The sequence below is a fragment of the Syngnathus scovelli genome, chromosome 9 (genome assembly GCF_024217435.2).
Source record: "Syngnathus scovelli strain Florida chromosome 9, RoL_Ssco_1.2, whole genome shotgun sequence".
NCBI lineage: Eukaryota > Metazoa > Chordata > Actinopteri > Syngnathiformes > Syngnathidae > Syngnathus > Syngnathus scovelli.
The window spans coordinates 9781502-9925680 of record NC_090855.1 but is presented as its reverse complement, the minus strand read 5'-3'; the positions used below and the strand labels follow the sequence as shown (position 1 = coordinate 9925680).

Genomic DNA, 144179 nt, shown 5'->3' with positions numbered 1-144179 from the left:
AAAATACTAGAACAAGACAGAACATGACTAAGTCAGTAAAGCTTTTTAAAGTTTTCTTAAAAATCTAAATTAACATCTCAAATACATCCTAAAGCCTCCAAAACAAATTCACAAAATTAATTACTAAAATAACTATCCGACCTATCTGACTGCTCACATTGCTCTTCTCACATATAGTGTTCCATTTGCACAATTTAGTTGAGTTTTTTAGGGAAGGTAACACCGTTTGAAATGTAATAATTTAATTTAAAAAGTTTGATGTAGGCGACTCGGTGGCGCACTGGTCAGCACGTCCGCCTCACAGTTAGGAGGGTGCGGGTTCGATTCCACCTCTGGCACTGCCTGTGTGGAGTTTGAATGTTCTCGCCGTGTCCGTGTGGGTTTTCTCCAGGCACTCCGGTTTCCTCTCACATCCCAAAAACATCCTTGGTAGGCCGATTGAGCACTCCAAATTGCCCTTAGGTGTGAGTGCGAGTGTGGATGGTTGTTTGTCTCTGTGTGCCCTGCGATTGGCTGGCAACTGGTTCAGGGTGTCCCCCACCTACCGCCCGATGAAAGCTGGGATAGGCTCCAGCACGCCCGTAACCCCCGTGAGGACAAAGTGGTTCAGAAAATGGATGGATGGAAGTTTGATGTATTGACTTTTGGATATTTTAAACTGAAACATCAGCCGATTGGAGACGGGATTCCCCGAGTAGCAATGAAAGAGTTGTGGAGATGTGTTGTGAACGAATAGTGACACTGTTTAACTGTAATTGGAAGTTGTTGTTTTTTTAAACTAAATTTTCTATTGGGATTGTCACACAAAATGTTCTCCAAAAAAAAAAGCATTTTTTTTTCCTAATACACACATGCTCAAACAAAAAATCCTCTCGAACTCCCCATCAGATTGAGTCTCCAGTACAGCCAGACTTAGCATTCTGACAGCCTGTCATTTATGGGAAATCTTGTCTTGTACTGAAATTACACACAAGACGTGGTAGCATAAGCAGGGTGTTGATTTGTTTGAAGAAAAAAGGCAGGACTAATGAGATACAGGCATGAGAAAAATGGAAATAAACAGGATGTATAATTTTACCCTGGTTAAATAAAGACTAACACAGGAAAAAAACAGTAAAAACAATTGGTAAGCCTATCAGCTTTGAAGAAAAAATTTGATATACAGTGAATAAATGTGTTTGTATGATTAAAGGTAATGTGAGCAAATGTGTTATTTCAAAAGTGTGTATCAAACCATTAGCGCCTCACACAAGCAGAAGCCAAGAAGTAGCTCAGTTTCAAAAAGGTCGATGACCCTTGCTATAGAGCATGTTTCTTTGAAGAGCGTTGTATTTTCCTTTTTTAAAATGCAAATTAACGCTGAAAGAAACCGATATGGTTGAGACAAGGTTACAGAAAAAAAGAGAGGATGGCTGGTGTCCTAAGAAATCAATAGAATAAACTTGAAAATGATTTAGATAGAGCAGATATGAACAATGAAATAAACAAATGAGCTTAAAGGAAATCAATCATATAATTTAAAGAGTAAAAGGCCTGAACCAAGGTGATCTCCCTCTTGGTTTGGACAAATGGAGGATTTTTAATTTCATCATTGATATAATGCCAGACTGGGAGATTTTGCAGATGGCTGCAACTCGGAGGAGGGGAGAAAAAATCAATTGAGTCTAGTTCTGTGGTCTTAAGAGATGTTAGATATTTACAGCATGGAGGTATGTGGAGCTTTGTATAAATTTACATTTTAAGGGATAAAGGACCTCTGTATTTTATCTTGTTATTGATAATAGAAACTGTCGACTTTTATCCTGTCCCATCTCTGGAAAGCCTTGCGTCTGGTGAATGTGTTGGTGTACGTGATGGAGACAGGGGATGAGCGGGCGTTCACTTGTGAGGAAGGAGAGAAGACGAGAGACAGAGCAGTGGTCTGAGGCAATTTCAAGCCTTTATTTTCTTGATACACAAAAGCTGCGCTTTGTGTGCTTTTTATCCTGCTTCCACGTCAAGGCAATTGAGGTGGCATAATTGCATCAGAGGTCCAGAAATATAGGCTTGCAATTTAGAAGGAAGGTGAGAACAAGAAGACCAGAATGAGAAAAGAGCATGTGTGTGTGTGTGCGTGTGTGTGAGTGTGTGTGTGTGGGTGTGTGTGTGCGTTCACGTCTGTGTGAGGTTTGCAGGAAAGGCAACTCAGACAGGTTCATTTATGGCCGAAACAGGGACAGAGAGGTTAAGACATTGTGACAAGAGACAAAGTAAGTGTATATGTAAATGCGAGAGGTTGTTATCACTCCTAAAGTACGATGCAGCTTTTCCACTCTTTGGAGACCGAGATTATATTTAGGCCACGTAAAAGACAATTGTCCAACTGTGACCCACTGCTATGCAAATAGTTCAGGTAATTCCTAAAACACTGCACTGGTGGCCAAACGGTCAGAGCAAATAACAACAAAGTGTTTACATCATTTGAATGATTTAGGACTGCTTGCTGCAATCACTTTAATAGACTCTTGTGTGCTGGCACAGACTTTTTGCTCACAGCTTTTCCCATTTCTTTCTGCTGCACTTCCACCTACAATGATGGAAAGAAAACTGAATGTGGATTTGGACTTCGTGACCTCACCTTCTATCATTTTATGATGATGATAAAAACAATTTTATTATGCAACAGGTAGCCGGTTCAATTCATTTGATTATGCTTTACCATATTCCAATATACATCACCTTCAAACAGCGACATTCACTACAATTTCACAGTTCACAATAAATATTTATCAATAGAAAAACTTTGAACGTAATACATCGTACGCACCAGAGATGCTGATGTATCTGCTGCAGACTTCTTTTCTTTGCTTCTGGTTGTCTATGTAAGCTAACTATCCCACTCATTTGTGCTCTTCTGGAAGTGACAAAAAAAATAATTTCCTAAAAGAAAGAAAGAAAGAAAGAAAGAAAGAAAGAAAGAAAGAAAGAAAGAAAGAAAGAAAATACAATTTCAACAAACCACAACCACAGTAATAAACAATTACCACTCTGTGTCAATAAAGAATATTATACCATTAATTATTTTCATTACACTATGCAGAATTCAGATACAGCTCTTGAATCTCATCCAACTTTTGCAGTTCTTTATAATGTTTTTGTGGGGTGTCCTGACGTTACCTTTTGCATGATATCACCACCACATATTCTTAATATGCGAGTCATTCTTATTTTTCTTTTTTTCTTTTTTACTTTAACTGACAACCGCATACATCTGTGTCGGTTTTTGATAAAGTGGCAGACGAGACGATGACAGCATAAACTAAAGACAAACTGAAAGAAACACACATTCAACACAATCATAGGGGAAGTCAGCCATCAGAATTATTGGATTAAATCAGCATGACTATGTAGACTAATCATTAAAAAATGGGACAGAAGGCAGGCTATGTACTGATTGGTTGGTGATGAGAGGAAATGGGTTAGGCTGACACAACCAGACAAAAGCAATTGGGGGCAAATACTAATGGATTAACACACACAAAAAAAAAGGCAAAGCAAGAATTCTAAAACTTGTACCAAAACTAATCAAAGAACGTTATACAAATGTTAATTGTAAATAAACAAAAAATCTGAAATCATGTTAATTGCGGTGGTCATTTGGGTTGCTCCCTGTTGTGGTTTTCCTTTTCCACCCCTGTTGAACTGTTGTTAAGAGAGGTTATTTATCCAGCCACCTCATGTCTGCTTTAATTTTTAATTACCATCTTCTGCTCACCTTTGTTGTAGTCATGGCATGCTTGCGTTAGAATGTGTACAGCATTCAAGCAGACTGCAGGGCAGTGGGGTGCAGTGGGGGGCAGGCTTGTTCCTCTCAACAGAGTGGCTGCATTATGCGGACAGACACGCGTGTGGGTTGAACTCTGGTACCAACACGTGCCCTCTACATGGGATCGCAACCTGTACGACAACAGACTGGCGCAAATTTAGAAGGAAGAACAAAGCAAAGGCGTATTAAACTGTATAAACACTGTCGTGTCTCTGTTTTCTCTGTAGTTTTGTATTTCAGTGCCTGGGCGGATGCCGGCGGGTGGGGACTTCTGCAGCACACTTGTCATAATTGACGATTAGCTGGTTTTAGAGGAATCTGTGGTAGCTGCAGAGTGTCTAACTTTGCACTTGCTCACCCTCATTTGAAACTTGTTGCATCATCTTATTTTGGCAAATAGTTATCATTGTCAACGAACTGTGTTTCATTTTCAGCCGTCACAATTAACAGTGTTCTAGATTTTGTATTGTTTTTTTGTTTGGGTTTCTCTTCCGTGGTGCCTATTTAGCAGGTTTGTAATGGTTGTTAAAATATGCAGTAGTGTCGAACTGAACTGCATTCATATTTGCCGCTTTTGTTCTCACAAAATAACACCTTTCAGGTTGATGCAGTGCAGCGCTACCCCACGTAATTGAACATGCGGATGAGCACATCTTGCTAAGCATGTATAATTGATATGAATTGATCTTTGCGTGCACTGCAGCAGCAGCCGCTGACAATTGTGTGTGTGTTTGCATAACAAATATACACACACGGGAAAGTTTGGAAGCGAGAGACATTGCAGTAAACTGCCGGTAGTGCCTGCTAGTTTGATGGAGATGATAGTTGATGGGTCAGCATGTTTTAGAGCGGCTGCTAAAGCTCCACTAATTGTCATAAGAAGTTCAAATTGATTGGCCTGCTGCATTAGTGCATTCAAGATTGATTAATGTTTCGCCTGAAAATGAATGTGTGTAGTGGGTGGGTTGGTGTGTCACTTCGTTTATTGCATTCATTAATGCAAGCCTCAGGACAAGAGTGATGCCACTGTCCAGGAGTGTGTGTGTTTGTGTGTGTGTGTGTGTGTGTGTGTGTGTGTGTGTGTGTGTGTGTGTGTGTGTGTGTGCGTGTATGAGTGCGTGTATATGTGTGTAGATACGTAACTGGGTTGCTAAAAGAGATTTAAGAGGGGACATGACTTTTTTTCGAGCCACTAAAGTCATAATATAGATATTGTTGTGAGCTACCTACATTTGTCAGAAAAATATGTGTGCAGGCATGCTATTCGCTTTTGGACTGAATGTTAGGTCACACTACGTAATTTAGCACTCGCCACCCCATATTTGTACAGCCATGACTTTGGAGCCTGACTGAATAATGATTCATCCTTTTCTTATCTTGAAAGCGATGGCCACTATAATTTATTTATTGGGCGATGCATCCCCGGCATTTGTGACATGCACACATATGTACACTAATTGATGTAATGCAGTTTAGTGTTGAAGTCATTGGGGGGATGAATTAGTGCCAAAATGAAAAACATTGCGAATGATAAATACTAAGTATAAATATAGACCAGTAGTGGGCTCAAGAGCCACATTTTGTTTTTTTTTAATGGACAGATGGACCAGGTCACTTGTGCAATAGATTAAAAAATAAGTAAAAAGTGTGTGCCATCATGAAGTTTATTTTTATAACATTATTTCACATGTTTATCTGTATTGTTCATAATTTAATAATAGTGAACAAAAATGTTGAATGTACGTACATGCCCACTTTTAACCTCAGTTCGGCTTTTGGACAAACTACTTAAATCCTTCTGCTTATTTTAAATAACCTCTTGCAATAATATAAAGTTTAGGCTATGTTTGAAGTATTGCTCTTCTCCTTTCAGAAGACTGTCAAAATGCTTTTGAGCAAGGTACTGACAACTTTCTTTGCATATATATGTAGGTGTGTGATCTGATTATTTTTACGGAGTGCAACAAAAAGTATGCAGCAGCTTGTGAATTCAATTTCCCCTTGACCGAATAAAAATAATACCAAAAAAACATACAATGCATATGATTAACAGTACTATCTCACTTTTGTCTTGCACTTCAATCATTATTTATTGCCCAATTATTACATCTTCTTATTTTTTTCCGTTTATTTTGAATGTATAAAACGTAAGACAGGGCATACTGTTTAGAAATGTAGAATCACTTGTGAGGACAACAAAAAATACAACACAAATAAACCACAGAAGCTATAAACTTTTTGTGTGTTTTAAAATAGATGAAATGCATCCTCATCTAGAGCCTAAAAACATAAAACTTAGAGGGTTGTACGGTTAGGTGATCAATTAATGTGGTGTGTGTGTGGATTTACTTTTTGTCTCACTTGGACCACCGGCAATGAGCCCAGTGATGGAGATTAAGTGCTTTAATATAGTATAAACACAAGGGTCACTTAACGGGAGATGGACGCAATTGTCAATGAATTTAAGGTTAGTTTTAATTCAAGTCATTATTAAATTTTGCATAATTTATTTCTCAGTTAAGATTAAGAAGAAAACAATTCGGATGTGCTTCTGTGTTTAAATGTAGCATCGAATTCAAGCCCAAAGGAAATAATAACTAAGAGTTAACTTGCTGGTACGGTGATTTTAGTTCATGGAAGTAATTTCAAACACAAGACAAGTTGTTTTTTTCAATTTTATTTTAAATCTGTGATGACAATGTTGTATGCACTTACTGACAAACTGTACAGCTTTTACATTGATAAGAATGTTCAGAGAGGTTTCTCATGCTGTGCTCATGAAGCTGAATTAGGGAGTCAGAAATATTACAAACCAATATTGGTCCAATTTGATGTCGAGCAGTTACAACCTGCTCCAACGGTTGTAATTTTAATTGCAAGTTTTATTGACTAACAGTGTCAATTAATCAACATGCATTATAATCATTGTTAGAGCCAAAACATTTATCACTGATTTTGTCAGCATTTCGTGCAGGTGAAACTTCGTTGCGTGACAGATTTTAACATTATTTAAATACCTTGGCACTGAGCTGACAAATGGGCTCTCACTGGCACTCTGACAGTAGCATGGTGACAAATTGCAACAAAAAGAACCCAATACATAAAAACAGTCTCGCAACTGATATTTGTTTGTGTGGCTCTATCAATTAGACATCAGAATGATGGGCCCCGCTGAGGTGCTCCGCCTATTGCATCTGCATCTAAGACTGTAAGGGAAGCTCAGCTTGACTATCATGAAGCTCAGAGTGGCTTGTTCCAATGGCTGAAATTGGACAGTTGTTGGATAAAATCCGGGCCGTATTTGCCATCTATAGAACAAGTTTAAACACCCCTGCTGTACTGCAAGATGCGTGGTGTGGCAGGCTTCTATAATTTTCTGCTTCAAAGTACTTTTTTCCTCTGTACTGAATACTGTGCGTATTATGCCATTGTCTGGAACATAGCATGTCCTAATAAACTAAATAAAACTAAACTAATCATGTCAGATAATAATTGTCGACTACATCATTTTCGTAATTTTCATATCAATATATAAATAAACATATTTATGATGTAGGCCGGAAAAAGAACATAACTTCCCCTCTGTGAATGACCAGCAGCCACCACTGATCTGCAGTGTAACGCCATAATAACTCCCTCTTGCCTTTGAGCAGGGAACCTATTTGTATGCATCTGTGTTTCCTCTCTACACAGAAGCATGGTCGGACGCTCTATTAATCTTTCTATATGAACAGTTACTGGCGGTGATGAAATTGGGCCCAATGAGGCGAGCCTCTAGTGGCCGGGATAGGTCCCATTCATCTTGATTTGATTCGCATGCTGACACAGGAGCACTCTGATGACAGAGGTTAAGTCAGTGAGTGGCCGTCGCCTTCTTGTTTGCTCTTTCAGCTCGCCACCTTTAACAACCCGCTGCCCTGTAGCACTGAGAGGTGGGACAAGCTGAGGGTGTCTGATGTCAATTTTATGGGGGCACAAACTGGAACATCCGATAACTCCTACATGGCTGATTTCACCCCCTGTCACCAGCCCGCACATCTCCAACATATATATAAATACAGCAGTGACAGATCTCCTTGATGGTGTGTGACTAGGACAGATCGCACAGAAACGGCAATAGAATCAACTGCCTGACAAGGGGCACCTTCTCCCATCCACCAATTTCACATGTCATTTTGGGATTATTTCATTACTCGCCATGATCCATGACTGAAACTCATTTTGGCCCTGACTGCTTTGAGAAAGTGTGTGACATGCAGCTGAGATGAACTGTGGGAAGGTAGCACGAAGCAGAAAAAGAAGTGGGGAAAGAACCTCTTTCAATTGAACAATTTGAATAATTACATCTAAACTTCTGGTCATATTCAAAGGAGAACTTTTGGCAGTCACGATATAGTACTCTTTGCACAAAGATGCTTGCCATGCACCGCCATTTAAAAGTCACATGTTGCAATACTATGACTATTATAACTCAACTGAGAGCCCAGTACAGCAGTACTTCTAAGACATTACTGAAAGGTGAAAAAAATCATATTGCATTTGAACTGGACATCAGTGTAACTTGAAATTTAGGTTAGTAAGATTTGTATTGGAATTTTGGCTATATTTTGGCTGCATATGTTTATGCCTGTTTAGTGGAGGTTTAAGTTAATTTGTATTTATTGCACAGAATGATGAACATTTGAATAACTAGAGAATGATGTCGTGGTTTCTTCAAGGTCGCAAATGTTTGCCAGACATGTTCAAACTTTCCTTGCAGCAAGAAAAGTACAGATGAACGTTTGGTGAATATTAGCGACCAATAATAATGTGACCATTAACAGTCACTACCTTTGCAATCACTCATCCCTCAGTTAAATTGGAGCTTGAGGGAAAGGTTTAGATTTTAACAAAAAAAAAACTTTACTGGTATATTTTTTGTGTTTTGGGGAATTGTTTATGCATTGTTCTCTAAAGACTCACTTTATGGTAAAGACAGATAATAGTCTTTCCATAGAAAGTAAAACATAATTATGAAAAATGTACGGTATATTCCGCTTCCCTGAGGACATAAGGTACATAAAAAGCATTCCCTTGAAATTTGCTGTGTTCACCTCTTGAAATGAAACATTGTGCAGAGGATTGTGCTTTTTTTTTTTATCTGTAATTTATTTCAACGTGATTAAAAGTATAGGTGAAGCCAGGTCGTGTAAGCAAATTGTCTTAGGCCATGCTTGATCGGCCCTAGACCATCCCTTCAGCCACTCCAATGATGTCAGAATGATCAGTTCCAAAATCCTGAGGGTATGTGTAACACTTCACTTTTACAGGTTCATCTCAAGTTACTGAAGAATTCCAGGCAGAGGATCCCAGACAGGAAGTGTTGGTACATTAGCCCCATTAGATTAATTAAGAATGTTTGATTTCTAAAATGGACCATGAAATAGAGACATGACTCACAGCCATCCTGTCAGCCAATCTTTGAATAAAAACATTTAATGGTTCAGCATTTAGAGTGGGAACATGATCCCTTTATTCTCAGTGCATACTACTTAATGACACTGTATATACAATAAAAAAGTAGCTGCTCATGTCCTGGAGCATGAATGATGGGACCGTGAACATGCATACCAAAATTGACTGACAAATCCATGATTTGCATTATAATTTGCAAATCACCCACGCTGCACAGATTATTTACGTTTTCGTTCAAGCACAACCATTCCGTGTGTCATGGTTTAAATGTACCATATTTTCTGGACTATAAGGCGCACCGGACTATAAGGCGCACCGGACTATAAGGCACACCTTCAATGAATGGCCCATTTTAAAACTTTGTTTTGAGGTGCGCCTTATAGTCCGGAAAATACAGTACATGAATGGTGTAATTATGCTGTTAAAATTATCATCATACAAAACCCCAAAATAGGAATTGCTTGTTGTGTATTATACTGCTTTTGTATGTTTTTTTTTAACAGAAGACACTCCTCCCAAGAGATTACCAACATTGGCACTGCAGTTACCTTGTTTTCCGTCACTTTGTGCGCATGAACACGCACACACACAAACACACACTTATGCACACACTGGCATTGTTACCTTCTAGTTAGAATGGGGCCATTGTAAATGATGTGGACATGGAGAGCATTACTGCCCTTTCAGCCTCACTTACGCTAAATTAGAACAGGAAAAAAAATTCTCCTCTTCAAAAACAATAATCGCTTCTCTTTAAAATCAAATTGGACAGTCAATACTGTGCTATGACATTTTCATTTTAGAGTATATTTTTCATTCATTCCTAAATGTTGTGTGATTATGCTGGTGGAGATTTATGCAAGGGCATGTTGTATCTGCAAGGCAATTATTTGTGTGTTGGTGAAATTCATCAGTGTTTCGTGATGTGACATCTGGGCCAGGAAAGGAGTGAATGCTGGCCCTTTGAGGTTTTGCTGTTCTGACTGCACTGGGCCAGATGGGGATAATGGAATGTCATTCTGTCAGCTCCTCGGCTGATTAGGGAGTGTTTGTTATTTATTGATTGTCTTTCATGGCAAATTATCTATGCACAGGTCAGCACTAGCGTTTTATTCTCAGAGCTCTGATTCCCGTCCACACACAAAATCAATGAGCACAAATAAAATGGAATTTAAAAAAAATACAAGGGGAATTAGCAAACATCCCAGCATGGCTGCTGTCATGCATATGTTAGTGGTGATCCCATGCTGCCTGACACCATGTCTTTGGTTTCCATCAAAGTACGCTCTCACCAAGTATGTAATTATAACAGCAGTGATGGCTCATTCTTTTTGTTTTGAACATCCAGTTGTTGTGCAAGATTTCATCTCACAAACTCATCCTGTCAAAGATTAATTACAACAGTTAGACTTGGATCAACTGGTAATCTATAATATTATTTTGTCCAGGTGTCCCTATAAGCTCACAAAGGACCCCATTAGAGTCCAGTTTATTTATTTATTTATTTGAAATGCCTTCGCCTCAGTGAATGGCCTCATGTAATTGCACTTCATCTGTGATCCTCTAGTTCTTATTTGGTTCATTTCTCATTGACATTGTACAGTGACTATTTCTGGTACTCAAGTCAGCAATTGTCACACCCCTGGCCTGCATTCAAACATAATTTTATTTTTTTCTTCTGTCTTGCATTGTTGCTGATGTTTGTGGGCTTGACGTAGATTCGGTCCTTTTTATTAGATAGCATCAGTCTTTTGTCAGGCCACTAGAATTGCACAGTGGAGCCTGTCTGCACCGCCGCAATGGATTTCACTTCAGCTCCTGAGGCCGATTGCTCGGAGGCTTTTTGTTTAACCTGCCGGCCATGTGATAGGCCCACTTGGCGTCGTCATCCCAAACATAAAAGACGTCGGTGGCGGACCCTCTTCTCCGACCAAACGGCTGTCCAAGCTGCATTGACTTTCTGTCAGAGCTTCCTTGCAAATTGTTTGCGAGTTTGATTAAAAAATAAAAAGCAAAGAGAAAATGCAATTACTCAAGTTGGAGGAAACTGAATGCAGACCTCATAGAGATAATCACAGACTAATGTGACATTCCTCCATCACCACAGCAACCAGAGAACAGCCGACAAGCAGCACAAAACTAGTGCTGGGAGGGGGTGGCGGCATTGTGGTGATGCAGACACAGATTCTCTGTGAAGTGGTTTTGCATGTCCTTCGCTGTTGCAGAAGTGTAATGGCTTGTAGTGAACAAATGGATCTTTATGAAGCATCACAGTTACATCTGTTTCATTTTGCATCTATTAAGTTGGAGCTACAATGTTGGGAGCCACATCTGGATACTAAGAAGTATTTCCACTTCATGACTGGAGATGCAATAAAATGAGAATCATAGATTTCTCTTGTCAGCATGCATATGAACTTAACAGTAAAAGTAAGTACGGCAATTAAAGGGGAAAAAGAAAGAAACACGTGTTTCTTACTCATACCCATACTCTCTTAATCCGGTGACTGTGTGTGGTATATCTGTGCATGGTGGATCTCTTAATTTCTGCCGAGTAAACAGCTTCCAGATGTAAGTTTTCTGATGGCTCCACCCCATCCAGATGCCCATGCTGCCAGCTAGACCTGCCTCAAATTGAGCACGTTTAAGCAATCATTTATTTCCTATCTTCCTGAAGGGCAACTTTTATTAATAAACCCTTTTCATCTCTCCATGTTTGATTGAAGTGAATGGTGCTGGGGCTTGGATAGAAATGGATAATGGTTTATCCCTGCAGGAGGGAGGGGTCACTGAGGGGGGTGTTGTTTTATAATGTGTGCCATAGTGGAAGGAAACTGACGATAAGAAAGAAACAGGACATCCTCTGTTGTAAGTGGTTCCAGGTTATCCAGCCCACATACTTGAGCATATTGCCCACAGCCACAAACTCAAGGAACTCCTATGACCACTGCCTCCTATCATAGATAGATGGATCACAGAATCTTCTGTAAAATTCGCCAAAGTAGACGTTTGACACATTTTTTGTATTGCTGCTTAATAGATTAGGAAATTAGCCATATGATAGTCAAAAATGGCACACATGAAGATTTGAGCATTTTAATAGTTTGATGCTGTATAAACAACAGGTTGGCCATACATACAGTTAGTGTTGTGGTCAACAATTCCAAATCCGCCATTATTGTCCTACAACTTGACAACCATACATCAATTTCCATTTTGAATTGCTGAAACGGTACGTTCAAAGAGGGTATGATAATATTTTCAATACAAATATGATAAAATAAAATGTAGCCCTGAAATCGGTGCAAACTGAAGTTAGCTCACTGTAAGAACTTTCTCAAGCCATTGGAATATCTGATGCAACTGCTGTTGACTTAACTTGCAGTGCCTTTTATATAGCTGGTGAAAGCTTTGCTGACCAAAATTCTGCCACTGTGAATCAAACTGATTACATTTCAATTTCCTTTTGAGGGGTTATTAATAAATAATTAAAATGATATGTGTATGACTTACAAAGATCATAATTACTCTGCTCCAGGGAAAGAGGCTTTACACAGATTACATCCATCATGTTTTGTTTTTCCCCTTGCAGGCCACAGCATGGCAGAGGGGGACAATGATTAAGATGTGCTTAGTGGATTATAAGATGCTGTTCCTTAGGCAAGTCATAAAGAATAAAAAACAATCTTTGACCTTTCTGCTAAAGCCTTCTACAGTTTTGAAACCTCTGGATTCATAAGAGGGTCAATGGATCTTGACTCACATTTAGCATTACATTAATTGTGGAGGACTATATATTGCATGTAAAATGATATGTGATTCAATACAGTTGCTATTGTACCCTTTAAATTCATATAGTCAAACCCAAAACAATTTGTTAAGTAAAATGTTTGAAAACAGATGGGATTCTGCAACACAATGCAAATATTGCAGACAAGCCAGATTTAAGAAGTACTGTGAAATGGTAAGTTGACAAGAGGAAAGCACATCCGCAGCTACCAGTCAAACAGAAAATGGGAAGTGTCAAGCAGTACACCAAATCAAGACAGATCCCGCAGTGAAATGTGTTTGGGCATTATACCAATTTCAGTTTACCCGTCTTGCTTCTTTTTCTGCTCCCTGCGCCAAGAGGGGAGGAATTAGCCATTATGATGGCTTCAGTTTGCCATCTCCACTGATGGGCAGGGAGGTCTGGCCCTGTTTTTGTCACCTGTCTCAGCTTCTGGGATTTAACACGGGTTGGTGTCTGGCAGCAAACAAGGCGAGACGGAGGACTTGAGCAAGGGGTAGAAAAAAACAAACAAACAAAAAAGAAATTCAACATGTGCATGAACAAAATAATTAGATGTGTAGGCGTGGTGAGATTGCTTTGCTCTCTGGGACACGTTTTGACAAGCAGCGTTTTGCTTGGTATATATTTATATATGTGAGCACAGGCAGCTGCCTGAATGGGTGTGAAACTTCAGTATGCTTGTTTTAGTGGGCCAGAATTAATGTTCCAAGATTTGGAATTTACCCCCCGCCACCACCTCTACTATTCAGCACGTGAAGGTCACTTGATCAATTCTGCAAAACCGAGACTATATAAGGATCATGTTGGGTCATTTTACAGTTTAATGGTGAAATATTAAATATTGGTAACCTAAGATTGCACTCATTAGTGAGCGCTTTCATATAAAGGCATTTAATTATTTGAACCTGAGCCCTGCTCCGATACTTTTGAGTGTGCTGACTTAAAAGCACTCTGAACAAACCACAAGCTCTTAGCCAATTGGATCCACTTACCAAACACACGCCTCGCTTTGTTAATGGGCATGAGAGAATACTATTTGCACTTTAGTAAATAATATACCTCTAATAATAGGACACTGGAAACAAGGTAAATGTTAATAATGATGACAAACTATCTTTTTTAGCTGTTTTTCTTTAACACAGAATAAAGGAAACATGCTTTGCAAGGTTATACTACATTTATACAAAGTTATACATTTAGCCAGTTCCATTAGTTGGACTCACTTTTTGCACTGTCACTATGAAAGATTTATTTGCAATTTCAGTGAGAAGCCAGACAAGTTAATGATAAAACCATAAAATTACATACTTAAATTGAATTTGACTGCATATTGCCTCCGGACTCTCATTTAGCTATTTCCCTCTCTTCATTATTAGCCATGATTGGACATAAAGACAATATGTGAGGAGTCATGCCGTTGTGTAGATGAGTGCTCTTCCTGTAAATGACCAGCAGCGGGCTGCTAAAATAGTGTGAGTGCTTCGGTGCAAAGGGAGGACAGTAGGACAGTCGGACGACTAAAAGCACTTTAATGACATGTCTGGACTCGTGTTTCCTAATGATGCACACAAGATTAATTAGGCTCTGCGTATGGGTCATAATTATACGAGCACTGATCCTCTCCACCGGCTATGGTCAAGCACTTCCCAATCATGCCTTGAGTTTCAGATAATCTATCCGTGCATTAACATATTCCTTTCATTATATGTGTTATATATATCGTGGTTCATGTTTGTCATATAAAGAGAAAAGGCGATATAAGATCCTGTACAGCATTACATTAACATCACTCACTATGATGACTCAATACATTGCAATTCTTTAGTTCTCTGGTACTCAGATGTCATTAGGTTTGTTTCCGCTCAATGTCAGTAAAGGTATAATTGAGAGCATAAAAGAGTTCCAAAATAACCACAAAATGTGCACATAGTACTCTAGCTTGTAATGAGGAAAATAGTATCTGTCATTACCATGGCATACGTGCTTGATACTTAGAAGTTGTTATTTGAGAGGACCAACCCCTCACAAAATAATAACAAATGCAAACGGGCATACATTACATGTTTGTTTTTTTGTGCATTTTCATTAAATTTGCTTAAAAATTTGGAAACACTTGGATGGAAACCCCTTTACTCACTTAAGTCAAGTCTTTTTGTTGTGACTATCTGTTCTTGACTGCAGAACAAACTTAGTGCACAAATTAAACATATTCATTTTTTAAACTATGTCAGCAAATTAGATTCAATTATTTTTCCCAAACCTGCAGTCATTAAAAGGTAAAGTGATATGCACATGAAAGCAGCAGAAAATCTTGTTAATTTAAGATTTTCTACCATGCTGGTCTAAGTAACCTAGAAATGGCCTTGTGGCTTACAATAACAAATGCAACTTTTACAATTATAGCAGATGGATTTGGATTGTCATATAAAAACAGTGCTCTAAGTGGGCCGGTACGCAGCGGTGCGGAGTACCACTATATTTTAGTTTTAGCCTCAAGTGTACCGGGACTTTTTACTTCAAATTAGCCCCGTGCCATTTAGACATTATAAAGAAGCTCCAAACATACCCATGGTGGCTATTGCATTGCTTTGCTTCCTTTATTTTCTTCTTTTTCAAAGATGTGGATATTGGCTACTTTTTTTTATAATTCACTCTTCATGACTAAAAGAAGAGGATGTGCCTTTAATTGCATTTTGAGGTCTTTTTTTTCCTTCATGATCTATGCATAAAATAAGATGGTATTCTTATATCAACATTTAAGTTGTATGTTCATGAAATCTAAACAGCTATATTTGACATTTTTAGTTCATTTATTTATTTATTTATTTATTTATACATTCATTTGAAATGAAAATGAAATCTTTGCAGCCATATTTGACATTTGTAGTTGAATGTGTATTTATTTATTTATTTATTTATTTATTTATTTATTTATTTGTTTGCTTGCTTTTGCCGATCATCTAATTTGGTAACTGTGGAATAAGGGGAGTACCGACACATTTTGTTTCCCACTTAAAACGCAGCATGAGAGATTATTATTTCCTATGAATTAAGTTCATCAGATCCAGCGTAAATTTTCTTGTATTAGTCATAATGCTGATGCAGGGTGTTTTTGCTGAAGAAGTCATCTTTAAATTTAAGTAGGGACTTAAGAGGATGTACTGAAGACAGGAGGCAATTTTCTCTGCGGTAAGTAGAGACAGTACTTGATTTAATATACCTCTATGAGATGCTCCCAACTAGAATCCTGTGATAACAGAACTGGGGCTGGTGAAGAAGCGAGTGATGAGTGTGTGTGTGGAATGGGATGACGGTTTAACCGGGATGTCTTAATACCTTGACATAAACATACACACAGATTAATGAAGCCTTGGGAGATTGTGCGGAAAGGGATAAGATTGCTTATCGATCCATATCAAAATTTTCATGCTAATCCCTGCCAGGAGACAGCGTGTCTTGTATCAGAGTTAATAATCTGATTTCTAGGCTGTCCAGGACAATTCCAGCCAACGTGAGGCCCTAATCACAGCGCCGTCTTCCCATTTGAAAGCGGCTGCCTTGGTCCTGCAGAACGCCCCCTCTCTTATACGCCCCACCATTCCACTCGCTTGGCCCTCTGGCTCCTGCCACCAATTCGGACAGTGATGGAGCATATGATAGAAACATGTTGACAAATTAAATTTTTTAAATTTCAGAGGAGATTTGCAGCTGTGAGATTGGTTGGGGATGGCGGTTATTTCAGAGGTGCTGATAGAGGCATTGCTGACCTTAGTCCACGAGTATATTCAGAGGATTTTCTGTGCATTTCCACCTTCTGGTCTTTGATTTCCAGAGCAGTTGTTGGTCGCAAACTGCAATTACAAAGTCCTTCCGAGATCTAATTAACTTTGATGAGTTAGTTTTTTATGAGAATACATTTTTGTCCAAGAAAAAAAATCGAGAAAATTTGCCACAATTCAATTATAAAACTATTTCTCATAGCACAGTCTGGGAGGACATGTGCTTTGGAGTAGGAAGAGAGTTTTGAGTCCCACTACATACAAAGTAAAGTTGTTGGGGAGATGCTAGTAAGCTTGCTGGCTCCTGTCAAGGTGGCCTTGAGCAAGGCATCATCCTCACCACCCGAACTCTAGTGGCGCAGGAGAGGAGCATGGTCTGCATAGCAGACGAATAACGGACTCGCTGGATTTAGAAAGCAGAGAAAGAAGACCACAAAATTATTTTTGGATGTGATTCATTGTAATCTACACTTAGTGTCAATAACCCTGGAAACAAGAACAGTTTGGACTCAAAAAGCTAATTATCATAATAATTATGAACACAGTCGCCATTCACATGCAGAGAAGTATCTGAAAAGATCATATACACGCAATCATTCCTGCTTAATTAGTATTTCAGTTAGTTTGCACTGGTCATAATGGTCTCCTGCTGCAACACTGCACATGAGGAGAGATGGGGTGGAGCACCCTGAGGGGCGGTCACTGATAGCTAATATCCTTGTCTCACATTTTTCTCTATTAAATCTTAATCAAGGACTTGTCGAGTGTCACTTGACATTTGCATTTTCCCGAGCCGAGCCGTGATGCACAGTGTTGGTTGGACAACTTGCTTTCATTAGGTGTTTTATTTGCGCACCAGCACTCCTCCTACCAGAGACATGGTGCATGTTGGGAAATCATATAAACATTTCTACTGTTCTTCTAACCTTAACATACACATGGAGAAACCTGTCAGATTGGGAACCTGCAGCATATGAAATCGTGAACACTATTAAGTCCAGCATGACAAAGATGTGAAAAGAACCAGTCAACACTGTTTGAACTTTTCTCAATAATCAATTTCCTTGTCTTGATGTTAACAAAAAAAAAAGTCAATAAGTAACGTGAGCTTTGTGATTGGCTTTGATTTCTACCTACAGGCCAAATCAGACATGATTGTCTATTGAGGGTTATCTTCTTTTCTGTATGACATTGATGGCAGCTAACATTACAAGGACTGTCCACATTGATCTAACAGTCAAAGGTATTGCTGAATTATGTCAATCACTTATGTACTGGAAAGAAAAATGCTTACAACCTCACCCTTCCTCCAGAAAAAGAAGGCAAGAATACAGTAAAAATTACACCATCTGGGGCTTCGCGTACAAAAGGGTTTCATATTAAAATATGACATATGACCTGTGACAGGAATCTGTACGTATGCATGAATCCATGCACATTCCTTTCGTACATCTCAATCATCGCAGAAATGTTGGGGCACCAGACCCCCTCCTTTATGCCCCTACATGAATATGCATATTAGTTTAAAGAGGTTTTCCTGTTCAGAATTATCACACTGCATGACCAGATAATCCGCTAATAAACTCATGAGAACTTCACCAAATGGAGCTGGCTAGGCTGGTAAACGAAGATATGTCACGAAAACCTGTTAAAATTGCATTGGTGATTGTGAAGGCTTAAACATGCTAAATACGCTGCGATGCGGTAGCAGCAGCCCAAAAATTTAGCTCAGTGGTCATTCTCAGTCGTTCTCTCCCATACCACGGACATGGGAGAAGTTAGAGGCTGACATTTTTCAGGAATTCCCCAGGAATCAGTCGACTTTACCTTTAATCATGGGATTGTGTTGGTAAAGGATAATAATGGGAGCAGAAAGAAGTATCCAGTTGTAATATGAAAATATCAGGGGAAGAGGGTGAGACAAAAGTTGTTTTTTGTTTGTATTGGTAAATGTAGCTCACCAACTAACTAACTATGATCCTGGATGGGACAAGATTTATGTGGGAATGGGATCGGACGGCAGTGAAAATCCACTGCCATGTCACATTCTAATGGCGGTGTGGGGTTCGATCCCTACGTTGTATGGGCGCAGCAAGAGTAAACCCCAATCATCGACAAAAAAAAAAAAAGAAAAGAAGTGTTGGTGGCATGCCCCTGGCCAATAATGTTAATCACCGAACCTTAATTCACAAATTTAACATCAAAAACTCATTTTGAACTGTTATTGCAGCAGGGCTGCCCCCTACTGCAAAAAAAAACCCCAAAAAAAACATCGCTCGCTGAGTTTAGTGTGGAAGGACTTTGTAGACCTTTTACTTCGTGGACAGGTTCATACAAGTGAATATCTTTTGCATCCTCAGAATAGTGGCTTGGGTGGGATTAATATGCTACTGCAACAAATCCAATGTGACCTGTGGATCATTAGGAACCACTGACATGACAATGTGTTTCTGCAATTTGGGCCCAAAACATTTGATTAAAAATTCTGAACCCATTAGAGAGTATATATTACTGTGATTTTGTGCCCTTTCTCACTGCCAACAAAGGATAAGCGTTCAAGGCTTTCAGATTCTGTAATAAGATTCATGACCATTTCAGCGTCAGTGTCTGACTTGACAAATGAAATGTTTCACAACAGGTCTGGAGTTGTGAGTGTCAGGTTGAAAACTTGACACTCCCATTCCGGGTTTCTGCTATTCAGTTTCACATGGATGCTGCCTCTGTTACGCCTCTACCGCCAAAGACGGGAAATTGAAAGGTTTATTTTGCCCCCCCCCCCCCCCCCCCCCCATTCCATGTTGCTACCCTTCACGCAGAGCAATGAGTGACATGTAAAAGAGCTTTGACAAATATTGATGCAAAAGGGAAAATGTGTGATAATCATCCACAAAGAGTAAGCTCACATAACATGTGATCAAATCATTTACATGACAGTGATATTGACCTCGTTATTAGGTGTGCAAGAATATTGGTTATACCAAATAGTGCTAAATTAGTTCCAAATGGCTACTCTTGTAGTACGAACAACGCTACATTTCAAATGTGATGGTTCAGAAACATCAAAGTTTAAATCAATAAATCAATGTGTAGCTTTTATTATGTGAAAGTGGTTTTTTTTGCGTGAAAGCATTTCCTCCAGATGTTTGTTTATTATTCTGTAAATGTTGGGCTCCATGAGTGTGTGTCTGCATATCTGTGTGAGTGTGCGATGTATTTGTGTGTAAATAGCTTCCCTGCAGTGTCTGTCAGTATGAATATAATTTGACAGTAATGTTGCCAATAAACAAACAAAACCCAGTCTCACTCATAATCTGTATCTGTTTGGGAAAGCATAATGATGTGTTAGCATGGCCTGGTTTTTCTATTGTGCTACGGCCTTGTCATGGTGGCTCAGGGGAAGACTTATCCATATGAGAGGCTTAGCGAAGCCTGTTCAGATCCGCCAGGATTAGGCCCAGGCTAATACACTGGGTCAACAACATGGTTCTCCTAATGAAACAGGTGTACAGTACTTATAAATGTCTCTCCACATAGAGGAGGCTCAAACAAAAGCTGATATCATCCCTCTCGGCTTAGACCGACTCGTATGATATCCCATAGTAGTAAATTCAGTGGCTGTGCAGACATCCAAGGGGTGTTCTGGGCTGTGCGCTGCAAAAGGGGATGAGGCATAAAACAGGAAGAGAGGCATTTAGCTTTTGTCTATTTCAAAGTGGGCTGTGCATTAGCACCCCATTACAGGCACAACAGGGAAGAAGTGTAGTGTCTGTGAGCTAAGCCAAAATGAATTTCATTCAAAACAAATTGTCTTCCACCCATGTCAGGATTTTGACTTCTTAATGTGATGTCAGTGGTAGTTCTCACATGACAACTAATGAGGTTTTATGTTGTCAGTTTTGCAGCAGAAAAGCTATTTTTTTTCATATGTTGGAAATCGAAAATAAGACACTTCTGCTCTTTAAGATCAAATTGACCAGTTCACATAAGAGTGAACCAAATGTGGCAACACAATGCGATGCTGGCTTGTTTGTTTCATTTGAACTTTGTGACAACACGGAGTTCAAATGCAAATCTCTTGTTCTCCAGTCATAAAGCTTGACAAACACATCTTTCCAAATCTTCTGTGGCATTCATTTAAAAAAAAAAAAAAGATTCAATACCAGTGAGTTGTATCACCCACTTTTCATTGCCTTACCCTTTTTGTTCTTTAACACCTCCCCCGTAACCTCCGCTACCCTCATCTTCACTCTTCTCTCGACGTGTCAAAACATTTGCAAATCCCATTTTCCTTTAATAAAGTATTGTTGTGTCCTGTGGACAAATGTTTGGATAACATGTCATACTCTGTCCTTGTTGAGAATGGCGCTCCACTGATGTTTTTAGGCAGTAAGAAAATTGCCTTATTGAAACACGTTGCATGGAGTGAATATAATGCCATGCTGAGGGCCAGCATTATGCACATGACATATGCAGGACCTTGCAGTGGAAAAACTATGAATATAAAGTAATCACTGAAGGCACCTACATGTTCTCAGCCATGATAGGTTTGCGTTTCTCTCTAACCTTTGTCAAAAATGATGATTTCATGATTTCACACAAAGCAAGCTGTCTACTCTTGAGCACACAAACACATTCACACAAAGGTCTAAAAATCTCCATTATTACATATAAGTTTAACCTGTCTAATTGTGGTTATTTTAAATTTCCTAAAATTATATCGTGCGCATGTGCTGCAGATAATGTTGCTATATCCCACTCAGTCCAAACACTTTGAGTTTAATGGGCCAGGCAGTGTGTGCGTTTTTATACGTGTGTTTCGGCGTGCATGTGTGGAAGAGAGCGAATGTTCTGGGGAGCTGTGTAAACAGAAAGCACTAAGCTACCCCAAGAGTCCACTTTCTCTGTGAAGTTAAGAGTGAGTGCACATGTTTATTACAATTTCAAACAAAATGCAAATGCCATTAAACAAATGGGCTTGTGGTAAATTACCCAGGAATTTAATATTCTCCAAGTCTATGATATAGGACATGTTACGAGACAGTGGGCTGAAGTATCTGTCATGAGCTGAGCTTTTCATCCAGCCTGCTCTCTGGAGGATATTTGTAATTAGCATCATTTGCCTAATACTTCAGGTTAATTAGAATATTTAATTGAATAGCTCTAATCTTCGGAGATGACTATATTATAATCAAATTAGCACCGCCACTAGGCTGGCTATTGAACGTGGCAGACTGCCTGGCTCCTGCTCTCTTATCTGCTCCATCTCCATAGAGCATTCTCACATACTTAATGGTCCATTTGAACCATGCTATCAACATTTGATTATTCCTGAACAACAAAGCCAGCCACAACCAGTAGGCATAAAAGAAAGGATGATAAAGAAAAGCGCTATGGCTCCCATATGGCAGGTTGGGGAGCGCTCGCTCTGTGTGAAGCAGCAGCCGAGCCAGGCGGCAGGGCCTGCGAGGCCATCAGGGAAGGGAGTCGAGTCAACTCTTACTTCCCTCCATCCGCCCCTCATCTACTCTGCCAAGTGTTTTCCAAGACAAGCAGATGAGGAGACATATGCTTGAGAGGCTTCTGGAGAACTATTGAGAGACTTTTAGTAGTTAAACCAGATGAAAGGCGGTCTGGAAGGCTGCGCTATTCACGCTACTGCGTACAGTAACTGTGCATTTCAGGCGGAGATTGTGTTTGAATTCCAGACTACGGAACCAGAAATGACTTTTTTAATGGATTCAAAGCAAGCTGCATTAAGAGCCGTTAAAGGCTTGGTGCATGTGATGATTGTAAATCAGTCATCCACAATTTTCATCAAACTCCAAGTAGCAGGCTGGCACACAGCAATCTCTCTCACTTAGCGAAAAGCAAACTAATGAAAAGCTAAATATTACAGTGTGTTCAATTGCAACAAACAGATGGCGGCTAAATTAAAAGAAATCACGTATACATTGTCTTCCCTTTATTGCTTTGCTTTAATTGAGACAATTATAACTCCTACCTTTCCACTCTATAATGAAGTGAATTAATTCATTTCGGGTAGAACGTGTTGAAATTGTACTTGCCGGTATTTTGTATTGGGTGTCTAAGGTGATCATTTTTGACAGTGCCATATGTTCCATCTGCAATATTTCTTATTGGTTGAGTTTTATTACATAATTTTATTTGTCCCTGTGCTGATTTCTTTATATATCTGCAAATGAACTCTTGTTGCAAATAGGTAGCCATATGCCATGAGGATACAGAGAAGAGGATAAAACATATTCCTTAGGCCTTCTGCTAATTTGTTTTTTGTCTTGCTGTATTACATCTGAATCTGCATATTGGCTATATAAAATTATAATGAATAGATGTATCATTAATTCAACCCCACATTCAGTAGAGGCACTGAACAATCGCCACGAGGAGGAATGAAAATAAAATTGTGTGGCAAGCTTTTTCACACACTGGTGGATTCAAGTGACAAAAAACGAAAGTCACACCTTTTTACAGGGCATACATTTTCATTCATTTCCCAACAATACTTATCACATTTCCAAGTTTATTTTGTTGTTCAAATTTACTCTCCTATTCTACAGCTTGCATGTATTCAACATGCACAGTCTACTGAGTTCCAGCATTTTTATTTTTTATTTGTCACCTATAGAGATACAATTACTTTAGTTCTATTTATGAAAGAACTTATTGGGTAATTTTGGTCATATTAAAAAAAAAAACTGCCTTGATCAGCTCTTAAATTTAACTATCATGAGCTGTATCTGTTTTCATTGTTACAGTGGTCCAAACAAATGTGCCTTTAGCGACACAATACTTTTGAAATGAAAATTAACCTGAAGAAACAAGGGCAGTTTCTTCATTTTTTTTCGTGGCTGTAAATAACAAAAACTACAATCGAAAAACCATTTTTGGTAAAGAAAAAAAAAACACATTCTTTTACATTTACAAAACTAAAACTGACTATACTTTACTTTAGCAAAAACATCTTTTTTTTGTCTTTGACAATTTCACACATGATCCTTTGGGGTTGATTTTAAATGTATCTATTTTGATAGTCGACAGAAGAAGGACGTTAGAACAGTTATCTCGGCGTTATCCTGTTGTTGTGTGTCATCTAGCAGCAGCCAATTAAAAAAGTTGATGTCACTACTGAAATGTAACGAAAACTAATGACAAATAATTAAAACTGACTACATTTAAAAAAAACAAATCTCAAGACTGAATAAAAACTAACAGAAACAAAAAATGACAAACTATAACAACCTGAGTGTACTGTATGTCGATAGACACATGCATACACATACACACATGCTATTTATAAGATTTTGTCTACGATCACACGTAATGCTGTTAAAAAAACACAACATAATACAATACAACACAATACCGAACCTGTAAAACCAGTAACATATGTTAAATGAGCAAATTGCTGTCATGTACAACAGCACGCGAGGCTTCAGCAAGTCTCACTGAGCATCTGAATGATTAATTAACCATATAGTCATTAATTGAACATTATATTTTTTTTGTGACAGAAGCAGTCTAACCCTTTCCATTGTATTCCACAAGGTATTCTAAGTTTGAACAAATTTGTGTTTGATTTTAGTGGTCCTTCAGAATGATGAGGTCGGCTAGTGCTTGTTTCTCCAGCTTTGGCATGCATATCAATCATCACAAATTCTGTTTGATTTTGAAAGTGATTGTCATGAAAATCTGGTTAAGGCAAAGGTTAAAATTGTGTGCAAGGTACTCATTCTGATCCACGAAGTGGTAGGATGAGGGAAATATCACTTTCAAAATGTGCTGAAGAGCATGACTGCTACACTTGTGTAAATATTTTCTTAGTTGCACATTTATTTACTTACTTACTTATGTATTTATTTATTTATTTGTTTATTTCCTCCCGGTCGCATTGGCTTATAGAATGAAGTGGCAAAACTACCCAGCATGGTAAAGGACAGTGTATCTCTCCATTAAAGTTAACTCTGTCATTCATTTATAATGACTATGAGACGTGTATGTAATCTGAAGTTTGATCACCTAAATTGCACTGTATGTCTCACAAGAAGGTTGCGTAAAAAGGTGACTGATGGCCTGACTGTATACTCTTTCTAACCATTTTTCCTGTTGACATTATAAACTCTTTCATTCTCACACCTTTTATATTCTTCCCTCCGGGTGGAAATGACTAAAACATACACATGAGCTTAGTGTGCTTCCTTAATTATTCTGCATAATTACAGTGTTGGTTGCAGAGTGGTGATCTGTCCCACAAAAATGCCATATTCTCGCATACATTTCAATTTTACAATAGCTGTGGGTGATTAAAGTTGATTAAAGTGAGCGCCATTATTTAACTACCAACAGTTTTATGTGGAAATATGGTATTTTAAGTTGAGGGGTTGAGATCAAAAACACTTTAAGCCAAGAAAACCTTGATGCCACATGTTTTTACATTAAAACATTAAATTGTGTGGCAACTTCGAAGCTACAGGAGTGCCGTTATGTGGTTTGACATTCAGGAACTTGTGTTGGTGGAAGTCAGCACTCATGCCTCTTATTGTGTGCATGCTTTTTAAAATAAATAACCCAGTAAAAAGACGTCTTATATATATATATATATATATATATATATATATATATATATATATATATATATATATATATATATATATATATATATATATATATATATATATATACATATATATATATAAATAAATCACTACTCCACTTTGTGATGTCCGAAGGAGTCAGACCCCAGTGTATGGTCAGAGACTCTCTGATGCTGGGTTTGATGGAGTATGTCAGTCCAATCAGCCCGGCTTCCAGAGTCTGATTGTGTCTGCCAGCCACAGAGGCGGCCTCGATATTAGCTTTACAGCCAACTGACAGCCAGCATAGAGCGCAGCGATACGACACACAACAAAAAAGCCGACACACTGAGGGAATGCGCTTTGTCTAGGCCAGTGTAAAAGATAGAGGACTTAAAAATAGGTGAAAGTGGTTTTCAAGAGCTGAATGTAAGATGGAGTGAAATAAAAAAAAACACACAATTTCCCTCTTTGTCCATTCTCTGTACTTCAATATGCTCTGTTACGGTTTCAATTTACTACCACAATAAAAGACATTATACAGTTTCATGCATATCATAAACTGTGTGGGGGTTAATGTGTTGCAACACCATTATCAGTCTATATAACTTAAACATAAGTTTTTTTTTTGTTTTTTGGGTGGAAGCATCTCTCTTGTGGTAGGTGGAGATTCGGAGGCTTGGAAAAGTTCTGGGGGAAATTTTCTCCAAGGTTTATGAGCCATAGCTGATGAGTAGATGACCCAAGTTAATTATTATTGAATTTGTTTTCCCTGCTTCACTGATACTTACCTATACTCCGTGCTCCCATTAAAGCAAAGGATGTGGCTTTTATTGGGAGAAAAGCTTTATTTATGTACATGGAAACATATAAACAGCTACTATATTGTATTATACATTTATATTTAAAAAATAGAACTTTTCTCTGTGATTAAACATGTCATGGCCTTTGAAAACCACACTTCAAGATGCAATTAATTAAACATTTTTTTTTTTATACTTTAAAGTTGAATATGAAATAATACCATAATTTACTCCTTGGAAGCACATGTTTTTTTTATGACTATATATTCTTCAAGTGTTTTCCAATTGAATAAAACCACCGGTCAAAAACAAAAAGAGATCCAGCTACTGTAGCGTCAAAATGTCCTTTTATCGAAAATCTTTCAAAACATTATTTAATCCCTTGTATACCCTTATTTAAATTAAAATGGTTTAAATGCTTCTAATTTATCAACTTTACAGAAATAAAAACAGAGATATATTTTTAATTTTGGGCAACCGTGGTGTCAAATTGTGGTTACACATGTTTCTTATTCACTTTATGTACTCATTAACGCAAGTTGGACTGAACTTTTTTCTTGTTTTCAATGAACATAAATTAAAGAAATCAACACAAGAATTATAAAAATTAAGAGCCAAACTCATGCACAGTTTTAAGTAATGTTGGCCAAGGTCTATCTTTCAAAAAAAAAACCTGTTATGATCTTGGAAATCACTTAATGGTAATGTTTTATCTAAGGACTATTCATTGTTGGAGGTCTCACACATGCGGATGAATGGATTTGAGGGATGAATGTATTTATTGTAAGTCTCAAAATGTGGACTTAGACGTGGTTATCACAAACTGCAATAAAATGTGCCTCAGACTTAAGGGGGCACTTGAATTGCATGGTGGCACACAATTATTATTACCCCGCGCTCCATATTTATAAAGATCCAAATTCTTGGCTACACTTCCAGACAGTAGTCTTTGGGAATAAATGACATTATTACATGCCACCTTTGCAAAACTGAATCTTCAAAATCCTATACAATATTAAAGACCAATAGAGAAAACATGAATTAGTTGACAGATTGGTTAGGACTTCATAGACCCACCCGTGCTATTGCATACGTATTAGCCACAACAATTACAGTGCAGTATTCTGTCTTAAAAAACAAAACAAAAAAAACTCGGTTTAACACTCTTCTCGCCACCTGCTTCCGTGTCTCCTCCAAACATCTTGTCCCATGTTCTTCTCACATCTAAACATCAGTCCTCTACATTCCGCCTTTGCTCTGAGACAATATGTGGGTTCGTTTGTCATGGGTTATCAGGAGGATGATGTATTGTCTAGCCTGCAGAGAAACATGTGTTGTGCTTTAATCTCAAGTGCATAGGCCAGTATTCATGGCCAGCAGCTGGAGAAAATCACAGGAGACGAAGAGTCCATCGTAGAAAGAGGAGACATACAGCCTGCCTGCCTGGCAGATGCTGGTCCTTGTTATCAGCCCTACCGATGCCTTATTTATGTGGCACTTACAACCATACAGCAGCCAACATACACACACACACACCTCTCATTTCCCCACACAGACACATTTTCATATGACTAGATACCTGGTTTCTTTTTCATGGTCAAAGGTTACCTTAGTAATACTTCATAAAATTTTATGTTGTTGCAAAACCTTTGCACTATAACTGAGGTTAAAGTGTACCTCCAGAGCTCCTACATTGAGATTTTTGATGGGTAAAGAGGGCAATATTTCAACATTGGATAAATATCTGATGCACACATTGGACAGTCCCTTGCACCCACCACTTGCTATTTAGTAATATGGCTGGCAGGCTGTGTTTAATTATTTTTTTTCTAATCATAAGGTGACCTTAATAAGCCACTGTAGAGGAGAAAGGGAAAAATAAAAAGCAAGTTGAAAGCAGCGCGTCAGCCTCGCCAGCTTCCTCATTTGACATTGAGAGTCAGATATAATTATTTACTTACCTTCCGTCAGTACTGAGTCTGACACTGGAAAATTGCCAGAGTGAATCTCAATTGTGGGTGTGATTCTTGGCCCTTTGTCTCGTTAATGGGCAACAATTTGTTCAACAGATTAAACCATATCAATTTAAATAGTTTTGACTGATACAAAAAAGGGAAAGTCCACTACTTCTGAGATTTACAATTTTTTTTTAGATTTCCACACAATCTGACAATGGACAATCTACCCACAAATGACATTTGGGGACACTGACTAGTATTTGTTCATGAACTTTTAATGATGAATTTATGTCTAGTGAGATATAATGCCATCTGATTGGATTGCAGCAATCAAGCAATACAATAATAAGCCTGAAGTGTAATTTGTAAAAGTGCATTACAGACCAGGTGTTTACCAAAACTAATATTCATCATCACAGTACATCATAAAAAGAAAGTAGATGCACAACATACTGAACACAATCACCACAATGTACTGTATTGACAGCTAATAGTTCATGTCTATCGAAAAGTCATCATTTACAAAAGGATAACAATCTCCTTTTTGATTTTTAATTTGCAGTGGCATCCAATAGTAATGTATCACACTCAGGGAAGTTCATAATAATTTTCCCTTTTTTTGACATTTTTGATACAATGCCTTCGTTGGATCTCATTATATACAAATTTGTAAATAATAAAGTAAATGAACTGCAATAATACCGGTTAGTTACAGGTAATCTGTATTTTGTTGTTCAGGGAAGCTTTAACAGTATTATCCACACTCTCTTGTGGCTTCTTGTCTCTGAAGGAGAAAAACATCTGCTCTCATTTCAGCTTGACCCATGCATAGTTTGTTTTACACCCTTGTTTTATGCTGGTGCTATCTTATTGACAAGCACCTACTGTGATATTTATGTCACATATTTAATATGGACATGGGAATGATTATCAAATCCATAGATGCCAAGAGAGTCCAATCGTCCTTAAATAATGGATGAGCAAAGATGCGACTCAATTTGCGAGCCGGCACAGAAAGACAGGGCAAGCACCGCCATCGACCCCCTCAACTACCCCATCACTTTCTCTCTCTCTCCGGAACGTCATTATCCTGGTCGATTTTTTTTGGTCCTCGCTTGACATTATTCAATGTAATCATCCTTCAATAAAAAAAGAAAAAAAACCCTGCTTGTAATAAAAGGAACAACCCAGGTCAATACACGGAATATGGAGAAGGATGACCCTGTGCTTGGAGACAGCGTATAAATGGGCCGCTTCATCAAAGCAGATAGCCAACCGGTGCTCTAACAAGAGTTCAACCGTGGCTAGAATTATCATTACTGTTACTTTTTGTATCACCGCTGTTTGTTCTGTGTGAATATGAGAAAGAATAATCGCTGCATTAATGAATCAATAGGCTAATGAACCAGCCGTTGTGTTAGTTTATTGAAATACCCGAACGTAAATTGAAGACTTCTGCAAGCATTTCTGCGATTGCATGGGTGATTGCTCACCTACACCACCAATAGATGACAAAATATCATTAACATTCTTTATATACATACTGAATAAAGTTCCAGTCATATTTTAGTAGGAAGCTCGTTCATGTAGTTTCATGACAAGGGAGAATAAAAACACATTGCCGCCTCTTCAGCGACATACAAACTAATCTAAAGGCGCTATGTGTGGACTAAGGATGGTGCGAGGGTCAAATTAGCTGTCAGGGTAATTTTGTAAGGACGACATGCAGAGCTGCTGATTATCCCTGAGCTGGCATCATTTTTGTTTATCAAAAAATGTTAATTGCCTGTTTTTACGAGTGGGAAGATTAAAAGTTAATAGAAGAGACTAAATAAACACAATGCAATTGCACAAGGCTGTAGAAGATGGTAATTAATTTGTGGCCACCCCTGAGCTAATTAGCTAATATAAAGCAGGAAAAAAGAAGTTAATGAGGCTTAATGTAACTGATACTCTGAAAAGTTTAGACTAATGGATTTATGAATGCATGAGAAATCAACTGCAGGCTCGTGCCAACTTTCACGTTGTGCAGCCCCGCTCTGTGATGGGAATCGTTGTTGGGGTTCTTCAACTTGATCACCTTGAATGTGCAAGTTTAAGAGTACTATAGTCTTGTCTTTTTTTTTGTTTTTTCTTTTTTGTTTTTTTAAGTCATAGCTCTGTTTGATTCAGAAGAACTGCCTCCATGCCGAGTCAGAGATGGTGGACCATAGGAGGGCTCTTACCCTTCCAGCAGTGAGTTGTTGTTGTTTTTAATCTTTAGGGTGTAGCTGGTTTGAGGCAACATAGGGAGTCTATAAATTGAGGGGTCCAATGAGGTCATTCTACCTCAGATATAAGGAGCATGAAACATAACATACTGCTAGTCACATGTGGGCGGTACTTATGGTGAAGATGCTCCAGCGGGACTTTAAGAGACACCTTATTATTGCACTTATTACTGTGACAATGCAGATGAAATTACTTACACTCAATCGGATCACAATGACATTTACTGTTGACACTGTGGCCACAGGTTCATGGGCAATTTGAATAAAATTATAGGGTCGTGATGAATCCAGTGGGAGCCGGCGTGGCCAGGTAATCAGGTAATTGCAGCTTTCATAAATGTAATTTATCAGGAGGGCAAAGACCAGCAACGATAGTTGGCTATAATGCATGCTCTCTGCCTCCTAAGATTGACCTGCAAAGCTTTCACCTGGTGACATATGACTTTATGAGCTCTAGGGACGGATAAGCAGTGCTAAGGCAGCAATACCTCTTCCAAAATTACTGTCACATCTTATAAATCAACACCAGTGTTTTTTTTAAATAATCTCTTTCTTGTTCACGGTATACAGATGATTTATCACTTTTGTAATTAATGACTATAAATTTACTTGTAGGATACAGGGTATTTTGCATGAATACAGCCGATTTGATTCACCAGTTCCTCTCATTCCTTTTAATATTGGAAGCATGTCGGAAGAAGAAACTGATTTGCTGGAGTCCAAGCAGGAGGTCAAAGTGCGCAAGGTACTCGAAACTGAGTTGAAGCTGAATATAGCAGCACATGGCAATGTTGGATGGAGAATCAACTTCCTCATGATATATGATCCATTTTCATAATCATATTGCAGATGTCCCTGAATTTGTTGTCCACCCTGTCTTGTCCTTTAACGTGCCCACTGATGTTGTCAGCGACATTATGACCAGCATTATGTCTTTATTGAAAGAAGGCTGAAATAATGACTAGTCCCCGCCAAGTTGAGCTCACAAGTGACTGCTCTGATTTTAGTGCGTCAAATACGTTATAAAATGTTTCCAGTAAATTCTGCAAAGTGCTCAAGTTATAGTCATTGCTGTTTGGTGCGAAAAATGTCCTATTTTTTGAGCAGTTACTTCCAAGTTAGAATAGTCACCAAAGTAACTCATATGACACAAGAAATTACATCACCATTCTGCCCAGTTATGGTGTAACTGCCTATAATTAAAATAGCATAATAGCCATTGAAGACCTATCAAGAAGTCAATTTCAAGCAAAATAGTAACATGCATCATATGGACAAAATGAAACAAATGGCTCAGTGGGCAAATAAATTGAATAATTTCTATCCTCAGTAACAGTCAGTGGTGGACAGTGAGAGCATCGCAAAGGCTTTTATTATATGTCACTTTCTGATTTCATAGAGGCTCCCTACACAAGACTGAAACATGATAGGTCAAACACAGGTCTAAATGCCTTTTCCAGTTTTCTTATTTTTCCATTTCAACATATCCGCCTGGTGTCCACGCTCTCTCGCTTCTGTAATGGAACACTATTCCAGAAGCATTTCTCTGTCAGACGGTGTCAAGAGGTCATCACTGATGTCACTGTCAAAGTAACCAGTGGCAAATAGGTCCTGACATGCACTCTCCAATGAGAGAATGAGAGTGGACAGCTCTTCTGGCTCGGCCAACTGATAAGCTGTAGAAGCGAATATGTGAGGTTTGAAGTATTGTGGTCACTGCTGGTGCCTTACAAAGTGTTGGATTAAGGTTTTAAGAACTACACTCTGGACTACACTCTGTCTGTTTTGGGGGGGGGGAAATGGTTTTGAATCTTTTACCATTCAAGTCGTTTTGAATCTTTTACAATTCAAGTCGTCCATTGTGCACATGCATTTTCACGCCATATAACCCCTGGTCACTCTTTTAACCCCTCCTCATGTAAGGAGTGCAGTGCTTGAGCGAGACAAATTCCTCTTGTTTAAAGTCAGTTGCATGTCATGTAATGTGGTGCTTGCAATGCATGTCGACTCCTAATTTCTACGCCTATTTGTTTTGTACAACCTCACAGCATGACAGCGTCATGCTTGTCTGTCTCTTGTCAGGGTAGAATTTAAATAAGGATTGGCATGAGATAGAAGAGAAGAAACATTAAAACATAAAACCTTACCACTCATATCAGTTTGACCTTTTACTGAGAGCCCCAATTATTGTTCCTCCACAAGCCCCCCATCCATGTCTCTACTTGACTTCCTCTCCCTCTTTCTTCCGCTACACACCAGTAAGTCTGACAAAGGATGACTGAATGAGCAGGAGACTGGCGTTTTCTGATAGAGTTACACCCCACAAATGTAGTCAATCAAGGACCGGGTGGGGGAAAAAAAATCATTTTCTGCCAGTGGTGTCAGTATGATTGTCAGGCCTCCATGACAACAAATCCATAGCAGCAAAAAGAAAAAAAAATATGTTGCGGAAGGATGGGGTTTCAGTATAAAAAAATAAAACGATGGAGGAGTTAAGAAGAAGTGAGAGGCCAGACACAGAGTGAAACAGAAATCCTTGGAGTGTATTCACAGTCTATCAGAGCACTTACCTTTCAGCTGTACATAACACTATTTCATAGCAATTATTACCCCCAGTGAGCAGGTGACAGCGCCGTGCAAATGTCTCGTAATCCTGAAATGACGGATAGGGAGGGAAATCTTGCAGTGAATTGTGACAAAGTAACCCAACGTGGACTTTTGTACTTAGAAACGTGAGAGTAGTTTGTCTTCATGCTTATGATAGCGCTCTAAGTTGATTTGATGCTGGCGTTTTAGTCCATCAGTGCCAACATTCTGACTTAGGCTGTTCAGTACCATTCAAGTTCTAAATTGAAAAACCGCTCTAGGGTATCAACTGACCATTTGCAATATATGCATATACTATGTATGTGCATATATAAGGAAGAAACAACAATGATGGATTTTTTTTCCTGTTTTATTTTTTTCCTGTTCTGAATGAATGAATAAATATGAGTTTCATATTTAAAACAGAATTCCTGAAATTAATTTTCACTTGTTGATATTGTGACACCCCCTTGTCAAATCTCAATAAAAGTAAATTTATATACTGGAAGGTGGTAGATCCGATTTAATGTTGCTCTACATCAGGATGATTCGTCGCTGGAAAATACATCTCTGAGTCTAGTTGGATCTTGTTTCATTAAAAGTGTTCACATACTGATAAAGCAGGGGCATATACAGATAGATACTTTCCTTGATTGTTTTCCCATAAAACCTCAAACTGATTCTTTTAAAATGTCTCTTTTAATCCTAAAATTTCTTCTTATAACATTTTTCATTGCTAATATGCAAGTTGTTCCAGTTCTCCTGGGGCAGGATGTCAACTTAATTCAACTCCAGGGTTAAGAAAACAGCATCTTTGTGCTGATTGATAGCCTGTCACCGCTCACACAAAAAGTTTAGAAATTTGATCCACCTGTCATCTCGCCAGTGATTATGAGGTCCTTCCTCTAGCAACTAGGCGGCCCATTCAAATGCACTCGAGCCTGGCCTCTCTCAGCGTTTGTTACATGGATGAGAAAGCAAACGCTAAATCTCTCCAAATGAGGGAGCAAAAGAATCCGGCTCATCTTAATGTAAACAACTGGCCCAAGGGGTGAACCCACCAAAATAGACTGCATGGTCTCACTTGTTTTAGAGTAGGAGTAAAATATTTATTTTACTTAGAAAAGCCATACATGTCGCAGGAATTGGATTATGGTGATGACTCCAAAGAATATTTTAGCATTACATTTTACAAAGTATAATAAAAAGAATCAAAGACATGCGCAAAAGAAGAAAAAAGTGTTTGTTTGTTTTACTCCTCCTTTCATCTCCGGAGGATGAGAAGGCAAACAAAAAGAGTGTTTCTTTCTCTTTAACCTCACAGCGAACTATAGATGACCTTCAGAGTCAAATGTATTAGCTTTGGGGTGGTCAGACTAAAGATCTGTGCGTGTGTGTGTGTGTGTGTGTGTGCTGGGGGGTGCAAGAAGAGAGACGAGAGCTAGAGAGGGGGGATTTTTTCATGTTCTCCATCACAGTTGTTTGGGTTAGAGGGGTCAACTCAATGAGGCTAAATAAGTTTAAACTATGAATCACAGCAACAGTCTTGTGCATTTATTTACACAAATCTATGCTGCATGGCCTTTTTTACCTAAAGTTCTTTCTAAATGTTACCCATTGTATTTTCCCTCTACTTCTGTTCCCATGTAAAAACAAATGAAAAAAAATATATATAGTAGATACTTTTTCTTAGTTTTGATAGTGTTGTGAGAGATCGATGGGTCTTCAGCTGATGAACATGTTTGTGCGTTCCGGGAGTTTTGGCCTGCTTGCCCTCCTGGCTGGTTCATCTAAGCGGGCATGTGCTATGAGGGCCGCAGCAGGGGATTGATGGGGCTGAAGGGACTGGGCAAGAGAGGCCAGTTACCTTCCAAGGCTTGGCTAGGGAAAGGGATATGTGAGCTGGCCTGCAAGTAAATTATACATTTGTTTCTTAATGTGATGTAGTTCATTTTGTTCTTTGGATGAGACATAAACACGACTGTTGTTAAAAAAAAGAAGAAAAATAATAATTTTGGCCTTCGTCCACACCAAGCAAATGTTTTATGGTTAAACACTGAGCTTTCTAAAACGTATGGAGAGATTTTCAAGAACTCTATTTTTAGCCCTTTTCTGTACGCCAGGAAAGCAGAGTTATTTGGTTTGCAGTATGTATGTATGTATGATCATATGTACCTAAACTTAAACTAAAATTGATTAGTGGGAAAAATAATGAAATGTATCAAATTCTGACATGTCGTTCTCGTCCGACGCCAGCGATATATTATAGTCTGTATTTTCTTGTATTAAAAGTCTGATCTACTTGAAAAGGTAAAACAATTACCGTGCATTACACCCATAAAATGCATACTAAAGAAGAAAAAGACATATAAGTGGCACTGGAGTATAAGTCGCATTTTTGGTAGAATTTTATTTGATGAAATCCAACACCAAGAACAGACAAGTCATCCTGAAAGGCAATTTAAAATAAAGATAGAATAGAGGCAACAACGGGCTGAATAATTGTACGGTATGCTAACGTTACATGACACATAAACAATGAACTGGTATAATAACATAACATATTAAGAGTTCTTCAGATAACTATAGCATAAATAACATGCTAACCAACCGTAACACTCCAAATCACTAAATCCAACAAAATCATCATCTTCCGTGTCACTTTTAAACAACTCCGCTAACATCAGAGGTAGGAGATGTGGTGCCTTCTTTTCTACATCGATTATGTCGGACTCATGAAGACAATTATCAACACAGACCTAGAGCGCCCTCTTGCGCTTTAGTGTGAGAATAACATGTGAAATTATATAATAATGTGTTAATAATTTCACACATAAGTCGCTCCTGAGTATAAGTCGCAGCCCCAGCCAAACCATGAAAAATACTGCGACTTATAGTCCGGAAAATATGGTACTCAGAGGAGAGACAATTTCAATTGAATTAAAATGTCTATAAATGAATGGATTCATTCACATGATGGCACTGCTTCTCCTAATCATCTTGAACTATCAATACATTTGACAGTTTTGTTTTTTTATTTTAAAAGATGAATGAGAAATGAATTCTTTGGCAAATAGCAAAAGAGTCTGCTCCACCCCTCTTTGTCATTCTGCATGCTCCTGCATAACAGTGCTCAAGCAAAGCAGTTCCCACTGGGAAAAGGTAAAATGTAAGAGATCAGGTAGGACCTGCGGAGAAGGTGGTATAAAATGCCAAACTAGTCCCTTTTAACTTTTTAAAGACTTTTTCAGCATTTGTTCTGCACACTTACCTACGCAAACTCCAAGGGGGCTCAGTGACTGGGGTCCCATTTCAAGCCCAGCGTGGAGCCGGAGAGCTCCTCAGCTGTAAAATGAGAGCGCCGGAGCGCAGTGTGAAAATGGATTAGCCTTGCTGAGATAAGGGGAGCCCTCAGCGAGCACTGCACACTTTCGATGGGGAAAAAGAACTGCTGTACAAATTGTTTTTGGTACATTAAGTACCTGTTACTTTATTTCACAGATGGAAAACAATAACACAGGCTCTGGGGTTGGAACCACCACTCTATTGAGGAATGTGAAAGGTTCACCCACCCCCACCTCACTTGAGTTTGCCCCTTTTTCTATTATGCAAAGTGATTTTTGTGAGCGCTTCTGAGAGAATTCAACAGATTGACAAACATAACGTATGATGATAAATGACAGACAGCCAAGTTGGCTGCCAACAGGCTACTGAGGGAAATCATACCAAATATCCATGTTAATAGAAATAAAGCAAAAAAAAAAAAGCTTCAACGGTCCCACTCAGCAAACTGCAGGGATTTTTCATTAATAGCAGCGCTGTTGCGCCAAGCCCCCTAAATTAAATGAGTGTGTCAGATCCTGGATGATTTATACATTTGGACTGATCTAACAGCTTTGTGGAACAGCTATGACACCCTGACACGTCAACAATGGATATGAAAAATGAGCCAATACCACACCAGTAAATTTCCAACTTTCAAAGCCAAATGCACGCATAGTATCTAAAAGTCAAACACAGCTACAACCATAATGAAAATAAAGTGGGAAAATGTTTGTATGAAAGGAGTGATAGAGACAGATTGGTCCAAGTGCGCAGTACTTTTTTTTTGTCATTGCATGAATAGAATGTCACATTTCTGCTTTATGAGACTTGGGTTCAGGCCTTCAGCTAGTAGGCATTTGAAGTCAGTGGTTTAAACACCTCGTGTATGTGTCGAATAAAATAGATATTAGTATGTGCAACGTAGCTTTTTTGCCCCATTTTTATGTTATGGTTTATAACACACATAGTAGCTTTGTAGTGCTGGAAACTAAAGTCAGCATTTCTTCTGCGAACATGTGACACAAGTTAATAATAATGTTGTGTGGAAGGCAATCTTGCTTGTTTGGTGAAGTGATAAAAACCAACACTTGTGGACTATAGCATTTTTTTGCTTTTCTTCTTATTGTCCTCTTTGCTTCTCATTCTCTGTCTGATGAAAAACTGCACTCAGTGTTCCTCAGAGCTCAGCAGATTTAGAGGAAACAATTACCAGTCCGGTGATCTCTGCTTCTCCAGCCCCACCGATAAATGCCGAGTGCCCTAAGGTATGGTCAGAAAATGATACAGTTTTAAACGGGTCAAATTTCATTGCTTCCCCCCCCCCCACACCCCACCCCACTCATTCTCCCCATTCCCCTCTACGCCCTCTGAGGTTTTATTTCACAAAAGTGTGGATACATTTTTTGTCGATGAAAGCAAAAAAGAGAGCGAGAGACAATAAAGAATATGAAAAGCCCATTTTCACAGAACATTAGACATCACAAAACAACCCAAAGCGATGATTGGATATATCAAAACTGACAAGTAAAAGTTGATCGCTAGGTGGCCCCTGATTGAGCTATATTTCATTGGAAGAGCACAGCATCAGTGTAGACTTCACATTATAGGAGACCTACTGCAGAGCATGTTTTAATACAGGCATCAAGTAAATAGAGAAGGAACAATCCAATCTGCTTTAGAGCAGAACTTTTATTTGTACATAAGATTGCATCCACGTTTTCACAGCTAATATAGACTATAAATACATGTTTTGCTGCATAAAGCCTTTGAGGTCAGGCTTTGAGCTATTAGTCAAACATTAGTTTATACCTTTCATTAGATGAGGGGTTAGTGTACAATATGTGTGTGAGTTAAGCCTGCCCATGTGGGCTACCAAGCCTTTTATTATTGACAATGTAGAAATATGAAGCTTTACTTGCATCCCTCCGATTGGCGGTACTGTTGTGAATAGTTGACACAAAAAAGTGGCTTGAATGGAAAGGCGCCCTCTGAAGATTTTCTAGTTTCTATTTGGATGTGTCACATTTACTTATGATGGACACCCAGTGATATGATCATTTGTTATTTGTGTCTTTATCCCCCACAAGTGAGCGGGAGAGACAGGGAAAAGAAAGGGGATGAAAAATAGGAGAGATGCTGACAAGGAATGAAACGCTTGAGCTGTAGAGAAGGCCAAGTGGAGCGAAAGCAGCGCAGGCCGGGAGTGATTGAATGATCCCATTCTGGGTTCTTTGTTAGACACTAGGCAGCGATGTATGAAGATTGATACACAAGTGCTCCACTCGCTTTGTTGGATCATCAAACGGATTGATATTATACTCCAGCCAAGGATGAAGACAAAGTAAGTGTTATCATACTCAATACTGGAGCTTGTCAGAGGCGGGAAATCATCCCATGTCACTGGTTATGGGAGCATTTTGCAGACTGTCATGTGAATTTATCTACGAGATGAGGAGCTCTGGTAGCAGCGTGCAACTGATGACGGAGGACCCGGCTGGCCTGTAAAGATCTTAGCTAAAGATTGAATTACAACATCATGTTATGAACTACATTTATTTCATCACTATCATGTTTGTCCCTGGTAGACAGTAAACCTTGGATTTTATCAGGTTTCCATTTATTGTTCCTCAAATTCACATTGATATCATTATTTAGATAACAGATGACAGAAGATGAACTGTCTATACTAGTACAACAGCTTTCTATGCAACCCCTGAGGTTGCTTTTGGCTGTGCAGCAACTGCAAAGTGGTTGAATTGATGACCAGTTCTCTCAGGTGTTTGAGATTTCCTTCAGAGCTGTTTAACAAGAGAAAATTACAAAACAGATGCTGACTTATTCAGACAGACAAAAAGAACTCAAAAGCATTTTTGGTCAATGATCCCAAATGTTTCCAAAAGCATTATCCATATGGATGACATCAGTAGTTCACGCAACAAGAACGTATGACATGACACAAGGTTGTACCACGGACAGAGCAAAACCAGGAGAGTAAATAGATCCAGATTAATCACTAAACACAGTGGAGCTTTTTTATTAATAAGTGCATGAAAAAAGAGTGGTTGCTGTGCTGGAAAAATGATGGTTGAAAAATTCTCATGTAAAAAGTATCTGCATCAGATCTTGTGTTTGTTAGAAGTCTGTTATTCGTTGGAGAGGAAAAAACTCTTCTGTATGGCATTGTGGCTTGTCATCATCAGTGGTTTTACTATCTAGTATATGCAGACAAGCTTACACAAACGGATATGCACCAGCATACCTTCAACAACAAGGATACTTGAGCCACAAGGTGTTTGCTGTAATTTGGCCTTGTTAAGCTGTTAACCCAGAACATAGAGGATTGCTTCTTTTGCAATGCTCGTGTGTGTGTGTGTGTGTGTGTGTGTGTGTGTGTGTGTACTTGTTTTTATTAGTATGGGGGGTCCGAAGACAGGGAGCCCACCAACAAAGTGGGGCCCTGTGTCGTTGTGGGGTCCAAAATCATGGACCCCACTCGGGAAACCACTCTAAAACAGCTTGAAATGCTCTAACAACATGCCTCACGAATTTTTTTCACTTACCCCTCATGGTCGCAATGTTGAGAATTGTGTGTGTGAAGTGTGTGTGCTCAGTAGCGGCCCCCCGACCATGGCAAGTGGTATTGCAAGTATACACACTACCGGAAGTGTGTGTGATTCAACCAATCAGGGCACCTCGTGATCCGAGTGTTGATTAAGAAAATAAAATGCTATTTCCTGTAGATTTAAACCAGGTAATTATTATTTTAGTAACCATAGCAGCTAAAATAATACTGTAAACATAAAATTCCTGCATTACAATTGCAATTTATCTACGTTATTTAATATTCATTACACTTGCTTTATAAAAATACGCTCATTCTATTAGGCTTATTTTAAAAACTGTCTCGTGCATTTTTCATGTTCTAAACATAAAAATAAAGGTATAAATAAATAGTAATTTATTCTTTACCATCAGTTTACATATTAGTTAAATCAGCATCTCGTGCATTTTTCAGGTTCTAAACATAAAAATAAAGGTATAAATAAATAGTAATTTATTCTTTACCATCAGTTTACATATTAGTTAAATCAGCAGGTATTGCATGTGTTAGCTTCATGCGGCTAAAACCACCAGCTTAACGTCACTTCGCCACGTGTGACGCCGCCAGACTGAGACTGCTCCGCGACGAAGACACGCTGCTCATAACGAAACACAACATACACGGTGAGTAAATCAACTGCATGTAAATACTAAGTACAAGAAACTGATGTAGAAATGCTTTTTGTCCAGACCCCGAGGGGTTTATATGCAATGATTATGGCTTCGGATTCGGTATATTGTCACTCGGATGGCGTAACGTTTTCCCCTCAGACAGTCCGGCTTTTTAACTTGTTATTCATCTTAGCTTGCAGTGGTTTTAAAAACAATGGTGTAAAAGAGAACGACAGAATGTATAATTGCTCCGTGTTATATTCAGGATGATTTCGATGTGCTAATGTTTCATAATTGCTAAGCCCAGAACCGGACTCTGGCCGTAATTGCCGAAACCACTTCAAAACTCGTCAAACACGTGTGTGCTCAGTGTTATGATATATCTGCATGTCTTCTGTATTTCTCGGTGGTTTTCTATCAGAATGCTTTCTTTAAATAACACAAGCATTCTGACGCAAATAAAACTATCCGGAAACTAGCTTATTGGCTAATTAGCTACCGCTAATCAGGATGCTACGTTCACTTTTCAAACACAAACATAATAAAAACGAGTTGGTAACTCCTGAAAAGTATAACGAGTTATACTGGTAAAACTATTGAAATAACTTTTCTTTGGATGCAGCACCTGGTTGGAACTGTGACTAGTTAAAAGTAACAAAGCTCAGCTTCAAACTGACAAACATTTTCATTAATATATCAGTATTTTCTGAAAAATATTCTTACTTTAATCACTCTTGTTCTGTTAGTTCTCAGGCCAGGCTTATTCCTTCAGTCTTTATACAGTGGATGATTACAAATCTTTTAAAATTAATATAGAGTGCTTGTTCTCTCTGCCATGTTTTGAATTATTTTTTAGAGCCAGAAATGTCCAAAAGGAAAGCAAGAAAAAAGCCTGAAGCAGCCTTTTACATTTAATCCTCAAAGGACAAACCTGGACTAGTGGAAAGATTTATTGATGATCAAAAAGGTAATAAACTCATTTTTAGACCATTTATCCATTAAGTATATATTTATTTATTTTATAAAACAACACAAAAAACAATCAAATTCAGATTGGTTGTTGTATTTCTGTTTCTAAGCGAGAACTTAGTATTAAAATTGTAAGATAACACCACAATTATTTGGTTAAAGGTGTATCTTAAAGAAATATTTTCTCATAACCAATGGTTTTATATAAAATGTCCTTGCAGGAAGAGGCGTGTTTGCTACCCAGCACTTTGAACAAGGAGAGTTCATCTTATAATACAGGGGTCAACTTCTGTCAGCAGAAAAATGCCAAACAAGCAAGTACTCTGAAAAGGAGAGTACATTTCTCTTTGACTTTGAATGGCAGAATCATTACTGGTGGTATGTATATCCAAATATTTTCTATACAATAATTATGAACTCTAGAAAGAGACTGGAATAAAATACCCTAAATTAGTGAGTCACTCAGAAGCAATATTTCAATAACACATCAGGATTGTGGCATTAACAATTTTTTTTATTTAGTGCTATGATGTTCAAAAAGACATTGTTTCCCTCTCAACTTTTCTTTTGAAATGTTGCAAGTTTTTATTTCTGTAAGCCAACTTTTATTTTACTAAAAAACTAGTTATATGATACAAAATGTTTGATTTCTGTTTTTTCTTTCCTAGTATTGATGCATCAACAGAGGATGGCTCTCTTGGAAGATTAGTGAATGACAACCACAAGTCTCCAAACTGCACCATGAAAAAAATAGTAAATGACGAGCCCCATTTGTGCCTTTTTGCCATCAAAAACATAGAAATGGGAACTGAAATCAATTACAACTATGGTGATTCTAAATGGCCATGGCGTGAAAAAGTAAGTCAGTAAGATCAAGTATGCAAGTTGGAATATTAATTTGTTATTAAAAAAAAGGAAGATTTTTGTCTCTTTTATTTGAATTACTCTCAGTATGATGTTGGTAAGTTATTTGTGGTTTTGATTCCAGGTGACAGGCTCTCAGGCTCCTGTTGACGGTGCGCTGCCTGAACCAGCCAGAACTTGGCAGGACTCTGGCCCTGATGATAACATCAAACAAGATGCCAGCCAACAGGTAACATTCAGTTAGACTTTGTTGTAAGAAATAAACTTTGTAGACCTTTTCTTGTTCTCTTAGTTTACAGCTTTTAGTTGGAAAGCTGTTCTTTAGTCAGAAGGTACCTTAAACAGCATTCAGCCAACCATTGGATCACATGGTTTTAGTGGTTCTCCTCATAGAGCCCAAACGAACCAGTGGCACACACACCTATAGAAGGATTGTTGAAACATGCGCCCATGGGTGTCCAACCAAGCCAATCATTCACACACACATAACAGATTTCTGATGGCTACTTGTGGGGCCCTCCGTATGGATCTAAAGTTGTCTTGGTTATTCCAACCAAGCCAATCATTCACACACACACAATAACAGATTTCTGATGGCTACTTGTGGGGCTCTCCGTATGGATCGAAAGTTGTCTCATGTTTTTAGATCATATTTTGGTTATGGACATTATGGAGGCTGATTATATTACAGCTATAGTTCCACACATCCTCAACAGCAAAACGACTAAAGTGTCATGCTGAAGGATGCTCCACTACATCCATAAAGATGCTGTTATAGGACCTGATTAGACATCAGGTCTGACTGGAACACTTTAGTTAGAAAAGCTTGTTTGGTTTTGGGGACTAACTTCACATGATTTAACTATACAGGTCTTGAGTCTGTCATTTGTGGTGTCTGTATGATGTTGGTAAGTTATTTGTGGTTTTAATTCCAGGTGACAGGCTCTCAGGCTCCTGTTGACGGTGCTCTGCCTGAACCAGCCAGAACTTGGCAGGACTCTGTCCCTGATGATAACATCAAACAAGATGCCAGCCAACAGGTAACATTCAGTTAGACTTTGTTGTAAGAAATCAACTTTGTAGACCTTTTCTTGTTCTCTTAGTTTACAGCTTTTAGTTGGAAAGCTGTTCTTTAGTCAGAAGGTACCTTAAACAGCATTCAGCCAACCATTGGATCACACGGTTTTAGTGGTTCTCCTCATAGAGCCCAAACGAACCAGTGGCACACACACCTATAGAAGGATTGTTGAAACATGCGCCCATGGGTGTCCAACCAAGCCAATCATTCACACACACATAACAGATTTCTGATGGCTACTTGTGGGGCCCTCCGTATGGATCTAAAGTTGTCTTGGTTATTCCAACCAAGCCAATCATTCACACACACACAATAACAGATTTCTGATGGCTACTTGTGGGGCCCTCCGTATGGATCAAAGGTTGCCTCATGTTTTTAGATCATATTTTGGTTATGGACATTATGGAGGCTGATTATATTACAGCTATAGTTCCACACATCCTCAACAGCTAAACGGCTAAAGTGTCATGCTGAAGGATGCTCCACTACATCCATAAAGATGCTGTTATAGGACCTGATTAGACATCAGGTCTGACTGGAACACTTTAGTTAGAAAAGCTTGTTTGGTTTTGGGGACTAACTTCACATGATTTAACTATACAGGTCTTGAGTCTGTCATTTGTGGTGTCTGTATGATGTTGGTAAGTTATTTGTGGTTTTAATTCCAGGTGACAGGCTCTCAGGCTCCTGTTGACGGTGCTCTGCCTGAACCAGCCAGAACTTGGCAGGACTCTGACCCTGATGATAACATCAAACAAGATGCCAGCCAACAGGTAACATTCAGTTAGACTTTGTTGTAAGAAATCAACTTTGTAGACCTTTTCTTGTTCTCTTAGTTTACAGCTTTTAGTTGGAAAGCTGTTCTTTAGTCAGAAGGTACCTTAAACAGCATTCAGCCAACCATTGGATCACATGGTTTTAGTGATTCTCCTCATAGAGCCCAAACGAACCAGTGGCACACACACCTATAGAAGGATTGTTGAAACATGCGCCCATGGGTGTCCAACCAAGCCAATCATTCACACACACATAACAGATTTCTGATGGCTACTTGTGGGGCCCTCCGTATGGATCTAAAGTTGTCTTGGTTATTCCAACCAAGCCAATCATTCACACACACACAATAACAGATTTCTGATGGCTACTTGTGGGGCCCTCCGTATGGACCGAAAGTTGTCTTGGTTATTCCAACCAAGCCAATCATTCACACACACATAATAACAGATTTCTCATGGCTACTTGTGGGGCCCTCCGTATGGATCGAAAGTTGTCTTGGTTGTTCCAACCAAGCCAATCATTCACACACACATAATAACAGATTTCTGACAGCTACTTGTGGGGCCCTCCGTATTGACCGAAGGTTGTCTCATGTTTTTAGATCATATTTTGGTTATGGACATTATGGAGGCTGATTATATTACAGCTATAGTTCCACACATCCTCAACAGCAAAACGGCTAAAGTGTCATGCTGAAGGATGCTCCACTACATCCATAAAGATGCTGTTATAGGACCTGATTAGACATCAGGGCTGACTGGAACACTTTAGTTAGAAAAGCTTGTTTGGTTTTGGGGACTAACTTCACATGATTTAACTATACAGGTCTTGAGTCTGTCATTTGTGGTGTCTGTATGATGTTGGTAAGTTATTTGTGGTTTTAATTCCAGGTGACAGGCTCTCAGGCTCCTGTTGACGGTGCGCTGCCTGAACCAGCCAGAACTTGGCAGGACTCTGACCCTGATGATAACATCAAACAAGATGCCAGCCAACAGGTAACATTCAGTTAGACTTTGTTGTAAGAAATAAACTTTGTAGACCTTTTCTTGTTCTCTTAGTTTACAGCTTTTAGTTGGAAAGCTGTTCTTTAGTCAGAAGGTACCTTAAACAGCATTCAGCCAACCATTGGATCACACGGTTTTAGTGGTTCTCCTCATAGAGCCCAAACGAACCAGTGGCACACACACCTATACATGGATATTTGAAACATGCGCCCATGGGTGTCCAACCAAGCCAATCATTCACACACACATAACAGATTTCTGATGGCTACTTGTGGGGCCCTCCGTATGGATTGAAAGTTGTCTTGGTTATTCCAACCAAGCCAGTCATTCACACACACATAACAGATTTCTCATGGCTACTTGTGGGGCCCTCCGTATGGATCTAAAGTTGTCTTGGTTATTCCAACCAAGCCAATCATTCACACACACATAACAGATTTCTGACGGCTACTTGTGGGGCCCTCCGTATTGACCGAAGGTTGTCTCATGTTTTTAGATCATATTTTGGTTATGGACATTATGGAGGCTGATTATATTACAGCTATAGTTCCACACATCCTCAACAGCAAAACGGCTAAAGTGTCATGCTGAAGGATGCTCCACTACATCCATAAAGATGCTGTTATAGGACCTGATTAGACATCAGGGCTGACTGGAACACTTTAGTTAGAAAAGCTTGTTTGGTTTTGGGGACTAACTTCACATGATTTAACTATACAGGTCTTGAGTCTGTCATTTGTGGTGTCTGTATGATGTTGGTAAGTTATTTGTGGTTTTAATTCCAGGTGACAGGCTCTCAGGCTCCTGTTGACGGTGCGCTGCCTGAACCAGCCAGAACTTGGCAGGACTCTGACCCTGATGATAACATCAAACAAGATGCCAGCCAACAGGTAACATTCAGTTAGACTTTGTTGTAAGAAATAAACTTTGTAGACCTTTTCTTGTTCTCTTAGTTTACAGCTTTTAGTTGGAAAGCTGTTCTTTAGTCAGAAGGTACCTTAAACAGCATTCAGCCAACCATTGGATCACACGGTTTTAGTGGTTCTCCTCATAGAGCCCAAACGAACCAGTGGCACACACACCTATAGAAGGATTGTTAAAACATGCGCCCATGGGTGTCCAACCAAGCCAATCATTCACACACACAACAGATTTCTGATGGCTACTTGTGGGGCCCTCCGTATGGATCTAAAGTTGTCTTGGTTATTCCAACCAAGCCAATCATTCACACACACACAATAACAGATTTCTGATGGCTACTTGTGGGGCCCTCCGTATGGATCGAAAGTTGTCTCATGTTTTTAGATCATATTTTGGTTATGGACATTATGGAGGCTGATTATATTACAGCTATAGTTCCACACATCCTCAACAGCTAAACGGCTAAAGTGTCATGCTGAAGGATGCTCCACTACATCCATAAAGATGCTGTTATAGGACCTGATTAGACATCAGGTCTGACTGGAACACTTTAGTTAGAAAAGCTTGTTTGGTTTTGGGGACTAACTTCACATGATTTAACTATACAGGTCTTGAGTCTGTCATTTGTGGTGTCTGTATGATGTTGGTAAGTTATTTGTGGTTTTAATTCCAGGTGACAGGCTCTCAGGCTCCTGTTGACGGTGCTCTGCCTGAACCAGCCAGAACTTGGCAGGACTCTGACCCTGATGATAACATCAAACAAGATGCCAGCCAACAGGTAACATTCAGTTAGACTTTGTTGTAAGAAATAAACTTTGTAGACCTTTTCTTGTTCTCTTAGTTTACAGCTTTTAGTTGGAAAGCTGTTCTTTAGTCAGAAGGTACCTTAAACAGCATTCAGCCAACCATTGGATCACACGGTTTTAGTGGTTCTCCTCATAGAGCCCAAACGAACCAGTGGCACACACACCTATACATGGATATTTGAAACATGCGCCCATGGGTGTCCAACCAAGCCAATCATTCACACACACATAACAGATTTCTGATGGCTACTTGTGGGGCCCTCCGTATGGATCGAAAGTTGTCTTGGTTATTCCAACCAAGCCAATCATTCACACACACATAATAACAGATTTCTCATGGCTACTTGTGGGGCCCTCCGTATGGATCGAAAGTTGTCTTGGTTATTCCAACCAAGCCAATCATTCACACACACATAATAACAGATTTCTGACAGCTACTTGTGGGGCCCTCCGTATTGATCGAAGGTTGTCTCATGTTTTTAGATCATATTTTGGTTATGGACATTATGGAGGCTGATTATATTACAGCTATAGTTCCACACATCCTCAACAGTTAAACGGCTAAAGTGTCATGCTCAAGGATGCTCCACTACATCCATAAAGATGCTGTTATAGGACCTGATTAGACATCCAGAACTGACTGTAACACTTTAGTTAGAAAAGCTTGTTTGGTTTCGGGGACTAACTTCACATGATTTAACTATACAGGTCTTGAGTCTGTCATTTGTGGTGTCTGTATGATGTTGGTAAGTTATTTGTGGTTTTAATTCCAGGTGACAGGCTCTCAGGCTCCCGTTGATGGTGCGCTGCCTGAACCAGCCAGAACTTGGCAGGACTCTGACCCTGATAATAACATCAAACAAGATGCCAGCCAACAGGTAACATTCAGTTAGACTTTGTTGTAAGAAATAAACTTTGTAGACCTTTTCTTGTTCTCTTAGTTTACAGCTTTTAGTTGGAAAGCTGTTCTTTAGTCAGAAGGTACCTTAAACAGCATTCAGCCAACCATTGGATCACACGGTTTTAGTGGTTCTCCTCATAGAGCCCAAACGAACCAGTGGCACACACACCTATAGATGGATATTTGAAACATGCGCCCATGGGTGTCCAACCAAGCCAATCATTCACACACACATAAAAGATTTCTGATGGCTACTTGTGGGGCCCTCCGCATGGATCGAAAGTTGTCTTGGTTATTCCAACCAAGCCAATCATTCACACACACATAATAACAGATTTCTGATGGCTACTTGTGGGGCCCTCCGTATGGATCTAAAGTTGTCTTGGTTATTCCAACCAAGCCAATCATTCACACACACATAATAACAGATTTCTGATAGCTACTTGTGGGGCCCTCCGTATGGATCGAAGGTTGTCTCATGTTTTTAGATCATATTTCGGTTATGGACATTATGGAGGCTGATTATATTACAGCTATAGTTCCACACATCCTCAACAGTTAAACGGCTAAAGTGTCATGCTCAAGGATGCTCCACTACATCCATAAAGATGCTGTTATAGGACCTGATTAGACATCCAGAACTGACTGGAACACTTTAGTTAGAAAAGCTTGTTTGGTTTTGGGGACTAACTTCACATGATTTAACTATACAGGTCTTGAGTCTGTCATTTGTGGTGTCTGTATGATGTTGGTAAGTTATTTGTGGTTTTAATTCCAGGTGACAGGCTCTCAGGCTCCTGTTGATGGTGCGCTGCCTGAATCAGCCAGAACTTGGCAGGACTCTGACCCTGATGATAACATCAAACAAGATGCCAGCCAACAGGTAACATTCAGTTAGACTTTGTTGTAAGAAATAAACTTTGTAGACCTTTTCTTGTTCTCTTAGTTTACAGCTTTTAGTTGGAAAGCTGTTCTTTAGTCAGAAGGTACCTTAAACAGCATTCAGCCAACCATTGGATCACACGGTTTTAGTGGTTCTCCTCATAGAGCCCAAACGAACCAGTGGCACACACACCTATAGATGGATTGTTGAAACATGCGCCCATGGGTGTCCAACCAAGCCAATCATTCACACACACATAACAGATTTGTGATGGCTACTTGTGGGGCCCTCCGTATGGATCTAAAGTTGTCTTGGTTATTCCAACCAAGCCAATCATTCACACTCACATAATAACAGATTTCTGAAATATGGTTTCTTGTGGCTTCTTTGTTGTAAATTTTGGAGCCTTTTCCATGTTTTATATGTAAAATTTCCTGTGATATAAGGTTTTGGCATATTTCAGAGGATGTGTACAGCACCGGTCGTCTACCAGTTAAGATATTGGACAGAAATTTTAATTATTTTGAGCAAAGAAATTCTAGTCTTTATATTAATACAGCATATAAGAGTAGCTTGCAGAAACTAACAACACATTTCTTTTAATTCCCTCCATAGAGCTATCAATTATCAAAGGAGTTTCTCAAAGTGGACTACTCAGACAGTGATGATACTGACAATGATTCCCAAAAGGACTGCTCTGTACCTCTGCAAATCAATCTGCTCAAAACAAGAGTATATTAAATTTGACCAAGCATTCTTATACAGGTGCAGTTAATTTTTGTTTTAGAATATTGCTATACTGTTTTTTTTCTGTACTTAAAAATCATCATTTCAGATGGGCTGATCCCAGAAGTGATAGAAGTGACCTCTTGTACCTCCGCATCTCGTGGCCCAAGTAATGAAAAGTCTGCCAAAAAGGGAGGTGAGTTTAGAGTAAACCTTTTCAATATATAACTTTATCACAGTTGCTTTTAAATTGCCCAATTGTTACTACTGTATCAGTATCTAATTATCCTCACATATGCTGCTTACTAAGATTTAGATGACCCAAGCAAGATATATTAAACACCACTTGACTTTTTTTCTTAGACATGTAAGGTCTAAACTTTTGAATTTTGTCATAAAATGAAAATTGACCCATCCTTTCTCATGTGAGTTACAGGTCATTGCTAACCTTGATTATATGTGAGATGTTTGTTTACATCTATTTTTAAATAGAGGTAATGTATACATGACACATTTACCTCAAAAGAGAGAAAGAAAAATTGCTCTAGATTAACCTATTAGTGAATATGCAAATTCACACATTGTCACACCAAGGCAGATACCATTCTTATACAGCTTGCATTTAATTTTTTACACACTATATATTTCCAAATTTACTTTTATCGTCTTTGTTTGTCCATGTGTAGCACGTTATCAAAGCAAATTCCCCATACATGTAAAACACTGTCTGAAAAAAGTTTTTCTCTGATTTTTATTTTTTATTTTCCCTGATTTTGCAACAACTTGTATCTGTTCTTAATGGTTTTGTCAGAGAAATGGTGCATCCCAATGTGCTGCCATGGTGGAGTTTGACTGCCTGTGCAACCTCTGTAGGGTCCAGGAATTGCTTCATCTACCAGCAGTGACATTCTGGTCAAATGCAAAACTGCTTAAAAGTAGTCAAGAAAATGAGAGACCTCTTTCCCCCACCACCAAAACTGGGGGCATTCTAATGTTACCCTTTTGTGCATCTATTTTAAATTTTGTTAATATCAAAACAGCTGACACTGAAGACCACCTAGCAACTTAAATGACCGGATTAATATCTCAGATATTAACTGATTTACTTATGTCTATTGTAGGCTCATCACTGTTGACAAAGATAGTTGACGTTATAAAATATCTCATTTGAATTATATTGTCGGATAATTGTCCATAAAGTGAATGTATTCTTTATGCAATTTTGTTCTAATTAAGTTGTAAACTAAAAAGTGCTCTTCCTATGCCCTTAGGTAACGGAAAAGTTGTGAAAAGAAGCTGGACCCCAGAGGAATGTGCTGCAGTAAATAAACATTCAAGGAAGTATATATTGACAAATCAGGTTCCTGGTAAGCTTGACTGCGAGAGATGCATTGCTGCAGAACCACAAGCACCGAGCTGTTAAGTACTTTGTCAAAAAGAGAATAACCACCATGAGGAGAAAATATGAGTGAAACAGCTTCCCTTAACAGAGATAGAAACACATGGCTGGTCCTGTTTCACCATTTGTTCACTATTTGTTTGTGATTTTTTTTATGCTCCACTTCTCCTGTTCGTAAATGTTAGATTAAATAAGTTCCTTTATTCATTGGCTACATTTGTAATGTGTCCATTTAAAATTTTGACTCGACAATTATTACTTGTAAATCCTGTGTACTTTATAGTTAGCTAAAATGCAGAATTTAAATATTTTAAAATGTACCAATATGACTGAACAAATTGAAGAATATTAAGACTGTGACCAAGGAAAATGGACCAGAATCTGAATAAAGACTTCAGAATGTATTTTAGAATGCACATTTCAATGTATATCTCGTATATTTAGCCAGATGAAAGTATTAATAACACTAACAAAATTTTTAGGTTTTCTCAAATGATTAAGTCCACACAAATGCATGTTTGGGTTAGATTAGGGTTGGGGTTGAACTTGATAGATCCTCTTTATAAAGGCAGACCTAACAAGTCTTAAATCTTAACAGCAAGCTCCATAACTGGCTAAAAAAATAATGTGTGTATAGGTAGACCTCTTAAGGTTGAAATATTAAAAGCGATCCCCATAACTGACTAAAAATCTCATGTGTGTAAAGGTGGACCCCGCAAAGCCGGAATGTTAGAAACAGGCCCCAGATATGACTGAAAAACTGACATGAAAAAAAAAGTTTCAATTTGTGTTTATTGAAAGTGATTTTTAGTAACAAGATTTTTTTTGGGAGTTGCCTGATTTTTTTCATAGTTCTTGGACCACTAGAAAGGGTGGACCCCAGAACTCGGTAAATTAAGTTGGGTCCTGCAGAGGGAGGTTAACAAGGATGTGTGTGTGTGTGTGTGTGTGTGTGCGCGCGGATGTGTGTGTGTGTGTGGGGGGGTGTTTGTGTGCATGCGTGTGTGTGTGCACGTGTAATTGTGTGTGTGTGTGTGTGAGTGTTTGTGTAGGTGATGGGAAAAAGAGGAGGGGTGTCCTATAGATTTGAGTTAAGGGGTCTATCAAGGGACAAACTTCTCTGGCACCAGAAAGCCACATGATCCATCTCCCTTTTTAGATGGTGTCAAGACCAGTTTATGTGATGATGATTTGATGCTTAGGCACCAGGTCTACTTCTCCTCACCTCAGACTGAGCTATGATAGAAAGCGTTGGGACCACTGTGCTTTACACAGAAGTGCTCACTTCCGAACACTAAACTATAAATGTAATAATACTACTGGAATAATAAACGAATAAAGGCCGACAATTGACTGATTGGTTGATTGGGCATATAAACAATTTACAAGCCCCAATCCCCCACAAATAGTGGGGGTCCACTGTAAAGAAAATATAAATTAACAGCTCAGTGGCCTAGTAGTAGAGTGTCCGCCCTGAGACTGGAAGGTTGTGGGTTCAAACCCCGGCCGGGTCATACCAAAGACTATAAAAATGGGACCCATTGCCTCCCTGCTTGGCACTCAGCATTAAGGGTTGGAATTGGGGGGTTAGATCACCAAATGATTCCCGAGCGCGGCACCGCTGCTGCTCACTGCTCCCCTCTCCCCCAGGGGATGGATCAAAATCACATGGGGATGGGTTAAATGCAGAGGACAAATTTCACCACACCCAGATGTGTGTGTGACGATGATCATTGGGACTTTAACTTTTAACTTTAACTTTAACAAGGAACATTATACGTATATATTAGTCTCCCTCTGCATAACATACTGATGATTATCAGTCATTAGAGTCATATGTAGTCCTGTCCAAGTATGTGTGGCTTATAAACAGCCTGTTTGTCTGGCCATGCAATTGTGTAATAACTCTGTCCCCCCATACAAGAGCGAGGGAGGGCAGGGCGTGTGTTTAAATCAGCGGGTTCTGCTACATTAGCTTCATAACACTATAATCCCTTCTCCATAAAACATTACATGCACTGCAACATTTCTGATTTATGAGGGGTAGAGAATCAATGGGGAAAAAATTAATGCTCGCAAAAAGGTCCCTGGGACAATATTGAGCAGCTTATAATTGTGATTTCTTTCAAGTGGCTGTTAGCCAGATGATGAATAGGAGCCAACCTTCCACTCTGCTGAGCACTGGAGAGAGTCTTTAATATGACAATTAAGTGTCTCTCTCACATAGTTTATTGTATCATTCTCTCAATATCTTATATATTATTTCTTGTCGCTGTCCTATCATACCTATCAAGTTGCTTTTGCCTTTGGCTATCTTTTTTTCATATCTCTCTAGATACATGCAGCTTTTGCACAGATTAAATGGGACTTCAGTTTACTCTAGCTCACAGCTTTTACTTCTGTTTTATGACACGCAATAAATCAGTTTTATGCTGTTATTGATTCCCCTTCCTGTTATTATCCTCTTGTTTAGATCGACACAAACCATTTTGCCTTTTGCTCCTTTTCCTACCACGCTTGTCTTGTCGTGCCCTTGTGTAGATGACCAAGACACCAAAAGTACTAAAAGCGGGGGTATATATAGTGGAGAAGTAAATGTATTTTTGTGTGTAGTATGTATGTGTGCGATGGTACGATAAACGATGACTTCGTGGCCATTTTTGCAAGATTGACCTGGCACTTGTGAAAAGTACAGGAGTGGTGATTTAAACCATTAAGCAGTTTATTTTACTTACTTTATTTTCAAGCTTATTCCAAGTCGAGTGTGGTCTAACTGGAACTTTCCTTCCTTTGGTATTTTTGCAGAGGAGAGCAGTTAGAAACAGACGTTTGCGAGGTTGTGGACGTTAACACAACCCACAGCCATGGAAAGTAGCTCCTCTCATTCCCTGTAAAATCAGTGTGCAAGAGTTGCACAGTCTTTGACAATGAAGAAGCAGAAATACACTTGCTGGGGTCCATGCAGTTAATTGAAACACAAATAATTTTCATCAGGACGTCCATAGAAGGATGATGTAGAGTTGGACAGGATGATTGCAGATCACTGCTGTCAAGTGGGCAGTTGGATACCACCTTACAGTCCAGTTGTTTGTGTCTGTGATGACTCAACCACAATAGCTGCGCCATGGGCAAAGAAGGTGATTTTTAAAAGTAAATAAATAAATAAATAAATAAATAAATAAATAAATAAATAAATAAATAAATAAACAGGCTTATGGCATGGCCCAAAAATATGGGAGCCACAAAAATATTACAATTTGTAACTACAGGCCTGCAAAATGTCATCTCGTGGATCGAAAATTGCCCTTGGGCTGTGAGTTTAAGATCCCTGGTCTTGGCCGGTGATTGGCTGGCAACCAGTCCAAGCTCCCTCCAACCCTAAACAGAACAGGTGGCAGGAAATGGATGGATTTTGTTTCATAATTTGACCCTTCTTTATGCTTTTACATTACTTTTCCTTTTTACAGTAAACAAAAATGTTGCTTTCCTCATGTATTTTTCTGTTGGATCCATGACGTGCTTGAAATAATAATTCTTTTTTTTTAGTTGTTTTCAATAAATTATTCAAGTAAAAGAAAACATACTTTGGAGGGATTTCTGGTCCCCCTTCATCATTATAAACGACACTACTCCTGTTATGTGCATTTATTCACAAGAGTGTCTGTAAACTGTGCCAACATGACTGAAGGCCAAAATGATCCTTTATTGTGTTACAGGATGCATCTGCGATTGATTGAAACAAGTGCAAATAATCAACACATGTGAAATACTGAACAAACAGTTATGCCTATGTTTGCTGTGTGTCTAACAAAACCAGTGATAATTAGTTTAAAAAAGATGAACATCAATGGACAGGAATCCTACCAAGGCCTGCTTCACAGATGACTGATACACCAACACCACAATGCTGGATGGAAAACAACATAAGTGGTAAGCGTAGGGGTTAAATGCAAACTGAGCTGGCTTGATCGCAATCAATTTGTTTCACCGTCTGTTGGCAGGTGCCCAGGCTTTGAGTCCCATTGCCCAGAGTTGGCTCCAACAGGGCTGTCGGCAACAAGCAGCATCAATGTGACCATTTAGAGAGAGATGTGTGCAGATGCAGAAGGAAGGTCAGGCCATTGTGTGGGCCTCTTCCCTCTCGCCTCTCTCCTCAAGCTTCTAAGACGCCATCCACATCAAAGTTGTATTTGAGGCCCCCCAATCGGAAATCCCGGTTTGGCAAAGAGTTAAAGATCTGAAGAAAAGAATGAGGTCCTTGAACCATCCTCGGGACTTGCAAGCACTTAAGAAGATTAATTATTGCAGGTCGTTAACCAACAATAATATATAAATATTACATGAGAACATTACAAAAACAATATTACTAGATTTATTACTTTATAATATTATTTTGTTATATTGTCTTACATTTTATTTTCATGTATTTAAAGTTAAAAAATATTATTGGCCTCGTGTGGGTTGTCAGCAAGTGTGGGTGACCTCTGATCTGTGCACGTTCTCCATCCACTAGTCCAGACAGTGAACTATTTCTACCATGTGCAACTGTCTGGAAAGGCGGTAGTGTGACAAAACACATCAGTGTTGTCACTTTAAGCTTGTTTGTGGCAATGCGTATCACTCTGACAATTTACAGACAGACACACACGCAGACTTGTATACAACTGAATGTAAAGTAAATGGGCCCTATTTTGTTAGACTTACACGCACGCGCTCAGCAAAATAACTAATGTAATTTTATTTTTATATGAGTCTTTGGGTATCGTTGCGGCCATCGGTGCACAATACTGCCTCGCATCTGACAATTTGGTAACGGAAGGTAAAGATTGGCCGGTATCAAAACAATTTGATTACAAAGTTAGGTCGTTTTCTGTTTCCCCATTGCCAGGAACGACATACTCAGGTTTGCGCTACGACTGCCCTGAATTTGATGCAAATGAAGGATGCCATGAGGATTGTCTGGAAAAAGTCCACATCCATCCCACAATGGCACACAAAGGTGCAAAGACCCCGTTATGACCAATTCTACTGCTGAGAAGTCTAGTAAAAATACAAAAAGAAAGAAAACTCCAACATGCAGTGAGTTAGCTTTGCACTAAATTTGAGCACGGCATGAAAATTGGACCCACTGTGTTTGTGTTTATATACTGCAGCTTTTGTATTCAATTACATGTGTATATATTTGTATGCAATATATGCTTTTATTGTTTTTAATTTTCTCTATCTACTTACCAACAAAAATCTGATGTACTTGTATCTCACATAGTTTTGGGCAATAGATTTAAAAGCTATTGTTCAAATAACAGAATGCAGGTTAGACCTGAGCCTGCCTTCTCCTCCCTCTGGGATGTTTGTATAAAACCCAGTCAGTTCTCAGGGGTAGAGGTTGACAGGAGAAGACATCGCCCCGGTCCCCAGGAGATTGGCGAACACAACACATATATTAATGCATTAAATGTGTTGACTGTGTTCAGCCCAGGGACGTGTTGGAGCAGGGGGAGGGGAGGAGAAAAAGAAAGAGAGATACAGACAGAGAGCAAGACAGAGAGTGAGAGAGAGCAAGAGAGAGAGAGAGAGAGAGAGAGAGAGAGAGGTTGGAAGCGAGGGGAAAAACTGTTGTAATGTATGGTGTTGTCTTGTGTAGCGTGTCTGGCAGCAGTGTTGGGGTAGGGGGTGGGGTTGGAGGAGTGTCAGCCAGATTATAAGGCCTGTGGTGAGAGATGAGGGATGGCCAACTTGTAAACAAGTGACAAACGTCCTGGATGACAATTCCTAATCCATCATAGTCCTGTCAACGGTGACCGGTGAGGTGACGGACAGGACCCAGGAGAGGGGACAGCTGCTGCACGTAAATCTACATCATAATTTCAAATGCTTTTCCGCATGAGCAAAAAAAAAAAAAAAAGCCAAACAGAAAAGGAATTGAACCATGTGCAGGCACCCCTTCAATTGGCTTTGTTTTACTATCCTGCCACAAATGTTAGCAATGCATGTTTAAAAATGTGCACGTGGTCTTTAAAGAATAAGCTCCCTTCTTTATTTATTTTTACAAATTGGGAGCAAAAGTCCTGATCGTTCGGAAAAAAAAAAAAAAACTATGACGCTAAGGATGTACAATTATCAATGATTTGTGTATTTGCTGGCTGTGGAAATTAATCATGCTGTCTCACATATTATTACCAAAACCAAATGTAATAAAAATATCAATAACAAAATAACAGCACTGGTATTTCTGTATTTCTGTAAGTGTCAGGTGATCAATATGTTGTGTTCAAGGCCATTGCCAGTCTAACTCATTTTGACAGAAAATGTCAATATGTCAACTGCTTCCTGTCATGATGGAGAGAGGAGTCTTCACAGCAAACTAATAGAAGTGCAATGCTTCGGATTAACTTTTTTTTTTTTTTTTTTGAGGAGTAGCAACAAACATTTGGGCAATTTTGCTATGTAGCTGATGATATACAATAATAAACAGTAGAAAAACAACATATTTTATTCATTTAAGTGATTAATTTGTTGGGAAACTGCAAATGAACAAAAGATATGAGGACATCAAAATGTTGAAACTCTTTCTACGTTTTGTCTCAGTTGTGTCCTGCTGTGGAATTGGGTGAGTTTATTTCCCAATGCAGGCATAGTCCAAGCTGGGAAAAGTACTAACCAACCTGCCTTTGCACGGACTCAACGATGCCAGCTGTGATCATGCAGAGAGGATGAGGGGATGCCATCTACCTTGTACTGCTGGGACGCTCCACACATTCCCACTGTGGCCCTTGAGAGAGGCCATAATATTCTCCTATCTGTGTTAATGGCTCCCTCTGTGAATGCTGAGATAGCAGACGTTGTGGGTAGGAGGTGGGGAGGGGTAAGTATTTGGCATGCTGAATCCAATAAAGAGCATATTGTAATTAAATTGAAAATTTCTGAAGACTCCCTTGCTGGTGGCATAACCGCTGCTGTGAGAGCAATCATAATTGCCTCTCAAAACATGCATAATTGCCTTCAGATGGCATTCTTTTACAGTTGACACTGTTGATGCAGTGGAGGGGCAATTAGCATGAATACAGGGCTCATTTCATAATTTTTTTTTGTTGAATGGAATTTTACATGAAGAGTTAAAAATGTTTATCTAACCTGGGAGTTCTTGAATGGGCGATCTACATCGGAAATTGTTGTTCCTGAGCGGGCTAGAGCGCCATTAATCAAATAAAAAGGCCAAAATATTTGGAGACTTTATCAGGGAACTCCAGTTTTGCTGCACTGATAATTGTTGCATCTTTGGCTCATGCCTCTTGAAATGGATGTGTATTTTGTATATAATCCTTCTTAAAAACACACAAGCAGTTGGGCTTTGTAAAAGTGCTTATAATTTCATTTGGATAGTTTTTCAATTCATAAATTATGTATTCAAAGCATGAAGGCCGTTGCAAGTCGAAAGCAACTGTCCATATGAAGAACAGAAGTACAGTTTTTCAACCTTTTCGCTAAAATCTTCTGAAGTGTTTTCATCTCTTCACTTTCCTTTTTGAAGTGATAAGTTCTGTTTCAAAATATTTCCTGGCCGCAGTGGGCCACTGTTGGCTGCCAAGAAAAGTGCTAAAAAGAATGATGGCCACAATCTTTGCCTTCTTTGCACAAAGTAAACTATCAGTGGTTTCATACTTGCTGAGGTAAAAACCTTGCACTTTTCTCTGTCTTTAATCTACTGCTCCCTTCAACATTATCTTATATTTGGGTATAAACATACACACAGTGTAGCCGATAATATGCAATTAAAAACAAAGATCGTTAAAAAGTTATTGGTGTCTGCCTAATTACTATAACTTTACCTCCTTTATAATGAGCGTATATGGGTATTGATTCGAAGCAAATCTCCCTTTCCTCCTGGAACATGCAGGTAGTTACTTTGTGTTAAATCATTAATATAGTAATGATTTTTCCAGAACACTCTCAATTAAGAGCAGAACAGAAAATGACCCTGGGGATTTGAAGCTCACGCTCTTGTGTGATGTTCTAAATATATGCTGCCTTCTCTCACAAGAGAATATGGATATGCCATTGTGCATTTCTGAATCTTGTGTGGCTTTTGTTCATTTCGGTAGGCATACGTGGTAAGGACACCTTTTTTTTATACACATATATCAATATTTTGTAGTAAATGTTTTTATTTACTGGAATTTTGGGACTCAAAACTGTCACACTTTTTTTCATACTTTGGGTGGTCCTCCTACTTATAATCAGGTTTGACTTGAAATGATGTACCCAAAATCCTTGTTCCCTAATCGTGACGCCAGAAAGTGGCGGTAATGCACCAAAAGTATTTACCAACTGCCAAAAGAAAATAGGAAAAGAAGGAGCAGTATTAGCTGTGTCAGAATGCCCACCCTTATTCCCTAACCCCTCATTCACTATATGTTCCCGCAATATATGGAGCACTATATAGTAGTCACTTTCTTCTGTTTGGCCATTTAGACAGCCCGCTAACTATTTGGACCTTGTCGCATATTATGTGTAAAAGCAATACCTCAAATTGTCAAATGAACTTAAGACCAAAGTGCTGTGAGGTCAATGTAAAGTCACAGTTCGTTTCCTTGTTTTAATGTTGTCATAGTTTTGGTTTGCATGTCTGTGTGCTCGCCCCTCCCCTCCTGTGCCCTAATCAGTGTGATCACCTTTACCTGTCTCTCGTCTTGTATTTAAGTCCTGTCTGCGTGTCAGTCCCTGTCGGATTGTTTGTGTCGCCGGTCGTTTTGTTTCTCTAGTTTCTTGTCTGTTCTCGTCTCGTTTTGTCTTTCTGTTCAGTTATTCTCGTCCCTAGTCGAGCATCTATAGTCTGTCTTTGAGTTCGTTCAATAAACCCTGGTCCAATCACTTCATGACAAAGACAAGTTCCGTGGAATCAGATGAGACCATTACCTTACGGAACAATTCCTGACTTGGTATGTATACAGAACCTATGTATAATATTGCACAGCAACATTTTTATTAGCATTTTAATACGGAACACAAACCAGCAAGTAGAACTATTAGGGGCCATTAAACACTCATGTGAAACCATTTATATTTTTAATGCTTGTTTTTCATTAGGTTTCCATGTCAAGCAGTGTTTGCCCTCTGCATGTGTGGGTTCTCACCATGTTCTCCGGTTGCTCCCACATTCTAACACCATTTATATTTGATTGTGACTCCACAGAAACAATTTTGTAACCTTTTTATTTATTCCCAACATGAAAATGTTGTCAAAATTATCCATGTGCATGCTGAGAAAATGCTTGTCCTTTTAGTGTACTTGACTGAAACAACATTTTTCTTCTATTTGTATGACAATAATGTTTCTATTGGGATGTAGGTGTGAATGTTCGCGTGTTTGTGTCCACCCTGTGATTGACTGGTCATCAGTCTTGGGTCCACCCCGCCTCTCACCCTAAGTCAGATGGAATAGGCTCAAGCACATCTGTGACCCTGGGAAGGAATAGCAGAATGAAAAATGGATGAGAGGATGGATGGATTGGTGAACATTATTAGTCTTTAGTACCGCTTTCCCATTTCAAAAATGTTCAGATAATTTGAGAACTCTAAACCATCTCAACGCCTGCAAGAAAAGCTGTCTCAATTTTCCCCTGAGCTTCAGATCAAATTTTCCTCTGTGGCTACATCAACATACTTATTCTGCCACAAACACCATTTGTTTCTTCCAGGAGGGTTCTGGGCACTGCCATCCCACAATGCATTGTGTCAATGCCAAAAGCCTGTGCCAGTTGCCACTCCTATAGGACCGAATATTTATCCTGACCCCTTTATTCATTTCTTTGAGCCTTTCTGGGGCCCCTGTGCAAAACACGCAGCATACAGGGTTCAAGTGGTGATATACAAAACCCACGTCTCTCATTTTCCTTTCACTCAGGCCTGCAACATTCAGGAAAACCAGGAGGGGCTTGAACAAAGACCTTTGCAGATGGGCGTGGATTCACTATACTCTCTGTTACCACAGTTTACAATGGCTTCCTTTTGAAATGCTTGACATTTTACTCCCTTTTTGTAGATATAGTTGTCTGGTACAGTGCGTCATCTTTGTTTGACTTCATCACATCCAAAGAGCCATTTAATGTCATTGCCGAGGTAACCAGTGAGTTTTTGGCAACAATGCAGTAAATGGCCCATTTGTCAATGGAATGTGCAAAGTGTCAATATAAATCTATCAAAGCCCGCTGGCTCCCATTCAGAAGATTATTTTTCATATGTATATGAGAAGTTTGGTTGTATTACTTTCTCACACGTTTTGGACAGCCAGAGAGAAACTGGAATAGAACTTCTCAGAAGACCATAGGGTAAAGGGGCGCTTTATGGGGTCAGTGTGGGTTAGAATCTGATTAAAAGCCTTTACAGTAACTTGTTCACTTGTGGGTGCTCTTGCATTTGCCTTTCGGATTAGGACTGTTGGCACGTGAAACTTTATCCCATGGGTAATGTACACCTCACAAATATCAAAACCTACAAAAATGGCAAATGTCTGGTCTGTAATGATTTTTAACTTGAGGGTCTGTGACATGAACGTGCGATTCCTCAGTGTAGAGAGCTGATAGCTGAAGACAAGTGTCACAGCAAGGTGTTTATGCTCGTGACATTATCAAATGCTCGTATGACAGCACACCAATTACTATGAATCCAGACCAGAAAACATTTTGCACTTTCTGACTTGACCTTTTACTGTGATCCAACTCTTCTGATAGTATGTCCTATGTTGTGCCATTTTTCTTTGCTCTTTTTGAGATTTATATTTTTTTTCCTCCCTGTTCCCAACCCAAGGTAAATCCCATTCGGTAGATGTCGTGTCACAGAGTCGAGTGGAGGTTTGCGATGCACTTGCGTTATTTATTGTCTCTTGACAGGGTCATGAATTCTGAGTCAAAGTGAAACTCATATTGTTATCAAAAGCATAAAACTCCTATCACTTTAGGTGTCACTGCGGGTACAAGAAAATGAAACGGGTACTCATAAAGACAAGGGGCTTCATAAATCAGCAGAGGGGCTAGTACAAGGAGATGCTTGATTAAAAAAGGAGAATTAGGTATTTTTGTAAAAGTGGCAAATAACATTGATCTATGCCCCTGTCAGTGGTGGGGCTTGACACTGTTGTTTATTCTTTATGTGTATTTATGGTATATCAATCTCTCTGTTTAGCTGACAGAACAAAGAGACATACGCACAGTTTGCCTTCTATCACATTCATTGTAATCGAAACACATATTGTTTTCTAGGGCAAACCAGCAAAATCTGTTTTTCAACACTGCCATGGGCATTATGTAGTAATTTGAGGTCAGTCAAAGGTGAGACACCTCATGATATTTTATGTGTGACTGTAAGCTAGATTTAACCCAATTCTGGATCAAAACCACTTCCACAAAACCATTTCAAGATTTCCAGCAAGTGGAAGGAACGAACCATGCTGTCATGAACTTAATGTCACCTTATAGCATGGTTACCCTTGCACAGTCTTACTTTAGAAGTGCAATTCACATGTATCTACACGGAACAGTATTGTGCTAAGAAACACTTGCTGTGAGATATGCTGGATTGTAAAATGTATACCTTTCATTGTGTACTAGAAAAACTGGCAATTCTTTAGACTTTCATCCATCCATTCTCCTATTCACTTATTCTCACGAGGGTCACGGCCTTTAAACTTAACATTTCTAAAAACGCAAGTGCATCCTTCTCTGAATGTATGATTTTAACCATGTTCCTCACTATTATTTTGAGGTGTCTACATGGCTGATGAGATCAGTGAACTCTGGAGAGTGGGGTGACGACCTTCCACCTCATCCATCACCCTGTGATGGACATGGGAAGCGGGTCCCTGACAGGTTGGTGGGTGGAGGTAGGCGGGTTGGAGGGTAAAATGGGGTTAAGTATAGGGTCGTAGAGAGACCTTGGCCACTGTAGCATGGTTGAAGAAGGGAGGGTAGTACGTCCAGGACTGAATAGAGTGAATTATAATTTTGCTCTTACAGCCATTTTAGTAAAACACATTTTACTGTTTATATCTTTTACCTGTCTTCAATCATTGTAACACCTTCAGACGGCCTTTCTGTCATTGCTCCTCTCTGTAGATTACTTCACGGAAATCGTCCTCTGTATTTTTGTTACATGTGCCGCATGAGTGAGTGTGAGTTGTACCGTAATTTCCGGACTATAAGCCGCACCGGACTATAAGCCGCACCAGCTAAAATTCAAGAATATTTTAGTTTTTTTCTTACATAAGCCGCACCGGACTATAAGCCGCACGTGCACATGAGTTTTTTACAAAGAAAGACAGTACACAGAAAGCCGTAAAAAACCATAAATATGCCGCGCCGCCATTTAAGCCTCAGGGTTCAAAGTAACCTTCTGAATAAAATGCATTAAAAGTTCACATTCATTACAACTTGTTTTTGGTGAACACAATGCCAGAAGAATTGAATTTAAATGCTGATTGATTGGGTTTTAATACAATGCAGATGGTCTAAACAGCGCCACTGCTTTGTGTAATCTCTGAGTCACATGGCAGAGTATGAAAAAGGGTTTAGAGCCCTTTGACGCAGGTCACCTAGCGTGTATTCCTACTAAAGCTCATAATAGTCACAAGCAACACAGCCAGAATAAGCAGCAGCCATAGTAGTGTTTCAAAATAGTATTTTTGTTGTCGTTTTGTTCTTCAAGATACCGCACAACAGTGGTCCACAGCCTTTTTGCGAGTGTATAAAAGTGATCAAGTCATCACAAAAATCACGAAAAAAAAAAAAACGTATATAAGCCGCACCTGACTATAAGCCGCAGGGTTCAAAATTTTGGAAAAAAGTCGCGGCTTATAGTCCGGAAATTACGGTAGTTACTGTACATGCTGTGCAAACAAGGGAAATCAAACCTCCAGCTGACAAAGCGGTTATTGAGTGACACCGCACCATGAAATGATTTTACTCAGGCCCACGTGCACGCACTCATGAGTGACATGGGTTCATTGTTGTTCAACCGAGGCCATCCAAGTGCCTGACTACACTATAAAGCAATATTTTGTGCATGGCTTTGTCAGATGTTCCTCTGTCTAGCCTCAACGCAATCACGTCTAGACACCTCTATCTTCCTGCTCCATACTTATATTGCACACATCATGTAAAAACTTTTTTAGGAAGTACGAACATGACTCCTTCCCCTCTGCTGCCAGACACTAGTGAAACCAGGAACTAAATGTGGGTCAGCTGCTCAGTTCACTCTCACTCATAGATCAGAGGTTTTCGTTCTCTTTTGTCTTCGCAGTGGATTTAAGAACTTCCAAAAATGATGACATAGGTTTGTTTGCATTCAGCGTCCTTTCTGTTGTTGTAATCAGAATAATAATGGCTTCTTAGATGTTTGTGCAGCTGGAATGGAATCAATTCACACCGAATGCCCACTTACAGTTTTCCAACGAGTAGTGCCCCTTTCGAATCATATAAGATATGCTTCAGCCTTTGCTATGACCCTGAATCAAATCGCCTGTGTATAAAATGTTTACATGGATGGCTAATGGTAAAGTGGGTGTTACCAGAGCCCTGGTTTCACTTTTCCAAATATTGAAGGGCTATGTCAGTCTGAGCAGATATAACATCTGAGAAGATAAAACCTGGACTTGTATCACTTCACTGGTTTCTTTTATATCAAACAAATTGTTTTAGGTTATTCACCTGACATGTTTCGGCGGTTTCTTCCGCCTTCATCAGAGTCTGGACTTGTAGCCCAAATTTGTAATCGCCCTTAGTGTCATTTTTAACCACCAGATACTGGCTGAAGTCGAATGGTTCACCAACTCTTTTGGTAGAAACAAATTAAAATACAATTGGATTGTAAATAGAGCATCATATTATTTATTTTCAAATATTGGCGCACTAAAAGGCTGTAACTGAAATGCAGCCACAAATGTTAAACTAACTCTTTAATAACTTCACGTTTAGTTCAGGCAGCTGAGAGAGTAGGAACCGTTTTATTATTGCTGCAAACTGAGAGATAACGGCATACAGACACGCAGACATGCAAAATATAAATTACTTAACATGAAATAGCTTTACTCGTACGAGGGAGGTGTAGAAGAAAGATTTTTTTAAAGATTTTTGACCGATGGCAGCAAAAAAAGGATTAGGGAACGGCTGATGCTTTGGAAGAAAAAAATCAGCTGAAAACTGAGCTCATATTCAAACTTCTAGTTTATTTGTTATTGCTGTATTCAAATCATTGCTGTATTCAAATCATATTCAAACTGCCAGTTTATTTTTTATTGCTGTATTCAAATCATATGTTAACCTGGTCAAATGTCTGTTTTCTTTTGTTGCTCTCTTTTCATGATGATATTAGTATTAGAAGTAGTATGGTAGTGGAACCTCGGTTGTAATTGAGACGGGACTGGATAAGCAGAATCGCTTCAATGTTTTTCAACAAGTCATGTCAAACAAGATGTGAAATGAAGTTGTAATAAGTGTGTTGCACTTGCCGAAATAAACAAAATCAAATCGCCATGATTAATTTAATCTCTGTGATCTTTGCTATACACTGGCCAACAGCAGATCCAACAGCAAGTACCATGTAAAAAAAAAAAACAGCAGTCCCTGTGAGGTCAGAATCGGAATCACCTTTATTGTCGTTGTACACAGCACAGGTCACACCATTTTATCCGAGTACGGAAATTATAATTTAATGAATAATTTGCCATGCCCTCTCATAAGAGTAAACAATTTATCAGCCAATCATGCACAGGTATAACATCATACAAACCGTTATGTTATACCGGGTTTTTCAAAAATAATGGTGATTACAACTTCTAAAGAAGCTACCATCTACTGTAGCCAAATTCACATCAGATGATCATTCTGTAAATAAGGAAATATTGTGGTCAACATTGCAAAGAAAACAACACGGATTGACACAGTCATGATACTCTTCAAGATTTACTTTACTTATTCTGTTGGTATAGACTACTTCCAAAATATTTGCACACATGGCTGCAGATAACTACAGCAAGTGGGTGTGATCAGCTACATAGTTGCGCATATGTATGATGCTTTCAGTGAAATAGCATGCTGCCCTTGCTTGTCATTTGCCAGCCAGGACCTCAGTGGGATGGGGATTATTTTGAAATGACAGGACACACCAACAAATTGCATCACTTCTGCTTTTGTGGCTGAGGACAATGGGCCACCATATGCCAAAGTGTGAAAATAAATGGAGCTCATTTGTACTGGCACCCAGAGTCCCTGCTACACTCGACCCTGTTGGGGCCACTGTGGCACTGAGGGTGACACAGATGGACGAGCCTACCATCGAGGATTTGTCATTTGGTTAACAGAATCAGATGTGAATATTTGATTATGTATATGTGTAGAGTATTACATCAAAAGTGATGCTGTCTTTCTGTAAAATCAATGTTTCATGTAAGTTTGTGTCATTCTGTTAGTGTGGGTGAAGTGTTTGTGTGTGTAGGCCTTAGATGATAGCAGATGATTAAGGAGTGGCTGCTCTGTTGACATGAGATACTAATGAGGATGAAATGAGAAGGTCAGGGCTCGTCTCCAGGAGGGAGACACAGCATACCCCCACCTTTACCCATGCAACTGCTCCACCCACACCGCCACCTTCCTCTTCGTTCTCTTACCCCCTACATTTCTTCTTCCTCAGGATAGACAGGTCATCCTCCTCTTCATCGGGACAGACCAATACACACAAAAACACCTGTATAGACATTCATGCAGAGACAAACACGAATACACTGAGCCTCATAATTGTGGTAATTAGCAGCTCAACAAGGCTTGCTCAGCATTATAATTCGTGTCTTTTTATAATATATTGCTTTTGTTGCGGATCAAGTCAGTTTAGTAGTGCTGCATGTGACATCTTATTGTATTGATTCAATCAATGGACATTGTTTCACATAACTTGCAAAATATTTCACTTTGTACAAGAAATAGAATCTGGCAAGGATAGCCCCCCCCCCCACACACACACACACACACACACGCACGCACGCTCGTAGTATAGAATATTCTATATTGTTGAGCGTAAGCAAGACCAGAAGAGGTGAGATACACCCTTGATGGGGTGTTTTGTTTTTGGACTGCAAGGGTAATGCAAATTACCAAAGAGAATCCAGGCAAACTCAAATCTTTCTGTTCAAACTGAGATATGATATGAAAATACCACCAGCACACAGTTCGAGTCTAAACACTAGTAGAACTACAAGACAAATGTGATGGTTGTCTAGTGATGCAGCAAAGCGACCTGTGTGAGTGCAAGGGAGCGCTCATTAATGGAGGTGTGTGTGGGTCTCTATCAGCATAGTGAACTGCTGACCCTGACAAGAGGAAGGAAGTGCTGGGCCAGCTGCACTCCATTTTTCATCTCTTGGGTAAATCACAAAAGAAAGAGGAATAGGGTAGGTGGGGGTAGAGGGAGAGGTGGGGAGAGTGGGGCAAGGACTGGGCGCACCAATAAAAAAAAAAGTTAGTCCTATCAAGTGTGGTGAAGTGTTGGATGGAGGCCTCCTAAACCAGGGTCCTTGTGTGTCTGCCTCACCTCGTTAATCAAAGTTTGCGCGGAAACGGTCACACACGCTACACATTTTGTCATTTTCACAGAGGTTCAAAGGAAGATAAGAATCATTTGTTTGCATCCAACAATAATAATTTTGAAATAATTATAACTAACTGTATTATAACTTAACATGTAATACTTTAAACACACACACACATGCACACAGATATGCAGACATCCAAAATAGATACATAAACATTCCCTGTAGTAATCTCATTTTAATTTGGTGCGATTGTGCTGGCCTTCTCTGTCTGATCCCCAGCAAGTGAGCCAGAGGAAAAATGAGCCTGCCAGTGGTTAATTGAGCATACAGATTCCTAATGTGTCAGGTGGTGGCCTTGCAGATGAGCAATGACACTTTTTCTCAATGCATCTTCCTTTGTTTCCTCTTTAAGGCTAATGAAGTCGGCCTTCCAGTTACCACCTGGACGAGAGACTCTGCCACGAGAGACATTTCCGCGTCACAAGGTCCACAACAAGTCATCATTTCACCCACAATACACACGGTATGTCTCATAGATTGCACGCAATGCATGCACATGAATTATTCGGCAGACACTCGTAAAACACACTTTGTCTGAGCCAATGTTTACCGCATATTCATTACTAAAGCCGCAGACCTGTTTATTTTTACTCTCTTAAAACAGCAAGTATCCATTAACCAAAGATATTTTCTTGTGTATCACTTGTCTCGGTTTTTTTCTTCATGCCTGTAGGTCACACACTAATGAGCTTAGCACTGAGGAAACATGGAAGCGATTAGATGCGTTTGGTTGTTTAAAAAAAACTGAATGATAACATTGTACCACATTTATTAAAAGAGAAACAAGACTGTCAAAGGAAGTAAGGCCAACTGGATTACACAGGTTTCATTATATTTGTGTAAACCTTGCGGACCATTGTTGTTTGGCAAAGATCCGAACTTCCTCTCATCGACTTCTTTGTGTCTTTTTCCTGACATCACATGAAAAGAAGTTCTGTGTTCAAGGTGCTCTATTACCATATGTTTGCTCATTGGGGAATGAAGCAGCCAAGAGCTGGACTCTTTGACCTTCACCCAGGTAGAGCAGTGAATACTCCAGGCTCTGCTCACTTGGGTTCATGCCAGGTGAACATAGTAGTCAGCCATCTCAGCCAAGCACGAAGAAGACCCCAGTGCACATTTTGGTGGCAACAATAAATAGGGAGCAGGGAATATAAGTTTTAGAAAAGCAATACAATACAATGAAAAAAAGCTTTGGCGTAACCACATCATTGTGTGTTACCAAAAGAACAGCATACCGTACCTACAGTGACACATGGTGGTGACAACCTCATGCCTTGTGCCGTCAGCTGGAACAAGGACCTTAATCAAGGTATGGATTTATACAAAGTTTCAGATAAAATACCAATTATTAGCACAAAAACTTCAGGCCTCTGGAGGAAAAGTTTTTTTTTCTCAAAAATACATTCTATCTCAGCTGTAGGTAGATGTTCTTGTTTTGAAATTTCGCTTACCTTTTTACTGCTTTAATTTTGTGGGAAGATTAAATATCTACTTAAAAACAACCATGAAATAGCTGCTGTTGCTGACACACAGACCCCCCCCCCCCCCCCCCCCCCCCCCCCCCCCCCCCTCCCCACATGCACGCACACACTCCACGGTCCCTGATTTTGGATGGATAGATGGTTGGGAAAAGAAGGGGGCTGAAATACATAATCTCCTGAAAAGAATGAGGCCCTCTGGGATTTTCTCAATAGTGGCTGAGGAGGGAGAGAAGGCGAGTCCTGGTTTATGTGGGAGGGGCTTAAAACAGGGCTACTTCACACTGTAACCTGAGCTTGAAAGGGACCAATCTGTCAAATAATTAGCTGTTGCCCAGCACAAAGGTTTTATTTGCAGGAATTTCATCAGGCCAGGATTGAATAATATGCTTGTGTATTGTGTGGGGTCATGGGAACGTCATCTCTTACTGGTGGGCCGTAAAAGATGGGTAAATGATAATGAGAAAAGGCTCTAGTGACTCTTGTATTGGTTTCCAGCTTCTTCCACCCTCCCCTCATTTACCCTCAGTCACTCTGTCCATTTCTCACTGCTCATTTTATTGCACAGCTTCATATTGATTGTAAGATTGTACGCTGATTGTTACGTTGATTATGATTATGTATTCATTCACATTGCAAAGAGAAAATAAAATCTATATGATAAATGTATCAACTATGTGAATTAAAAAGTTATAGAAAAAAAATACATTATATTGGTACAAAATCTATACCGAATAAATTCATTAAAATAAATAATACACATTTCAATAAACGAACTAGTAATTAAATCCACCATTATCACCAAACTGCTAAGTCTGTCAAAGGGAAAAAAAGGTAACCATATGCTTTCCTAATTTAAACCCACTTGCTCGGTTGTCTTTTTTGTATGTTGACCCCTAACCTCTGAGAGCAGCCAACCAGGAAGTGTATAGTGTTAAAAGGGATTGATTAGTCTGTAGTCTATAGATGATTGTTTATATCATTCCATAGTGCAGGTTTGACCCCCAGTGACCTCTCTGTGGACCAATCCGCTGAAAACCATGACCTGCATCCATTTGCAACAGCACTAATTAGCTTTGACAGGGTCTCCGTTTGCATCTGGGTTGTAAAATGAAGCCCTGCAGTGCCCTGATTGAGGGAAGACTTGGCCCAGCGACTCCACCATTTGCCTAGCATTTCCTCCTGCCGAATGTCAAACACATTAAACTTAATGTACCAGCAAATCTTACTCAATTATTTGTATGTTGTTGAGGTATGTGCAAGTATATGTTTATGTGTGCGTCTGGTGGGGATAAATGCTGGTCATATGTCAGTGTATGTTCAGCTGTCTGAGCACATTGATGCATGTTGTTGTTTACATGTGAGACTTTGCAATTTTACCGGTAGAGCCACGTGGGGTAAATGCATTCATCCGGTAAGACACTGCACAGGGATGAGGAAAGTTGCTTTTAAGTAGAATAATTGGATTATTGCTTCCTGTGATCTCGCTAATTATAATGAAAGCAAGCTTACAATTTCCCAATTATTATTCCATGCCGACTCCTCTCCTCGTCTAATAAAGAGAAGCACTGATGCAAAACAAAATGCCACAACTCCATTTCCTGCCTATGCCTTTGAGCCATTTAGATATCAGGGGACTATACACTCTTCAAATATTCCTGCCCCGCACCTTCATAACAGACAGTTGTGTGCAAAATAATATCCATATTTTTAAAAATGAGTATAGTTCAAAATCCTCACTATAGCTTTTATTTCCAAGAACACATGCCGCATTGGAAAATGGCATAATCTATTGAGTGAAGTAAAGACAAATTGTGAAGATTGATACAAGCATGTAGCGGTGATGCCAAATCACCAATATTTCTTTCATCAGTCCATGAAACCTGTTGCACTATTTCTTTTTAGGCCTGCAGGTGCATATGGCATATTATAAATTCTTAAGCACACTGAGGGTTTTGTTGATATTGGTTTTGTTATTCGTACCCCCAAAAAAGGGCATTGTCCTCCTGTTGATAGCTTGGCTTCACATAATACCGTAGACATGTAGAAGAAAGTGAAGTGTGGTCCAGTCGCACCGGGATGAAATCACACGACAGTTTATTGGCTCCGTGCAACACAGCTGTGAAGCACTTCTCAAAAACAATGGTTAAGTAGCTAAATATTAACTCAGCAATTCACAGAAATCCAAACTTAAACAGGTTAAAACTCACTATAAGCTACAGCAGGTGTTTTTTTTTCATTACTGCATCAAATAAACAATCATTTATTGTGTGAACAAATAATTTTCATACATCCTGCCCACCTAGCTGCTCCTCCATCAGACACTCCCTCATTCACCTCTCATTCCTGGACTGTTAGTCTTTCAACAAATTCCCCGTATCAAAGTACATCTGATAGTATTTCATCTTGGATTTGAGGATAAGTGAGAGGATTTCAGTTCAAGCTCAGAGCTTAGCATGAAAATGCCGCCCAGAGTGAAAAGCTGACGATTTACACAATGTGGGATCCACCCTCCCCTCTCCACCTCAAACAGACCTTTTTTCCCCTCTTCCGAATAATACTCCCTCACTGTTTCTTTCTCTCCTTCCCTCTTTGCGGCGATTTGTTGATTTAGCTGTGAGTGGCTGCCTAACACAACATTGGCCAACTCCTCAAGGAGCTAAATACAGCTAACCCCAGAGTTATTCTATCACTGGACTCCAAGGGGAGCTCAAAAAGGATGTATTTTAATTAAACAAAACCCGGGGGCTTCAGCATCACTATAACCTTACTGATTTCGGCATGTTGAGATCGAGAAAAAAAATGGGGATGTGTTCAGTGTGCATACAGAAATGTTACGTCAGAAATCAGGCTGAATTGTTTATACACTATACTCAATTGTTCTCGAATATAATTTTACAAATTTGACATCATCTGCATGCACCTTTCTACACATCTTAAATTGCATGCAACAATAGAACAAGCTTCCGGAAAATTAGAAGGCATCATCAACGCTAACCCTAAAAATAAGTTTGAGATTGCAGAACAATATGTACTGAACATACAGCACTTATACATATCCACCACATATAAACACTCACACATACATCCCTGGTCTCATAGGATTCTATAAGTGTGTTACCTTTGAATGGTGATGCACTGGTTAGAACTTCCGCCTCACAGTTCAGAGGAGCAGGGTTCAATTCCTGTGTGGAGTTTGTATGTTCTCCTTGTGCCAGCGTGGGTTTCCTCTGGGTATGCCGGTTTTCTCCTTCGTTCCAAAAACATGCGTGTTAGGCCGATTAACTACTCCAAATTGTATGTATGTGTGAGTGAGTGTGAATGGTTGTCAATGTGTGCCCTGTGATTGGCTGGCAACCAGTTCAGAGTGTCCCCTGCCTCCTGCCCGTCAGCTGGGATAAGCTCCAGCACGCCACAACCTTTGTAAGGATAAAGTGGTTCAGAAAAGGGATGGATGGATGGATGGATGGATGGATGGATGGATGGATGGATGGATGGATGGATGGATGGATGGATGGATGGATGGATGGATGGATGGATGGATGGATGGATGGATGGATGGATGGATGGATGGATGGATGGATGGATGGATGGATGGATGGAAACATTTACCTTTTCATTGTATTAATTTTCTGAACATACTAGTACGATTAACTGGCAAAACGACGGAGGTCTGGAAATGCCAATGTAGCGTAAACTTTTTTATCTGGGATATGTCGATTAAACATACTGCAACGTAATTTGAATGCACTGTGATTATACAGTATTCTAAGAAAAAAATCACATGCCTTTGCCATCTTGGGGTGGCTGACTCTTCGGTAGAGGAGGTTGTCGGGTAACCGGAGGATCCACTGTTTGATCCCTGAATCCTGTTTTGTGGTGTCCTTAGGCAAGACACTATAAACACCTTTCCTCCATGTTGCCTGTGGCTACAAACATAGTGTAGCAGTTGTAGTAGTAATATTATCATATCTTATTTCTCATAACATCAAGGTAAATCTTTTTGAGTATGCTTGGTAATTATTTTTGATAATGTATTTTTTTTCTTTTAGAGAAATGGCACGGTAAATGGTTACCCTTAAAATGAAGTGGCCTTTTTACTGATATAGAATGTAGCATACGTACTGCAGCAAACATGTCTAATAGACTCTAATAACAGGTGAAGGGCTTGGGCTACCTGCACCACAATAAGACACTCAACACTCTCTCTCTTTCTTGCTCTCACACTCACACACACTTTCTGGAGCGCAGGTTAACCCTGGAAATAAAAAATAAAAGCAATACATTGAGAACATGAGGGGAATCCAGAATGCCAGTTGCTGGTAGGAAAGATGGATTGCCTGAATTCTCCACCAATCACCAAACAACACATCGGCTGCAGCATTGATTGATGAAGTATTTAAGTCGTCAATCTCCCATCACCTTCTTTTCTTCTCTCTCTTTCTCACAAATGGCTGGAGAAAAGCTATGCTGTGTCTGCAAATTACAAGAACTCTGACCCATCAGACACTTGGGGGATGTCCAGCTTCTCTGTTTTGAGGTGTTAAATAAGAACAGTTGCTATCCAGTTTAGTCATGTAAAAAAGGACGACTTGGTTCAAACAGAATGACTGTAATCTGAATTTTAACTTGTTGGTCAAACACGGGGTTAAGGTTTATGTAATTGGTGGTAGATTTGAGTGTATTATTTCAGTGTATGTACTGAAGTTCAACCCACACAGGCCAACATTCAGTAACAAGTCTCTGTGTATATAACCCAATAATATTGATTAGAAATCATCATTAATAAAAATATATTGATAAAAATGGAATGTTAGCCCTCACCTCTGACCTTATTTGTAGACCTTTTTGTACTCGATGATGTATTCAATATCATAATCATGCTTGAGTACACTTTGCTTGAAAAGATTGATTTGAGTGTGCAAATAAGCAGAGAGGTGGAAAAAAAAAATCACACCTGCATTATATTGTGTTGACAGTGCATCGGAGAGTAAACACATCACCAAGCTCCTCTGGAGTTATGGAGATACCATTGATCCAGCAGTTAACCCATTTTCCCGCATTGGTACAGCACAAAGCCCCTTCCCCCGCCCACCTCATCCATTGTGTCCTTCCACTAATATGATACCCCCCGAAGGTTCTCCAAAGACCTCATTTCTAATCAATGCGTGTGGTTGGTGGGATCATCCTGTCTCTGCAAATTAATGACTTCACTTTTTTTCCCGTGGTTTCATTCCATCGATTTGTTTTATTAGCCCATTGATCTCCATGCACCCACCATTACCCTGCAGCTCTCAAGCCAACACTCTGCTTTCTGTTTGTTGACTGTATAGAACCAAATATCTGAAAAGGTATGCACTTTCTTTTGTAAACTGAGGTTTGAGTTATGAGCTTTGCTGATTTATTGTTCTTTATCATACATATTTTGATCATAGTGCTTTAAACTCATTATTAGGTCAAAGATTCCAAACACATCTTGATGTTTTTCATGTTCATTTTTACTTGAATTGTCATGGTTTTATTCATACCGACATTGAACTCGCCAGATGGTGGTCTTATTAACAGCCATATCTAACTCTCTCCCCTTTAATTCCCTTTGAGATGTGAACAAAGGGATAGGAAGTGCTTTACTCTGACAAGTCAGACTTCACTTCACAAGAGGAATTACTGCTTTTCATTTTCTGTCAGTGGAGCGTTTTAGTGAGGTGCCCCACTACTAGCGTAACGATGAACTTTCTCACTTGTTTATGACTTGAACCATGCACAAAGGCTTCATTCACAGTTGTTGAATATGAAAAAAAAAAGAAAAGTGGCATGTGTATGAGCATTTCATATTATTGATGCAGAAATAGTTACTGCAGAATTGCCTTGGACAAAACAATGTGTACAAGAGCAATTAAAAAAAAAACAGACCTAAAAAAAAAAAACAGCAATTCCAAATTCTGTCTGGTTGTGTTATCCTTGTGGGCATAAAATTCCAATTGCATTTGAATTAGATTTACTTTATATTTGCATCATCAGGTATGCATTTTCCTTCATCAGGCTGCATCTCTCTGCTGACACACACATACGTAGGCAAAATTGTTGGTAGCCTTCTGTTAAACAAACAAACAAAAAAACTCACAATGGTTACTGAAATAACTTGAAATTGACAACACTGCAATTTACTGTAATGCATATTGACAAGCCACAATGCTTCTGGGGCAATGTTTGGCAAGATGAGACAAAACTGGAGCTTTCTGACAAGTCGCAACAGCTACAGATGCAAATTTGCTGCATACGAATGGAAAAACAAACTAATACTGTGAAAAACTAAGTGTTGAGTCAGTGCAGAGTGCAATGATACGTATCTAAGGATTATCAAGGCATGCTGCCCAATGGAAAAAAAATCTTGATCTTGGCCACATCTTGTTGGTCCTTGAAAAAGAATACAATTTTAAAACACAAAGCTAAAAACAACCAAGAACGACCACGAAAATTGTATCAGATGTATTGTGGCTCTCTCCTAACTCGGATCGACAGTAGGATATCCAATTAAACTGTGGAAGGAGCTGAAAATTTGGACTTTCAGCATTTCTGGGTGTTTTGGCTATTCAGGCTGCAGTCGCATTGCAAAAAAATCTGATCTAGGACCACATATGAAAACGAACCAACGTCGGATTTGAAATAATCGGAATTGGGTTGTTCAAGCCATCATTTAAAAAAGAAAGATGAAGGTCGTATATGGGCAAAAAAGTCCAATCTAGGTCACATTTGCCTGTGGTGTGGATGTAATTTTTAGAAAATATTATCTAGTGGCATCTTTCTGTGTGACTAGCTGGAATGAAAAAAGTGGACCTTTAACCTAAAAGTGTTAGGAATGGTGAACCATTCATTTGGTATGGAACACATATCTCACCTGTAATAATGGACATTATTTTCAGTTAGAAAAGAATAGGCTTCAGGTAAGCAGCATAATATTGTCTGTAGAAAATGTTGAGATTTTTTCAAAACTGACAACAATCACAAAAGGTTTGAAAATAATAATTTGAACCAAGTGTTCAAAAAACAGTCAATTATTGTTCAAATTAAATACATTATTCTAAAACAATGATGAGTGATCAAACCAGCTACAATAAAGTCAGTTGGGATAGCATCAAACTCATCTGTGGCTCGCAACAGGATAAATGAATGAACAAATCGACTAGAAATGGATTTGACAGTAGTAAATCCTATGTACTGTCGTCGTGTCGCTTTGTGAAAATGATCATAGGACAACACAGCTTATCAGAGGGGTGAACCACTTTTCACAACACAGAATCCTTTTGGGGCTTCTGGCACCATTTCCCAGCCCTTTCATCTGGCTCCCTGATGGTCCGGCTATTACTGTACTAACCCTGTGTTTGAGAGGATACCCTGTGCCTGTATAGGCCTAGAGCTGCTGAGATCTGGGAACACTGGCACAATCAAACAGCAGTGGGTTATTAGATGTACACTCAAGAACAAATGTGGCAAACATTAGATACAACAAGGTTCTTCCACATATGAATAAGTTAGTGGTTAAAAAGCAACAAACGTAGTTAAGATACAAGTTGCAGTAATTATTCTAAAGGCATCTTCCAAGATCTAAAGCCTAAAAAAAAGAGTTAAATTAACTTAGCCATCTCAGCATATTTTTTTAATTCTATGATTTCTATTATTTGCAGAAACTTAAATGCAAAACAATAAGTTAATGTCGCATTGTTTGTAAAAAGAAAAATAACAATAAAAATAAACAGTATACAAATGTATAAAATAATAAAGAACTAGCATCTCCTACATTTCTGGGATAAAAAAAAAACAAAGGCGATATCAGGAACTTGTGTATCATGTTATGATTAAAACTAAAGTTAATCTTTCTGAATGCTTTTACATGTGCCACATGGAGTTTTCTTAGTTGTGAGAAACATGACCGCATCAGTTTCTCATGTAAAAGAAACACGATGTCAGGCCCCATTCTACTTTTGTGGTGAAAGGTGACATAACCCATAATTCCACACCAACCACAATGTTCTTTGATCAGATATTCCTCTGCGATACTGGGAAGGAAATTCACATGACATAAAAGAAACTAATGATGGAGCGTAGCTTTCTAGAGCTTTAATTGTGTAATAAAAAAAAACTTTGATTTGATTGTCAGACTGAATAAAAACATAAAAATGTAAACGTAACACAAATATTACTGTTAAAAAAATAAATAGTAGTCCCCTTCTAACTGTAGACGAGCAGTGAGCTTGTGATTGGTTGAAGTTTAAAGGTATGGCCCCTAGTGTGCCAGGTAAGCAAATACAGATTTTTTTAGATGGCAACTTTTGCAACCATGTGCTAATATACAATATAATGCCACATTAAAAACTGTTAATTTCCATCGTGTACCACAAATCTAGGGATCATATGGAAAGGGAAGCAGTGAAAAAAAATAAGAGTCTGCTTTTAGTTGTCAGGACAAAAAGAAATAAATAACAGAGTCCACATTAGCATAAATAGGAACACAAAAGAGGGAAAAAGGCGATGAGGAACAAGACACAAAATAACACTGTCAACAGGACCCCTGGTGAGGAATTCCTATTTCATATATTTAATTATCCCTGTCAAATGGAAAAGAAGTGAGACAAAGCTGTCTTTGTTCTCCCTCTTCATTCCCCGCATGTCTGCCAATTAATTTCAGCATGTGAATATGACTAATTGTCTCTTTGCAACCACATAAATAATCATTTTGGTCTATGCTGGAGAGGGGGTGGTATGTTGACGTGCCAATTTATGATATTTTAGCACAATGGAACGGGCGCAATTCAGGTGATCATGTTAGCAGAGTGATGTTTTGTAGCCATTGCCCTCTGCCCCTGTCTTGTAGTGAGCACAATGCTGCTGTACTTTCCCTCTTTTGTAAACAAGAGCATTTGGAAATGTTCTTTGTTAGGAGTGGCGATATTAGCATCATAATTAGACAGAGAGATTTCAGTGATGGCATTAAATGCATATTCATGTTTTTTGTATGGGGATTAATAGAAAAACATCTATGAAACCCAAAGAATCAATCCTTGCAGATTGCTTTAGATCATGTACAACGTTAGATGGTTTTAATGAAAGGTTCTCACACTTGAATGAAAATGGTTGTTGCAAAAAAACACTACTTTTCATCTACACTTGAGCGTTTTTACCCTCACAACAAACATCTTTAGAACAATATTGCACTGAGGCTTCTTGATTGATTGATTATATATTAATTTAATGATTGTATACCTACTTAGTATTGTATTCACTTCAAGAGGCCTTGTCTTCTCCTTTGTCTGGAAGGTCAAACATGCACTCTGACTGAAAAGATGCTACCATTATTTATTCACATGGCAATAACAAGCACTCAAGAAAGGATCGAGCCAATGATGTCTCTTTTATTTGAACAATTTCTGCCAAACATTAGCATAATGTGCTCTGTTTTGGTACACAGCACAAACTATTATCCTGTTTTTCGTGCCGACGCAAGCCCTGATTTCATTGACATGCATCTAGCGCACTTGACAGTTCGGTGGCTGAAAGTTAACCAAACATTATGCCGGCTTGAACCACATCTAGTGTAATACGGAGTGTAATATTATGACTGAGCTGCAGGCAGAGAGATTCTGAACTGCGTGGTCAATGTCATCATATTTCAATCATAAATATGACAACAGCGTGCATACAACCTTTTGTATTACTGTATAATCAATTCACTAAACGCATTATTTTTATCATCTTGATTGAATATGCTTAAATTCATTACACTGCTGTGGCACAGCCATGGAAAGTAAGGGTAGTGAGGTTGGGCATACATGGACACGTACGATCAGGGTGGAAGACTCTCTAAATGCCCACTTCACTAATTTGTGGTCTTCCAAGCCAACCTTATTTTTAAAATCTCCTTGCATTGTATTATAGACTTCATTTACGCGCCTCGACCGGCAATGGAATTTGAGCAAATTAGTTTTTTCTCCTGCCATGTGAAGGACATCAAGCATCTTACCTGATATTAGGTAAATAAAAATGTTAATCAAAATAAAATGTTATCCAATTTAAATTTTTCAAACAGGGCAACTTTTCCCAAATTACAGCTTTGCATATTTTGGTATTTTTTGACTTCATAAGGTTTGCTATATGAGAGCCTGAAACTGAAAAATGTTGGAACATGCCGCTTCAATTCAAGAGTTCTCAAAACTTTCCACCTATGTACATTTTCATTTTGTCTCAACAGTCAAGTGTCCAGAAAACACCATAAGAAAAGGAGTTAAAAAAAATAAATTTGCATTTGGTTTATAAATAGCTCCAGGACAAGGGCTGTTAAGTTTGAAATTAACATGTAAACAGTTGGAAAGTCTGCCCTGCTACCCCCTATCCCTTCCCTTAGCCCCTCCTTTGCTGAATCTCTTTTAGTGCCTTGATAAATATACATACAGCCTCACACAAAGACCGTCTTGTTCCTTTAAATGGGATACTTTTTAATGGAGACATATATTTCCAGGATTATATCAGCATTCACTTGCAAATGTCTAGTTTTAATACTCCAGTTGAGGCAGTCTATGAATAAGCGTATCATCTGAATGCAAGGAACACCTGGTCCTGAGGGCTGGGCTATGAGAGGGCTTCAAGCTGACCTGGTAACAGTGCCAAGACTTCACTTGTTCCCAGCCATTCACATTCTCCCGACATAGTCCCATGCTGCAGACTGTGTACATGTAACTATGCTACCATTTGGCATAGCCAAATGGGACGTTGTGACGGTTGCACAAAAAGGACAAGATACAAATATGAATTAAACAGGACATTTTATACAGTTCACACATATTCAAACCAAGGACAGCTTAGTTAGTGTCATATGGAAAATAATATGTGCATAGAACATTACTTTTTTCAACGTACGTGTCAGGCTTACTGGTGGAAGTGATACGAGCTCAGAGTTCAGAACTGTAACGAGGAAAACAATTAAGTTGCAGAGAGTTTTTTTTACTTACTTGGCAGCATTAGAAGACTGAGGAGGGGAGAAAGAGTTGTACTATTTGGAGGCAGAGGAGGAGAGAGGAAGGGGCACATGGTCTATTCGTATGCACCCCACATCCACTCGACACACAATCAGGCCTGTATTGCGTTTTGCAAATTTATACCCAGGATGTTGGTTTAGAGTGTTTCCCTGGAAAAAAAGAGAAGGACTTTTTTTTCAAGTGTCTGCTTTCATGACCAAGAGTGATTGAGGCACACAAACAAACCTTTGTTCCGAAGCTCACAGATGCAAAGCATGAGCGCGGACTTTTTGTGTTCCACCCCAACTCGCACTTGCACATTTTTTATATATGCTCTGAAGTTAAAAGAAGAGAAATCTGAAAAAAAAAAAAAAAAAGTGATGCATTTACACATGAATTTGCATGAATAAATCTTGGTTCCCGGGTTTCCCACTTAAAAGGAGATCTCAAACGAATATATAAAAATAAGGATAGCAGCCATTTACTGAAGTTAGTAAACCTTCTACAAGAAGCATTTTATGCATGTAGCCCATGAGTTTTTTAGAGGGGCTCAAGTGGGAATGGTGAAGTCAATCCTTCTAGTAAGTTACTTTCCAAATTGGGCACCAAGTATATTCAAGCAAGGGTGGCGGGCATACAATCAGTTACTTCCCTGCCGCAAATTATGGATTCAGTTGTGATCTGAAAAAAGCAGATTTTTTTTTTTTTTTATGCAGTTTAAAATCCTTTTAAACCAGTGATTCGCACCATTTATTGAGCCAAGGCACATATTTCACATAACAAATCACTGCCAGAGCAACACATTTACCAAAAATTTGTGAAGAAAGGATTCATTGGAGTATAATGTCCAACAAAATATTTATATCACTTTATATAATTACTTTAAGGATTAGAGTACTCGACATTCGGAAAGAAAACCACAGAATGCAATGCAATGCTGTTTTCATAAATCTGCCATTTCACCCTACTGGTTGAGGGGACGCAGAGTGAGTGTAAAAAGGAGGTGGGGGAATTATAGGACTCATATGATTGGCAGTTCCCTTGGCTCCCAGGGTTAGAGAGTTCAGAGAAAAGCCGATTATTCCTCTCCCTCAGGTCAAACCTTCATAAATAAACAAGGGGACCGCCTGAGGCACGGTGTTTTAGTATGATTAGCATATCATACAAGCTATCGACAGGACACTTATCATATTACAGCACGGCAAGCCGCAGAGCACACAGAGGTTACATGTACGGGGCAGCTGAGCATACATCTCTGTTCATTAGAAAGGTCCTCGGGGAGAGAATAAATCATATCAGCACGTGGCGATGCCAATGCAAGTGTTTGATTCCAACTCCATAATGGATGTTAACAAGGGCCTTTTCATAAACTGCAGAGGCAGTAAATTGACTTTGTGGCTTGTATACAATAGATTCAATTCAATTTCATTATTATCCTAAGAAATCTCAACTCTTCTATTTCCAGAGGAATCTAATTATTTTCAATATTTCATCACTTTTACGAGCTGTTGAATATGCATATTATTAAACTTATATCTTAACTTCTATTTGGATTTTTGGTTATCTGACAGCTGTAGCATTCCACCTACACTAAAAAAAAAAGGCATGTTGAATTTACAATTTATTTCATCAATTGTTTGCATTAAATAAAAGCATCTGGATCTAAATGCATTTTTATGTAGCGTAACGGTAACCTGATAAACTGACAGAATGGAAATTATTTATTTGTAACATATTTGTAAGTTCAACATGCATTGTTCAGTGTTCAAGCAATTCCACTAAACAGCAAAATGAAATCAAAAAGAAAGCACAGACAGTCAACAGTGGATGATGGAATAAGTCCAAATCTACAATTCCCTTCCATGCTGCATCGTATAACTGCTTGATGAAGCGGCGTTCAACCCAAATCTCTTACACGCTACTCAGATTTCAATTTGGGCGAACTTCTCCCCTTGACTCATCTCACCAAGAACCACAATTAGTAGCTAGCCACTCTGACCAAAAGAGAAGGCGCAAATGACATCCACACCTAAGCCCTCCTAAGCCAGAAGAGCCGGGGCACCGAGCAGCCTCAATGATGCCGCTTGCAGTCAAGCATGACCTCTTTAGGTGGGTCATATGCTGGGAACGGATGGTATGTACTAACGGGTTTCAGCAGTTTATTACCTCCTATGAGCCAGACCTAACCAACTGCGTGAAAATAAAGTATCCGAGATACGCTTCTAGATTGAGGCCTGGATTTTTAGAATCATATCTACCTTAACCTCAAAGCAAGAATCAGACTGGAGGTATTGTCACATGGATGTTTCCAAATGCTGGTTTCCCATTTCCTTTTTTGATGCCACTTCCCAAGTCCCCCACCCCACTTTGGCACCCGCCCCCATATTTCCTCCTCCTGTCGATGCAAATTAGAACTTCACACGTAGTGACAATCTGCTGGGTACGCTGTGATTTTACACGACCAATTAAGGCCCACTTGGCAGTTGTGTGAACAGTTTCATTAGAGGAGATAATATTGCAAAGTGAAATGATAAGCAATCATTATGATTAATGCAGAGACATTACATTGCCCGTTAATGAGGTGTAAATGATCTCATTATTTTTGAAAGAGTACAGATTAGATTAAAGCGGAGTGGACAGCACTCCTCTGTGTTCAGACAAGTTAGTGTTAATTAGGCCCAATCTCCAGGAGCAAATGAGCCGCAACCCTTTGGTAAACAATTAGGCTTCCATTGCCCGGGGCAAGATGGCCAAGGATAGGCAAGCTAATAGATAGATGACTTGAGAGACGGATGTTGAGGGAGTATTAAAATCTAAATCTGTGTCATTGTTACAAATTCTCATCGGGAGTGAGACAAATGATATGCGTGATGATCTTGGGGATTCAATAATTATCGGTTCAAAAACCGGGTAAGTGAAATATGCGTATTTGAGTAATGCCATAACAAACACATACATGATATCATAAGAACAAATTATCTCAATAATCAGCACAGCCAAATAAAAATGTAAAATGAAAATATGTGGAGTCATTTGTGTAAAGATTTTCAGCCTTCTGATGTGCTGTCATAACATGAAAAGGCATACTGGCCATGTGTTAATCGTCTCTATAAAACATAAATAAATATTTATAAATATTTTTATAGTTGTACCAAAATGGCCAATGAAGGCTGAGGGCTAAATTATAATGGACGCTATTCCTTTGCCTTGAAGAAATTGTCCTGAAACCTCACCACATTTAATAAATTGCTGATTGATCTTAAACCGAGCTGGTTATGCATTTGATTTTGCCTGTCTTGCGAGTCTTTTTTTTTTTTTTTTTACCAAGCAAATCGTTTTAATAAACCAAGCAAATTGTGATGTTTTATGGCTTTGAATAGTATTCCTGTATCTAATCTGCAGACACATTGAACTAACATCTGTGGGAAATGTTTGCCTGTGACAACATTGATTTTACCTTGCTCTCGCTTTGTCTAAAAAGATATGTTAAGGTTATTCAAGAAAAAGTGATGCTGTAATCCTTCTGCCATAGGAGTTATGCTTTAGAAGCATAAGGCTCTTATCAGTGATTGATAACGCTTAACTCAAAAACATATAGAAGCATTAGGAATGTCAATATTTTGCTGTCGACTGAAGGTGACCCCTGGCTCCTCTGTTTGCTGTGTGTGCACGGAGGGCTTTGATGGTAAATTTGTAAGGGTGGTTATGTGGGGAGGCTATTATGGATTTGCTATCTAGCCTCAAGTGTTTGCGGCTGATTATGTGATTAAATCAATAATAATTTCTGTTTGGGCTCCTTTGCTCTTCTGCTTCATCTTCCTTTTCCTGTGTAGTTGAGCAGAACGGTGGATGGGAACACATAGACACACATGTACAAAGGCCATTGTATTATTTTATTTATCAAAAAAAAAACTTTATTGAAGGGATTTACTTGAAAATATATACACCAAAATGGCGTTGAAGTATTTTAACAATTTATTTAATTTAAAAAGCAGGATTAAATTGGGCAGAACAACCATCACAGATATCGTAGTAGTTGTGGATAATTGATTCTGTACATTCCCTGCAACTGACTGGCGACCAGTCCAAGTTGTATTCCACCTTTTGCCCAAAGTCAGCCGGGATAGGCTCAGCACACTGGTGAGTGTGATGAGGATAAATAGAAGAAAAAAAAAAGATGGATCAATGGATAACAAGCAATAAATGTGCAAAACTCCAAGATTACCACACCTTATTGTGTTATCTTAATGTCTTTTTTATTTATTTCAGTGTCTTTATGTACCCTTCGTACTTGGTTTGGTGCCAAAGCATGCCAGGCATTGAATTCCACATACTTGCCTCTCCTGCTCTGCCAACTTGGATGTTATGTCTAGACTGCAGGAAATGCAACATTACATTTGTTTACAACCAACAGGAACTAGAACCAGAAGCTGTTACGAGATTAAAGAGTGCTACCCAGAGAGAAAATGTGTGTGGCTCAAACCCATGGCTTTGTTAACAATCCAGCCATTAAAGGAGAGGGAAAATGGAGAAATGGAGCAGAACTGCTGTTGCTATCTGTGAGATGAACAGTTTATGCTCAACAGTGAATTTTCATCTAAGAGTGATGAATGAAAGTCAAAAGTTGTGGGGTTTTTTTGTGTTTTTGCCTTCTCTCTATTCACGGTGGCTGTAATTTCACCATGTGACGATAACATACACTTAGTTTGTCTGCGGGCGTGTGTGTTGAGTGATTGTGTGTGGCTGCGTTAACTCAGAATCCCTCTGCAGCCTCTTAAATCTATACCCAATAAAAATCAGTGCTGGCTTGAAAAACAAAACTCAGGGAAACATCTGTAAAACATTGATTTTGCAGATTGCAAACCAGCTGCATGGCTAATGAGAAAAGAAATCATTTTTGATTAATTAACCCAAAAATTGGAGAATCTAAGATGCCACAGGGGAGATGACAAGTGCTGCGGGCTTGATCACACAGGAGGAGGAGGACACGCTGCTGGAGCAAAGGAGCTGCCGCCTACCAGCTTGCACAAGCAGAAAAGGAGAGGCAAGGGGAATGCTGCTACAAGAAGCATGGCTTCTATTAGAGATCAAAAAGGGGTTAAATATTTTCCACTCAGTGACAGAAGCATGTTGACCCATGGAATGTTAGTGAAACACTGAAGATTACAATCTTTCAATTGTAGTCTGTTTGTGTTTTACAAAATGCAGCCTGGTTGGTGTGACCAGACTGCAACATAAGGTTAAAAGCATTGAAAGTAAAACCCACATACTTTTATGTTAGATAAATATTTTTGCCGATAAGTGTCTAAATTTTTCCTAGTTACACTACAAAACAGTAATTTGTTATCCATGATAATTTCTGGAAATTGAAATCAGGAATTTATATAATAGAACATTTTGGCTTGTCTTCTCAGGGATCACAACAGGTACTCGCACGGTTTTTACACCAGATGCCCTTACTGACGGAATTCACCTTTTTTAACCATTATCATTTTATTTTTTTTGTTCATTTTTTTTTTAATTAAATCCAGACTTGGAAATTCAGGTATTGGCAGAAAAACAGCAGCATTAACCCCTACACCACCAATGCTACCGTATGATATAAATTCTATGAATTGTACTTGAATTATACTTGTTCCTCTTTGTGAGATGTCTACAGTTGTAGTTAGTTAGTTAGTTAGTTAGTTAGTTAGTTAGTTAGTTAGTTAGTTAGTTAGTTAGTTAGTTAGTTAGTTAGTTAGGTAGTTAGGTAGTTAGGTGATTTGGCTTGTTACATTGTCACCATTCATCACACTTTCATTTCATGCACTGTTAACACATGACTTGCCGAAATGGGAAACGGAATGAAGCAATTCTGCTTATCTAGTCCTGCCTCGATTTCAGGAATTTACATCAATGAGCTCAATAATTATACTTCTATGTGTTACTTTTGCTACCACCAAAAACAAGAGTGACATTCTGTTGTATACAACAAGAACATGGCGGTTGGTAGTTATTATTATTTTTTGTCCAAATGATCAGGATTTTTGAGAGTTCATGAGAGTCTTTATCATATTTTCAGTGTTCTTTTCTCCATTTTTGTCCTTTTGATCATTTTTAATCAAAGATTCTGATATTGCTATGAAGCCTTTTTATCCAGGGCATCAGCCCTGCTTGGAACTTTAGATATAAAATAAGCAGATGAAAGCAGTTGAAAATGGTTAAATGCACATTTGGACGAGGATCAAAACTTATCACCAAGTACACTGCAAAAACTCATGGAAAGGCACACACACACGCACACACGCACGCGCACTAACACTGGAAGGAGCTGGAGTGCACTCAACACAACTATCTCACAAGGCTATTAAATTATTCTTTTTCCATGTATTGTTGTTTTAAAATCCAATAGAGGCCATGCTTGGAATGGAATTATAGTATTTATATATCTAAAGTCCATTGGAAATTTGTACCAATTCTCTGAACACTGTTTTTCTCATCTTGCATTGCCATCTTATTTATTCTATGGTGGAAACAACCTCCTGCCAGCTGATGGTTGAACAGCAGATGATTGTCAATAAAGCAAGATTGCCTGATTTAGTACAATCAAACTTTTTCCCAGAATGCAATGTGACTACTGTGTCACACTATTATAAATCTGCTGCGACTGATCAATTAATAAATAGGAAAGCAATTATCAGCAGTTACTTGAATAAGTTCAGGTAGTTATGAGCGTGAATGGTTGTCAATCTATATGTGCCCTGCGATTAGCTAGCGACTGGTTCAGGGTGCACCCCGCCTAGGGCTTATGGACTCCTGGGAAAGGCCCCAGCATGCCCTTGACCCTCATGAGGAAAAGCAGTACGGAAGATGACGGACTGAATAGTTATACTGACAGCCACCATGAAATTTGACGGCACAAGAATATATATATATATATTTTTATATAGTATCTATGTATGTATTTCTTCTTCAGCCAGAAATCAATTTGTTCATTATTACAACGGACTTTTCAAATTAGCAACGTAATGCTGAATCACCAACAATGTGCAGAAGTTTGATACATGTAAGTGAGCCATTTCATTGCTTTTGTGCCACATGTGAAATTCTTTACACTGACAGACTTAGATGTTTTCTTCCTTAAGCATTCACTGGACACAAACACACATAAAGTTTACTGTCAGAGACTAGAGCATCTGCTTTTGCTTCTCTCATAAACTGTTACCTTTCAGAGGATCTGACCATGATCTACGCACAAATATATTAAACGTCATAAATCAGCTTCATAAAGGATGTCTGGGAGATTCAGTGTCTTTTTGAAAAATAAAACAGCAGTGAGAAACTTAAATCCTTGTGATTAATGTGTGCCTGAACCCTCACATAGCCATGGTAACCAGGGCAGTTTGCCATGCCATTTCGAGGATCCAAGCACTGACACAAACGTACCAGTATTTAAGTCTAGCACTGTCTTTGTTTCAGTTTGAAAAGAAAAAAAAATAAGGCCTCAACATGCAAGACATAATTATCAATGTTCAGAAGAACATAATTCAAGAAAACATCTTATGTATGACTTAAACTGAATTCAACCTTAATTATTATGTGTAACTCATCCATAACAGTTTTATACAAACATGCAATTGTTGACACGTACACAATCAGAAGTATAATTTTGACATGCATAAGGATGCTTTTTTAAATTTATTTTATTTACTTCTATTACTAACGTATTTTCCGGACTATAAATCGCTCCGGAGTACAAGTCGCACCAGCCATTAAATGCATAATAAAGAAGGAAAAGACATATATAAGTCGCACTGAAGTGTAAGTCACATTTTTGGAGGAAATGTATTTGATAAAATCCAACACCATGAACAGACGTCATTTTGAAAGGCAATTTAAAATAAAAAGGCAACAACAGGCTGATGAAGCAGTTTTTTTGATTCACAAAATTTTAATGACTACAGTGCAGCACCATATTTTATGTAATTTTTCATCTATAAAGAAAAGTTGGTAGCATTGTGGTTCTTATGATTAATAACAAATGTTTTATTGTGATAGTTGCTGATATATTTGTTAATGATTCAAAGAATATTCTGTGTAATTTGAATTGAGTATTTAGAGTAACAAAAAAAACCTCTACAGTATGTCTAATCATTTTTAAGGCATTTTTAGATAAAATAAAGAACTTGCAAAAGAAAATTACTGAGTAGCAAAAGAAACATAGTAAAGTTACAAGAATAGTGAGCAACTTTGATACTATGGAAAGCTGTAATAAGTGGTCCGTAGTTGATGCATCAAATCAATCAGCAGCCTGATTGCCGCCTTTAATTGACTTTGCCAATAACACTCACAAAAAAGACAGATTGATAAAGGCTGTGTTCAATCTTTCCAGCAAAGAAGGAGAGACACTAGAATGCAACTAATGGGTAAATCTAAAGATTAGTTTTGTGTGTGTCGTGAGAGCAAGTGGTTTCCTTTTATGAGGCTTCAAAAACCCCTTCAAGCATTTTAATACAAAGACACACTTAAAATGGTCTCACGGGATTGTGCCTAAAAAGCACCTCACTTTAAAAGACTTTCATGTGATAAATTTTCTCGTGACAATGAATATGATTTTTTTATTAACTTTTTACTTAGGCTTGTTGTGATAAGTATTAAAGAAAAATCTGAAATAATAATGAAAGTCACTAAATTAGTAGTAAAGCAGAAATATCATAATTATTGTCACAAATGGAAATCTAGAATTCTGTGTTGGCCGTCAGATTTCCGAGGTGCACCTATAATCTTAAAATTTTGAGTCACACGTATTTTCATCCAAACTTTGCAGCTACATAAAGCCAGTCTTTGCTTTTTGGGAATAAATCTAAATCAGAGACAAAGGTACGGGTATTCTTAAAAACAAACCCAAAACGTACATTTTCTTCTTAGCTTTAAAGAGTTAACTATTTCCTGTTTCCATAAAAGACAAAAGGTATTGACTGCATGCCACAAAGCTCAATTAAAGGAACAGTGGAGAGGTGAGCATTGATTTAGAAGACAGTATTTCAAACAGCACCCAAGAGTACAGAGTCGAGCTCTCACACTGATGACACTAATTCTTTAGGGAAATTCATGTTAGTTGGTGTCTAGACGTTTTATTACTGAGCCGAAGCACCAAAGAATGTCTTCTCTTTCAAAGACTGTGCAGAATCTTAAAGGCCTGCCGATGCCCAAATGTCATCTACCAGTCGCAGAATTAGATAGTTGATTACGTTTATTAAATTGATTTATTGATTGATTACTAACTATCATAGTTACTAATTTATATCATGTTCACTAGTGCTCAAAGACTCATCCTCGGGCCTTTTTACTTTTTCCACAACATTTTATTTAGCGAGAGACAGCTGTAAATTATGAATAGATTAAGCAGCATACGTTGAGAATATAATTTAAAAACTAAAAAAACATTGACGACCGGAGCCTAATTTCAGGCCTAATTGAGTTTACAGCGTTTTAAAGACGATATACAAATTTTCCCTAAGTTTTGTCCATCCATTTTCTATACCGCTTGTCCCCACATGGAGCCTATCCTAGCAGTCATCGAACAGTAGGTGGGGGACACCCTGAACCGGTTGGCAGCTAATCACAGAGACGAACAACCATCCGCACTCACACTCACACCTAGGGGCAATTTGGAGTGCTCAATCGGCCTACCAAGCATGTTTTTGGGATGTGGGAGGAAACCGGAGTGCCCGGAGAAAACCCACGCAGGCACGGGGAGAACAAGCAAACTCCACACTTCAATCTGGTATACTCAATATTTACATTAACAAAGGACTGATTTTGAAAGTTGATTAATCACCCACTTGGACAGTATGACTTCAAATAATAGAAAAGGTTTTGTAAACAAAGAGACTGACTGCATTTGTAATCATTTATCTGAGATAACAGAAGAGATGTGTGTCACACTTGAGTTGATTAGCAAGGGCTCTTGTGAGTGTTTCATGTTTTAGCAGAAAATTATAGCTTTTTCAACAATTCCTCAGTCGGAATCCCATTTGGAAGTGGATTTATTTGAAAATCACAATCATTGTGTTCATTCTCTATTTTAATGGGCACCCCTGCTGGTCTGATGAAGGCACTTGTCTATTCATAAATGTATCACTGCTGGGGAATCATCAACTTTTCGTTTGTGGTGCAAAATGGCATATTGGCGTGACGACATTCAACGCTTGTTTTTAAGGCATATACATGCATCCATATCACTGAAACAACATTAAACCTTTTTCACTGCTAGCTTTTTGTGTTGATCTTAGTGGAAAGATTTAGGTTAAGACAAAATAATAGACGCTAAATTCCTAAAAATAATGACCATAAGAAAAACAAAAACGTTTGATACCACGGTCATTGTTTGTTATACTAAGTTGATACAGTTTACTGAAAATATGCACCAGTTCTAATCTGTCAATTTAATAACACATAAACCTAAAAGAATACAATACCTGAGGTTATATGTCGTATGTATGTACATGATACTTGCACTTATGGTTGTAGAAGCAGAAGAGACGGACAGTTTGCACATATGGTGGCCGCCTTAGGTCAACATCAACATAAAAAAAATAAAAATTAAAATAAAAGCGATTCCTTCGCCTGAGAATTCAGACAGAGATAAAGGGGCACATGAAAGTGTTTAAGTAGGCAGAAGCTGTAAAGGAGGAGAAAGCAGAGTCACTATTCACCACTTGGGCAATCCTTTCTGCCTTGTTAAACTTTATTAAATTCTGCCGTTTCTCTCCTTTTTGTTTGTATCCTTTTGTCAGCTTGTTGTCATGCGTAACACATACGTACTTTCTTTCTTTTTCTTTTAAAGAGGTGTGGTTGGAGGCACTCAAGCGGAAAGAATGTGTGGGTAATCATATAACAGTGAACCAATTTGAATCCAACTGAATTTTTTTAAAGAGGACAGGATTATTTACAGAATGGCTTATCTCGATGAGCAATGAATGTTGTCTTCTTATTACAAGTCTAAATCACACGTTGCACATTTGTTGAATGCACTCTTTATATAAATTTCTCAAAAACCCAAGATGTACAATAATGACTTTTTTTTTAAATTCCATATCATGTAAAAATAAGGTTGGTAGACATCAGTAAAATTTGTTGACTGACAAACAAAATATGAAAAGAAAAGAGAAAAGCTTTTACAAATGGGCGTGAATATGAATTATTCCAATTTATTTTGATTGCTGTCTAGAGCCAGAGGTTGTAGCACTGTAATTAGGTTGCGCTCACACTGGGCAATCGGTGCCGTGCTTGACTTGTCATAAAATTACTGTAATATATTTGCTAATCCCGCTGTTTTTATGATACCCACCACTTGTGCAACAATATAAATAAATAGAAAGACAAAATAAATCATGATGAATTTTTCCATGGATAGACGAATGTTCATGCTATTCCAGGTTATGCAGTCAGTATTTGGTCGCCAGAAGGCTCCGAATAGTCAAAATACTCAGACTTCGAGGTGTCGGGTTTTTTGTATTGTGTACCTATTTTATTTGATTTTTGTGCACTTTGGCCTTGAAGAAGTATAACTGCGATCGGTCATTCATCACAGCTGTTCTAAAGGTAGCCTAATGGATATGAAAGTGCAATCAATTGGTCAGGAAAGGGAGATTAGAGAGGGATGAGTCACCTTATTCCTCCTTCTTGACAACCATGGCATGCCTTGCAGCCTCTCTAGAAAGGTCGCTGATTGATGCCTATCTTTCAGCAGTTCAGCTCTAATCTGACATTGCATGTGATTTGTTACATCTGCAAAAAGATGAATTGCTCCTCAGTCATGCAATGCTTCTCTCACCTGTGCAGCAGAGTATGTGAGAACCAAAAAAAGTTGCTATTAGCTATTGATGACACTGAAACATCAAGTGAGAATGAGACTAAAGGTAGGAAAAGGCATCTGCATAGAGCAAACAGGGGCAGCCCTATTTTCATATGCACTTGGCATAAAAACAAATGGCACATCTTCATTTTTATTTGAGGCAAGTCTAGTTAAGTGTGTTTGGGAATTTGGCCTCGCTTAGAGGGAATGAAGGGAGGCGCATAGATCAGCATGGCATCAGGTTGGATGTGTTCAGTCCCACAATGATGCAAATGTTCATTTTTAACTACGCCTGTCTGCAAAAATGTAAATGAAAGAAAACTATCCATGCGCACAGTCAAACCCCGCTTTAAGCTAGTCTTGAGCTGGGCGTGAAAATAGGGCCAACAGTGTAATGGGACAAGAAGTTCTGTCTCTCGCTCTCTCTCTGTGTCTTTGTCACTTTCTCTCTCTCCTGGTGACGTACAAACAAACAAACAAACTGAAGGTCGGCCTTTGTTCTAAGAAGCTGTCTAATCTATTTTCACTTAATTAGCAAAATTTGAGAGATTTTAACAGTGCTAATGGAAAACAACTTACAGGTGATAATTAAAAACAAAAAAATATATAATTGTGTCACTTTTAGTCAATTCATATTGATACAGTGTTCATCTTCAGAACCTTGGCATTTTCAAAGCCATGTTGTAGATATGTATTGTGCTCCACAGTCCATGCTGTGAGTTACTGGTTGTGGCATGTTTTTGAAGTACGAGAGCTCGGTAGCATAAACATTTTCCTCTCTGGCTGATGGCTTTTCCCCACTCAAGGCTACAAAATTTATGCAGACAGTGATTAACCACTGCTTTACAGGATACACAAACCTGCCATGTGTTCCCTTGAGGTGGCAAATACATTCATTTCCTCTTTGATTGTGACTGTTAAAAGCACCAAGCTGCTCTCCAAAACGGTTTCATGTCATATAATCCACTGAGCATTTGATAGATCGCAGGTGGTTGTCTTTGCAACATCAGTGGAAAACTTATCACAATTATCATGATCCCATTTTACTGCCATATTTGTTTACAATTAAGAAATTGTGGCAAGCTGCATTTTCTTCAATCCGCAGCACTCAGTCAAGAGTGCGAAAGTAGAATTATTGTAAAACTGAAAAGACAATCTCTGTCCTGCTGGGAGCATGTTACTACTTGTGCACCATGGAATGTTATAATAAAACACTGTATAATACTATACATACAAAGAGACATACAAAGTCCATACAAAGATACAGGCGTGGTAAGATGATATGAAAATAAAGTCTCTTACATAAACTGGTCTTTTGGTGGTTTTATTCAATTTCCATTGTTAATCAGTGTGAATTTTATTGTTATTATTATTTTAATTTTGATATGTCCACTGGTGTCCCAGAACACATTGTTCACCCTTAGATGTTCTATTTTACTGTATGGGCCCACTGGGACATATTTACTGGGAATGTGGCTTATTGAGACATGCATAAACATTGTGCAATTCTTTTTATTCTCAACTAAAAGAACAAATGCTACAATAATAAACACAGTTTTCTTCTTGTATGATGTATTGAACCCAGTGGCTGATGAACTCAGCTTCAGGTTATGCCCCCTTAACAACATCAAAGCCTCTCTTGTGCAGCCAGTGTGTGGTCCGCCTCAGCAGGAAACAAATTAGCTTTCTTGACCTTGGCCCAAGTCCTCCTTCCACCCTTCAACAACCCCCTACTCCCCCCCACCCCCTTCTTCTCTGGCCTTCATCCGGCCACTTTAAGGGTCAACTGAATGACAAGTCACCTCTGTTCTCGTCCACAGTGGGGATATATTCAAAAAAGAGAACACATATAGGCCTGATGTCCATTATGGGAATACAACTTTATGAGATCTATTCAGATTTGACGTCAACTGGAAGTGGTGAGAATGAATACCAGTCATATAATTGTCTTATAATGGCAAAGGGGGAAAACAGTAATTGTGGGAACTGAAAATACAACAAGTGGGAAGAGATGTTTATCATTTTAGAGGAAAACAAGCTAAGGAGAAATTGCTAAACTCCTGAAAGAAGACAGCTAGATTAGATGGGAAGTATTTTGTAACCTCAGTCCGAAAATAAAGATTGCTGTCACACACACACATACACACACACATTCCCGCAAACACATGCACTCTTTAAACAAACTTCATGTTGAGGAGTTTTGTCTCCGGTTCCATATCACACACATTAGTACTGCTTTAAATGGCGTGTGGGCGTTTTTCCTCACAATAATAGCAGTAGATTTTAGAAAGTGCTATTTTTGTTGTCATAGTCTGAGTGGTCTCATCTATGTCCAAAACCAGTGATCCTCAGCTATTGTGGGGAACAGAATTTTTTTTTTTCAATTACTTATTTTGGTATATTGTATAAACCCAACAGCAAAATGTAATTCTCCCAGAGGATGTGAAAGCACGTTTGTGCGCATAAGTCTTAAACCTGGGAGCTAAACAAAGATTGTTTGTTGTCGAGTGGGAAGTACCTGCACTTTATTAACAGCCATACTGATCTCTGAGGGCTCTTGTGGTGCGCTTCCTCCAACAAATACATCATAATGTGAGCCATACAGCATCAATAACGCTGCTAAGGGCTTTTATGTCTTCATGCTGGATACTGCACTTATTGAGTGCAGCGTGAAGTAAACACGTCTTCAACATGTTTCTTTCGCTCAATAAAACTTTACAACAGAAACTCAAACAAAATGATGATAAAACTAATATTGAACATGACAACTCCTTGATAACTGAGACCACATTAAAGGTTTAGAATGTCTCTGTAATAGCACAAGTAACACAAACCTGTGGCTCTTGTTTTCTTTAAACCTATGCCAGGGATTATTTATTTTACGGAATAATTCAGCCACTCTTCTGGGAATGGTTGACAAAACATACATACAGTAAAATGACTCAGGGGCATGGCTTTGGTAGTGTACCAAATTGACCATAACCTTATGACTAAACGCTAGCTTAAGCCAAGGCAATTTCCTCTCCTTTTCCTGCAGGCAACCATGTAAAAATGATTATAGCATGAGCTTTGAGTAAGGTTAAAAAAAAAATATATGGCTTCCTGACAGCTACTCCATAACATTGTAGTTTTTTTTTTCTATTACACTTGGACTGCCGTTTGAATTTGACCATTTATTTTATTCACACCCATATACAGTATACTGAATGCCCAAGTCAAGTCATGACAGTCCATATTGTTAGACCTAGAGTACATCACATCCATGCCTGTGGATTTGCTTCATTTTGATTTTTCATTGAATGTTTTTTTGCATCCATCAATTGATGCTTTTTCTATTCTATTGTAATGTTTTGTGAATGTATACAGATCCACAGAGGAATTGGAGCCGAAACGTACATTAACTCCCCCATTCACACAAATTAGCCTTTGATTAACCTAATGCTTTTTTTTTTTAATGTATCCAGAAAAAACCTACAAGCAAACACCAAATAGAAAAGTCTTGTCACGACTCGTCCCCGATCGTGTCATAGTTTTGTTCGTGTGTCTGTGTGCTCGCCCCTCCCCTCCTGTGTGCCAATGATCAGTGTGATTATTCCCACCTGCCTCTCGTTACCTGTCATGTATATAAGTCCTGTCTGCCCCTCACGCCCTGGTCGGATCATTGGTTGTGGTTATTCGGTGTTGGATTTATGTTGTGTGTTCATGTCATGATGTCTTTTTGGTTCCTGTTCCTGTCATTGGTAATGTCACCCTGTCTTTTTGTTTCACGTCTTTTTGGTCAGTCTTGTTGTTAGGTTTTGTTAAGTCATGTCAGTTGCCGAGTCTGTTAGTTTGCCTTTTTTGAGTTCATCAATGAACCCTGGTTCAAGCTGCACTTGGTCGTCCTGCTCCATGCTCCACCCTACCGTGACAAGTCTGCTCAGAGATTTGGAACCCACATTTCACTGGGAGGCTAGCTTGCTGGTCACTTTCCACATGCTCTATTCTCTTTTCTTAGATTTGATCTCATTTCCTTGATAATTTGGACAATTTGTAGTGTGTTGACTTCCTTTTCAAAGAGCTGTTAGAACCAGTAAGTTGTATGTCTTTTTTAGATATTGCTTCCCAGTTATCCTTCTCATGAAAATTAACCAAAAATTTAAGAGGTGGGAATTGGAGTTGGAATTAGGTGGGGATGGACATCTATTTTGTGGACAAAAAACAGGCTGAGGAAGTTCAAAGGAGGACGAATGGAAGTGTTTTTTCATCCGTCCGTGTAATCGTCCCAATCCGGGCCAAGTGCCGACCAACCTCTCAGTTCGTTCAACGGACCATTTCGGCCCACTAACACAGAAGTCTGCCACAGATTAGGGGTTTCTGTTTCCATCAAATAAGGCATGGCAAAAAATGGATGCCGTTTGCCCCAGAGAGAATGTCTCCTCAGCTTTAGAATGCTGCTGATGGCCACCGAATGATATTCTGTATGACACCTCAATAACTCACTTGGATTTGATTCTACCCTTAGCTACAATGCAGTGTGAACATGGTTCAAGTAAGTCATTTTAAACATACAACCTTTTGGTGTTTTTGTGGGTATTGTGACAGCTTATGTGACGTGTCTATGCAGAGTGTGCATGAGCGTGAAGAAGCAGTCTGGAGGAGGAAGCAACAAGAGTTACTGATTCGAGTGTAAGAAGCAAGAGGAAAAAGAGTGCCAAATGAACCAGGAATGCAGCATGACCCGTCTCCCAGTGATGTGTGTGTTGTTGGGCCACTGGACTTCCCCTGTTGACGATATGCGACACCCGCAATCCAGTCGACAACCCCGGCCTTAGAGAAACGTCACCCCTGCGTCCCCCAACTATGATTAGGCAGCATGAAGGAATCGATAAATAAGTGAATGTGAGGCTTTGTAAAGGTGTTTGGCAGCCATCGTACCACAATTATTTTACCACAATTATTTATGAAGAAGGATAGACAAACAAGCACGAAAAGGTGCCCAGGTCCAGGAAGAAAAACAGAGGATGAACCAGCAAAATTTTGTTACTAAGTGCTCTACTTTGATATTTACCACGTGTATAATAAATATTTCAATACAAAATTAAACTTTATTTAACTGCTGCAATGTAAGGACCATAAAAAAATATATAATACATATTGACAACAATACTAACCTTGTATGGCAAAAATAAGTTTGTTTTAGCTCAAAGTGTGTGCGTGTGCATGGGTTTGCTTGTAAATGTGCAGAGCTGAAAAGATGAGGTCACATGGTCAAGGAGATTCCAAATCCCAGACAGTAGGAAGTGAAAGTGCGAGCCCAGCCACACGACTACAACTCTTTTCATTTACTTTCTTCATGGAAAATGACAATTATCCGCATTGATACAGTTTAAATTGGGCATGTAATTATTTAATTTTGTTGTCTTTAATTTTATTTTAAAGAGAGTGAGAGTGGGAATTAAAAAGAAATACCTCGGGTGAGGCGATTTTGAGTACCTGTATTTTTGCTTCATATCTGACGAAGAAAAATCCATATAAAACAAAAGCTAGCTATTGAAGAAGAGCATCAAAACAGCCTCACCCTGAAATAGTTGCTCTCACGATCATTGTATCATCTTGGCTATTAAATTTCAATTTGTCGATGGAAGAGATATTTTTTCAAAGTGTCTCTCATCTGTCTTCCCTCTTCTACATACAAAAACACAAGTTACAACGATGACCTGAAATTCTGTTGCACAAAAAAAGAATGACAAAAAACTGTTACGGAATACATACAACAACAATTTGTCTTTACACACATTATCAAAAAGCAATGAGACAAAACCATTGTACCATTTCATTACATTTTTGATTGAGTTTCCTGGGGGTAAAGCTAATAATTAATTTGGCTGAGGGTAACACATACAATAGGGGAACTCGTCCTCAACAAGCACATCCCAAAATGTTGAAATTGTACTTTTACCATCAATCTTGAAAAAGCGATTAAATTTATTCCGTTAGTAACTCTTGTAAAATATATGGTGGCACAGAGAATGTGATTAATTAATCACAAACTCAAAGCAAACCAGATTGCAAGCCTTATTATAAAAAAAATATATATATCTTAGTGTCTGATTTCATTGGTTAGTTACCATGTCTTTCTCCCACAAGCTGAAATAAAAAACTGGCTGGCATTCTTTGAGCAATTTGGAAATTCATAAATCTGTCTATCAAGTAACCATTATAAACTAAAACGACTGAAACAGTGGTTACGCAATTAAATGTATTTCTTTGTACTCCTGCTGCTGCATAACAAAAGTAACTTGTAATACCTCTCTCCTTTAGTTTTGTGTGTGCTATGGTGGTTTTCCTGTCTCCTCCTCTTCAGCCATGCCTCTCTTCCATTGTTAGTCACCTTGTTTATTGGCTGCAGCAGCTGCGGCGTACTGGACATCATCTGAAACTGCAAACGACAGGATGCAATAAGCTGGAGAATAGGAGCGATCTGGGGGAAGTTCTCCATTCACCAAAGCTCCCTAACTCTCTGTCTTCTTATCCTGAGAAGAAAATAATAATAAAAAAATCAATACGGGCTCACAGGGCTTGATAAGTGGAGCGCAGAGAGAGCTACAATTCCCCATATAGTAAATTTAAGAAACCCCCAAAAAATTCCAGGCACTGAAAAAAAGTCAAAAGTCATCCTCTACAAATTAACAGGATTTTTATTTTTTTAAATCATATATATATATATATATATATATATATATATATATATATATATATATACATACATACATACATACATACATACATACATACATACATACATACATATACATGTACTATGTATACACGGATACAAAGAAATATATATGCATAAATGGACTTACATAGGAGGGCTAAAGAAAATCTATAAATACCCAAACCGATATCACAATCTTAACTCTTGCCTTTCTATAGAATTTACATAATTTTACTCCTTTGAGTAATTCTTTGTCACTGGTTTTCACAAATGTTATACACCTTCTTCCCCGAAGTTTCTTGTCGACTATATTCTTGCTGAGGACTTCACCTATTGCGTGCCCAACCTCACACACACTAATTCAATTACAGTAATGCCAGCAACAGCTGACCCACTCAGCCAACACACCCCATGCAAGACCCACATCGGGCCTCTTGGCACCTCGTAACCCAAGGGATTAAATGAGTCTGTAAAAATACCAAAACTTTGTCTAGTCCACCCCTATCCAGATTTACCCTATGACAGACTGGCACTGAGCACAAAAATAGAGCCAAAGCCAGTACACCACTGATTAAATGATGTACCTCTAAAGTAGGTGGTCATGCTAAAGACTTTGCGTGATTCAACCTTCTGCATGGAAAGACACTGTGCTACTTAGAGTAATGCAAATGAGTTTAAGATGAAATTGTGTTGATTCAGTAAATGCTGCCCCATATAATGTATACTGTGTGTCACTCTATTATTTGAAAACTGATGATGCAAAAAACAAAAAAGGAAAATCAACCAGGAACCAGCATGCATTTGTGTGCCTGTGCGTGTATGCGCGCATGTGTGTGTGATTGTGTGCGTGCGTGTGTTTGCGTGTGTGTGTGTGTGTGCATAAGTGTGGACTGTGTATATGTGCAAGTGTGCTTGTGTCAAGGATCAGATTAAAAGAAACTCAGCACCTGGGCTGGCACTTCTTTTGCCCTAATATCCTGTTGACCTGAGGAAGACACCCAGACTGCCTTGAGACATTTAAAATCAGCCATAACACGGGCAGTGTGTTCCATTAGGTTCTCGCCTTTGAGCAAGTAGAACCAGGATAGATGGACAGAATGGATGGATAGATAGATAGATAGAGAGAGAGAGAGAGAGAGAGAGAGAGAGAGAGAGAGAGAGAGAGAGAGAGAGAGAGAGAGAGAGAGAGAGAGAGAGAGAGAGAGAGAGAGAGAGAGATAGATAGATAGATAGATAGATAGATAGATAGATAGATAGATAGATAGATAGATAGATAGATAGATAGATAGATAGATAGATAGATAGATAGATAGATAGATAGATAGATAGATAGATAGATAGATAGATAGATAGATAGATGTTAAAACATAAAAAAATCCTCCATTAACCAAACTACGCCTGTCTGTTTCAATATGTTTATATTTTAATCTGATTCGAAACCAAAAGGATTCCAATTACAAAGGGCAAGAGTCAATCCAATTGGAAAACAGTTGGCAGTCTCGTGTTTAAAACCTTAAGAAAAGATTACAGACGGGCCATCGCGTGCATATTCAGAATGCTTCGACTTAAAAGCATTACTCTGGAACTATTTACCTAAGTGTTTCTGTCGGATGTACACCGTGGCCAATTAATTGTAGGTCTTCACAATATGGTGCAGAGCAGTTTGGGGAATCAGACACAAACCCCCTAAAGAGTGCAGGCGAGCAACCTTTAAACACAAGAGTGAGGATTAGGAATACTCTACTTAAACATCAGATTAACCAGATAAGCGGCCAAACAAACATGAAAACATTGTAGACGTTACTTTATTTAATACAGGTTTATATATAATAGTGCTTATTTTGTTATACCTTCTAATTTATAACTACCTGGCAGATGACTTTTACATTACCAGGTATACGCCGTTTATAGCAGTCGCTTCTGAAGCATTGCAAATCCCTATCACACATGATCGATGAATGTGTTGCCATGTGAACCACACACATGCATGGCACGTCAACTCCGCTACACACACTCAAACACACGTGCACACACACACACACACACACACACACACACTTGAGTGAGCTTCATTTTGAAAGGGTCTTTAATCACACCTAAGATATTGACTGATCAATGACAGATATGAGGAACAGCTGTGGAATTCTAACGGAACCACATTGCCTTTATTTTGGTCCATTTTTATCACGGATTATATTTCACTCATTGTTAAGAGGCTCAATACTCTACTGAGGTGTTAATTAAAATACTAAATATTGATCGATATGTTATCAGGGCATAGCAGTCGGCCCACAAGCTATTGATTCAGCCTGTGATTTATTATCATATTTAAGAAAAATCATTTTGGGTGATTATAAAGAGTAATTGATTTTTAGCAAGGGGTGTAATTCTCTTTTGTTGTTTGTTTTTTGTTGCTTTTTTTTTTAATTGTGCTTGTTATGTTTGGGTGCAGTAGATTGCATTCGGAGATCATTGATATCGCTGGTCTTGCTCCCTCCCGCTTGAGCCCCCTTCCAACCCTGCCTCAGCCAATGAGGAGGACCGGGTCTTGTGTAAACGAACGATACCGCTCTTGTCACTGGGAATAATGGGTTCTGGGATTACCTCTTCAATCACAACAAAGATTAACAAATGGCATGAGAACTGTTATTAGCAAACATCTTGCACTCATCAAATCAATAAGATGATTTGTAATCAGGATGTTGCTGCAAGTGAAAAGGGAGTTGAGACGCTCAAAGTGAACGATACTGGAAATCAGAGGCTTCAGTGTCACAATTACCTCTCCTCAAAATACTTGTAGGTGCTTTTCTGTCACTATTTGGCAGTGCTCCAAAACACACAACAGACTGGAAGCGACATAAGGTATTAACGTAGCAAAACACATGTGTCGCATTGATCAGGCATTAGGTTGATGTAACTTTTTCTCGGGTTACCAAAGTAAGGCACTGCAGGAGCAATGACACAAATGAGCAATGAAACAAGTATTTCAGTTTGGTGGCAAGAGAAGTTATCCCTACAGTATATCTTACTAGTTAACATTACTGTAATTGTTATTAAAATAACAGCAATATTTATAACAAATTTGATTGTTATCATGCATACAGATGATAATATTTGTAATCGACTAGTGAATGGGGGAGTGCAAATACCTGCTCTTATGTAGTATATTCACTTCAAACAACAAAGCCTATGTAGGAATGGCGAAAAACATTTTGTTGGTTTTTCATAATTGTATTATTCTTGATGTTTCATCTTGTGTTCTGTTAAATTAAGTTGTGTTGAGAAGTTGTGTTGGGTTAAGCCAGTATATATATCATGAGCCGCGAGTGAGTGCGCAATATACCGAATGTTTTTTTCGTCAGGGTTTCTAAAAGGTTGCAAATAGTTTTTATTGTCACAAAGACATTTGGAGCATGACGCAAGTAAAAAAATAACACTTGGTTCATTTGCTGCTAGTGAGATACCACCGTGGCAATTTGAAATACAGTTATGTAGTTTACCCAAGTGTTCATCAGAAACAAAGCATAGGTTATATTCCAACAATCCATCCATTATCTGAACCTCTTATGCGCTAACATTATTTATTGTATTTCTGTAAGACGCTGTACTATAATAAACTGTATGAACATTAACCTGGTTTATGTTGATTGATAATCTAATCAGTACACATGTAAAGGCTTATTCCAAAATGTTGGAACAAACCATCTGTCTGTGACATCAGTATGCTCGTATCATTTATTCCCGCAAACTAGGAGAAGAAGAGCAAGCAAAACAAATGGGGGGCAAAATATTGAACTGGTCTGGTCTGAAACATTGCAGCTCCGTTAGGAAGTGTTAACTTAACATAACAGTGCAAACAGGAAAATACATAAAATAACAGATTGAGCGATGTTTTGTTGACACGGAAGTCACTACGGCTTCTTTTACTTACTACTACTACTGTATTTCCGGTATATTTGATTAGTCTGCGCATGTCAAAAGGATTTGTTCCAACGATAATGCGACACAGCTTTTATACTAACTCTAATCAGATTGTACAGGTATCTTATGATCAAGATGGTAAAATGGAATCGGACTCAAAAGCATTACTGAAAAAAATAAGTTTTTCAATATCAATGTGACCCCAAACATCGCACAAAGCCACATCATAAATGCATCTTAAAAAAACGCTACCCTTATTACCCATACTAAACAGTAACAGTACATATAAACAGTCTATTCAACACTAGCAACTGATTAAATTGTTATAAGAATCTTAGCTTTCTGAGATTCAGCATACATATTATATAATGTGTGCTCAGCATCCTCGCATTCACAGAAACAGAAAGAGTTCAACACTGTCACTGAGCTATGCACTTACCGGGATTAAGAAAGGCAACAATGCCAAAAACAATGACAGTATAAAGTAACTGATGCTGTTTAAAAATGCAAAGGCTTCTATTGAACAGGCAGTGTGGTACACATATCAGAAGGCCTGCAGTCCACTGTTGTAATTTCTTTCAGGAGCATGCACAACACACATGGAAGAATTTAGACATGTATATGCATATGTTTAGGTACAGTGGGAATCTAAATTTCTGTCTGTGTTTTTGCAAAGCACACATATTTTCATCCGCTCACATAATTGCAGGTAAAACAGGTAGGCACGCTCCCCTTACACTCTCAACTATGGACACACATGCAATCAGTTGTCTAGTGGCTAATATCTTTCCAAGGTCAAACCTGACAAGGTATTCCAATGAGATTAAGTGTCATCAGTGTGGCTTTAGTCTTTTTCTTCACATTGCTCTTGGAAATGCTGCAGCTGACCGGTGCCTTGGAGTAGTAAAAAAAGTAAATGTAGTTTTCTCATGTGGGTCATGTTGCAGATATATCTCATATAGAATATTTAATTTGAATTTTAAATTGTTATAACTTCTCATTAGTATTACAAAATGTGTTCATTTTGGTAGTGTTACAACGTGAAAAAACATACAGGGACAGCCACTTAGTCATTACTGGATATGTTTCTTCTCAATCTTTTTGTCAAAATCCAGTTTTGCCTTTTTTTTAACCTTAGACTGCTCAAGGAGATTTATTAGTATTATTTATTTATTTATTTATTTGTTTTCAAAATGTGCAAGTACACAAAAATTGAATGTGGCGCTGAGTCTGCACTCCATGAATGATTTGAACTCAGTTCCTAGTGCTGACAGCTTATTTAGAGATCATTACAGAATTTGAGACGGGCCGGATGATCACCTTATTGCTAAGTAGCAGGCTTGTCAGTGTGTCATGCAGCATTTGGTGCATTGCATTTCACACTAAATTTGACACTTGGGCCTTTGGTGGCAACAATGAGGATTTTGTCATCACCTCTCAAGTGCCAACTCGATGTCCAATTACGCTCCAGCTTCTAATTTAATTACAGTAGGAGAAGAAATAGGTTGATTCAATTCATTTCAATTAGTTCAGATTGGACCAGTCAGATCAAATTTTGCTCATCTCAAGGTGGGAGCGATCCGTCACATTTTATTTCCGCTGAAATAATAAATGTGTCCGAAACCCACTGTTCACAGAGGAGACACGAACAGATGATATTACACCTCCTGATCTTTGACACATCTTTTGCATCTTTAAACATCACAACCTTCAGGGCATTCTCACAGGCAATTGATACGTACAACTGTTAATGTAGTACTAATTCATCATGTTCACTATAAGCAATATGTAAGCACTGGCGTCAGTGTTTTCAATTCCTATTTATATATCATAAACCAATCAGCCCACATAAATCTTTATAAAGACAAGCACTATGTGGTATTTTTGTAATACAGTAATTTTGAAGGATTCTATGTTTGGTTTTGTTTTGGTTTTGGTAAGACATCAACCACTAAGGAAGGCTAGAGAGGGCCTAACATTAGAGAAGCAGAAAACGTTCTTACTGCCTAATATGGTTGTTTTACTTCCAATTTCTCTTACCACAGCATGGCCATAAATCTGAAATGTATTAATGTTATCTTCCAACTTCCCATTTTCGGCACTTCTCTTTGTACTTTTGGAGAGGTAGATCTTGGGCTGGTCGCACAGCCATTTACTGTAATTTTAATTTGCATTAAATTTTAAATTAATTTCATTTTAAATGCATTTCATGGATACTTCCTTGAATTACTTGAAATGTAAAAATCACGCGATAACATAATTTAGCCACACAGGAACATTAATAGGGAGATACGGAATTTGAATTTGCGAGGCAGAATTCATGGAGTTGCCCAATGACAAAAGCCCGATCAGCTGTTTGAGTGGCTGACAGTTTTGTGTCTGATGCACACTAAAGATATTATGACAAAACAAGAATTAAACGACTATGTGACAGGGTTATTTAGCAATTTATACTTTAGTTATTTAATAAAAGCTGCTATTAAATCACTACTTTTTATGAAATATGAAACATAGAAAACAGTAAACGAGGTATCTATTATCTGATGGGGCACTGCTCACTCTGCCCGTGTGTGTGTGCGTGTGTGTGCGTGCGTGCCTGCATATAAGTACATGTATAGTACATGTAAGCAGCTGTTCCTCTAAATTATTGTAGAAATCAGTCCAATGAACAAATTATAATCATGAACCGCTTAAAAATATTTAAATAGCACCACCGTCACTACTGAGGGGTGAGGGGGGGCTTACACTTGAACGCACGATCGGGGGTCTAAGCCGGTCTCAACCTCCCCATGTCACATGAATGGGTGACTACATCATCTTCAAGGCGAGATCTTGCAGTTAACCTGTCAATGCTGTGCCATGATCACAGTGAGTCTACTTCTGTTTCCGCAATGTCAAGCATGATGTGGTAGGGCGTACTGCACCTGCAACTGCCCTGATTTTTATGCATGGATTTGCTGAGAAAATACCATGTTCATCCCACACCAGCACTTTAGGCCAAATAAGGTACTTTTCTGGGGTAGCAAGGTCAGTCTGAGGCCACACGGGTGTGACCACGAGTGCACAATAAATGACACTTCATAAGTCAGGCCTCTTGGTTGTTTTTTCCATGATGGGGTGGTTTCTTGTATATCAAATAAGAGGCACAAGCTGGAGCCCATAAGCAATACCTTATTCTTTTCACAATCATTTCTCTTGTTCTGCTGGCAAATCATAATGGTTTAAACAAATATGACAAAACAATTTTAATTGCAAACTCTCCTTTACTGGATTGATGTATATCAATCAGACCTACACACTTGTGATTACAGAATGCACGTTGTCTCATAAGTTCAAGTAAAATATTTCCAAAGTTTTTAATGCTCTACAAATGAGTGGGTAACATGAAGAAGTATTTAGGTATTTTTCCAAACACAGCTTTTAAAGAATATCCAGTGAAACTATCAGCAGCTTTGTTCTATTGATGACAAAGCAGACTCTGCTCTCTGATTGGTCCAAGTTGACTCAGCACTGTCTGGAGCTGCCATATGCTGCAACAGAGGTGTGTGGGTGTGGGTGTTTGAGCGTGTGTACGTGCGTGCGTGTGCGCGTGTGTGCACGTGTCATGGCACTAGTTGCGCAAATACGTCTCAGATGCTTGCTGTTCACTGCCTCACCACTTTCTGACAATGGTATAAACAAATTTAAATAAATAAATAAATAAATAAATAAATAAATAAATAAATAAATAAATAAATAAATAAATAAAACACACTATCATTTACCTTTGGTGTCTTCGTCACTGTCCTGGCCTCGCGCCTCGGTCTAAATCCTCAGCAGAAGCAAGAGAAGTTGCCGCAAACTGCTGCGCCAAAGAGAGAAGAGGCTGCTCACTCGATAGAAATGAGTCGGTGCATCTTGAGGTGAACAGAGAGCACAAGCAAAGCAGATCGTTTTACCTGACTCTATGCTTCCAAAGGGGATGAAAATGGGTAAAATGTTTGTTTGGGTGATTACACGTTTTCCTCTGCTTTCTCTCTCTCTCCCTTTCGATTCCATCCTACTTTCCAACCCCCACCGCACCAGAGTGCATTCTCCGTGATGGGGCTCCGATATGCTGCAGTCTGCTTCAAGGTTTGGAATATATGGACTGCATATATCGAATTAACAGGTTTCCATCTTTTTCTTTCATAGGTGTAATTGTGCAAAGTAAAATAAGAGTAATACACACTGATTACTTGGGAAATTGTACTGAAAATTTCTTTTCAAAATCATGCCCATCCCATTCCCCGACAGCGCATCTTCCCCATGCACCCTCCTCTCCCGCTCCTTCAGTGCTGGTGCGCGTGCGTGTGGCCCACCCTGAGATTAAATGGCACCTCGTCTTGAATGGCAACGTACACGTTTCCCCTCTCCTTTCATCATCAGTAGACTCACGATTAGGCCCACGGAGAAGATTGTAAAAGGCGCAAGGAAGGGAAAAGAGAGAAAAGGATCTTCATTCCTCCCGCCTTTGTGATGATATTGATGATGATGATGGCCAAGTGGACAGTTTGATTTTTGTGTGCCGAGCTAGTTATAAAGAATCAATAATATATCAAGGGGGTAACTTTGGTGATAAAGGACTTCAGCCACTCCGGCTATTCATCATAAGTCTGTAGCAAGCAGATAGGTCAAAAGAAATTATATTGCTCTAAAGAGTGTGTCTCCTTATCTCTCGGTAGCAGGGGAGAGGAGGACAAGCCGATCGATACAGTGGCCGCCGTGGACTCTTTGCAATTATCAATAGCTGATTTTGTCTTCCCGGGGCTGCATCTATTAATACCAGATAATAACGGGCTTTTGGACATAACTTCTACAGGGATGATCGAATGAGTGGTGAAAGAAAAGTTTGCTCCGGACGACCTTGTTGCCAGCAGATTTGTCTCGTATGAGGTGGGGACAGGGGCATGCAGTCAAACAAACAAGGTGTGTGCGTCTGTGCGTGTGTGTGTGTGTGCAGCTCGCCCCTCTCAGTGAAAACGTTCACGTTGTACGAGTTGAATGCAGTATACCACGTCTGATGATTTTGCATATTAAATTACTTTGGGGCCTTTTCCCCCGCGCTAAATAAACTAAAACATTACATTGATTTCTTATTAATGACACGCATTTTGGCTCCAACGCTATATCATATGCGCTGCCATTTGCACTTCATATTTCAAATTCACACTTTTTGTGATTAATCAGTATCATTTTGCAATAAATCGAAAACCATGCATAGTAAATGTAAAATGATATGATTTAATTAATATGGCAATTGCACAAATCTCAGCGTAAAAGCGTATGTTGTTGCGCACTTGTAGTCGTATGAACATGTGATGACACAAATGATCACATCAACTCATCATAGAAAAAAATTAACATACTAAATAAATTAAATCATCTCAAATTCGTATGACAGCTTGAAAGGTGGACTGGTAGAATGTGGGATGGGAGTTCAAATAAAATGTGGGTGTTGACACGGGAGGGTGAGGACGGTCCATTCAACAGCAACGTGGTGGTACATCCTAGCGGCGGCATGAAGCAATGGGCTGAGCCTGCTGCCTTGGTGGGGGTTAAACATTCACACTCGCCGCTAGTCCCCACTCACACGGAGCCCGCCCGCGCGACCCTCCGCAAGACCGGTGGGCCGCTCCAAGAGAACTTGTGAACGGGCCTTGACGCGGAAGTCATCGACGAGAAAAAAAAAGGAGAGGCCGGGCAAATCAAGAGACGACTTTTATTTTTTAAGAAGCGAAAAAGGAGAGCAAAACACTTGGAGAGAAGGAGGAGCGTGCGCGCTGTCTTCGAAACTATTCACATCCAACTTACTCTTTTTTTTTTTTTGCTGGAGTGAAAGCGGTTTGGTCACTGTCAAGGGAGCATCGTGGGACCTTTTTTGAAAATCGTAAACTTTGGACAACTCTGGTAACAACTTGTCGCTCTTGTCAATAACTTTTCACGCCTATAAGCATGCGTCCCTATATTAAATCCTTGAAATGATCGAAGCTGCTTAGGAAAACAACTACTTGTAAGAGGAAAAAGTACCTGAACGTAGCCAAAAAAGTGTGAACCAAAGATGTCAAAGTAATGAAGATGAGGAAAACGGCTTGAAGTAGCACTTGCAAGTCAGTGCGCTTCGAGGGAAGAGGGCGAGGAAGAACAGTCCATGCAGAAGACCCCCCCCCCCCCCCCCCCCTTCCATCCCAAAGTGCTGGGCATAACAAGAGATTTGTGTGTTGTTTTGTTGAGGGGGAGGTAAAGAGAAAAGAGACGGATAAAGTCCGATTGTGAGGCGGCTAATTGCTCAGTCGCTCTCTCATTAGCATATCCAATGCGCGTCCGTTGGACTCCAGCCAATCCTCCCCACCTTCACACGGTGCCACTCATCTCCAAGCATTATTCACTATCATAATTATTATACCGACATGCGCAATCCCACGCACAGCCGCGACAGCGGCTAATTCCATAGTTTGCCCCTGCACTCTGCCTGAACACTCTTTTTGGAGAAGAACTTTGGCGAGTCGGACCGGTGCGCACTGCGCTGATGTGTCTGAGCCGCGCGCACTCGGACAGCCCCGGAGCCCCACAGCAGAAGCAACGGCCGAACCAGCGGACACCAGTGCCAGCACCTCAACCAGAATCAGCACCAGCATGTCCCGGCGCAAGCAAGCCAAGCCGCAGCACCTCAAATCGGAAGAAGATGCGCCAATGAGCGGGATCATGTCTCAGCATGGTAAGTCCAAACTATACCTCCCGAGTCCAAAAGTGTGTGCGTGTGATTTTTTTAATATATACTTATCTTGTTGAAGATATTTTTTGTCCGTAATGTGTTGATTGAAACCATATAGGAAAAGTCCAGCAAATTATTAGGAGGCTCTTTGTAAGTTGAAACCCATTCTCCAAGGTGACGTGACAACCGTCGCGTCGGAATTTCATTTTTTTTTACATTTTAAATAATAATACAAGACATTATTTTGCTGATGTTTTGATGTTTTTATTAAATAATACAGTTTGCACACAGATTGCATTTTGACAGGCCTTTTTAAAGGCCTGTCAAAATGCAATAGCATTTTAACACTTTTCTTTGGTTTCACCGGATGATTGTAGTCATTAATATTATTTGAATGAACAATTTTGAATGGATATTTTTTCAATGTTAAATTGATGATATACAAAATACACATCAAAAGAAACATGCTCACGACTAATAGATGACAGCATATTTGTGACACTCTTTCACACTTCAACCTTTTTCCCCCAAAACTCTAATGAAACCAACGTTTAACAATGACTCTTTAAAAAAATGTTATTGTGCTGCATGAGAGAGAGTTGTCCCTCTGCGCCTCTCTGTCTTCACAAGGGCCATACAAAAAACGCTAATTCCGGTGCAGGTCGAAGCCTTGTTTTGTCATGTAAATGTTTTTTGTTTACCCCCCACCCCCCCTCACACAAATTTAGCACACTTGATTTGTTGTCTTCTCTCTCACTATGTCAGTATTATTGGTTGACACAGCTTGCCATGTGGGGAAAATTGACAATCATGTTTTAAAAGAACTGTATTTTAAAAATCTTAAATGATAGAAATTCCACACTTTAAATTATCAATTGTGAAAAAAGATGATCCATATTTACATTGAAAGGTGTTAAAATATGTAAGGTTCAATGTATATATTGTTACATGACAATAAATACAGACCATTTAATTTATAACTATATATGTTTTCCTTGTTAAATAACTACCAGAATATTGATGCATCTAAGGAAGCTAAAAAATAAGTCAACTTGAAAAAGATTTAAATTGTAATTTCCAATAAATAATCAAGTTTGCACATTATAACTACAGTATGTATTTGTAAATGATCATCATTTTAAAAAGTTTCACCCCTTTACCCTGTGAATCTGCAGGCTGTTTTAGTGTACAAATCTGTTGTATAGTCATTATGAAGCTCTCTTTTGCGCGAGTGTTTGTGTGTGTGAGTGTGTGTGTGTGTTTGCGCGTGTGTGTATGTGTGTGTGCGCACGCGCGTGCGTTTGGTGGCTGTGGTTCCTTGAATGTGATTTTGTACTTATGATTTAAGAATATATTATTTGTAGAAACATTACTCCTCTTTGAATATGCAATGATGGCCCTTGGAAGTCATAGACAAATATGTTAAGTTGCATTGTTTGATATAGTCCTTGACTATTTTCATTCCAGCAATCCCATCTCACTTACAGTGAAGACAACTTTGACTCGAAAAATTATGTCTTAAACTTGATTGTTCCTCACCTTAACATCCTGGTGAGACATCGAAGTGTATCTTTGGTTGTAAAAGGACACACACGCGCACACACACACACGTACACACACACACACACACACACACGTACACACACAACACACACAAAACACTCGCACACTCACAAATACACGCGCGCAGGCACACACACGTACACTCCGATCGTGTCTGCCATTGTTTTTAAGAGTGTTAGTAGCAGTGGAATGTTCTTCACTCTCCTTATTTCAGGCGTAAACTGGCCCTCTTGTTTTCATGGAGAACAGAAATTTCAGAGAAACGATCGGCAAACATTTTTTTCCCCCACTGCAAATCAGTTTCACTCAAAGCTCGGAACAATATCTGAAGCTACCTTACAGGTGACACGCCACTGTGTTGCAGCATGATAAAACTCAGCGGCTTGTTCATGTAGTATCATTGATCCTGACCTCGGGAAATCAAGTATTTTTATCATAAAATCTATTTCTTATAAGTTGAAGAAGTAAGTCATAGATCTGATATGGTGTTTTGTATTTTTGGCTAGAGAGGCAAAAACTGCAAGTAGAGACTACACTAACTTTGTTTGATCTCTGTGATTGATTGTCAAGTTGATGTCACCTTCATGTATGTATGACTTTGGCAAGTGTCTTCTAGCCCATGTGTGTCATATCATCTGCCTCTCGGGCCTTCTGGACATTTGCCCCACCCCAGGGGTTTTGGGGTTTGTGTGCGTGTGTTAAGATTGGGGGGCGGGTTGCTTTGGGTGCTTAGGAGTGCTTTTAAAAAGCTTGCTGACTTAACCTTTGTCCAGCTCAGCCGAGCAAGTCCAGCAGCTCGGTGTCAAGATCCTTAAACAATTAGAACATGGATGCCGTTGACCTTGGCTGCACAGCCTTCTGGCGTCCGAGAAAGTGTGAACAGTGACAGGCTTTTCATCTTGTCGACACTTCCTGTGCAGACAGCGGATTTGAAAATGTGCACGTGCATGTGATGTGTGAGGGCCGAGGGCACGCACGTTGCATGCAAACACACGATGACCCTTCCTGTTCTAAAACTTCTGAAAGTGATCTCCACCATAAAGTTTAATACTGCCACAACATACAGGTACAAAGTGAATGTTAATGCACTTAAGCGCCACATTGACAATTATATCGCACTCGTTAGTACATGTGCATTTGTGTATTGTAACACATCCCATCGCATACTTTCCACATTCCCTGAGAAAAAAAATTCTCAAATTATTAATTTTTAAAAAATGTGAAAAAGTCCTTGTATTGTGTGAAATATTTAAGAATTGCTTGGATGCAATCAGTATAATGCAGTGAGAAGCCCCCCGCTGACAGTGTTAACATGCAACTCCCTCACCCCACCCCTGCAGTGAGGCTTTGTTTGGCTTTTGTTTTAATCCCCTCTCACCGATGGGTGCAGGCTGGTGGACCACCCACACAGTACCATAATGTCTTCAAGAAGGCACTTAAATATGACTCACTTCAATACAGTTCTGTTGTTTTAATTACCTTTCTGTACTGAGAACACGTGGAGTATACATACTTCAAATCTAGCACAGGCACATTTTTTTCTTGCTTGTTTCTTTCGTCCTTTCATTTACTTGTTGATGACAGTGGTACTAGCAATTGTAAGCATTCGGAAGTGATATTATCACAAAAAGCCTCATCAAAATCATTTTAGATGTTTTTTAGGCTTGCAAAGGATGATCATCAATGATTATTGCTTTTTCCATATCGCAAACCTTTTTCTGAGGGACAGAAGAGCGCTGTTGGATGCTGTATTGAAATTGCTTCCATAAACAAATCGTTCATGTCTTGGCTGCGCTGCATCTCAGGCTTTATGACAAAGGCCTCTCTGTGAGTGCAGATATGACTGTACCACTCTGCAGCAGAGCCCGACCAAGCGAATGGCACACACTTGAGCCTCTGCAGGTCTGAGGATGCATGGACTCTTTCGACAAGATGCTTTGTGTGTGTGTTGATAGAGCCAAGACGTGGCCGAATTAAAAGTGTGTAAGGGCAAAAAAAGTAATATGGAATTTGGAATGATTCACCTATTTCAAAAAAATCCTAAGTATATGTCAAATATGATTATAGATTTATAACATGGGGTAAATCTTAGTACATTATTATTTAAGTAATTAATTTTTAGGAAAATAATGTTAAATGCGCATTTTTTATTTGAATGAAAAATCTTTCCTCATCCAACTCTCAGTTTGTTACTTAGTTTAGCTTGACCCCAATCTATAACACCAAACCTGCCTTTAATGCCACTAATTTATCCTCAGGCATCTTAGCATTGCAAATAATAAATGGTAGAGGCACTGTTAAAATTATTTCCTTGTGGATTTTAGTAAATTAAATCTAAAGACCTTCATAAATATGTTGATTTGCAAATAGTTTCAATATCATTTAGAATACAGAGAGTTTTACTTTAAGGAGCAGCAAATAATACCAGTGTGTATTTGTCAATGCTCTATGAATGGTTAAGAATGGCAGCATTTGTAATTGTTCAATATGCCAATGGTCCATTCAGTGCACAGCACTGTGGTTTTCACAGAATCAGTGGAAAGCATGAATACTTCATCTGATATGTCAGATTAGTGGTTTCACTTAGCATGCCAAAGATTGTTGGGCATGATAGCAGACACACATATTCAATGCCCACAATTACCCTATTGACTGTGCTCTGCTTAATATTTGCATGGGAGCAAATCAAGACTCTTAAAGCTCAAATGAAAAACGTATTCTAGCTTCTAGCCTTTTTTTTTTTTTTTTTTTTTTTACCAGCCATGGCTTTTTCATGCTATAAGAAAATCAATAAGTTATGTGCACAAGCAGTCTTATACGCGCAGCCACAAAATGTCGCCTTCACGCTTCGAGCCAAGGTGGTAATTTTAAACTTCTTTTTCAGAAAGCTTCAACATTTCCAGTTGACGCACTAATCTGGTGTCTTGTGTGATTTGCAATGTTCTAAACCACAATTAAACACGCACACGGATACTCCTAATATAGTAAAGGACACATTTATGTTTCGTGAAACATTGCAAGCCTAGTGGTTTTTTTTTTTTTTTGTGTGTGTTCATTCTACATTTTTTATTTTCTACAGTGTTGTTAAAAGCTTGGAAATTTGCATAAATGTGAAGTGTGTGATATAAGTACAAGGATCGTTTGTGCGTGTGTTTGTATGTGAGAGTGGTTATAGACAAAAAGATTTCCACTTGTAATTGTATGAAAGAGTAAAAGAGATTGACAGTAATACCATTCTAATAACTAATCATCTAAACACAATGCCTACTCATTTGTGTTGACCTTTCAGCCCTCAATTATGGAAATGGATTCTTTGTCCGCTGAGGGGCTAAGGGGATTTTCAACCTGCTACCATGTGTCGCTGTCTTTTCTGTCTTACTGGTCCCTTTTTACTTGTTGATTTTTGCTTTGAATATATATATTTTTATAAGTATATAGTATGTATTGTTCTTTAATGGCGAGTCAAACCATGAAAAAAGAAATATATATTTTTGTTTTCTAACATTTGAAAACTCTAGCTCCCATAAAAAAAAAGATCGGAAGCAACCTTTGAAATTTTAAGCACATTTGATCAAGTTGATTTATATTTTGTATATTTACAGATAGTCACTGCTACAAATATAGATACATACTAATTCATTCAGGTGAAAATATGAATGGACGCCTAACATTTTACAACTGTGTTTAATTCGGAAGTAAGTACACTCTCAGAGCACAAATTGCAGGAAGTGTGGGTGTGATTAATCAAAGACTTATTGTCTGCTTTAACATACATATCTCACTCCACAATAACTTCTTATATAGGCTAAAGTGTGCAAACAGCACCATAGTAATTCCATTATTTCAGACTAAAAGTTTTTCTTTCTATAATTATTAGAGAATATAAATTTTGTTTTTAGTGCACTTTAAAAACAAGCCCACTAAAACAAAGTGGTGAGCTTACATATACATATTGAACATAAAACATTCAATAATTGAACAAAGCAGTCTTTTAAAACCGTAATTTCACAATAAAGTTTTTAAAAAATAATACATGAAATAACACATTAACGTATAAAAAGGGCAAAGTCTCATACTGTGCTGAAAGTCAAGAAATGAAACTGTGTTTTAAGGCACGTTTTAGAAGTGGAGAGTGAGGGTGCTTGCCGAATGTGGCGGTAATAACGTACAACACAGGAAAAAAAAAAAACGGAGCAAAAAGCAACAGTTGCCTTTGAGCACATTGATACATTTTACCAACACAAACATTAGCTTTACATTCAAATACAAATATAATAATAATGGCAACGGTATAATACTGAGGCCAATGGTTTTGATCAGGTGTTAAATGGGTCAGTGTTCGAAGCACGAATTAGCTTGTTGGACTCGGCTGGTCGCATGAGGAGGAGGAGGAAGTGTCTTGCTGTAACTGTGATTAAACATGTGTAACTAATCAGTGACTTTGCTGCCTTCACACTAGCATGTAATTTGTTGAGTCTGGTTTCAAGAGCATGGAAGAGGGAGAGAGAGAGAGAGGGACACAACTATTACTTATTTGTCTTACATATAAGCAAATATGTGGCTTTCTTTTTGGCTATTATTTTGGAGTCCACAATGTTTGATTATTTTCAGGATGAAGTCCTTTCTGTTTTTAAGTACTTTGGCCAAATACGTTGCTCCGCAATACACAGTGAACAGGCAATAGGCATTTGAAATTCAGCTGGAAATTCACCAGCCTGATATCAGAGGGGAATTCTAATAGGGCCATCAAAGTCCTGATTTGTACCCAACAGACGAGGCAGCTGTGAATTGTATGAAATATTGGAAATCGATGGGCTCTATGGAATTTCATTAAGCGGCAGTATCCACAATTGATAGGCCCTCATAATTTGATGGATTGCACAAAGAAAATTATTAGCTGGCCCCAGAGACTGGGTGTGAATGCACAAACCTAGGCCTTGACAATTGGTGAACTGGGACAATTTGTGGGGAGTAAAAAATATATACATGTATGTATTGATTTTTTTATGTTAAAAGAGAGAGAGAGAAAATCTAAGCTTAAATCTTTCCAGCACTGCACTGCAAAGTATACGTGGTTTCTTTATTGATTCGGTATTCATGAATTCTTTTTTGTTCCCTTTCCCCCTCCTTTTGTATACCCTCTAACACCCCTGACCTCTTCCCTTCAGCTCGAGGTGATGTGCTGGATGACGCTGACAGCGGGAATGAAAGCCGCAGTGGCAGTGAAGAGACGCATGTGTGTGAAAAGTGTTGTGCTGAGTTCTTCAAGTGGGCAGATTTCTGTGAACATTTAACGAGCTGCACCAAGAACCCACTAGTGTTAATTGTAAATGACAATGAGGAAACACCTATTCCCTCCCAGGAGTACCCAGAACCCTCCCCTGTGCCCAGTTGCCCTAGTGAGCAAGCTGACAGCGACGATGCCAGGGACGACAACCGCTCACCTGCTAGTGAGGGCGATGATGTCCCAGAGATCACCACGTCAAATGGGGTCAGGGTCCTAGAAAAAGAGGATGAGGAAATGGAGGTGGAACTCTCGTCGGAAAAAAACATGGATCTTGAAGACGGAGATGTGGCCTCACCCGAAGCCGATGCCTCCCTACCTCAGCTCGATGACGTTAGCCCCCCAAGTGTTACGAACTATACCATGCCAAGCACTAATGTTACCCTAGAAACTCTGCATGGCACCCGGGTAGCAGTTGCACAGTTTTCTCAGAGCATTAGGGCAGCAGCAGGGAGCGGAGTTTCCACCATGGCTATCCCTATGATATTGGACCAGCTGATGGCCCTTCAGCAGCAGCAAATCCACCAGCTGCAGTTGATAGAACAAATACGAAGTCAAGTGGCTCTGATGAACAGACAATCTGCATCACAGCCTGCACTTAACCACCACAACACAGTAACTGGAAATCCTGGGCCGATTTCTGCGTGTGCCCCCTCAGTTGCAAGTCAACTTCAGCTCCACAACTTCATCACTCCACCTGTCCATCAGCTGCCTGTTAGGTTGCCAGCCTCTCTCAACAGCCAATGTTCTTCAACTCTGACCTCTGCAATAGAAGGGCCTCACACCCAAACATCAAGTAGAAGTCAGCAGTCTAATTCGTCAGTGCCCAATACATCCTCCGGTAGTTCAATGTTTCCCCCACCCAGTGCCTCTGGACTGTCAGCTCTACTTCCCTCCTGCTCATCATCAGTCACCAACATGAGCATGAGCAATAATGGGTCAGGAAGCAGTGGAATCAGTAGCAGTTCCACTCATCCCAGAAATTCCAACACGCCGCCATCACTCAGTCACAACAGCCTTCTGAACTCAGCTTCCAATCTACCGCTGATACCTCACAGCTCATCAAGCAGCGTTATATTCCCAAACCCTTTAGCGAGCATAGCAGCAACAGCCAATGCACTCGACCCCCTGTCTGCTCTGATGAAACATCGCAAAGGGAAGCCTCCAAATGTGTCTGTTTTTGACACAAAGCCAAGTTCTGAAGACCCTTTTTTCAAGCACAAGTGTAGATTCTGTGCCAAAGTATTTGGCAGTGACAGTGCACTACAAATCCACCTGCGTTCCCACACTGGAGAGAGGCCCTACAAATGCAACATATGTGGTAACAGATTCTCTACCAAGGGAAATCTCAAAGTCCATTTCCAGAGGCACAAAGAAAAATACCCTCATATTCAAATGAACCCCTACCCAGTTCCTGAGTACCTAGACAATGTTCCTACAAGCTCAGGCATTCCATATGGTATGTCATTGCCCCCAGAAAAACCTGTTACCACATGGCTTGACAGTAAACCTGTACTCTCAACTGTTCCCACCTCAGTTGGACTCCAACTGCCTCCCACCTTACCAAGTATGATCGGGGGTTTTGGTGATTCTGCAAGCCTCACTCCCCTAAACAGGTCACCTCAAAGAACGTCACCCCCATCTAGTGAACATGCATCTTTGTCTCCTAATATTGTTGTTGACTCTGGAATTACCACTGCTTCGATTTCCCCAAAACCCACACCAGGTAGTGATGTACCTCCAGTCCTTAAGCCTGAGGGAATCCTCCTGCCCCCAACTTGCCCTAGTCGACCAGGGGAAAACACTACTACCACAACATCAGTATCCCATGTGGTTCTCTCCACTGCCATCACCTCCACAACAATGTCAACTAGTTCCCAGGTTACTGAACCTATCAACACCCCAAACTCCTCTTCAAACCCAGTGTCCCACCCTGTTCTCCCCATGCTGTCTGATCAATTTAAGGCAAAATTTCCCTTTGGAGGCCTCCTGGACTCTATGCAAACGTCCGAGACATCCAAGTTGCAACAACTTGTTGAAAACATTGACAAGAAAATGACTGACCCCAACCAGTGTGTCATTTGCCACCGTGTTTTGAGCTGTCAGAGTGCTCTCAAGATGCACTACCGCATCCACACTGGCGAGCGACCTTTTAAATGCAAAATATGTGGACGGGCATTCACCACCAAGGGTAATCTAAAAACACATTTCGGCGTTCATCGGTCAAAACCCCCTCTGCGAGTCCAGCACTCATGCCCAATTTGTCAGAAAAAGTTCACCAACGCTGTCGTTCTGCAACAGCATATCCGCATGCATATGGGCGGCCAGATCCCAAACACTCCAGTTACTGACAACCTTCCGGAAATGGACACAGACCTATCATTTGATGAAAAGAGCATGGATGCAATGAGCAATTATGATGATGATCTTCTGGATGAAATGGAGCAGGCTATAGATGATGAAGTTGATGTAAAGGAAGGTGAAATGGACCCATTAAAGCCTTATTCACCTGGAAGCTCTCCACCAACTTCCATAATGTCAAGCATTGCTGCTATGGAGAACCAGATGAAGATGATTGACTCCACTGCAAAAATGACAAGTTCATTTATTCAAAAGCCCAGTCAAAGTTTCTGCAGCTATGGAAGCGAGAATGAATGTTTTCCCGCTGATTCTCTGTCTGCAGCTGGGGATGCAGAATCTCAAAGCTTGGGGAGCCCTGCTCTTTCAGAGTCCTCTGGTTCTTTACAACATTTGTCCCCAGCTCATAGCCACTGTGAGAACCAGCGATCTAAGTCCCCAGCTACGCTCAACAATCACAACAGTTCCATGGCAGTAGAGGAGAGCCGGGAGAACAATGCAGCCTTGGCAACTGTGAAGTCTGAAAAATCTGAAACCCCATCTCCACTTCCTGCAACAGAAGGCAACGGGGCCCTGGACCTGACTGCCATTCAACCGAGCAGACACTTTATCAAGGAGGAGAGCCACTTCAGTATGCTGTTTCTAAATAGAGATCGAGGTGTGTATGAGTAAAATGAATAGCTATATCTGAATTTCTGATTCTAATTTCTGATATTTCAACTTTTTTCCTATTAGGTCTAACCACTCCTAACTTGGCCAGCACTGCATCAAATATGATTAAAATGGAAATGAATGGGCACAGCAAGTCAATATCGTTGAGCGACAATTCCCACATGCCTGTAGGCATCCAGGTTCCCACTGCTGCAGCTCCCCAGACCACCCTGAGCTCCAGCACCAACCCCATGTTGGCTCCCCCACCCCCACGGCGTACACCAAAACAGCACAACTGCCACTCTTGTGGGAAAAATTTCTCTTCTGCCAGTGCTCTGCAAATCCATGAGCGCACACACACTGGAGAAAAACCTTTTGCATGCTCCATCTGTGGACGGGCGTTCACCACTAAAGGCAATCTAAAGGTATGTAAATTCTCGTTGTGGTGTATGGATGTATGCCATGTCACAAAGATCAAACATAAGTGAAATGTTGTGCATCCTATATTTTCCACTTAATCCTAACTACTAGTAAACAACTAGTAAAGTATTCAGGAAAGTATCTACTGTATTACTCGTTGCCAAGTGTGACACATGACTCCGTGTCTAAAACGTTTCTGGTGCTTAATGATCATCTTTATTTGTACTTTTGTGTGTGTTTGCTTATTTTAGGTCCACATGGGAACACACATGTGGAACAATGCACCAGCACGCAGAGGGCGGCGACTATCTGTAGAAAATCCTATGGCCCTTCTAGGTGGGGATGCAATGAAGTTCAGCGAAATGTTCCAAAAGGACCTGGCAGCTCGGGCCATGAACGTTGATCCCGGTTTTTGGAACCAGTATGCAGCTGCTATCACCAATGGTTTGGCCATGAAGAACAATGAGATTTCTGTGATCCAAAATGGAGGTATCACCCAACTACCCGTCAGCCTCGGGGGTGCAGGACTAACTTCACTGCGAGCCATGCCGAGTGCAATGGACCGTCTGCACACAGGTAGCAGCCCTCCTATGACCGGAATTGAGAAAACTACACTCGAGGTCGGGGCGAGCCGCCCCTTCTCCAGGTACATGGAGGACAACAAAGAAATTGGGATCAATTAAAGAATAAAAACTTTCTTGAAACTAAGACTAAAACATTTAAAAGTTTTAAGAAACTGCTGATCCAGTCACAAACTTGTGTTACTCTATTATGTACAGATGAAGTATTTTTTGCTTTTGGAAATATTGTATTTAGTGTTGATTAGAGTTTTTTTTTTCCTTTCCACCCATTCCCTGTTCACTTGATGTAATGAAAGATGCTTTGTCTCTTGTTTGGGAATACAGAATGTTGTCTTGCAAAATTTGCATGATGCAGTTTTTATCTGTATGTTTGATTGCTTTTATGAATTCCTTCGACAACCGAGACTTTGCCTTACAATGGGCAACCATCTTGGATGAGGCACAAACAAAAAAGAATGAAAGAATGTTTGTTCACAGGCATTCAGTCGACCTTCTTTATGAGAGCTCTTTTAGATTGAAAAAAGGGCCATGAACAGACTGTATAGTATTTCTGTGCTCGCCTGATATTTTGTTTCTCATTAACTAGAAAGTTAAAAAAAATGTTTTAACTATTTTAATCTTTACAGTTAGTCTCCAAGCATTGTCTTATAATATTGTCCAGTGACTTTAGTATTTATGATATTGAGGAAAAAAAAGCGGGTATACAAAAATATATTAAATGGCCCACACATTTTATTGATTCCCATGTTTTTATTTTCTAATCTACAAGCCTCACTGATAAATAACTCGTTCAAGAAAAACAGAAAGTCATTCGAGCTTAACAACAGAGAATATGCTGAGGTTTTTATTTGGATATCTGTCAAGACTCTGTATCTCAATACATGGAGGTGATGTTACATGAGGCTGGAGAAGTCCAAAGCTGCTATGACCACAGCTCAGCTTTTAACCTTTGTAAAAAAGAAAGAAAAGAAAAGTGATCCTTTTGAAAAAAATATCTATGTATAGACATACAAACAAATCTAAAACAGGTATGCATATTTTGTATCACATAAAGATAGACATCATGAGTTGAGAGTATTTGTCATGTTTGTGAATGCACTTTTTAAAAATAAGACGTTTTGTCTGTGATACTGTTAACCTTTTGACTGAGCTATCTATACGTGCTGTTTTCATTGTTTTCAGCTTACCACTCCTTCAATTTGCAGTTGGTTATTGCATCAGTGCTACAATTTGGAGTGCAAACCCATAAGTCAATCAAAATCTTCGTAAATAAAATAATGACCACAATGGTGTCTTCTGACTTATGTTCCTCATCTGAATCACAGTGCCTGTTTGAATTGGAGAGTCAAAATAAAAGGCATAATCATTGTCCTTCAAAATGTAAGTTCAACACATTTATTGTCCAGCCATCCATTTTCTATACCGCTTGTCCCCACAGGGGTCGCGGGCGTGCTCGAGCCTATCCCAGCAGTAGTTGGGCAGTAGACAGGGAACACCCTGAACCGGTTGCCAGCCAATCGCAGGGCACACAGAAATGAACAACCATCCGCACTCGCACTCACACTCACACCTAGGGCCAATTTGGAGTGCTCAATCAGCCTAACATGCATGTTTTCTGTGATGTGGGAGGAAACCAGTGTGCCTGGAAAAAACCCACGCAGGCACGGGGAGAACATGCAAACTCCACACAGGGAGGGCCGAAGGTGGAATCGAATAAGTACCCTTCTAACTATGAGGCGGACGTGCTAACCAGTGTGCCACTGTGCCGCCACATTTGTTGTTTACTTGCTAAACAATTTATTTACTAGTTTTATGTGTAGTTTTCAGTATATTATTTCTTGTTCATGGTCTGAGAAATACAGTTTTTGCCGTTGTTGATTTTTATTCTTTTATTTGGGGGTGCTACATCAAGATAAGGACAAAATGAGACATACAATTTGGTGTGTGTGTATATATATATATATAAAAAATATAATATTTACTGGTATGGACACACATAAAAATGATGATTGAACACGTAATAGCATTTGGGGCAGAAATGACATTGTTGTTGACAATGTCGTTCATGCAGTCAAGTGCACACATTGCCACAGAGATTGTTCCTGAGCTGATACTGTCATGTCAGAATGCACACAAATTACTCTAGTCATTGTGCAAGTGTAAGTGCGTGTTTGTGTGTTTGTGCATGAGAGTATGTGTGTTTGCATGTGCGTGGTTGGAGGATGATGGCTTCGTCTCAGCTCTCAGCGCATTACATTTGACACATGGTGCACATGTGCAAGCACGTACAGACTTTGTTCTTTTGTAATACAGCAAACTTAGTAAAATCCATTTAACTGATTAATTAGTACATTATAGTAAGCATGGAGCTGTACTTACCGCAAGATGAAGGTCAATATTTGCTGTGATCACCTGAAATGTTTTCTCAGAATACAATCTGCCTAGGTCTCCACTCACTGCCTTGATGCTGAATTGCATGAGATAAAAAAATTATGGATATGTTTGATTCTCATTGATTACAGTTTAATGCGGATCCCTGTTTTTTGAAATAAAATACTTTAAACAATCCTCTTTAAATCACAAATTTAAAGTTTAATTACCTTTTGGTATACCAAAATAAATGATCATAAATATTGTGAATACATTAATGGCTTATGGCAGATAATTAGAAGAGAACAGCCTGATTTCTTACGACACTACAGAAATGAAGTTGAGGTAATGTTCAGTATTTTACCTTCCCCATCTTCTGTTAATTCCTAACCAAATGATCAAACTTTGCTTTGTGTGTGTGTTTACAATTTAGACCCAATTTGAAAAACAATATCAAGGCTGCATACTCTCGCTGATCAATCCATTTGCTCTATTGATACAAGTTTGCCCTTATATAAACATTTTGGCTCGTGACAATGAACTTGTTTTTATTTCATTATAACTATTTCAAATTATATTTCAATACAGCTCTTCAGTAGTCATACCACTACTGTAACCATGGATAATCCTCCTGACTAGTCTGTGCATGTGAGCTCCCCAAACAGAAATGTTAATATGCGTTGCCTTTTAGAGGCCCATTGTTTGACACTGCCCTGTCAGCTAATGGTCAGTGGAATTGTCAAGTAATGAAGATTTTTTTTTTTCTCCATTAAGGCATTACCGAGCTCATATTTGAGAGGAAACCAAATACATTCCACCCATTCTTCAACTCATGTGCTTGCATTTAGTGAATGGAGACAGCCAGTATGGGTTTATGTACAGACTTTTGTCTCACGATCTCAATGGCAATTCTTCTCAAATTTATCATATAATTTAATGGACTGGAGATGCACAGTGATACATCATGAAGGAGTGCTGTTGAGGCCAAAAGTGATTTCAGTTATGAGGTCTCCAATTACACATGGTCTCGAATAAAGAACCCTTCATAACAATATCACTTAGGCCTACTCACTTTCTCTGACAAAAGCTTGCATTATATTTTCTCTGACGCCATTCATCTGAATGGGAAATCATAAATAAATAAATAAATAAATAAATAAATAAATATTTATTTATTTTTTTTTTTTTTTTTTTTTTTTTTCCTAGTGGAAGTCGACCGTATGGATACTCGACATTTATTTTTCGATGCAAAATGTTGGGAGATCTTGAGTTCACGTTGAGTTCACGCGACAACTTTTTTAACAGTTGCTAATATGACGTGTAAAACAGGAACTCATAGGAAACAACAGGTTTACACGAATTAATACACAAAACTTTGTAGAGGATTGGATTTTGAAGAAAAAAATACATTTCAATTAACAATTCAATATGTCTCATTACTCTTTCGCAATGATCTGGATAAGAGTGCCTTTTTTTTTTTTACAATGTGAGTTAATAATTGGAATTGTCCGACCATCAGAATCATTTGGCACTTCCTGTCTCTTCCCCATCCTCTATTAACAAGATGTTATTTTGCTAACTAACAAGTAGATGAACAAACGAACCCAAATGCAAAACATCTACTGAATGAATTCTTTTCACATCTATTCACTGCTCATCCTTGATGGAGGTCTGCAATTGTTTAGCTTTTATGACCATTATGTCATCACCAAAACAACAATCTTACGGTGGCCTAACAGGCCCAAAACCTTTGCACAGTACTGTGAATATACATTGTTGTCCCACTATTGATTATATGTTTAGAAAACATGGCAAATCATGATGCAGTGTCTTTTGTGGTGCATGTTTTTGAACGAGGGAGAGAATAGTTCTTAAGTGAATCTGTGTTGCATTTGGGCATGGCACAGTGTGAACAGACAAGCCCGGGCTGAGACAGGGCTTTCGGCTGTCCAGCCTGTTTGTTTAATGCCCTGCCGACTGAGAAAGTCTCTCTGAAACAGGTGCAGTAAATATCCCCATTGATCCAGAGGCAGGGGGCCCTATGATGATGTAGTGGCAAAGAGCCACTGGAGTAAATCTACCCGACAGTAATCCAATCCCATTCTCAAGGCTCTGGGATCTGAGATAGGTGCTTTAAATCCAAAAGTGTGTCTTTTTGCAGAATTTCCCTTCATGTTGGTGCTGCTTCTCCCGTGTTGTACCTCATGCCTCAGCTCTAGAGTCAATAGCTTGCTGAGGCGCTTCAGGAGCTATTCTTTATTCTGGTTTTAATTCGAAAGTCTATGATGAGATGGATGCTACAAATTCAGCCTCATGGTAATCGTGCTGTCAAACTCCACCCCAAACTTAAACCTGCTCATCTAAAACCAATGCACTGAACTTCTCATAAAATTAATATAGATTGCAATGTGCTTTATCTTGTGAGGATTGATAGAATACTAAAAAAAACACACGAGTACCCAATAGTTTATCCTTTAAAATTGGCCAGTCTTGAAGATAAATATAACCGTAGTACTCAAAAAGTATGAATGTTTCATAATTCCATACCATTATTTAAACTTACAGAACTTAAGAAAATAATTGTAGCTGTTTGTTTCAAATCTATCAATAAGCAAGGTCCTTAGAAGCATGTAAGTAATATGAGAACCCTGAACCCCATCCAAAACGTTTTGGTAAACATGATTAAAGATTGTAAACCAAGCCCTGCTTAACAGTAGTGACCTCTCATTTTAAAAATATTTCGATTACCAAAGATATTCTCCAAAAGTCTCCTACCACAATTAAAGTCACATATTACTATATTCGTATCATGGAACATCATCTACCTTCATCTATCACTATAAAACTCTCAGATGCAATGCAGATGCATTTGACTTATTTATCTATTTTTTCAATGGATTCATGATGGGTGTGAGTCATAATTACCATGGGGAGAACATGCAAACACCACACAGCAAAGCCAGACACTGAATTGAACCCACACACTGTGAGATGGATGTCCTAAAACTCATCCAACGTGTTGCACTGTTTTACTTGCTAATAACATAAAGCCGGAAAACTTCGACAAGCCTGAAAAGTGACTGTATCATTCACAAAGCACTGGCTTAACACTGCGACGACAACGGAGCTGACAGCAACCTCTGGTTAGGCCCCTTACTAGGAGTTGCTGGCGGGCCGCAACAGACCAACAGATGGTTAATAATGGTCAATGATACAACACTTCAACACTTTGAGAGTTGGAGACCTTTATAAATTGACCCCTAATAGCAGGGTTGTTTGGAATATAAAATAATGAAACAAAATTAGCAATCAGTGCATGCAAATGTGTTTATGTTAAATGAGAAAAGGCAGTTTAGCGAGTCCTATCAAGCATCGGTGATTGCCTACCTTCCTCAACTCTGTTGCGGCACCTCTGCCCACAACATAGGATATTTGTTTAGGATAATATTTTACTGATTATGTATGTGAAGCCCTTTGAGACTGCTTGTGATTTAGGGCTATACAAATAAACTTGACTTGACTTGACTTGACTTGAACAACTACTGGCTATTGGGTCTTTTGCTGAATTTAATGGCAAAAGAGAAAAAAGAAATCTAATATGTGAATCTAACATGTGCACCCTGCCCTGCATTTGCTGGAGTCTCTCAGGGTGAGTTGAGGTCTTGCAAAATATGTAGAGTCTTGATTTTTGTGCTACAAATCCTAGAAAATCTTGGATGAATTACCACCTCAGGTGTCACGCATCTGTGTGACCCGGACTCTGAACATATTGCCTGCACCTGTGGCTTTTTCCACACCTGCTCCCAGCTTGTTAGCCACTTTATAAAAACCCAGCAGACCCACTCCTCTGGTTCAGTTTGTTCTTTTTCCTCTTACCAGTGTCTGTTACCTGCACTGTAGTCCTCCGTTGCTTGGTCGGTTACTCTGCCGGTTACTCTGCCTGTTACTCTGCCTGTCTGTTAATATCGTTGTCGCTTCCTGCAATCCGTTTCTTCGCTACTCTTTCACTCCAATTCAAACCAAAAAAAAACCCCTTTATTCGTCCAAGCCGCATTTGGTCACCCTGTGAGATTAGGAGTACACAGGGGATAACATGTTTTTGTTGAGTTCGGTCTAACAGCTAATTTTAACAAATTTTTGGTTGCCAAATCCAAAAGTGATCTTGGATTATCTCTATCACATGAGGTTTTTGAGCTATAGGATTTCTTAAAATAATAGTAAGAGTAATAATAATAGACGGAATGATTGTCGGTATTTAAACAAAGCTAAGATGGGATAGTTCAAATATTTGTAAAGTAGAAAGAAAATCTAAATAAGAGAAAAGCCACGACAAAGCCTCTTAATTCAAACTATGCTAGATTTCTGTTTGCAGATATTGGAAGTGGTTCCTTACTGGGAGCTGCACACACACTTGTAAATGCACAATAAATCTCAATTGTTACTGAACAAATACAAACAGCTTTTACTACAGCTAATCAGTGGAATTGTCTTTATACAGTCATCTATGGAGCACAATTTTGATGTGCTTGAGAAAAAAAAAAAATGACAGCAATTTTGAAATGAGTGTGCCACTTTCAGTTTTAATCAGAATATAATCATTTGAATCGTTTTTATTTTTTATTGTTCCTCATATCATACTTTAGAAATCTCAGTATATTTTCTTCAAATTCCACTAATTTGATTTTCCTCAATATAGAACCTGACATCTTTGTTGTTGTCTTGCTGATTTCTTTTTTCTTTCAAGTTTGAAATAATTTTCCAAGGACTATATTGATAGCATTTTTATAGACAGCAAATTTACAGGTTTTCTTTGAGAAAACTGTTTTCAAATCATTTTTTGTAGTCTTAATATAATCTTTTGAAATTAGGAGACATTCAAACTGACTTTCTGCAAGTATGTGAAGGAAAATACATTTTACTTCTTTACGTTTAAGTTGTAGGCACTGACTGATTCTGGAAGTTTAACTACATATTCAGCATAGGGTATAATTAAGGACAGATTGTTGGCATGCTTGTTGAGGCGTAGAAGCAGGGGTGAGTTTATCTTGGGTCCATAAAATGAGAGAAAGGTTACCGAAGGAAAGTGGGGGTGTTTTGGTAAATCAATAAATGCATGGAAGATAGCGGTGGTCTACCTGAAGAAGAACAAGTCATCAATTAAACAAACTTGGCAAACAGGGCCAATTCATCAAAGTGCGGCATAGGTCAGCTATTGGGTTCAGCTCGACGTGACAAATGCTGGACCTCCTCTGTGTGCCCAAGGTTGCAAATCGATAGAGATCATCGTTGTGATGTGGCCTTTTATCTCACAACCTGCTCCTATATCATTCCCAGCAAAGAGACCCCAAAGGATGGGGGAGAGCTTGAAGGACTGATTTATTGTCACATCATATGGGCATTAAATGTTCAAACCGTTATCTTCAATTTTGTTGATGAACTTTTTGCCTAAGCAAGGAATTTTCTGTGTTGCACCGGGCTCTCGGTCTGTTATTTGCCAATCATGCCTATAGTCTCGTTAACATGTTATTGCCCACAGTGGAATTGAATCCTCTTAACACATGCTCTCTCCCACTCCGAGGTACTAATTCAAAAGTGTCAAATCTCTCCGACAATAGCCTCCTGGCTGGCTGGTATTGATCGAGTGATTATGAAATTCCATGCCGATAAGAAGTCATGACTTTCTGTACAGTCCAGTGATTAGGAGCTACTTCACTCGCACGGAGAGCTTCCTCATTATTACAGACCATTATGAGGAAATCATGTTCTCCAACGGAATAATATAAATATAAATATCGCCTTATTCTAATGGGCAAGTTAAACATTTAAATGTTATGGACCGTTCTTCAGTTACACATACAAATAAACCTTACAGACAAAATTGGGATCAGTGACATTCAAAATAAGTCACTTAGGTCTTTTGAGTCATTACATATTTTGAAGATATCCAAACGTATGCAATTCGTGCTGATGTATGGAAGACTTAGATTGCCACAGTAGGTGATTGACGTATGAAACATCAATGCAAAAGCCTTCCTGCCAAGCAATAATCCATCCAAACTGATCACGTTTAAAATTACCCAAGGTTATTGATCACCTGTGCTGAGCCAGAAGAGGTCGCAACCAGTTTTGCAATCACAATCAAGCTGCTTCAGTAGACTTCCCTCCAATCTTTGCGATATTGTTTTTTATTTCCCAATTATGTTGTTTTTAGCAAAAACAAAGATGGGGCGAAGTTCACTGAACAATTGCGTGAACAAATACTCACAGTATCTAGGGATATCAAAATGTACGGTCCATAAAATTATCAAAACATTCAGAGAATTAAGAAATATTTATGTAAGTATGCGGAGAACCCAAAAATCAACACAGAATACTTGTGACCTTCCATTCCTCAGGTGGCACTGCATTAAAAACCGACAACATTGACTGAAAGTTATTGCCAATTGGACTCGGGCACACTTCAGATAACTATTGTCATTAGATCTACAAATGCAAGTTCAAACTGTACCATGCAAAACGAAGTCCATGTAGGCCTATCAGCCTCACTAAGAAATTCCACTGGCTTCTCTGGGCCATAGCTTATCTTAGATGGCGTGAGGTCAAGTGGAAAAGTGTACTGTGGTCTTATGAGTCCACATTTGACATTGTTTTCTGATATCATGGCTAAAGAGGAAAAGGACTATCTGGATTGTTATCAACGCATGGTTCAAAGGCCAACATCTGTAATGTTATGGGAGTGTGTTAGTACCCATGACATGTTGAACTTGCACATCTATGAAGGCACCATTAATGCTAAAAGCTATATGCAAGTTTTTGAGCCAAATCAGCATATTTTTATTTATCTCATATTTATTTTTCATTTTAGCAAGACACTACCAAGCCATGTTTAATTAATAGAAAAATAATAGAGTATTATATTTGCCTGCTAACAGCCCAGACCTGTCTCCTGTTGAAAATGTGTAGCAAGTTTTGAAATGCAAATTACGACAACTGAGACCTCAGACTGTTCAGCAACTGAAGTTGTACATCAATTAAAAATGGGAAAGAATTTGACCTACGCAGCTTCAATAATTTGTGTCCGGAGTTCCCTAATCCTTATGGAGTGTTGTTATAAGGAAAGGTGATGTAACACAAAGTGGTCATGATGCCCGTGTCACAGGTTCTTGGGAACGTGTTGCGGACATGAAATTCAAGTATTAAAAAAAAACGTTAAAAAAGAAAAAAGACAATTTTGTTGTTTTACATTATTCAATCAAATGTACTTTGGGTAGAACATTATTTTAAAATCAGAGTAACTATTTTTTTCATATACACTTTACACCATGTCCTAACTTCATTGGAATTGAGTTTTGTACATGTGCACTTGGGATCACGGTAGGTGCTTGGTAGTGTTTTTTTATCGTCTTCTTTCCTTACTTGGGTCTGTCTTGTCACCCATAGGTTTATGTGGTGTAACATTAAACTGCAAAAAAAAATTATTGACTGGAACTTAAGCAGATGTATATACTCAGTTGCTTTAGAGTTTATACTCTTATAATTGTAAAATACTTAAGGTAGATCATTATCTGAAGCTGCAAAATACTCTTAAATAATGGTCTCCTAGTGAAATGAATCCTATGAAAAATCTACCTCTGTGATATCGTCATATTTTACTTACCAATGTCTGTAGACCTTATCTGGGATCCTGCCATTCATCTCAAGTCTCAAGAGTGCCTTTGTCAATTTTTAATCTTACACATCAGACAATGTCGTGAAAATATTTTATCTGGATGAAACGATATTCCCTCTCTATTAGATGTGTAATGCCCATCTTGTCTCCTACACACTAACTGAATTATTAAAGACTTGTTTAGCCGTGTGCATGTTCGTAAAGGTCAAAAAGTTAATTAACTACCATATGAACTAAAAGCGCCCATCCATCGGAATTACAATGGAAATTAACATCGTTTGTTCACCAACATCAGATAAAGTACAGCAAATGTAACCAATACCTGTTTTTCTAGGTCTGCTGGCCTAAGAGCATTTTATAGCAAATAGCATGTCAACCTTTATACACTTCTCCTTTCTCCCAGCTGTTCTTTAGGCCCAAAAATCCCTAATGACTATGACAGCCACAGTATCTTTTTCACAACAGTCTGCTCATGTCAATCAGCAAGATGCTGATAAACATCTGTGTTTTAATTAAATGTGTGCAAACTACCCTTACTTCACACAAATGGCTTTCATGTGTAACCATTTGAAATCATATCAGATGATGCACAGTGCAGAAACAGCCAATCAACGGAGATGATTTCATGAAGAGGGCTCTTGGGTTACAGCGTCAAATATAAGTCACAGTGATCCCATATTTTTGGACTTTGTTCATTTGAGCTCAGGCAAGAAAGAGGGTAGTTGTGACAAACATTATTACCATGGCTGACAAACCATTCTTGCTAGGCTTTTTGTGTCTTGGCAGCGTTACTTCTGCAGTCCAAGACATCATGGTTTTATTTCTCAGCTTGTTTATTTGTTCACCTAATGTTGGCATTCACAGGAATACATAGAAAATGAATAGTAGTATGACTTTGACCAGTCATGTTTTTTTTTCTCATTTCAAGGATACAAACATAATGCAACCAAATCATTATTATTTTGCACACAATTAATGCAACTTTAATTTTGGTTGAAATGACTCAATATTATATGTGCAGTATGGTGGCCAAGTGGTTAGCACATCCAAGTCATAGATCTGAGGTTGTGGGTTTGACGCTGGGCTCAGGCCTATTTGTGTGGGGTTAGCAAACATAATGCTTCTTTAATTACCTGAAGACTCAAAATTGTCCTTGGGTGTGAATGGTTTGTTGTCTATAAGTGCTATGCTATTAGCTGGCAATCACTTCAGGGTGTACCTCACCACTAAAATCAATAGACTCCAGTTTATGATTATGTATCCCCAGTTTTGAAGTTTTCAGTCAATACTCTTCTATTTCATTAACAACACCTTGTTGGCTTTTGTATAATTACATATATAGTACATATAGCACAGGGGTATGAATAATTTGGAGCTTGACTATGACCTTACCCCCTAAGTTTTACATAGCCACTCCACAGCAGCTTGATGAGAAACAGAAGACTTTTGCAAGTGTGCATTTACTGTGGTTTAGTGACGTACAAAAATAAGTTTCAGATAGACCCTTTGCACCCTCTGTTTTAGTTTTTCCTTGGCACTCTTAGATCCACAAACCTATAATTGTCACATGGCATTTGAAGGTTGTGTAAATATGAAAGTACTGTGCACATGTACACAAGCCCACTTTTCTTAAACTATTACTGGTGCCCATAAATGCGTGCTTTCTCAGCCACATCTTCTGTTCTGGAGTGGTTGATGAATCCATATGAAATAATTTAAACTGGGGTGAATCCCATAAATAACTGTCATATTAAACACTTCAAGAAAGTTTATGAGTGTGAGCAGTAATATGCTCCATCCGTGGGTTGTAAAGTATGACATGTGGATATTATATAAAAAATTTAACTGTCAATCGTCATGGTTATCTTGCCATCTTAAGTGGCTGTACCCTGATACCATGCAGGCTTGAGTTTCAGGACAATGCAATTCAATACAGGCAACAGAAACTCTCATCAGTCCTATCATTTTGTCTCTTCCCTTTTCAAATCTCTTGCAACCAGTTTCCAAAGGAGAACAAGCCAACAGGTACGTATGTGCAATAAGACTTAACTATACAGACACAAAGTTCATTGTAGTTTTTCTTAAATATTGAACTCAATGTTCAAAGCAAACATTTGAAAGATTTAGTAACATAGTATATGTCATCATTTAAACCTTTTCATTTATGTTTGAGTTAGGCCCGGATATACTGTAGAAAAGATGACTTAAGTTAGGAAATGCAACGTCATCATGGGAAATTTTAATGAGTCCCTTAATGAGTCATGGCCAGACGATCAGCTGGGTTGTAATATGATCCATGTCTGATATTCTCAAACTCTCCGGCAGAATTATTAAAAGCTCATCCTCTTAATGCATTCACGTATCCTCTTTCACTCAGAGACATTCAAGCAACTGGGTTATTTTTTTTCCCAAGGTATATCGTTCGTGAATAAACCAATCCACCATGAGTCACCGTGAGTTGTGATGGTAGAAATTAACCCTCTCGTGGCAGTCAGGAAGAGGTAATGCTCTTCTGAATCTGTCAAACTTAAGCATGATATTATGTACATGAGCCCTAATTCGTTGTCGTTACTGATACTAATTAGATTATGGTGGTCATCAGTTGCAAAAAGGATCTTAAAAGTGGAGGTATTTTTGATCCTAAGTGGATTTTGCCTCTGAGCAAAGGAGTAAGTCCCCCCAAGCCTGTACTAATTACATCTATAATCAAATGCATTTTGTGCCCCCTTGTTAATGACATTGATCTTTAGGAATATCCAAGCCTATATTCTGTGAGATTATTGGATAAAGTGCAGGGCGAAGTCCGTGTGACCTCAGTAGGATGATGTCGTTTCAGACATAAGTAGGTATTAAATGGATATAATTGACAGTGACCCTTCCTGGCACCCAAGTGTGCTGAGGCCTGTGGTCCTTGGATCATATAGCAGAGAGGCCAAATTTGCATGAGTAAGAAATGGCACAATTAAAATGAAGAGACGGCAAATGAGCAGGGAGATGGATGAATGCTGAGCCAGTGAGATTATACCTAATAGGGGCCACAGGAGCAATGGTCAGAGATTCACTGATGAAGTAAATGTCACAATCATGGGACAGGATTTGGAAACTTTGGCTCAATTTCGGAAAACATGAATCATTTATGTATTCGTAAGTTTCCTTTCATGTATAGCAGCTATGGGCGCATTGTAGGAGGCCATTGGCTATTTTTGCCTATTGATCATTTAAAAGGTCAGGAATTTACAACCCTAATCAATATGATAATGTTTATAGATGATTTGTGGTAACATGAGGGAAACCTTTCACTATATGATTTGTGTTCAGCCTGGAGCAACATAAAAGCAATTGTTATGCCAAGCCATGGGCTAGGTTTATAAATGCATCTAACTATAGAGCTCTATTACATTGACACATTTATCTTGTGATTGCTTCACCCGTGCACTGTACCGGTGGATCTCATTGTGGGGTGTTGCTTGTTTGGATTTGTGCTCTACTATTGGCATGATGATGGTAATTGGAATGTTGCTCTAGTGAATCAGTGCCAGCCGGAATGGGCAGATTGCATATGATGATCATGTTCTGACCAGATGGCAACTTGGCACCAGAGCTTGGATTGACTGGGTGTGTTACATATGTTTAAATGCACATTTATGGACTCACGTGATGTATGCATACTGTATGTATCTACTAGGGGGTGGTTAAATGGGTAAGGAGAGTGAACAAAAAGCACATTTTGATAAATTACACAGTAAGGGCCCTATTTTGGTCGACTGGTGTAAAAACAGGCAAAACTCCATTTTGGTACCAGCGCAAGTCTAGTTTGGGGCCGTACTGCGCTCATCTGGACGTGCCAGAGCACGAAGCAGCCTTGTCCCCGATGCACTTGATGATTTGGTGACAAAAAGCAGCACATTGTCATTTTCATGCGGGGCAATGGTTTAGTTTGCCATGTTTGTGAATCTACTAGAGGCCCTACGCCTCACTGGGCATTTCTGCCTCACCCTCCGGCGCATCTACAAATCTGGTTGCAAAAAAAGTAGGTCTAACTCACGGCACAGGTTCATTAATGTGATTATGGTGCATTTGGTCAAAGCCAGACATGCTCTGGGGTCATGCGTGGTGGATAATATCGGCCTGCATTCACAGGTATGACAAGCCCTCTGAATCATGGTAGAAATCATTAAACATAATTACTCATTAAACACGTTAAAATCATATTATCAAAGATTTTATCAGCACCTTTTTCAGACAGACGAACAATTCAGGGTGCAAGGCTGTTTCCAATTGCCCATGTGTATTACACCTGTTCTGTTCTTTCTTGCGTTGTTCGTATGATATTAACAAGTTCATTTTTCTATTTGTATATATAAATGATAAATGACCCCAAGCACAGTTTTGCACATGAGGCCGGATAAACTTTATCTTTAGGGCATTTGCAGCTGCCAACAGTGGTAGCAAAAAACTTTAATCTTTGTGCTCAGAATTTCACTTCCTATTTCTGCACAGGCAGTTTGATGAGAAGCAGACCAGGGGTGTTTTTGACACCCGTTGGAGGAAATGATCACACTGAGTGAATGGTTCTTTTGCTACGAAGCCTGTCTACTGCGGTTCCTGTTGGCTGTTTCTTCAGCCTCTGCTACCTAATTAGAGGATTATGCAAAGGTGACAGAGGACCTAGTTAACTTGCCATACAGCTACTTTCTAGGTGGGCCTACAACTAGGCAAACCTGTGCATATAAAAAAAGGTGCCGAGATTTCCAGGGATGCTCAAACAACTCATAAAAACTGATTAATGAAGTTGTGAGGAAGGAGAAAGATGTGAATTAAACTAAATATAAAAGTTTAATTAAAAAAGAAATCATAGTGGGGTGAAGTAGTTTTCAATCAGTGTTCCTGCCCGGAGCATAAAATGCGATACACTCTGCCACAGCTGACAGCAAACCAGAGGTAAACAAGCACCGCTATCAGAATGGAGCAAAGAGGCTTTGCATAGGTCGGCCTATTGCTCTAATGGAATAGATTGTGCAGGAATGAATCTTCCACATGGGTTTTAGGAGGCAGCTGGTAAGATGCTGCTTTATGATCAAGAGGCTGGTCAAGTGTGGGAGATTTTTCACTGTCTCAGGCTGAAAAAAAAAAGAAACGTTGCTTCGTCATTGAGTGAAAGCCAAATGGATTCTTTGGTGGATGAATTAATGCCTTTAAAGTGCGAAAGCTTCATATGTTTACAATAAATTGACGATTATTCTTTTACGTAGTCTAAATTAACACCAGTAAAACCACATAAAAAGTCTTGATGTGACCCCTCCCTTTTCATGCAATGGATTATTTCATCTTCTACAGCACACGGAAAGAAGAGGAGAGTTTTCAGCAGTTTTCATCAAACCCAATATATATATATATATATATATTTTTTTTATAAACAACAATTAGAGAAAAAAAAAAAGCCCATCTAATTCAAGAATCCAACAAGCCCAACCAGTTACTGGTTTTGGGATTTGCCATTTTAATTTTCACACAAAACAGACAAAGCAATTACGCTACAATAAACTTTGCAGTGGAAGAAGAACGTTTACCATAAATTGCTATTACTAATTCATATAAAACAATGGGTAAACATTACCACAACAAAATGAGTTAAAGAGCAAATTGCCCAAAAAAACAACAACACAACTCTTCATTGTTTTTTGAATTTGCCTTGTTGACAGCACACAGAAATGCATATAATTAATATATAAGTCCAAATGTGCTTGTTCCTAATTGTAAAACTAAACAACTAAATATATTGGTCACAAATTTTAATCAGTTAAATCATCATTGAACAGTTGATATGCTGAATGGTGACCATTAAGGTGCTTATTTAATGTAAAGATATAATCTGAGAGTTGTGTATGTTACTAGTAAGATTATCCTCACATAGCAGTCAAGGACAAACATTATTAGTACTGCTGTGCTGAACGCCATACAGCTAAATTGAGCAAAACAAACTGGCACCAGTAAAACACTATCGATGCGGCCTGTAGATTTCATTACAACACTGTGCTATTTCATCTAATGACAAACTTCAGCAAAATGTTAGAGAGAGGGAAGCAAGGAAGGGAAGGAAGGACGATCAGGGGTGGGGAGGGTGGGTGTCGGTGCATTCCTGGCTTTGCTGTCAGATGGAGGCTCGGTCCAAGTGGGAAAACGTCAGCACTGTCATTGGAAGGAGGGCTTGATGGTGCAATGATAGGCCTCTGTAATGACTACTGGAGAAGTGGCTTCAGTGAATCATATAACCTGACGTGTGGTTCATGTTTGCAACTGTGGGCATGTGCCAAAGCATGAGATAACCATTTGTAGTCTGTAGAAATAAAGATTGGGCATGTGGCAACTCTATCAGTGAAAGACATCCTTATTTATTTTCCTGTAATCAGACATTGCCTGCGTTATAGTGGTCATGTAAGAAGCTCGTCATGAAAAGTTTCTTCCTGATGATGTCACAATCTAGCTCCATCTCAAAATAGTAATCACATTCATCAATGATTGTATTCTCCTGGTCAATATATAAGGTATCCCAATACAATGCCATCCATACAGGAACTGTGCAAGCTGTATATTTTCTGCTTTTGCCATTATGGGAGAATATTGCTGTGTTTTTGACACTGTCAGGGTGGGAGGTAGTGGATTGGGTAATGGCTAGTAGTGGCTAATTAACCTGAGTAATAATTTAACAACGCGGTTATTATTGTGGCTGTGTTCCAAGTCGTGTAAAAGGCTTCATCTACGTTCAGGTGTTTGTAATGGGTTTTGTTCATTATTGAGCTACATGACACAGTACAGTTGTCTACCAATGCAAAGTACAGTAATAAACAAGCATGTAGTGTCATTTTCTTTTATTACAATATAACCCCTAATTCATTTGATCTATTCATTCCCTGTGAATACCAACAGTATTGTAAGATTCTACTGTATATGAGCCCCACTTGACTTGAACACTGTATACTTCAGAATGATTCTGACATTTTCTTCACTTGAAAGATAATTTGTTAGTTGTCAAGTCATTGATTAGATTAGTGAGGCATGGCATTATATACCTGACATCAGCAAAGCACAAGATGGAGGATAGCAATTATTTAAAAAAGAAAATTGATTGTGTCTTTCTCCTGTGTTTGGCCACAAAGAAAGAAAAAGGATAAATCTCCACAGCTCAACCCCCCCGCCCCCCCCTCCACATCCGATTAAAAATGCATAAGATATATTGAATAAGTGTGGGAATCCCGAAATATGTGCAATCTGATCCGATAGGGCTTAAAGATGTCATTGTGATTGTCAATAAGGGTTGGTGGTGACATGGCAGTATCACATTGACTTCTGCGTATTAATACTCAGTGTCCTATTGGGCCATCAGCTGATTGTTTGCAATGTAAATGATGGTGCTGATGGCTCCGGTGACTGATGGGTTGGATTCCAATTAATCAATTGCTTCATCAGTTTCCCTAATTCAGATCAAATATCTCCTGAGTGCACACTCTTCTTTCAGTGGTATTAGAGGAAATAAATGCTCTCTAAGTAATTTTCATCAATCTCATGTACATGCCAATATCCCTCACGGGCCCGGTCCACAAAGCAGACTTAATGTCTTAAGTGTGTGTTTGTGTGACTCGGAGAGTGATTTGTATATTCAGGACTAATATGAGCATCGGAATACATTTGTGCTGTGTAAAGGGAAAAAAGTGTTAGTTATGTTAATCTATTCCTTTGCTACTTACAACTAAAATGAAGGTTGGATGACCACACGGCAGATGTTTCTAATCTTGTGTCACACATGCTTCTTTTGTTTTCTGTTTTCACTACATTCATCCATTACAATTTTAGATACACCTGTACAAGGTATGTGTCATCATTGTGTCATATACCAGTAGAAGCAATAAACATTTGTGTATTTCTAATCATTTCCATTCATAATTCTATTTGTTTTGAATTATTGTCCAACTGTGAAAACACCTCTAATGTTGTGATGCAGCGCTACATCCTGGCAAGCTACAAGCACAATGATCACTATAGTGTTAATTCTGTCATTCCATTCCAAATTCCCAACGTAAAAAAAAAAAAATATATATATATATATATATATATATATATATATATATATATATATATATATATATATATATAGAAGACAATTGACAATTTGCTCAATCATTTCCCTCCTACAGTGTCACAGGGTATTGGAGCTTATCCCAGCTCCCTAATTATTATAGTTGCAAAGTCAGAATTGTTCATACCATTTTTTAGTAGTAGAAGTTATTAGAAAGCTGCAAATGTAACCGCATAAGTGTTTCCTAAGAGTTAATATGACTAAGCCCTCTCTTGGACTGGTCTTTGCACCAGGCACTTATGACAGGCGATTAGATCCCACTGAAAAGCAACTGCATTAAATGGTCGTGATGTGAGCAGACGATAAGCCTTGTCAATTGTGCAAAATCAAATCAACTATTCATAGGGACCCTGTAATAGGATATTGCCTGACAGATTTAATAATTCAGTTTTACTGAGACTTAACTGGTATTACTTTGTAGCTAATGGTTGCCGTTGTAAAAAATTAATCAAAGACAATGCAGGAGTGAGAAGATACACATAATCATGCCTACTTCATTTACTTTAGCCGCCCTCTGTAATTTATAAAGAGACTTCAAGAGTGATCAGCTAAGAGTACAGCAGTAAAGGGTACTGTAATTTGATTTATGAATTTGATCCCACCCCCTAATTTAATTCATCAATATTTCAGCAGGGGCAATTATGCATTGTGCTAAAGCTCTTTGGAGCTCCATTATTCAACCTGAATATCTTTGTCACAGGGTGTGTAATGGCATTGCTAAATATTCTATAATGCCTAGACAAGGACTTGTCCCTCACACTCATTATTGGTTGTGCTTCTATGCAGGTTAAACATCTTTTTTATTTGAATAATCACTGCTGACAGCAGCAGAGCACAAGGGCAGTGGAAGCATAAGGTCTACTGACCTATGTGTTTTTCCCATTCCTGTAAATGTGCATCATTAGTATTAGTAGTACAAAGTTGACTAAATGAAAGCCATGTGTTTCTGTTTTCTAAGCATGCTCCGCATGTTTGTTTAATGATTTTAAGATTTATTCTATAAGACAATGAATGTCAGCATCAGAACATCAATTATATAGTTTATGTGCATTCATTCTTTAGTCTCAATAAAATGAATAGATGATTCAAATGTTTTTTTTTGTTTTTTTTCAGGCAAGCAGCAACACAATGTAAGCAGATCTTAACAAGGAGAAGCAACACATATCCTCCCAACCACCTTTTCTGTTCTTCAACAAATGCTTACCGGCCGTGAACTACATCGATCTGGGGTATAATTCTCGATGAAATTGATGGATGAGGGCAACCATTGACAGAAAGGGTAAGGACCACTTTGAGATGTCCCTTGTGAATAAGTATGATGGAAAATAGATTGTTGAAGAAGATTTATGTTTGTTCCACACTGCCACAGGAGAAAGACATCCCACACTGATCCTCTCAACTCACTTCACTTCTGAGCAATCAAATGTCATTGTGGTCTCCTCAAAGTCATCACTTCAACTCAGGTGCTAACTTTGTGGGGACGCTAGAGATGGATTTGTCACGATCTGTTTTTGTTACGAGTTGGTTTGGGGGTGGTTTTTGTGTTTTGGTCTTCTTTTGGTTTTGCTTTTGGGAGTTTTGCGCTCCTGAGTTTCCTTGTCATGTCTATCACCAACTGGTCAACGCAGTTCTGCTCCTCTTTTCTCAATCTTCAGTCACTTGTGTGTTTTGCACATGTGCCTCGTTGTTAAGCCAATTTGTTTGTATTTATTTTGTGGTTTCTGTTATTTCTGTCTGATCACTGTCATATGTTATGTCATGTTGTCATTTGTAGTGCTGTCTCTGTTGGCCTTTGTTTTTGTTGTTCTGGATTTTTAGTTTCTCTGTTTTGGCCTAGTTTTTTCGAAAATATAATAGTATGACTTTTGCATCCTGTTTAATAACTCTGCTTGCCATTTTTTATTTTGTTTATTATTTTTTTCAAAATTTACCCTTGCAATCTAACTCTCCTGCTTCCGTGCATTTGGGTCCACCTGCCTCTTGTCTGCACTTTGTTGTCGCGGTGAACCTCCACATGACCGAATACTCAGCACAAAGAAAGCATATGGCATACTAACCACACCATTTATGAAAATGCAGATGCAAGAGCAAATTAATGCTAGATGTTGATGGGGAGTCAATGGGTTCTCTGCTGCATATTTACATTAGAATATGTACATGTGTAATTAGATCATGTGCTGGGATAATAAAGGATAGATGGTGTGTGTTTCACTGACATCAGTGTAGCTCTGTTTTTACATCTGTAGCTGGCTAATTGCTGCGCCATTTTAGTATGCATTTCTGTCTCTACAGCTTAAACAGAACAGGAACAACTTTCCTGACCTGAACTAACTGACTCAAAGTAGCAGGGCTCAACAACATGGTGGCAGCAGTGGTGCGCCAAAACTACATTAGTAGCTCACGGGCTAGTTGTAAAAGTAGCTCGACAGTGTTGGGACACTGTGATTTCCTTGGAATTTTGCAGAAGTGATCATTTGATAATATAGCCAAAGCACTGATTTAAAGAAATTTTGCATTATGACATTCCTCTGTTTTCTGCCTTATTACAGTAAATCATTACTATTCATTATTGTGAAAAGTCATTAGCATGATCATTTAGATTAATATGATTAATTCATAATATTACAATGTTTGTTCGTCTGTATTTGCTCTGCGATTGGCTGGCGAACGCCCAAAGATTGCTGTGATAGGCATGCCAGTGACCCTCACGAGGATAATTTGTTTAATGAATGAATGAATGAAAGATGACTTAAGCAATTTAAGTGAATGAATGAAAGATAACTTAAGCAAATTATTTTTTTCAATAGTGTGTATCACCTTTTTAGTCCTTTGCATTAATCAATACCCCATAAGTAGCTCAGTTTCATTTGCTCTCGTTGAACAGTCTTCATTTTGTGTGACGTTAGTAGATGAGTGAAAGGAATAGAGTGAACCGACCACTACGAGGTTGTTGAAATTGGAATCTCGCAAGTGCAGCGTTCATGATGTTGCTTGCCAAAAACATACAATACAAGAGAAATAAACAAGGAAATTGAAGAGCTATTGAGTTAGTTCCACTACCTACAGCCTCTCAACTCGAGATCCAAAATAGATACACTTCAAATGCTTTTCTGAATGAATGGAGGTCAGTGTGAACAATAAAAGTAACTGCTTATTGTTTTGTTTTATTTTACAGCACAGATAATCGGCAAATACAGAATTGTAATGCATGCTATGATGTTATGAAAGACATTTAAAGGTTGGAGTTCCATTGCATCAAACCTTTAATTGAAGGCCACCACCTTTCCTATTCTATCTGCTGTGTTTGTGAGAACAAGTTGTTATGAGTTAACAATAATGTCTTTACTTTTACTCTTGATCTTAATTTTTACCTGCCATACCACCAAACATCCTATTTGTGTATAATAGTATATACATATTTGCATTTTGCATATTTGCATTCATGATGAATATTCAAAAAAATATCTCCCATTGAAAAGAAGCTACTTATGTGAAATAAACTTGTATGGCATACTAGGTCCATGTGTTTTAGATGGCTTGGAGGCCCATGTCAAAACAAAATTAAAGCAGAAAGGTTCAGGGTTAAAGAGAGAATCAATAAGATCTTCTGAAGTATAATGGCACTTGTCTATTTGTCTCTCTTTGGTATGACCTGTCACTTGCTTCATTTCGTGATGCTAAGAGACGTGTGAGACAATGACTATGTCCGGGTGGTGAAATGAGCTGTCACAAATACCCATCATCTTATATAAAGGAGTAACCTGAGCCATTGCGGGATACCGGGATGAAAAACCAGTGGCATCCTCTTGTTGACGGCTCTTTATAGTTCTCTTCATGCAGAAATCACATTATTGCTTTGTCCTCTTCCCAAATCACTTAATGTGATCAGATCATCATTTTTTTTTTTTAACAAATTGTTTGATGACAGACTGGCAAAGTAAAATAACAGTATCAAGCCAGAGTTGCTTGTATTTCTTGTGTGCAGTCATACCATATTGGCACTTCAGCCCTCTTATTTTGTTTCATATTGAGTACATTACAGATCCAATAGCCATCTAGCTTCTTGTCTTGTTTTAATGTGATCAGATAGATTTATGTTGGGCCATGAGGTCAGCGAGATTTTCAGTAATTGGAGTCAGTTGAATTGTATTAACAGGTCCATAACACTGTAAAGAAGTGCATTTACATTTAATTACTTTTATTGAGCCCTTCTCATTTTATTTGTAATGAAGTTGGTGCTGTGATGAAGCAGGAGAATGGATGCGATGTAATATCTCTTGATCAGTGATCATTAAAACACCATAAATAGTAAATAGTAAAACCATATCAGTAATATGGAGATGTACACATTGCGGGACAGTTTAACAGGTCAGGACCTCCCACATGATTTGTACTCAAATGAATTTACTTTTTATTCTAGATGGGATTTTGATTTTCACTTGAATCAACAGAGCACGTTAATAACAGAAGGATCAGCGTGAAGAGGTTAATGATGCTGAAAAGGGGGGAAAAAAAAATTGTCAGTACAAAGCATGTTAAATTTGAGACACAATTGTAATCCTTTGCAGTGGGTTGTAAAACTTTGAATGCCAGCCATGGTTTACAGTTTTGAGATATCATCGTCAGCACTACCAGAAAGGTTGTCTGCATGTACATGTGTGAATTCAGTCAGTATGTCTGAATCGGTTTGTCCATGCTTTGCTTGGGCTCGTTAATGAGAGGCGTCCGGATCGTCCGCAGAGGCCTGTGCAAGATAATCTCGACCTATTCTGCAATGAAAGCTCTTCCGAACGTAACTGTAGAAACTCACTAAAAAGGCAGAGGTCTTGGCTGAATAATTCAGCATTTCCAATCAATTTCAACCTCTACCTCATTGGGACACCTCCCTGGGCTATAAGGGTGTCTGCAGACTCATCATGGGAATGTTGACAATTCCCTGTACAATGCACTTGCTGGCACTTCAGCAACATGAGACACTATGAGAGCACTGCATATTTCCGATTTTCCAACTTAGCATTATGCATTTTAAATGTTTTATTTTATTGCAAATTTGTATACCATTTATTGTATTTGTTTATTTTTCCATGCATAAAATATACTTGTCCTAATTAGCCTAGATGATTTTAGAGATGCATGGAACGCTTTGGAGTGGTCGCCGGTCAATCGGGTACATTATACTTTATAGATAAACAACAATTCACAGTTACCGGTTCTTCATTTAATGTAAAAACAAAAATTGAATCTGGGAAGACAGACTCATCGGAGAAAACCCTCTACCCTCAGTTTTGACATGATGAAATAACTAATCAAATAATAGACTCAGACTTGCACTGTACGTATTTAAGATGTTTATTTGTCAAATTGTGATGTGCACAGTAAAGACACAATGGTAACACTGAGCAATAAAATTCTTTGCTCATTTACTACTTGTTAGTTATACAAAGAAGAAGGATAAAAAAAAATTAGAATTAAGATAAACTCATGTGGCTGAGAAGTCAGCACAATGTACAAACTGATGTTAAGACAATTTAAAAAGTACAGTGTACTTTTAAGTTTGGTAGTACGTTAACTTCTGTAAAAATATTTTGTCTGAAATGTGCAAAAATGTAGGCGTTCAGTTATTCACACATTTTACACTGTATATCCAGTGCACAGCCACTATGTAGGAATGTATTTTTGAATGTGTGCAAAGAGTAGATTGGCCTGCAGGTGTCAATTCTCCAAAGGTATAATTCTGTCTTGTAAGGAGAAGGTGGGGGGTGTTGTGTTAAAGGGGCTTTTTGGTAGAGTAGACAGCTATATTCTACTCAAGCTGCAGTATAATCGTCCTGAGGATTACCTCAATTGCAGGTGATAACAGACAGGCAGTGGAGCAGACAGCAGAGCGACATAGGATACCCACTCCTTGTGTGGGAAACCGTATGAAT

At 38.9% G+C, this 144179-nt stretch overlaps 2 protein-coding genes and 3 long non-coding RNA genes across 15 annotated transcripts; 4 read left to right on the top strand and 1 right to left on the bottom strand.

The window, feature by feature from the left end:
* The first annotated feature begins 39728 nt into the window (after positions 1 to 39728).
* Positions 39729 to 51307, top strand: LOC125975037 (protein piccolo-like). Of its 4 annotated transcripts, none has more exons than XM_049730096.2 (15): positions 39729 to 40587; positions 41432 to 41542; positions 41766 to 41922; positions 42213 to 42402; positions 42533 to 42637; positions 43344 to 43448; positions 44155 to 44259; positions 45154 to 45258; positions 46053 to 46157; positions 46862 to 46966; positions 47768 to 47872; positions 48674 to 48778; positions 49394 to 49510; positions 49614 to 49700; positions 50776 to 51307. In XM_049730096.2, exons 4-14 carry the CDS (start codon positions 42286 to 42288, stop codon positions 49620 to 49622), a joined length of 1083 nt encoding a protein of 360 aa, XP_049586053.1. In that variant the 5' UTR covers positions 39729 to 40587; positions 41432 to 41542; positions 41766 to 41922; positions 42213 to 42285; the 3' UTR covers positions 49623 to 49700; positions 50776 to 51307. The 4 variants fall into 4 exon arrangements, with proteins under 4 accessions (XP_049586053.1, XP_049586051.1, XP_068508014.1 ...); XM_049730094.2 differs by having other exon boundaries at positions 49394 to 49543; XM_068651913.1 differs by lacking the exon at positions 41766 to 41922 and having other exon boundaries at positions 49394 to 49543.
* An 8453-nt stretch (positions 51308 to 59760) lies between these two features.
* On the top strand, positions 59761 to 97429 carry LOC125975044 (uncharacterized). The gene is made up of 3 exons (XR_007483841.1): positions 59761 to 59842; positions 67892 to 68002; positions 96475 to 97429. It is a non-coding gene; the product is annotated as an uncharacterized lncRNA (long non-coding RNA).
* On the bottom strand, positions 65522 to 108666 carry LOC125975042 (uncharacterized). 8 transcript variants are annotated; one of them, XR_007483834.2, is made up of 7 exons: positions 108538 to 108666; positions 106254 to 106385; positions 98159 to 98289; positions 80276 to 80386; positions 80024 to 80199; positions 72142 to 72949; positions 65522 to 66638 (listed from the first exon to the last, which is right to left on the bottom strand). It is a non-coding gene; the product is annotated as an uncharacterized lncRNA (long non-coding RNA). The 8 variants fall into 8 exon arrangements; XR_011087393.1 differs by lacking the exons at positions 65522 to 66638; positions 72142 to 72949 and adding an exon at positions 97429 to 97535 and having other exon boundaries at positions 79821 to 80199; positions 108538 to 108665; XR_011087392.1 differs by lacking the exons at positions 65522 to 66638; positions 72142 to 72949 and adding an exon at positions 100162 to 100276 and having other exon boundaries at positions 79821 to 80199; positions 108538 to 108663.
* Positions 108667 to 121366, top strand: sall3a (spalt-like transcription factor 3a). The gene is made up of 4 exons (XM_049730086.2): positions 108667 to 109225; positions 115954 to 119085; positions 119163 to 119503; positions 119750 to 121366. Exons 1-4 carry the CDS (start codon positions 109144 to 109146, stop codon positions 120179 to 120181), a joined length of 3987 nt encoding a protein of 1328 aa, XP_049586043.1. The 5' UTR covers positions 108667 to 109143; the 3' UTR covers positions 120182 to 121366.
* Positions 121367 to 135055: 13689 nt separating this feature from the next.
* On the top strand, positions 135056 to 140467 carry LOC125975043 (uncharacterized). The gene is made up of 3 exons (XR_007483840.1): positions 135056 to 135176; positions 139366 to 139531; positions 139622 to 140467. It is a non-coding gene; the product is annotated as an uncharacterized lncRNA (long non-coding RNA).
* The last annotated feature ends 3712 nt before the right edge of the window (positions 140468 to 144179 follow it).

Bases quoted from the DNA above. Each gene is read 5' to 3' on its own strand.
- LOC125975037 (XM_068651913.1), top strand. From the start codon at position 42,286: ATGAAAAAAATAGTAAATGACGAGCCCCATTTGTGCCTTTTTGCCATC. The intron at 46,158-46,861 runs GTAACATTCAGT...TTTTAATTCCAG, and splicing joins AACAAGATGCCAGCCAACAG to GTGACAGGCTCTCAGGCTCC. The intron at 47,873-48,673 runs GTAACATTCAGT...TTTTAATTCCAG, and splicing joins AACAAGATGCCAGCCAACAG to GTGACAGGCTCTCAGGCTCC.
- sall3a (XM_049730086.2), top strand. From the start codon at position 109,144: ATGTCCCGGCGCAAGCAAGCCAAGCCGCAGCACCTCAAATCGGAAGAA. The intron at 109,226-115,953 runs GTAAGTCCAAAC...TCTTCCCTTCAG, and splicing joins CGGGATCATGTCTCAGCATG to CTCGAGGTGATGTGCTGGAT. The intron at 119,504-119,749 runs GTATGTAAATTC...TGCTTATTTTAG, and splicing joins CCACTAAAGGCAATCTAAAG to GTCCACATGGGAACACACAT.